Below are 144,179 nucleotides of genomic sequence, written 5' to 3' on the forward strand. Positions count from 1 at the left end.
CACTGTCCCCAATGCAGAGTTGTCTTCTGCCCTCAGGAAATGTACAATAAAGACAATGACTGTGTAAACAGTGTCCTTAAAGAGAGTAGTAATGAAGTTGGAAGTGTATGAGTACGAAATGACCCACAATTCTTTTTTTTTTTTTTTTTTTTTTTTTTTTTTTTGTTTTTCGAGACAGGGTTTCTCTGTGTAGCTTTGCGCCTTTCCTGGAACTCACTTGGTAGCCCAGGCTGGCCTCGAACTCACAGAGATCCGCCTGGCTCTGCCTCCCGAGTGCTGGGATCAAAGGCGTGCGCCACCACCGCCCGGCGACCCACAATTCTTAAATTACCAAGCAGTATATTCCAATCTAATTTTATTATGGATGTTTTACAGTAGCTACTTTCACACTATCTAAACAGATAAAATGGGAGGGATTCTTGATGTCACACTTTATAATGTTAGACTAAGTAACAACTTCTTTTGGAACTACTTTAAATTAAGGCTAAAGTGAAAATATACGAAATTTTTAGTTTCATGAAGTAGGTGTGGTGATATACATTTTTCATCTCAGCATTTGGGAAGCAGAGGCAAGCAGATCTCTGTGAGTTCTAGACTAGCTAGAGGTATAGTGAGACCCTGTCTCAAACAAAAAGCAAAAAAATTAAAAGAACAAACAACTTTACATGGTGAGTGTGGTGGCATTCAAATAGTTAATTCTTGTGCATTCAAAAGGCAGAGACAGATAAGTGAGGCCAGCCTGATCTACATAGTTAGTTTCAAGCCAGTCAGGGTAACATAGTGGGACCCTGTATCAAATTAAAAAAATTTAAAAAGCCAGGTGTTGGTGGCATACGCCTTTAATTACAGCACTCGGGAGACAGAGGCAGGCAGATCTTTGTGAGTTCGAGGCCAGCCTGGTCTACAGAGCGAGTTCCAGGACAGGTTCCAAAGCTACACAGAGAAACCCTGTCTCAAAAAAAAAACAAAAAACAAAAAACAAAACAAAAAAAATAACAATGAGCAAGATGTTAAAGGGTCATATAAGTCTAATCTAGAGAAATGACACAGGCGGAGGTACTAGCAGAGGCTGTGGCATAGAGTGCGGAGGGCCAGGGGAGAACCAGGAAGATCGGCAGGCGACGCCGGGGGAGAAGTGGGTGCCTGTAGTTCTGCAGGGTGCTGCCAGCTGCACAGCTCTTGAGCTTCCGCTGACTTGTGGGAGGACTGAAGCAGAGCAGGATTTGTTTCTTAGAGTTTTGACCGGGTGGTGATAGCGCACACCTTTAATCCCAGCACTTGGGAGGCAGAAGAGGTGGATCTCAGTTCGAGGCCAGCTGGTCTACAGAGTGAGTTCCAAGACAGACAGGGCTACACAGAAAAACAACCCTGTCTTGAAAAGCCAAAAAAAAAAAAAAAGAAAGAAAAAAAATTTTACGGTAAATAAGACTTATGGTTGTAATCATTTTCTTAATAAAAAAAATATGTGTATGTGTGAGTATTGTGCACTCAAGTGCAGGTGTCTAAGAAGGTCAGAGGACGGGGATCCTCCAGGAGTTGGAGATACAGGCAGTTGTGATCTACTCTGTGTTGGTTCTGAGAACCAAACTCATGTCCTTTAAAGTTTAGAGCAGCAAGCACTCTTAACCCTGGAGCCATCCCTCCAGCCCTCTCCTTATTAGAAAATACAAAAAACTACGTTAAACTTGTTTTGTATGTGTTCATGTAGTGTGTGTGTGTGTGTGTGTGTGTGTGTGTGTGTTTGTGTGTGTGTGTGTGTGTTTGTGTGTGTGTGTGTGTGTGTGTGTAAGAACAGCGTTTGGGAGGCAGTTCTCTCTACCATACGGGTCTCAGGGATTGAATCAGGTTGGCTGCCTTGGTGGCAGCACCTTTACCTCCTGAGCTGCCTGTCTGGCCCTCTCCTTATTTTTTGACATAGGGTCTCTTACTGAACTTGGGGCTCACTGATTTGGCAAGACTTGCTGGCCAGTGAGCTCCAGGGATCTTAGTGTCTCTAGCACTAGGATTCCATGTGTGTATCCCTATGCCTACCCGAATTTATGTGGGTGCTAGGGATCCAAACTCAGGTCCTCATGGTAATGTGGCAAGCACTTTGCCAACTAACTGAGCCATCTTCCAAGTCTGTGAAATGTAAGTTTTGACAAATTGATTGTTAGTGTGTCATACATTTGGGATTAAAAAAAAATAATTTATTTAATTTTATTTTACGTGCATTTGTGTGAAGGTGTCAGATCTGGAACGGGAGTTACAGACAGTTGTGAGCTGCCATTTGGGTGCTGGGAATTGAACCCGAGTCCTCTGGAAGAGCAGCCAATGCTCCTAACCCCTGAGTCATCTTTCCAGCCCCACACTTGGTTTTTTTTTTTTTTTTTTGAGACAGGGTTTCTCTGTGTAGCTTTGCGGGTTTTTTTTTTTTTTTAAAATTTGCATAGTTTTCATTTTAAAGCAAAATAAAATATTGAAATGTAGTTATTTTGTTTTGCATTGCTTCTCCTGCCCAACCCCCACCCCCGCACCCCAACAGGGTCTTGCTTTGCAGGCTGGCCTGCCCCCTAACTTGGAATCCTACCTTCCAAGTGCTGGGATTACCACTGTGTTTAACAAACACCACACACATACACACCAGAACAACTACAAAACCAAATGAGAACAACAACCCAGCTTTTACAAAATGTTCTCAAGGTTATGATAAGGAACCAGAGTTGGTGAACCGCTTGTTCTGTGGTGGCTCTAGCTAAGAGAAACTTTGGGAGTACTGTGGGGTTGCTTTGAACTAGAGCAACCTGATAGCCCTTAAGTCCGCAGCTGCTTGAAGCTGCCTTCTCTAGGGATGCTGCTGCTAGATGATGAAAGCTCTGGAACGATACGGTTGCTGTTTACTCTGGCTAAATATGTCATCTGAATAATTCCAGAAGCATGTGAAAGAATAAAAAGGTATTAGTAACTTTTCCCCCCTGAAACTGATTTTGGTGGAAATCTAAGGAAATTAGTAGCTGAGAAGAGCTCTGTGCCAGTCCTGGTTTTGTGATTCATTAACTTACTGTGTGATATAAACAAACTAAATCATCTGAAGCTTTCTAAAAATACACATTGTGTAATATAAAACTGCTAATGTATTTAGTGAGAGGAAGTATGACTCAGAAGAGACACATTACAGGTATTTATTGTAATGTAAAACGTAGCAGCTCAGAATTGAATGTGGTGGCTAAGAGACAAATGGGTGGTACAAAGACAAAAAGGAGATGTCCAACTCCCCAGCCAGTAGAAGTGTTGAGCTATGACATTGGTGTTGGTTAACCAGCTGACAAACATTGCCAATAACTAAGGAGGAGGTACAGGAAGAACAGGAATTAGTTTGGGTTTTCTATAGCACAATAGTCAATGGATATGTATGATGTATTTTGAAATAACTAGAGCCAGGCATAGTGGCTGAGGCAGAAGGATTGCAAGTTCAAGGCTTGCCTGGGCAACAGTATAACTCTGTTGAAGTGGGTATTAAATCACTCTTATTGCCCCGTTAAGAAGCTGGTCACTCTAGGAGGCCAGCCACAGCCCGAAAGAGTCACATGCCCCCACATCTCACCCCCAGCTCTCTTCCTAGAACAGAAGTAAGCGGTGTGTGCTGTGCTTTTACAGCCTGATTTTTATTCTTACCCAGTAGCTGGCTCCTCCACTCCTCTTGTCAACACAGGCTGTCCCAAACCAAATCAGGTGGTGTAAGACACACACCCCCCACTCCCTAATTTTAAGGGCCAGATACTTTTTGTTTGGGAGATTTTCTCTGAAGGCTTTCTTCTTGAGGCTTCCCTCGCTACATCATCCTGTCCATGACGGCTTTCTCTTACCTAAGCTGTCCTTTTTAATGAGTTCCCCAGGTTTCAAGGGAAAGCTCTTTCCCTGCGCGGCCCTGCTTTGTTGTTTCTGGTTCTTTGTACTGCAACCCTTCTCATGCTTCTCCACTAAGATGCCCTCATGCTGAGGCCATTTCTCCAGTAAGCATCCTTCCTGAAGGGCAACTACGTGTCAGCTCCTTTCACAAGCCAGCCAGCCTGTTCTGCCTTTCTCTTAACAGTCCTGGGACACATTTTCTTAAAAATAAAAAAAGAGAAAATTGTGAAATAGAAAAGGGATAGAGAACTTACTACATTGTTTGCCTTGTACTTGAAACTGTAGACCGACACAACTTTAAAACATGTAGATAATGCTGGGTGGTGGCAGTGCACGCCTTTAATCCCAGCACTCAGCAGGCAGAAGCAAGCAGATCTCTGTGAGTTTGAGGCTAGCCTGGTCTACAGAGTGAGTTCTAGGACAGCCAGAGCTACACAGATAAATAAACCATCTCAAAAAAGCAAAAAGCAAAAAACAAAAACAAACAAAAACGCTTATCTTTAATTTTTGCACCTGCAGCTTTTTAGATGAGCTGGACCCTAATAAAATGAAGGTAAAATGTAACTATAAAGAAGAAATTGTTTTTAGAAGCTCTAGTTTCCACTCAAGAATCTAAAAGAAGTTTTAGCATGAGGTTGCGTAATAGGGTGACTGCAGAGAGAGTTGCGTACAGAACATCTCAAAAAGCCAGAAGGGTTTTGAAAGTTTTCACTCTAAAAAATGATAATTATTTAAAGAGGTAGATATGTTTAACCTGATTATGCAGTATATATACAAATAAAAGCATCTCATAGTACCTGTTAATATGTACAATTTTTGTGTCTATATACCATTTTAACAAGAATACTTTTTATTCATATTATTTATTTATCTGCTTTTTGAGACAGAGCCTTGCTATGTAGCCCAGGCTGTCCTCTCATTCATGTTAATTCTCCTGCCTTAGCCTCCTGAGTGTTGGGATTATACGTGTGTGCCACCACACCTGGCTTAAATTTACTTTTCTAAAAGCCAAATAGTATGTCTCTTCAAAATGTAAAGCTTGACAAAAGATACAGAGACTTACAGTTTGAACAAGGCAAAAAAGAGAAAGCATAATTGTAGCACTCAGGAAGTGGAGATGGGAGAGCCAGAGACTCAAGGTCATCTTCTCCCTGCACTAGGACTTCAAAATGAGCCTGGGCTACATGAGACTCCAAAGTAAACAAAAGAGAACATGAGAAGTGGGGAAGAAGCACCGCCATGTAACTTGTTCACACATGCTTGTGACTCTTTACAGACCTGTGATGTGCACATGAGTAAGTGCATACCAGAAAAAGGGAATACACACAAAGATATTTGCCTCTGAAGTTGTTAGATAACTAGATGTTTTGGTGCCTTTAGGGGAAGACTGAAATAACTTCAGTGAGTCTATCATCAACTTGGATTTCCTTTTTGCCCCATCCTTCAATCTGAATGACAGCATCGTGAGGTAAATTCAACTAGTGACTGAAAAAATAGGTTTCCCCTAAGCTAGTTTCCCCTGCAGGCAGTTGGGTTCCATCTGTCCCCAGTTGAACTCTGGTTGATACCCTTGGTCAGATTCTGGGCCATCGTCAAGAGAGGACAGTATGGAAGGATTGACATGATTTTCTGACAGCCTCTAGAAAGGGAGGCACCATAACAGCAGCTGAGTAGGGGCAGAGACAACTTCACACTTCCATCTGCAGCAGCCAGAGCTCTCATCAGAGATCTCTGCTCCGGTGAGGCTGGCATTCTTCACTTTGCCATAGAAAATAATTTCAGAAGTCAGTGAAAAGCAAAGTTCGAGTATATTAAGAGATGTCAGTATAGATTTAAGCAAGTCTTTAATAGAAATGGCTGCTCTTAGGTTCATAAGTGAGTGTGGGTGTGGGCTTCTCAAGAAAGAGTCACACTAAATATCTTAACGATAGTCATTATATAATGCAGGTGGCTTCCGAAGTTACATTGTTCAAAAGGTTTGTTTCTTCTTGGCTGTCCTGAAACTCAGGTCTGGATCACAGGTGTGCCCCTCCATTTCTGGATTGTAGTTCATTCCAGATATAGTCAGGTTGACAACCAAGAATAGCCATCACAGGGCTAGTTACTGAGGTGTACTGGGTAGGATTACAGACCACAAGGGAGCTAAAACTTGTTTTCACTGTAAAGAAGTTTACAGTTTTGGTAAGATTCCCCCAAAGTTGTAGGTTTACAGAGGGGAAAGGAGTAAGACCTTACTTACTCCAAGGTCATTTGCACTTTGGCTTTAAGCATATGCACACAAATACACATGAACAAAGACAATCTGACAAAAAGATACATGCGTTTTGACAAAGAATAAAGCCAGCTTGTAACACCAGTGCTCCTCTTTTTTTTTTTTTTTTTTAAATAAGCACACCAACGAATTTTGTTGCACTTGGAAGAAGCATCAGATAAACATTATTTATTGAGAACTCTGGGTACTTGGTACTCTGAAGCATGATCGTAGCATGGTAAATCTAAAGGATTGAGGTTTTTGATTCATTTAAAAAAGTTTGTGTTTGTCACTGTGTCAAGATATTATGATGTGTTAGACATCAATGTAAGAGGGTCATTTTTTTTCTATGTAGGGGATTGAACCAAGGGCCTTACACATTCTAGATGAGTACTCTATCACTGAGAATTTTTAAAAACATGGTAAGATCAATTTTATATAAGACTCTATTGTGTCCTTAAATCTTTAGTCCCCAAAGATCAGACATCAAAAATCAAAATACAATGTGGAGGAATCCAAAATGCAGAGACCAAAGAAACATGTTGAAGATTCCAGAGAGACAGGTCAGAGAACAGGGCAGACTCACAGGCCCCTGCTGCACCCGCACCAACAAGAAACAGGAACCTTTTCACCTGTCCAATCTGCAGGACCCTTCTGTGACATGGTGCCACCTTTGCCTAGTGAGCTCCACCTGCCATGCCAGTTTGCAGCTGCCTCGGGGCCACCTTCGGTGTTCTTCAACTTCCTCCTCTGAGTGGCCGCTGGTTGTCACTGTCCTGAAGTTCATCCAGACTCCCAGAGGTTAAAGCACACGTCCGTTTTCCCTGGCCAGCCCCCATCCCCGCCAGAGGTACCTCTGGCCTCTCTGAGTCCTGAGAATAGCCTCATCTAGGGGTTTCAAAGTGTGCTCTGGACCAGCAGTATCAGTGTTTCTGTTAGAAATGGTTCAGATCTACAGAATTTAAATCCGTGTTTGAGTGATTGCTTAGAGATTCTGATGCTGGTTCTGCTGTGTGAAAGACAACTGTCACTCCTCTTCCTCCGCGCTGTGCTGTCTGCTCAGCATGCTTAGCGACCACAAAACACTCTACCAGGGAACAAAGCAAAAGCCTGCTCAAAATACCTCTCACATTGAGAGGCACACGAAGACAATTAAGAAGCAAGTGTGCTAGGGAAAAGGGTGTAAATTGTGCAACAGTTGGGGTGAAGTAGGAGGTGAGTAGAGATTGGCTAGGGTCAGATGACATTAAAGATAGGTTGCAGACACTAATAGGGCTGTTCCCTGTCCCACCGCTCTTCTTTTGTGTTCCTGAGAGAGAGAGGGGTGGTGTGGTTTAGGAGAGCATCTTACTATAGCAGGTCCCACTCTCCAACTTTTATAACCCTGGCTCCCGGAGTTGCCAGAAGCCAGATTCAATTTACGAAGTGTCCCCTTAGGACTGGAAAAGACTCTAGGACAAAAGCCTGTAAGGCACACCTTTCCTTTTAATTAGCTGCTGTCAAACTACTCCTTAAATGAACATACCTGTTTATATTTCTACCAGCACCGCGAGTTCTCATTATTTCACATATTCATTAAACCTTTTATTTTTTAAAGCTTTTTAATCTTTGCTAAACTGTTGGATACGCTTCAGTGAATGACCTTTAGCCACTTTCTCTTTTCAGACTAATTCCAGATTTCTTTTTTTCTTTCTCTTCTCTTCCTTTTTTCTTTCTTTCTGTTTCTCTCTCTCCCTCCTTGTCCTGTTTTTCTTTTCTTTTTGAGACAGGGTTTCTCTGTGTAGCCCTGGCTGTCCTGGAACTTACTCTGTAGACCAGACTGGCCTCGAACTCAGAGACCTGTCTGTCTCTGCCTCCCGAGTGATAGTGTTAAAGGTGCGCTACCACCGCCCAGCTAATTCTAATTCCAGATTTCTTAGGGCTGACAGACGGTATATCATTTGGAACTTCACTTGGAAAACCCTTTGAATGATATTGCGTCCTTGCTTACAATACTTCACTGATTTTTCAAGTCCAAATGAGCCCTTCGACCTTTTACGACAGTCCAATAACCACGCATTTATTTTTACAGTCCTAGAACTTAAAAGGGCTTGTAAACATCTTAGGGACTGCATCTAATCAATGGCATTTGAATGAATGAATAACTAACAGGATTCCGTGTACCTTAGTGGTGCACACATTTCTATGATCCAAATAATAGTTTACTGATTTATGTCCACATAAGTTGTCAAGTTTGTCGCCTCAGTTAGAATCTAAAGACTGGAGCCTGGAACCAAACCAGTATGCTTTAGATCTAGAGGCCAACCGGAATCAAACCCGGACGCAAGTAAAAGGAAGTGCAAAGCTGACGCGCCGGAAAAGGTCGTCCAATCAGAGTCGGGAACGCAGCGACGCTGCGCGGTGGTGCGCATGCTCAGCGCCCGGCCGGCGATTGGCTGGGTGAAGGCGGGAGACTTGAGCTGGTCGGCGGAGGGCGTCGTTTCCCACTGCGTGCGGGGTGCTCACGGTTTCTGCCAGCGTGGCGGGTAGGTCTCTGTCGCGGAGGCCCGGGGAGGCGCGTGCGGGGCCCGGTGCAGGGTGGCTCGGGTCCCGGGAAGGAAGGCGGGAGGCTGCGCGCTGGCCGGCCTGGGGCGGAGGGCGGGCCCCACGGGGAGGCCGGTGCCGCCGCCCCCGAGGCCGGTCCCCGGTGCCGCCGCCCCCCCCCGAGGCCGGTCCCCGGTGCCGCCGCCCCCCGAGGCCGGTCCCCGGTGCCGGCCCCCCCCCCCCGAGGCCGGTCCCCGGTGTCGCCGCCCCCCCCCCCCCCCGAGGCCGGTCCCCGGTGCCGCCCCCCCCCCCCCCGAGGCCGGTCCCCGGTGCCGCCGCCCCCCGAGGCCGGTCCCCGGTGCCGCCGCCCCCCGAGGCCGGTCCCCGGTGCCGCCGCCCCCCGAGGCCGGTCCCCGGTGCCGCCGCCCCCCGAGGCCGGTCCCCGGTGCCGCCGCCCCCCCCCCGAGGCCGGTCCCCGGTGCCGCCCCCCCCCCCCCGAGGCCGGTCCCCGGTGCCGCCGCCCCCCCCGACCCCGAGGCCGGTCCCCGGTGCCGCCGCCCCCCGAGGCCGGTCCCCGGTGCCGCCGCCCCCCGAGGCCGGTCCCCGGTGCCGCCGCCCCCCCCACCCCGAGGCCGGTCCCCGGTGTTCCCGGAGGCCGTGCTGGGCCTAAGGCTCTGGCCCCATCACGTCCAGGCAGGTGACAAGTCTTGATACAGAACCACCCAGCGCCTTCCTTAGGCGATTTTACTTACCTACTGGTTCTTTCTTCCTCTCACCCCCCAAAACAAAATTTAAGTTAATTATGGATGATTTTGTAGGCAGGTGGACCTGAGTCCCCAAATTTACAGTATAGATTCCAGCTATGTAATGTAGCTGGAAGCCAAAAAGCTGAAACAGCAAGGGAGGTCTGTTGCTGGCTGGTGGAGTTTTCTTTATTTCCATGCACCTGGAGTTTGCACACATCCTCTCCTCAGTGAAGTCCAGAGGAAGGCATAGATTCTGGTTATGATCCTGTAGGCAGAGCTACATCCTTCTGTCTCTCCTCCAATGGGGCTTTTGTCGTCTCTACTTTCATAGAATTTTGTGTATTAAAGAGACAGCCGTGATTATAGGTAGTAATATTTCAGAAAGTATTGAGTACTTACTGTGCGTCAAGTTTTGTTCTAAATTCTTGAAATATTTAATCTCATAGTTGTATGTTTAAGTGTGATTAAGGTACATGAGGAAACAGATTTGAATTAATTGCAGAATCACGTGCTGGGAGGGTCCTTCTACATTTCTATTCAGGCGTTTGCTTCAGAGATGTGTTCTTAATTACTGCACTGCAGTGCCCACTAATTAAGGCTACATGATGTCTTCCAGGTATCAGCCTGGTCTTGCCATTTTCTTGGGGAGAACTTAAGCAGGTGCAGGTCACATTACTCAGAAATTGCAGCATTTCAGCAGAGCGGACAGGTGGCCTTATCCCGAGGGCCCGTGAAAAAGGTCTCAGCAAAACTGATTTGCAAACTAGCTAGAGCCTGGCAGGAGATGGGAAGGTCTCAAATTCAAAGCCAGCCTGGTCTCAGAAAACAAAACAGTGAACTGTTTTCTGTAGTTTCCTTTGACATGAATCAAATTAGATTAACAGACCATCAGTTTCATAATTTGCTTCAAGATTGTGCTAGTGGAGATGGTTGTATTTGAAGAAACCACAAAGCATGAGCTCCACCCAAATCTTGTAAACTAGTAACAGCTTACATCAAATAGTTAATGTATTTCATTTTAACATTGATGAAATTGGGGAAATGTCCAGCTAGCAATGCAATGATGGACTGATTTATTTTCTTGAATATATAAAATAATGGTATATCTGAAAATTGGTGTCATTTTAGACTTAACCATATATGGCACATTTAACCAGTGGTAGTTTATTATAACGATAACATCTTCATTGTGGGAAATTTGAAGTACATAGAAAAGAACTCAGGGGGCTGGAGAGATGGCTCAGAGCTTAAGAGCAATGGCTGTTCTTCCAAAGGTCCTGAGTTCAATTCCCAGCAACCACATTGTGGCTCACAACCATCTATAACAAGATCTGATGCATGCAAAACATGCAGGCAGAATACTGTATACATAATAAATAAATAAACCTTAAAAAAGTTTAAATTTATTAAAAAAAGAAAGAATAAAAAAATCCGTTGTTATTCTAATATGTAGAGATAATCAGTGTTGATGTCATAGCACGTGTTTTGCTAGTCTTATCATGAAATTGGTTTATATTTCTTAAAAATTTTGTTGACACTTATTTGTGTGTGTGTCTTCTATGTGTATGCATATGCATGTGCCATGATGCCCATATAAAAATTAGAGGAGAGCCGGGCGGTGGTGGCGCACGCCTATAATCCCAGCACTCGGGAGGCAGAGGCAGGCAGATCTTTGTGAGTTCGAGGCCAGCCTGGGCTACAGAGTGAGTTCCAGGACAGGCTCCAAAGCTACAAAGAGAAACCCTGTCTCGAAAAAACAACAACCAAAAACCAAAAAAAAAAAAAAAAAAAAAAAAAAGAGAGGTGAACCTGTGGGAGTTGTTTCTTTCCTTCTACAACATATATGGATTCCAGGGATTGAACTCAGGCTTCTTGGTCATCAGGTTTCTTGGCAAATGCCTTTACCTACTGAGCCGTATTGCAGCCCAACAATTCATTTGTTTTATGTATACTTTATGTATATAGACCCATAAAAAACAACTTTAAAGTCATGATACATTTATTTGTTTGTTTAGTTTGTGTGTGTGTATGTGTGAGTGTGTGTGTGTACTGTGATGTACCAGAGGAGGTCAGAGGACAACCTGTGGGAGTTGGTTCTCCCTTTTTGCCACACAATGTGGGTCCTGGGGATCAAACAGGTCATCAGGCTTGGTGACAAGTGTCTTGTTTGTTTGTTTGTTTTTTTCCGAGACAAGGTTTTTCTGTGTAGTTTTGGTGCCTGTCCTGGATCTTGCTCTGTGAACCAGGCTGGCCTCACAGAGACCCGCCTGGCTCTGCCTCCCAAGTACTGGGATTAAAGGTGTGCGCCACCACCACCTGGTGGTGACAAGTGTCTTTAACTGCCAAGCCAGTTTACAGGCCCAAAATAATAATTTAATGTAACATTTTTGGTGCACTTGTATTGTGATTACGACCTGCTACATTAGACCAGGTGTGGAATATTCTATTTGTGGTACTAATACTGGCTCTCAAAACTTCAGATTTTGGAGTATATATATATATATATATATATATATATATATATATATATATTTAGATTTATAGTTTTAGATCAGTTTGTAATAAACTTCTTGTTAGAGTTTACATCCAGGGAAATAATGGGACAGTTTTTATTGCTGCATGAAAAGTGCATGGGTGGTGCATACATTAGAGGGGCCTAAGCTGGTAGTTGGGAGACGCAGAGTGCTCACAAAGGATAAGGTGGAGTTAAAGAAAAAAAGCATTCCAGTACCATGTAGAGGAAAGAGTGGCCAAAAGCCCAGAGGAAAAGAGAACGTGGCTAGATAGAGGAACTGCAGCAAAGACTCAGAATTTTAGGAATTTGTGAAGGCTGCATTTGGTTGTGTGTATGGGTATGTATTCATCTGGTACAAGTAGATTTCTTTTACTGTAAGTTATGCTAACATGATTATACTTATACATAATCATTTAAGCATAGTTTTGACACTTCCATATACCAAAAGTTGAATTTCTGGGTTTATTAAATGATTTTGATAACTATGTATATGCTTGGTAATGGCTGTCCAGTGTTTTGTAAAATTGCAGTGAAGTACTGGCTGTTATCCATTATAGATACATTACCTACCTATCTATCTATCTATCTATCTATCTATCTATCTATCTATCTGTCTGTCTATCATGCAGTGTTTCTAATATCTATCTCCCCTACCCATGTTAGTGGAAATAGTGTTGAGAAAAATTAGAAAAGCTTGTTCTAATCCCTTGATTTACCTTAGAAAAACTCTGCTGTTTTAAAAGGAAATAGAATAATAAAATCAAATTGCATTATAAACATGTCTTAAATTATCAGTATTTTGCTTATTAACTTATTCAAAACATTTGCTGATGAATATAATGTGTCTGGAGTTGTGTTTGTCTTATTTTTAGAATTGCTATAATGAAACATCATTAGTGTATTAGTTAAGGTTCTCTAGAGGAACAGAACTGAAAAAAGGAAAAAGAAAAAAAAAGAACATTTAATTCGGGCCTCACAGTTCCAGAGGGTTAGAGCCTGTGACCATCATGGCAGGGAGCATGGTGGCAGGCAGACAAGCAGGCCTTGGAGGAGTGGTAGCTGAGAACTTTGTTTAAGTTTTGTTTTTTTTGGGACAGGGTTTCTCTGTATAGCTTTGACTACCCTGGAACTCTCTTTGTATACCAGACTGGCCTTGAACTCACAGTGATCCATCTGCCTCTGCCTCCCGAGTGCTGGGATTACTGGGATTAAAGACATGCACCATGAGAATTTTCTTCTTGATCCACACCCACAGGCAGAGAGACAAGGCAATGGTGGGGGCTTTTGAAACTGTAAAGCCCATCCCAGTGACACACCTCCTCCAATAAGACCACACCTACTAATCCTTCCCAAATAGTTCCACCAACTGGGGACCAGGTATTCAAATATATGAGCCTATGGGGCCATTCTTATTCAAACCACCACAAGAATGGTGAAGAAAAGAAACATGATTGTTGTTACCATGTGTTTTGGGGATTAATGGCATTTTAAAGTACAACATGCTTGCTATGTCTATGTGCATAATTTTTTCTTTAGATTTTTGTGTTTAAATTAGAGAAAACATGCTAGCATTATCAAAATTGACATATGCTCAAGTTGGCACAGTTCAGTAGAAACCTTGAAATTTTTTTCAGTTTCTAGCTGTTCCCTTTTCTTTTTTGAGGGCTGTGCACAGGCATGTGTGCGTGTGTGTGTGTGTGTGTGTGTGTGTGTGTGTGTGTGTGTGTGTTACTCTTGCCTGCATAGGTGTTTGTGGAGGCCAGAAGTTGATGTTGAGATGTCTTTCTCAGTCACTTATCCGCCTTATTTTTTTAAGATGGTCTCTCATTAGACTTGGAGTTTTGGCTAGAGCAGCTGGCTAGTGAGTCCTGAGATGCACCTCTCTCTGCCTTCTATCTGGAGTTACTTCTTCATGCTGCCTCTGCAGTGGCTTTTACATGGGTACTGGGGTTCCCAACTTAGGTCCTCATGCTTGTACACACCCACTTTATTCACTGAACCATCTCCCCAACTCCAAGTTTTCTATATTATTTTTAGTTTATGTGTATGATTGTTTGCCACCATGTATGTATGTGTACCGTGGGTATACTTGGTACCTTTAGAGGCCAGAAGAGGGTGTCAGATCCTTTGGGACAGGAGTTATGGACAGTTGTTCTAATCACATTCATGGATGGTTTCTATTTTGGTATTTTTCAGGTTAGTATTGCTGAAGATGAGGCGATCTGCAGCACCAAGTCAGGTGCAGGGGAATTCTTTTAAAAAACCAAAATTCATACCTCCAGGAAGAAGTAATACAAGTCTGAATAAAGAGATTACAAAGATGGGTCCAGATATAAAACTATTTCAGGTAAATAGAAGAAGGGAATCATAATATGAAATATATATATATTATTGCCTAAAACTAGGTATGATGCCTCATACTTGTAATACAAGCACTTGGAAGGCTCAGGCAGGAGGATTGCCTTAAGTTCAAAACTAGGCCTGGTCTGTGTAGTGTAACTGTCTCAAAAGCAATCAAATAAATAAAACAAAAAAACAAAAACAACAAAAACCTACAACAAAAAAGTAAAACCTTGTTGCCTATTAGAACTTTCAGTGTCTTCTGACAAAATTCCTAGAAATAATAATGTGGCCTTTGTTAGTAGTGCTGGTGGCCATGTCAGGAGCAGCAAGTGGCAACTGAGCTTTAGGAGATCGGCCCACTAGGAAGGTAAACACTGATGGGTGACTCTCCCCACCCTCAGATAAGCAAGCCCCCGACCCCCAAGGGCCTCACCTCCAGAATGTCTCTTGCACTGCTGTGCCCTTCCATGTTTGCCGTGCCAGTTTTCTCTGGTGTCTGGCATGGTGTGAAGGGTGTGGGGAGATCCCCACTGCCTGTAATGTAGTGTGATTATCTCTTGGAAATATCCCGTTCTAATGGGCATTTTTACCTGTGGATTATGGAGACGATTTCCTCCTTAGCTGTACTGTTTAACTGAAGCAATGATTTTATACCTTAATAGTGTTATTTTTTTTTTAAAGATTTATTTATTTATTATGTATACAGCATGTATGACTGCAGGCCAGAAGAGGGCACCAGATCTCATTACAGATGGTTGTGAGCCACCATGTGGTTGCTGGGAATTGAACTCGGGACCTCTGGAAGAGCAGTCAGTGCTGTTAACCCCTGAGCCATCTCTCCAGCCCCTTAATAGTGTTATTTTAAATAGAATTTTAATGATTAAGGATTTCTAACAAATATAATAAGGGATTATGGTAGAGGTTAGTTAAGTGGGAAAATTAATACAGGTAAAGGTAAGGTACAGTGTTGCCCCCAGCCCTGTAGCAGGGGTTGCAGAGGATAGAAAGTAGGAACAAGGAAGTGTCACGCAGCTAGGACTTAGGAGTTTCTCTTGAGGAGCCGTATAGACTGTAGTTTAGGTTAATGACTAAGAGAAACAATAGAGTCCTAGAGTCAGGCTAGCTCAAGTTCTTTTAATCTTGCTTGATGCTGAGAAATGTTTTCGCAGGTTTAGGTGTGCATCACAGCTAAAACAAAGCTTTCAATAATGACTTCATGTAACTAAAAAACAAAGAATTGGGTGCTTAGTTAAGATAATTGGGCAGGAGTTTAAATTATGAAAAGGGAAACTAGTAACCTGTTTTTCTGGCAATTATAAAAACTGTTGCCTATGTAAACAGTTATGGCTGAAAGATTCCTGATTTTGTGAGAAGTGTAGAAGATGAACGTTTAACTGAATGTGGGTTTCTCAGAAAGTCCGTAAAGATGTGGTTAAGAAATGTATTGGGGTTGACTTGTTCCAGAAAAATGTTTTTACAGTGACTAGGTAGTAACTGTAACTTTTGGTTAAGGGAAAATCATCCTCTCTGTAATCGTCTTGGTGTGGGAAATATAAAAAGGGTGTCTGAAAAATAAGAAGTAGAAGAGAAGCTTTTATCCCTCAGGACAGAAGTTTGTGTGTGTTTTCTTACTGACTCTGCATATTGTTCCCAGGCTTTGACCTGTGGAAGGCTGGACCCTCTCTTAGGTAGTAAATAAAAATCTTTTCAAAGAGGTGGACTCTAGACAGTCATTCTATGGGTTGGTGGGGAGGCTCCGTGGGTAGAGGCACTTGCCACCAAGCCTGACAACCTGAGTTCAATCCCCAGGACCCACAGGGTGGAAGGAGAGACTCCCTAAGTTATCCTCCGACTTCACATCTGTTCTGTGGCATGAGTGTGCACACACGCATACCTGTCCAGTACACAATAAATAAATGTAATAAAATGTCTAGTCAGTGTTCTTTCAAGTTATTGATTTGATGAGTTGAAACTTGGGATAAAGTGGTTTTAAAGAGAAAAATACATAAATAATTTATATAATTATTTTAGACTTTTACATCATCATCATGATTATTATTTTTCTTTGCTGGGTTGAACCCAGGACCTTGCACATAGTAGGTAAGTGGTCTTTGATGGAGCTACAAACTCAGCCTCTAGGTGTTCAATTTATAGAGAGCAAATGCTGGGCCAGGTGTGATTGTGCCTGTAATCTCAGCACTGCTGAGGCAGGGGGATTGGGAGTGTAAGGCTTTGTCTCAAAAATGAAACAAAAGTCTACTAGAAATGTCTTAATAAAGCTTGTATAAGAAAAAGGATTATATTTTTATTTTATGTGTACTGGGTTTTTTCTGTACGTATGTCTATGCACCATGTGCATGCAGTGCCCCACAGAGGGCAAAATGGTGTTGGATTCCCTGGAACAGGACCTACAGATGATTGTTATTAGCCATGTGGGTTTTGGTCTTTGAACCAGCTCCTCTGCAGGAGCAGTTAATGTTCTTGATTGCCTTCACATCTCTCCAGTTCCCAAAGGATTGTTTTTGTTTTGGGTCTAAGAAGAAAGTTCTTATGTGCACAGGAGGTATATAAAACATAGAAAATATGTAAATTCTTTCTACTCTATAATTTTTTCTATTTTATGTTTTAGATTTTTAAGTCTTAATTTTTTACTTTAAATTTTATGTATTTTATGTGTATGAGTATTTTATCTGCATGTACATCTGTGTACCACATGCATGTGTGGTGCCCATTGGAGGCCAAAAGAAGGCATCACACCCTCTCAGACTGAAGTTATAGACAGTAGTGAGCTGCCATGTGGTTCTGGGAATTTAACCCAGGTCCTCTGGAAGAGTAGCCAGTGCTCTTAACTGCTGAGCCATCTCTCCAGCCCAAGTCTTTTTTAAAATGTTATTTGGTGGTAAAGCATATAGCATAAGCTTTATTATCATTTTTTTTTGTTCATTCATTTATTTGTTTGTTTTTTAGTCAAGGTCTCTGGAGCCCAGATTGGCTTGTAATTCTGTGTATCCCACGTTGGCTTCCAAATTGCTTTGAGCCTCCTGTCTCTATTTCTTGAGAACTGAGATTACGGATACCTGGTTTTTGAGATTTTAAATGTACAATTAAGTGACATTGATAGCTTTCACAACATTGTATAACCATCCTCATTGTTGCCAAAGATTTCTCAGCAGCCCAAACAGAAATTTGTACCCATTAAACAGTAACTCTGTACCTAAAACTAGTAGTTAGTAGTAGTTAGTAACTAGGCATACTACCCTGTTCTTACTTTGACTCAGCCTTTGGTTAATGACTTTTATATTCCATGGATTTCCACTCCTTCATATTCTGCAAAGAAGTAGAATTGTGTGCTTTTTGCCACCTGGGGGCCTGGCTTATTTCACTTATATTTTCAAGGTTCATCTACATTGTACCATATACTCAAAATTAATTAATTAATTAATTTTCCAAGACAGGGTTTCTCTGTGTAGCCCTGACTGTCCTGGAACTTGCTCTGTAGACCATGCTGTCCTGGAACTCAGAGTTCTGCCTGCCCCCACATGTGAGTGCTGGGATTAAATGTGTGCAGCACCACCGCCTGGCATTGGAATTCGATTCTTTTAGAACTTTCTTATTACATTACTTTGTATATTGTATGCGTGGGTGTGAGAGGTCTGTGTTACAGTGCACATGTAGGTCAAAGATAGTTGGTTCTCTTCTTCCATTATGTGGGTTGGGGACCAAACTCAGGTTGTAAGTCTTGGTAGTAAGTGCATTTATCCACTGAACCATCTTATTAGCTCTTTCTGTTTTTGAGACAGAGTCTCTTGTAGCTCACACTGGCCTTGAACTTGCTATGTAGCTGAGGATGACTTTGAACTTCTGGTCCTCCTGTCTGAGTGCTGGGATTACAGGTGTGTGCCACCGTGCCTGTTTTATATGGTTCTGGGGCTCATACCCAGAGTTTCCTTCATGCTGGGTAAGCACTCCAACTAGCTAAACTCCAGCTCAGAACTTTAAGTCCTTTTCTTGGTTTTTAATAGATTTTTGAATTCTTGATTCTACTTTTTTTTGGTCTGAATATGAATGGTTTTCTTTCTTTTTTAAAATTTTTATTTATTTTTATTTTATGTGCATTGGTGTTTTGCCATGGGTGTCGAGTTCCCTGGAACTGGAGTCACAGAGAGCTGTGTGAGCTGCCGTGTGGGTGCTGGGAATTGAACTCAGGTCCTCTGGAACAGCAGTCAGTGCTCTTCACCACTGAGCCATTTCTCCAGCCCCCTTCTTTCTTTTTAAATTTTTATTTTTCGTTTGTTTGTTTGTTTATTTATTTATTTTCGAGACAGGGTTTCTCTTTGTAGCTCTGGCTGTCCTGGAACTCACTCTGTAGACTTAACTGGCCTTGAACTCAGATTTTCTTGCCTCTGTCTCCTTAGTGCTGAGATTAGATCCTATGTGTCACCATATTGGCTAGAGTGGTTTTCTTTAAAAAAAGGAAAAGAAAACCCTGCATTTCTGTAATTGGCCAAATCCAAATATATTATTAGTACTAACCAAACTGAGAATTCTGGAACACTTTAAGGAACAAACAGGCTTTATGTTTACTAAGGTTTTTGTTTTGTTTCTCCACCCTCAGTACTGGGGGTTGAACTCAGGACCTCCCAACTGAGTGATATACTCAGTAATAAGCTGTAATTTTTTTGTGGTGGAGCATGCTGGGAATGAATGTAGAGCTTCAAGCATGCTAAGCAAAAGCTCTACCATGGAGGTATGTCCCTAGTTCTCTCTTTTAGCAGCTTTATTTTGGATATAATTTACATATTTTATAATCCATGTCTACAATTCAGTTTTTTTTTTTTTTAAGTTTTTATTACTTATTTATTTATTTTTGTTTTTCAAGACATAGTTTCTCTGTGTAAGAGCCCTGGCTATCCTGGAACTTGCTTTGTAGACCAGGTTGGCCTTGAACTCACATCTGCCTGCCTCTGCATCCTGAGTGCTGGAATTAAAGGCGTGCGCCACCACGCCTGGCTCAGTGTTTAATAAATTTATAGAGTTATGCAGCTATCAGTAGCCATATTCATGACCTCAGAAAGAAACCTTACATGTTAACCTCCACTCCCTGTCTGTCCAAGTTCTCCAGATTCGACACGGCTAATGTATTTTGTCTCTACACTTGCCTGTTATTGACATCTCATATAAATCAACTCATGTAATACATGTCCTTTTGCAACTTGCTTAGCTTTTCCCTTTAGCCTAATGTTTTCAAGTCTTATCCATGTTGTAGTAGATGTCAGTAGTTCATTTATTTTTATTGCTGAAATCCTAGTTTTCTCTTGCTCTCATAACTTACTGCCATGCCATGGATTTACAGACTTAAAACAACAGAAATATATCATCTAATTTTGATAGCAAAAGGTGGAGACAACCAAGACTCCATCAATAGGTAGATGCATGATGAGCAAATGTGGTATATACACAAATCTGAATGCTATTCAGCTATGCAGGGGTACATGTGTTAGTTATTTTTCTGTTGCTATACTAGAACAGCATGAACTTGTGGAAGGAAGAGCTTGTTGGGGTTTAAGTTGCAGAGCAGAAGAGTCTATAATGGTGGGAAGCATGACGGCAGGCAGCTGGCATGGCAGCAGGCTTAGGAGGCAGAGGGTGAGCCTATGAATTCTCGAAGACCATCTCTGCTGATGTACTTTGTCCAGCAAGGCAGCACCTCCTAAACCTCCCCAAACAGCACCACTAACTAGACCAAGTGTTCAAATGCCTGAGCCTAGGGGGGCATTTTTCATTTAAATCACCACACTGTAATATCTTGCACAGGGCTAAGACCAAGATGTTGATAAGGCCAGTGTTGACCTTTGGAGGTTTTAGGGAAGACTCCATTTACTTACCTGATTTCTTGGTCCTTCTACCTCTGCTTGTTCAGCATATCTTACTAGGATGCAGCAGCTGCACATCCAGCCTCTGTAGGTCACTGTGGTCTCCTTTCCATTTTCAAGCCAGCACTGGAAACTGCTGTTTCTCTGGTTTTCTGCAATTGGAACTCATTTGGTTAGATTGGCTTCATTTGGATAATGTAAGATAATCTCTCTTAAAATCTCTAACTCTTAACACAGCTTCTGAGCCATCTTTGCCGCATAAGATAAGATGGTGACATATCTGTAGATTCTGGGCACTAAATCATCTTTGAGAGTTTCTTTCTTTCTTTTCTTTTTTTTCTTTTCTTTTTTCCGGAGCTGAGGACTGAACCCAGGGCCTTGTGCTTGCTAGGCAAGTGCTCTACCACTGAGCTAAATCCCCAACCCCTGAGAGTGTTTATTTCACCCACAACACTTAATAATATTCTGTTGTATTCATTTACCATGTTTTATACATTTCATTTATTAGTTAAGGAGTATTTGGTTTGTTTCAACTTTCCTTTGAAGGTACTGGAGTTTAAACTCTAGGCTGTGTTTGGTAGGCAAGTGCTCTATCACGGAACACTTGATTTTTTGAGACAGCATGTTGCATAACTCAGGCTGGGTTTGAATTGCTGTGTAGCTTAGGTTGGCCTTGAACTTGTTATGTATCCTAGGCTGGCTTCCAACTTGAGAACCTAGGATCTGGAAGAGCAGCCTCCTCTCCCTACCCAGTACCTATTGTAATATAGATATATAGAAACTGGCAGCTTGCTTTAAATTTAGAGCCTCTTATGTAAAAATGTGGGAACTTAGATTTAATTCATGCCATATATATCTATAATTTTTTTAAGGGTACTGAACAGTTACAAAATGACCGAGGTGTATGCAGTTCAAATCTTGGGCCTACGGAGGGAAGCCCTAGGGAAATGGATCGTGGGAGTAGAGCAGATGCACTTCATACAGGTAAGACAGTGATTTACTATGTTTATACTTACATGTCATACCATAGTGCTCTAGAAATGATTGTTCAAGAATGGATGTTAATTTGATAATTGTTGATCTAACACCACTAGATTTTTTTCTTCAGATTATCTGTTGTCAAAATTTATCTTTAGAAGTTGAATGTATAACCATTTAACTAAAAGACTGTAGCTTGGTGGTTAGAGTGTTTGCCTTTCATGGCAAGGCCCTGGGTTTGAGCTCCAACACTGGCTAAGTAAGAAATCAGACAACTTCCAAAACCATGTAATTGAAATCTTGTATTTTGTAATAGGTGTATGTTTAAGACTATTTATAGGAAAACTGTTGATCAGGTACAGTCATTAAGTACTAATTAATTGTGTTTAAAATTCTGTAATGAACATGTTGATACTACTAAAGTTGATGAGATAAGCCTGAAAAAAGTAAAGCACAACTGTGATAAGGTCTGCAGATGGTCCAGCCTTCTGCAGGTCAGAGAGACTGGGAGCGAGATGCAGAGTCAGCGAGAAAAATACACAAGATTTTTTTTTTCTGAGGGATAAAAGCTTTTTCTTTTTATTATTTTTTTCTGTTGCTTGTTCTGCTCTATTTTTCTGTTTTGTTCTGCCCTCATGTTTCCCTTCTTCTTTCCCGATGACTTCCTTCTCACTTCTTATTTTTTCCCCTTACAGCCTATATGCTCCAGCAAAATCTTTCAAGCAATAAAAAAATTACAATGTGGTTACATTTATTTTTTAAGTGAATGATCATGGTGACTACAAGTAAAAAATAACATGTTTCCCATTTCCCTTACATGATTAAACATTTTACATATTACAGGTGAAAAACAGATTATTTCCAAGAACCTGTATACATTCATGTTCAAGCAACTTGTTGTAGATTAACAGAGTATAAGCAAGCAAGACATTTTTCTCAGCCAGTTTTTTTACTGGCAGGCTGCATTTTGCATTGATCCTTAAGGAAGGATCAATGACTTTATTATTTATCTTAAAAGGTAATCTTAAAAGAATCACAAATCTAAACTTCTGTATATGAAAAACAATGTCAGCTCTACTTTAAATCTTTAGGGTTCATACCCACTTATCAACAGATTTTTATATCAGGAAGCTGAGGGCAGAAATGGGTACAAGGAATTAATTATCATCCTTGATCACCAACTCATCCTAGCAAGAGTTGTACCTCAGCCAGCAATAGCCAGGCTGCCATTGTTTTTGTTCCCTGACCTCAATGAGTCCCTCACTCAACTATCATAAGTGTGTCTTTCTTTTTTTTTTTTTTTTTTTAAAAGATTTATTTATTTATTATGTACACAGAAGAGGGCGCCAGATCTCATCACAGATGGTTGTGAGCCACCATGTGGTTGCTGGGAATTGAACTCAGGACCTCTGGAAGAGCAGTCAGTGCTCTTAACCTCTGAGCCATCTCTCCAGCCCCCAAGTGTGTCTTTCTAAACTTTAAATTGTTCCTCAAGATTTTCTACCTCAAAGCCATTAATGAAAAACATTTTAACCTAACCTTAAGTCATATTTAAAGCTTTGTTTTAGCTATGATGCACACAGAAACCTGTGAGCTCATCCATCTCCCAACATTAAGATTACAAGAACTTGAGCTAGCCTAGCTTCTGGGACTCAGTTTTCCTTAATCATTAACCTAAGCCACAGTCTATGTGGCTCCTCAATAGAAACTCATAAGTCCTAGGTATGTGACATTTACTTGTTCTTGTTTTTCTATCCTCTGCAATTCCTGCTTTATCAGGGGATGCAATACTATATCCTACCTTTACCGATGTTAATTTTCCCACTAAACTAACCTCTATCATAATCCCTTACTACATTTATTAAAAACCCTTAATCCTTAAAATTCTATTTAAAATAACACTATTAAGGTATAAAATCATTGCTTCAGTTAAACAGTACAGCTTAGGAAGAAATCATCTTCATAATAATCCACAGGTAAAAATGCCCATTAGAATGGGATATTTCCAAGAGATAATCACACTACATTAGAGGCAGTGGGGATCTCCCCACACCCTTCACACCATGCCAGTCACCAGAGAAAACTGGCAGCAGTGAGAGAGAGAGAGAGAGAGAGAGAGAGAGAGAGAGAGAGAGAGAGAGAGAGAGAGAGAGAGAGATTCACCCATCAGAGTTTAGCTTCCTAGTGGGCTGAATTCCTGAAGCTCAGTTCCCACCTGCTGCTCCTCTGAAATGGCTACCGGCGAAGATCAAATCAGATTTGAATTATTAATGCAGGGAAAGCAAACATTTAAGCTATGTTTCATCTCTCCATTGTGAAATTGAGTTACAATAATTATGGTTCCTTTGTATCTGCTAGAGATACAGGCAATTTAAAAAATAAAAGTGAGGTAGTTCCCAGAGTTTATTCAGCCTTGAGAAAGGCATAGTTTTATTCATGTTTCTTTGAATGGACAGGTTCTGGGAGCTGGCCTCAACTCTAGGTCTACTGAATTCTAACTGCATAATCACTTAGCCTTTCTGTGGATTCATTTCTTATAGGTAGAGAGAGGACTTCTGTATTTTCCTGGTTAGCCATCCTGCTGCATGTATGTACTTTCGTAACTCCCTAAGAGACAGAAGGAGGGTGAGAAGACAGCTGGAGCTGGTGGCTGGGTCAGTTTAGGAGTCCATAGGCACAGGTCTGGGCTCGTCAGGGTGGCTGCTGCTGTCCTGTCTCTGATTTGCTTTCCTTTCCTCCTTACATCCTTCCCAGACTCCCTTTTTTCTTTTTCTTTTTGTCTCAGGCTTTCTCTTGCACTGTTAGGCCTAGGGTAGATAATTAGTCCTTTTTTTTTTTCCCTTTTTCTTTTATTTTACCATGGTAGCTGATCTCTTCATCTGAGAATGATGTTTTCACTATGGGATATAATATAATCTGTTACTGATTTGCGATTTGTGTTCTACACATAATTTGTCATTCTCTTCAATACTAAATATGAGAAGGAGTTAAGAGTTAAGATGAATTGAAGAGTGAATTCATTCACTTAGCCCTTAGTCCCTTTTCTGATTAATGAGTTTACTGGGCTGTGGAACCTGTTTCAACTGTCTGATACTCCCTTGCCTCTTACTCAGAGAGGTCAAACTGGAGAAAGATTTTGTTCTCTGGTGGATTGCTGCAGAGGGATTTACCATAGAAAAGCAAGGAGATGAAGACACCTCGTGTGTACAGATTGTACCTTTTGGCACCCTTTTAATTATAGTTCTAATCCATTCTGGAGGGAGATGTAATTCTGTGTATTTCAGTTAAAATATGTTCCCACATTACCTTCTTGTTTTGAAATTTTTCCCATCTATAAAGAGGTTGCAAATAGTTCAATTAGCATTCTGAATTCAGTATTTGATAATATCATGTCTCATTTACAGATTGTGGTAGAAGAGCCCATTTCTGGATAGCCTTTGTTCTAGTTAGGTTCTCATTGCTCTAATGAAACATCATGACCAAAGATTTGGGGAGGAAAGGGTTTATTTACCTCATGCTTTCAAGTCACTGTTCATCACTGAAATAACTTAGGACAGGAACTCAAACAGGACAGGAACCTGGAGGCAGGAGCTGATGCAGAAGTCATGGAGGAGTGCTGCTTACTGGCTTGTTCCCCATAGCTTGCTCAGCCCCCATCCATTGCTAATTAAGAAAATGCCCTATAGACTTGGCCTACAGCATCTTATATATTTTCTCAGTTGAGGCTCCCTTCTCTCAGATGACTCTAGCTTGTGTCAAGTTGATATAAAACTATCCAGCATAGCCCTTTTTCTTTATTAATAGTCCAAATCAGTCATCTTAGCTTGGGCCTGTGAAAACCAAATCCTGGAAGAGAGGAAGTGTGAGTTGAATATGTTCCCTAAAAAGGTATGAAATTCTAAGTCCTGATATCTCTGAGTGTGACTTTCTTTTCAAATGGGTATCTTTACAGATGTAATCATGTTAAGATGGAATCACAGTAATTTATGGTTGTAATGGCTATTCTTGGTTGTCAGCTTGACTAGTCTGGAACTAAAATTCAAAAATGGAGGGCATACCTGTGAGGGATTTTTGCTTAATCTGAAGTAGGAAGACATACCTTTAAATCTAGATCTTTTGAGCTGGGAAAAGATACGCCTTTAATCCAGATCTTGAGGCAAGAAGACACACTTTTAATCTGGGCAATACCATACTCTCCTGGAAGCCTATATAAGAACATGGAAGAAGGAAGCTTTTGCTCTTTGCCTGCTTGCAAGCAAGTCTGTTCTTCACTGGCATTAGAGACTACTTTTTCAGAATTCCATTGTGTACTGAAGACCAGCTGAGATATCCAGCCTCATGAACTGAGCAACTTCTGGATTCTTGGACCTTCTGTTCGTAGGCAGCCATTGTTGGATTAGCTGGACCACTGCCTGTTAATTTTAATAAATCCTCTTTATATATATATATATATATATATATATATATATAATATACAATAATGAATATATCTATACATTCATTCTATAAGTTCTGTTCCTCTAGAGATCCCTGACTAATACAAAGGTGGACCCCAAATTTCATGGAGGGAATTTGGAAAGATGTGCTGTTTTCTGTAGTTGACACCCATGACCAAGTCTTTGGCTTTGAGTACTTAAAAAAGTCAGATGGGCAAGTTGAGGCCGCTGGATTGTGCTAGTCTGTGTGTTTCAGTACTGTTGAGAGATAGGTTCAGAAGCCTCGGCAAGATCATATTGTAAGGGATGTGCCATATGAATTGTGAATGGGGGTAAGGGAGAATGTGAAAGTAAGTAAAGACATTTGGTGTGAAGAGCAGGAGTAGCATTTTGAGGTCTGGTAGAGGACTAGAAAAGATTTTTGTTTCCTTTTGTAAAGAGATAGAACATAGCTTACCAGCAGAACATTGGCCTACCATGTGTAGGGTCCTGAGTTCAATTCCCCTCTTCACACACACACCAAAACAAAACAAAACAAACCCAAAAAACAAATAAATAAATAAAGGAAAAGAAAAAGAGTAATATAAGATGAAGAATTGAGATAATGAAGAGTGGAGGGTTTTAAAAATTCTTTTAAAATTATTATTAGGATTTATGGGTTATTAAGATACTTTTGATATATGTTTATAATGTGTAATGATAAAAAATCAGGGTGGTTAACGTTTTCTTCTCTTTAAACATTAAAACATTAATTTATTCTTTTTTTTTTTTGAGGCAGGATCTCATATAGCTTAGCTAGCCTCCAACCTTGAATTCCTGTTTTGTACTCCCATCTTTCTGTCTCTACTGTGATTATAGGAGTGTGCCACTATGGTCAGGCTGAAATACCTCTGTGTGAGTGTATGTGTATGCGTGTGTGTGTGTGTGTGTGTGTGTGTGTGTGTGTGTGTGTGTGTACACGTGTGCCATGTGCTTGCATATGTGAGCATGAGCATGTAGAAGCCAGAGACAACCTCAGGTAGCTTGTCAGGCACTCTTTTCTCTCTCTGTCTTTCTTTTTTTGAGACAGAGTCCTACTGACCTGGAGATTGCCAGAAAGGCTAGACTAGCTGGCCAGCAAGCTCCAAGATTCCGCCTGTCTCCACCTCTCTTGCATTAGGATTACACACACACTCCACCATGCCTGTCTTTTTCTCCATTGGTTCTAGACATTCAACTCAAGTCCTGTGGTGCCTATAGGACAAGCAAAGCACTTTCCCAACTGAGCCATCAACCGAGCTCTGACTTTTTTGTTGTTGTTGTTGTTAATACATATTTATGAGGTACAGTGTGATCTTTCAGTGCATATTTGCTGTTTGTATCCATCAAATCAGGATAATTAGCATTTAGCTTCTTGTCATTCCTCTTGTTTCCAGCCTTCATGTATAGTAACGTATTACGAACTCAGTCCTCCACTTTTTTTTTTTTTTTTAATTTTGTTTTGTTTTTTTTCGAGACAGGGTTTCTCTGTGTAGTTATGGTGCCTGTCCTGGAACTCACTCTGTAGACCAGGCTGGCCTTGAACTCACAGAGATCTGCCTGGCTCTGCCTCCCAAGTGTTGGGATTAAAGGCGTGCACCGCCGCCGCTGCCACCCCTCCCCTCCCCCCCCCCATCCCCCACTAGTCTTCCACTTGTTATGCCTAATCTTCGTTGTCAACTTGACTGGATTTAGAGTTACCTAGGAGATATATGTCTGTGGGCGAGTTTCCAGTTTAAGTAAGGAGGGAATGCCAAACATGAATGTGAACTGCACAGTCCCATGGGCTGGGGTCCTGGACTAAATAAAAAAGGAAAAGGAGAAAGAGAGCAGAATGCCAGTGTTCCCCTTTCTTTGCTGTGAGATGTGAGCAAGCAGCATACTGCCACCACACCTTCCTTGTCTTGATGAAGCCTCCCCTCTGAACCCTTCCTCCTCGTCGCTTCATGTCAGGTGTTTGCTCACAGCAGACACCTCTGTGCTGCAGAGCAGTGGGATGCAATGCTTTCATCTAACTGAATCTCACTATGTAGGCCAGGCTGACCTCAAACTCACAGAGATTCGACTACCTTTGCTCCTGAGCAATGAGATTAAAGGGTCCACCATGCCCAGCTACTTGGGCTATCTTTAACCTTCTCTGTGTAGTCCTGAGACTAACAAATAAAAACTTTCTTGGTATGTATTAACTTTATGCAAGCCTAGTTTTCACCAACCAAGAGGCTAAGAATCATCAGCATGAGGCCTAGAGTGAGATTTCTCCATTCTGCTGTAACTACCTACTTAATGTTTCCACCAGTGTATTTTAAAGTTCCTTGATTTATGACTTTCTTTGTTCTGCTACTATAGAAACTTCATGAAACAGAGCTGGGCAGTGGTGGTGCATGCCTTTAGTCCCAGAATTCCAGAGGCAGAAGCAGATAGCTCTGTGAGTTTGAGGCCATCTTGGTCTATAGAGCGAATTCCAGTATAGCCAGGACTGTTACACAGAGAAACCCTGCTTTGGGAAAAAAACTTCATGAAACTGCTTCCATGGAACGTGGAATTTGGGGTAACCTAAATCTGTGTTCTCAAGTCATGGTCACTCACATTTGGCTCCAGAATAAAATATCGTCTTCCCTTTGAGGTGAAAATTGTATTTTTGCATCGACATTATGAACAGAAGAGGACAGTGCTTGCTGCCAAGCCTGGGATCCACATGGTGGAAGGAGCAAACTGATCCCGCAAGTTCTCCTCTGATCTACACTCACACAAACATAAACGAGCAAATAAATACAGAACATATTTGAAAATGTAGTGCAACTAGTTAACTGCTCTCTGCAGAAAGTATAGCCGTACAGTGTTTCCAAGTATGTAAAATGTCTGTGCTGGCTAGCACAGCTTGTGTCAACTTGACACAAGCTAAAACAGTACTTCTCACCCTTCTTAATGCTGCAGCCCTGTATTTAATACAGTTCCTTGTGTTGTGGTGACCCCCAAACATAAAATTATTTTCGTTGCTACTTCCTAAGTGTAATGTTGCTACTGTTATGAATCGTAATGTAAACATCTGTGCTTTCTGAAGGTCTTAGGGGACCCGTGATGCACAGGTTGAGAACCACTGAGCTAGAGTCATCTGATTGAAACCTCAATTGAGAAAATGCCTCCATAAGCTTGTGAGGCATTTTCTTTCTTTCTTTTTTTTTGGCTTTTCAAGACAGGGTTTCTCTGTGTAGTTTTGGTGCCTGTCCTGGATCTTGCTCTCTAGACCAGGCTGGCCTGGAACTCACAGAGATCTGTCTGCCTCTGCCTCCCGAGGGATTAAAGGCGTGTGCCACCGCCGCCCAGCGAGGCATTTTCTTGATTAATGACCAATGTGAGAGGACCCGGCCCATTGTGGGTGGTACTACATCCTTGGCAAGTGGTCCTGGGATTTATAAGAAAGCAGGCTAGCAAGTTATAGAGAGCAAGCCAGTTAACAGCAGTCCTCCATAGCTTCTGTCTCAGTTCCTGCCTCCCAGTTCCTGCCTTGAGTTCCTGTCCTGATTCCCTCAAATGGAGCACTACCTGTGAGTTGTAAAATGAAATAAACACTTCCCTCCCCAAGTTGCTTTTGGTTATTGTTTTATCACAGCACTAGAAAAGTAACTAAGATAATATCTAAAGAAGAAACACACACAAAAATGCAAGAGGCTGCCTCTAGGGAAAGAAATAGATTAGATGTCTAAACACAAGGAAAAGACTTCTTACTATACAACATTCATGCACTATCTATTTTAAAAATCCAAAAATGACTGTTATATTTTCCTCTTTAAAGTCTCATTTATATATACACTAATCATTTATTGTATGTGAGCTCACGTGCCACAGTGCATGTGCAGAGGTCAAAGGATGACCTTGTGGAGTTGGTTGACTCCTTCCACCTGTACATGGGTTTTGAGGACTGAACTCAGGTGACAGGCTTGGGTAGCAAGCGCCTTTACTGGCTGAGCCATCTCACCAGCCCTATTTTTTTTTTTTTTCCGAGACAGGGTTTCTCTGTGTAGCTTTGACCCCTTTCCTGGAACTCACTCTGTAGCCCAGGCTCACCAGCCTTATTTTAAGATTAGGCTCTGGGGTCTGGAGAGATGACTCAGAGGTTGAGAGCACCCGCTGCTCCTCTGGAGGACCCAGGTTCAATTCCCAGCAGGAATGTGGTGGCTTGAAGCTGTCAGTAATCCCAATTCCAGGGATTTGATGCTCTCTTCTGACCTCTGCAGGCATTGGGCAGGCACATAGTGTATGCACAAAGGTGCAGACATAATAATAAAATAAATCTAAAAACAATTAAAGATAGGCTCTATAGAGTGCCCTTGCCTCAGGACACTGCTAGGTACACAACTTTCTGAAAGTGCGCCTCTACTAGATATTTAATATTCCAATGCCTTGGCGTTGGAGTCTCTAGTCTCCTGGATAGTAGGAAATATATTTTTGTTGTGCATAAACTAGCCAGTTTGTGGTATTTTGTTATGACAACCTGAATGGATTAAGATAACATTTATGGTAAAAGCCTTTCCTCTCTTAGTTCAAGATTATGTCCTATATTTTGTTGTTCTTGTCTTTAGTTTTTTAAAAATCTTGTTTTGTTTTTGAGACAGGGTTTCACTTTGTAATCCTGGCTGGCCTGGAACTTGATATGTAGACAAGGTTGGCTTAGGACTTGCAGAGATCTGCCTGTCTTTGCCTCCTGAGTGCTGGGATCAAAGGTGCACACCATCACACCCAGCCTTTCCACCTTATTTATTTATTTTTTAACTGAACCAAGAGCCACCATTTTGGCCAGCCTGGCTGGCCAGTGAGTCCCTGACTCAAGCTTCTGGACAGCCAGTTAGGTGCTCCTAGCTCCGCCCACTGCACCATTCACAGTAGTACAGGTCAAGCACTGTTTCCTAACTTACATTTGTTTGATGTTGCGTCATGATTTGTTTCAGCTTATACATTTTGGGGCAGGACACTCTGGAGGCACATCTTGTCAGTTTTTCCTATTACTGATGATATTAGTTTTACTTGAGCAAAACAGTGTGTGCAGGTTTCTTTGACTCCAACTAGAATAGTTTCTACACTGTGGTTAATAAGTAACCTTGGGGAGTTACTTTGACAGTATTGCTGTTTTTTTATTGCATTACTTGGGATTGGTCCAAAATCTTTGTACATGCTAGACAAATGCTCTGCCAGAAGCTGACTCTTGTCTAAAATTTATTACTGTGATTTCTGCCCAAGGTAGACTTTGTAATTCCATTTATATTTATCATCAGTTAGCGTTCTGATAAAGGGAATACTTTTCCTTTTTCCTCATTTATTTACTAAATTCATAAAACTTGTTTTAGTCAGTGAATTGTAACACTGTTATCAGTGTATATGTGTGCATTCATGTGTGTGTATGTGTGTGTTCATGTATGAATGTATATGTTCATATGTGTGTGTTACTCCAGCTAACTCAGACCTTTACAAGGGTTCTTACTTTTCTGATAAACTTCACATTATGTTTGTTTTTTTTTTATTTCTTAAGAATTTCATAAAATAATTTTTATCAGAAGCCTCACAATTTTTTAGTAATGTACATTAGTATAATTGTACTATAGTATAATAAGACTTTAGCTTATTTTTACATTTTTATTTATTGTATGTATGCATGTGCATGTGTATATATGTGGAGGTCAGAGACAGCTTTGAGATCTGGTGCTGTCTTTCCACCATGTACTTGTTGGGCACTGAACTCATACTGTTGGACCCCATGGCGAGTACCTTTTACCCATGAGCTATCTTGGCAGCTCCTGGCACCTTTTACCCATGACCTATCTTGCCAGCTCCTGGCACCTTTTATCCATGAGCTGTCTTGCCAGCTCCTGGCACCTTTTACCCATGAGCTATCTTGCCAGCTCCTGGCCCAGCTCTTAAAAGCAGCTGAAGGCTCTACTTCCATTGTAGTAGAAAATGGTATTTAAAAACCAAAGTTTTCATACAAGGTGTATTTGTTGATATAGCTTTTAGCCCTTCCAAGAATCAAAGGGAATATGTATCTGTAGAATTTGAGCATGAAGGGGGGGGGGGGATTTGGTCCCATGTAGCTGAGGCTGGCCTAGAACTCTATGTAGACAAGACTGACTTTGAGCTCCTGATCATCCTGCTTCTTCTTTTCAGATATCACACACACACACACACACACACACACACACACACACACACACCACATAAACAAACAAACAAACAAACAAACAAATAAATAAACAATACTTTTGGTATGTCAGCCAAGCATGGTGGTGCATGCCTGCAATTCCAGCATCAGGAAGCAGAAGCAAGAGGATCACTGCAAGTTCAAGAGTAGCCTGGTCTAGTTACGTTCCAGGACAGCCTGGTCTATGTTGCAAGACACTGCATTAAACACACACACATACACACACACACACACACACACACACACACACACACACACACACGTAGGTCAGTGGACAACTTGGGGAGTCAGTTCTCTCCTACCAAGTAGGTTCTAGGAATTGAACTCAGGTCTTCAGCAAACAAGTGCTCTTACCCACTGACCATTTTACTAATCCTTGGCTGAACTACTTACCTTCCTTTCTTTGTTTTTAAATATTTATTTTTTGTCATTTTTTTAAGTAAAGATTTATTTATTTATTATGTATACAATGTTCTGTCTGCATGTATGCCTGCAGGCCAGAAGAGGGCATCAGATCTCATTACAGATGGTTGTGAGCTGCCGTGTGGTTGCTGGGAATTGAACTCAGGACCTCTGGAAGAGCAGCCAGTGCTCTTAACTGCTGAGCCATCTCTCTAGCCCCATTTTTTTTTTTTTTTAAAATTTTATGGGCATGAATGTTTTTCTTGCATGCATATCTGTGCACCACGTGTGTGCCTGGTATGCATAGAGGCCAGAAGAAGAGGGCTTTGGATTCTTAGGAAATAGAGTTACAGATAATTATGAGTTGCTGTATGGGTGCGGAGAATAGAACCCAGAACCTTTGGAAGAGCAGCTAGTGCTCTTAACTGTTGACTCATATCTTTCGCCTTGGTTTTATAATTTTTAATTATGTGTATGTTGTGACTCTCTGTGGGTCTGTGCATGTGAGTTCAAGGTACCTGTGGACGAGGCTTTAGATCCCTGGAGCTGTTACAGGCAGTTGTGAGCTGCTGATCAGGGTGCTGGGAACCATACTTGGATCCTCTGTGAGAGTAGTACATAGAGCCACCTCTCCATCTATTGCTTTAGAGATATTACTGTGAGTTTGGGGCTGCAAATATAGTTGAGTGTGGTGCTTTTTTATTTATTTATTTCTTCTTTTTTTCTTCTATGCTGGGATTGGACCCAGGGGCTCACACGGATTCACACATGCTAGGCATGTACTTTACCACAGAGCTGCATTTCCAGTTCTTTCAAAGGGATTTTGATTTTATAGTTAAGCTTTGAAGGACATTTGGATCTGAACTGATTGTGTAAAGTTTGTCAACAGTTGATTGAGGAATATTTCTTTTATTGTGACTTTTTTCCTTATATAACAACTTTCAACACAACTATAAGGAATCAGATATTAATTATTCCATTTATTATATCTTTTCCCCATAGAAAATTTCTCATAGAAAATTAAGAACTAGGCTGGATGATGGTGTTCGCCTTTAATTCCAGTACTTGGGAGTCAGAGGCAGGTGGATGTTTACGAAGCGAGTTCCAGATCAGCCAGGGCTACACAGAGGGACCCTGTCTTGAAAAATTAAAAAAAAAAAAAGGAAAGAAAATTAAGAACTAAGGAGGCCATCCTTTGTGTTTAAGTCCCTTTTATGAAGATTTAGGTTGAAGAATGAATACTTTTCATGATTTTGGAGGTGTGTCAAGTTATTTTTTCAGTCAGAGGGGAAATAAAATACATCTATTGTAGAAATACCATTGAAGATAATTCTCCTTGAACTAAATTGCTTTTAGTTGTATGGATAAAGAAGCTTTTAAAGAGAACTGTATGTGGAGACTATTGGAATTTCTGCTGTGTGTACTGAAAGTTTTCCTGTGCTCTCCTGGCACCAAGGTCCCACAGCCACTTACAAAATTCCTGTGTCCCACCTGGTCCTGTAACTGCTCAGACCCAAGTAAACACACACAGGCTTATATTATTTTTAAACTATGGCCATGACAGGCTTCTCGCTAGCTAGCTCTTATATCTTACCTTAACCCATTTCTATAAATCTATACTTTGCCACGTGGCTTGTAGCTTACCAGTACTTTACATCTTACTTCTTCTGGTGGTGGGTAGCAGCGTCTCCTCTGCTCTGCCTTTCTCCTTCCTCTCTCTCTAGTTAAAATGTCCTGCCTAACCTTATTCTGCCTCACTATTGGCCAAACAGCTTTATTTATCATCCAATCAGAGCGACACATTCACAGCATACAGAATGACATTCCACAGCACTTCCCCTTTTCTGTCTAATCCCAAAGGAAGGATTTAACTTTGACATAGTAAAATTACATATATCAAGCAAGAATTACAGTTGCAATATCTAGTCTATTTGTATTTTGTAAAATTAAAGAAAATATTTGATTTATCCTATATTTGTGAGTGTAAAGTTTCATATCTAATTTATCTTTTATCATAACCTAGGAAAATTATAACTAGTCTTCAACTACATTAAAGACATCAGAAGGATATAATATTACCTAAGTAAATAGGGAGAGCATTGTAAGTAACTTCCAAAAATCTAGAATGACAGAGACAGCTGGCTACCTGGACAGTTACCCAAAGTTCTTCTGATTGTTGGGGCATTCATTCTTCAGCTCATAGGCCTAGAGTCTCTCAGTCACTTCTCTCTGTGTCCTGCAGAATGTCTGGCAGTCTCCTCGGTAAAGCAGGAACCTGAAGGACCATCTCATCTTGCAAAGTTCAGTAGTCACCTTCCTATGGGTCCTGCATGTCCAATCGATAATAACATTTTGTCAAGCAGTGTAGGCAGGAACAGTTTCTTGTCCAAATGGCTATTTTTGCCAAGAAGAAGATAAACTCTATATGGAGTGCCTTTGATGCCCATCATCCTTGAAGTAGTTGGTGCTACTAGGAGCAGATATGTCTCATTGTCCAGAAAAGTCTTAAGTTTTTAAAATATTTTAAATGCCATATTCTTTAGGTCTTTGAAGTGTTTGAAGTTTACTTACCTAATTGAAATATATCTATGTATACCTAGAAAATTTAACTTTTTAAATTTTTTTAATTTAAGTTTGATTATCATAGATGACTAATTATTAATCTGCATTTTCAACTATATATTATAATTTCAAATGATTTGCATGAACAAAATACTTTAAACAAGAGTAGAAATATACATACAGTATGACAAAATTGACTTTAAATTTGTATCAAATTAAAATCCGTAGCAATGTAAAACATTTTTAAACAAGTTGTTGCTCTTTAAAAGTGGATTCAGCAATCCACCTTTTCATCCTATCATATCCATATCCTACATTTCTATATCATATTCCCCTTTCTTCTTTTAGAAAGAGATTGACTATGACCAATAACAATTTGCAACCAGCAATCTAAACAAAATCAAACATCCATAATCCATTTTTTGGGAATGTGAGTGTAGTGTTCTAGACTACTTCCTGTTGATAGGGGGCGCTGGTAGTCTTATGGGGTTCCTGAGAAAGTTCGAGATAATGGTCAAGTCGGCTATAGGTGGGTGAGAGAGATTTGTCCTGACCGAGGGCCAGGCAGGACACAGGAAAACTTTCAGCTACAGCTGTGTATGCAAGTAAATGTATTAAACTTTGTTCTGGAATCAGTTTGGTTGAGAAAAGGGCTGTGCCTCTCCTGTACCTCCTTCCAGGTCATGTGTATGCTTGAAGGAGTTAGCCAGGACTCTTCAAGAGACTGGAGCATCACATTTTCTGTTGTGTATAGAATATTACTACCTTTTAGTTTATGTATGAGACTTGCATGGAGGGAGGCAGTAGTCAGATGACATTCATATTAATCTATAGTTCTTAACTTAGATGGCTTTTAGAGATGTGTGTGAGTGCCCTCCCCTACCCCCAGTGCTTGGGAAAAAATCCAGGTCTTTGTACATGGTAGGAAAGCATTTTGCCACTAAGATATGCTCACTGCCCAAAGTACAATTTAAAAATATTTAAGAAGTAAACGTTAGAGCTAGTAAGATGGCTCAGTGGATAAAGGTTTGCTTCCATGCCCGATGAGCTGTTTGATCCCTGGACCCATATGGTCGAAGGAGAGAACTGACTCCTGAAAGTTGTCCTCTGACCTCCACATATGCATGTGTATACACAATTACATAAAATAGAATAAAAAATTAAAAAACGTAATTATATTTGAACCTTGCCATATGATGTCATAGGATACTTAGAGGCAGTAAATGGTTACTGTAGTGGAGCAAATTATTCATCATCTCAGTTAATTTTTATGCCAAGAGCAACTAAAATCTACTTATTCAACAAACATCCCTAATACAATAGTTTTATTAACTAGTTCTTATATTGTAGATTAGTTCTTTAGATTAGTTCAGCCTATATAATTTGTTTCGGGTTTTTTTTTTTTTGAAACAGGATCTCATATAGGCCAGACTGGCCCAAACTCACTATGTAACTGATCCTCTTGTCTCTGCTTCTCAAATGCTAGAATTACAAGCTGTACCATCATGCTTGACCTCAGTGTTTTTTATTTGCATTTCTCTGATGATTAATAGTGTTGAGCATGTATGTTCACGAACCTCTTTGACATTCTAATTTTTTTTTTTTTTTTTTTAGAAAAAATGTCTGTTTAGGTGTTTTGCCCTTTTAAAAGTTCGATTATTCGTTTATTTAGTAGAGCTGTGGCTCAAACCCAGGGCCGCCTGCATTTCAGGAACCTCTTCTGCTACTGAGTCACATCCCCTAGTCTGGGTTATTTATTTATTTTTTAACTCTCAGTAATATATGCTGCCTCAATAGTGGTAAACCAATAGGCCCTGTACAGACTATCTTCAAGTTCCTCTTCCCCCATCTCCTATGGGTATGGTCACAGTTTTGCTGTGTTTCTCATAGTCTCCTAATCCTTGTTGTCCCTCCATAGAAGGCTAGTAAAACTTTGTAAGACATGCTCTCCAAGTGGTCTTTCAAGAAAACTATTTTTTCCCTAGCATGTAGTTTGGATTTATTCACTTACTTTGAATCTGCATTTGCAAGGGCCAATGTAGGAAAAATGGAATTATAATTTGCAAGGGTCTCTCTGACACCAAGATCTGTGGATAAGAGAGTAGTTGGGTTCAACATGTCTTAGCAAGTCTTGATTTAAACTTCAGAGTTTATTTTAGGCACCTATGAGCACAGCACAATTTAGAAAGAACTTTCCTGGTGATAATTAACTCAATCCTGTGTACACAACGGAGCTCAAGCCGTGACTACATAGAAACTCTTTGTAAAGTACAAGTGACATCTTCCATAAAGATAGGTTCTGTAGATTAACTGAGAAAGCAGACCGAAGATAAGGTCTGGGGGAAAATAGCATTATAGATTGACTGAGACAAACAAGCTCAAGATAAGGGATTGGGGAAGGGTCTGGTGTGGTCTCAGGGCAAAGGTCACCAGGCTCTTAACTGCCTTTAGTCCCAGTCCTCTGTGTGTTGTGTTTAACATTTAACATTACTGTCCACTCGCGCTTATCTCTGAGCACAAGGACTTAGGTGCCTCCTACAGTAAAGTATTTAACCTCGGCTTTTCTATTTAATTTAGTTTTCTTTGCAGGAGGTCTCAAACTGCTGTCCCTGTTCCAGCTTCCCAGGAGGCTTGGATTACACGTGTGTACCACTACTTCCAGCTTCAATTTTTCTTTTTCAAAATCTGAGACAAGGTCTCAGCATGTAGCCTGGGCAGATCCTGAAGTTTCGATTCAGCTCTGTCTGCTAGGGCTGTAGTATGTGCTACCAAACCTGACACAACCTCTATTTTGTTTTATACCGTCCTCTTTTGTCTTTCATATGAATCCTTATTTTATTTGCTTGTTTATTTTTTGTGGGGCTTGAGCACAGGACTCTCAGGACTTTAGTTTTTTACATTTTCAAGATTGAGTCAAAAGCTGCTTGTAAAATGGGGTCTTGCAGGGGAAGGCACAGCCTGAAAAAAACTGCCTTACACAACATAGAGTAACTTAGAGCAGGCCACAGCCTGATCATCACAACCTTTGTTTTCTGCCAGCATTATACTTACGTCACAAACTGGATTTGCTGTAATCTTCCTGCCTCAGCCTCCCAAAGTCAGCTACACAGTGGCCAGTGTCAAAGTCCCCTTTCGGATGGGTGTCCTTGCTAAAGCCTGAGATGCTGTCTCAGGAGCACAGTAGTGCCTCAAAATAGTCACCTCCAAATTTCCAGGTTTTTGTATTGCCCAACTAATTGGGCATTAGTTTTTTCAGGGTTCACAGCTAAGGACTTGTTCATTAGCCCGTGGATGCCTCCTTACAGCTAGTTCATTAGCATATCAAAGCCTGCCTTCTGAGCTGCTGTGGCTGGCTCTTGTCTTACAAACACTACATTATTCCAAGTCACACAAAATGGTTTCACTTAGGTTCCTAACAGTGAGAAAACAGGGCAGGTATAGAAAGTATTGGTGCTGCCTTTTAGCCTGTCTAGCAGATGGAGACTGTCCGAGAAATGCCTCCTGTGGTTTATTGCTGAGATAAGGAAGTCTGTTCTGAGGTTGCTTTTTATTTCGTAGTGCTTAGTAGATGGAGTATTGTACTGTGGGGGTATCTGCATTGGATCCCAAATATCAGTAGAATAGGGATTATAGCGTATGAATTTTTTAAATGTACCATGTCAATATTGTTCTATGTTAATATATAGAAATCTACTTCTTTCCCTTTTTTTTTTGCATGTGTATGTTATATGCATGTGTGTGTGGGGGGCACCTGCGTAGGTGGGTGCATGTACATGTGTGTGTAGGCTAGAGTTGGTGTCCTGTCTTCCTCTCTCACTCTTTACTTACTGAAGCAAGGTTTCTGACTAAACCTGGAGTTCTCAGATTGGACTAGTCTAGCTAGCCACTTTACCCTGGGGATCCCCTGTCTTTGCTTCCTAAATTTAGGGATTGCAGGTAGGTTGCCATGCCTATCCAGCTTCCTTCCTTCCTTCCTTCCTTCCTTCCTTCCTTCCTTCCTTCCTTCCTTCCTTCCTTCCTTCCTTTTTTTCAAGACAGGGTTTCTCTGTGTAGTCCTGGCCGACCTGGAATTAGCTCTGTAGATCAGGCTGGCTTTGAACTCATAGAGATCCCCCTGCCTCTGACTGGGATTAAGGGTGTGTGTATGTGGGTGATGGGAACTGGACTCTGGTTTTCATGCTTGGATGACGGGTACTTGATTATCTGAACCCATTTTCCTCCTGACACAAGGTCTTGTTCTATATGGACCATTCTGGCCATGAACTTGCACTGTCCTCATCCCTGGGAGTGTAAGCCACTACACTCAGCTTTTCTTTCCTACTTTTTGAATAGATAATGCATTTAAAGCTTGTTGTATGTAAAGCTGTATGTTACCAGGCTCATTGGTCTTGTTCATACATGTTTCTTGTCTAGGCTACATTGGGAGTTTGAGCTACATAGGGAGACCATATAGGGAGACCTTGTATCAAGTCAACAACAAACATCTAAAAAAACTGAGAATTCAGTAAGTTTTATTTGCTTCTTGGTTAAAAACATGAAAACAAGGTGAGTGACTTTAGGGGCTAGACTGTAGATCAGGAGTATAGCATGTGTCCAGTAGTCATAAGGCTGTGTGTGTGCACCAGGAGACATCTTTGTAGCATTTCTGTGCACTATAGCTTTCTACAAAGCAATTTGTATCTAGAGCCACCTTTGTATTCTTTGGGTCTTGTGTTGAGCTCAGGAACATTTGTGTAGATTGGTAATTGTTCTATAGAATCGTTCTTACTTCCTAAACACTTATTTATTTATTTATTTATTTGGGTGTGTGTGTGTGTGTGTGTGAGTGTGTGTGTGAGTGTGTGTGTACATACAACTTCACGAGTTGATTTTCTTCTTCCAGCATGTGAGTCCCAGGGATCAAACTCAGGTCATCAGTCTTGGCAGCAGGTCCCTTCTTCACATGAACTATCTTGCCAGCCTTTGACTGAATCAGATATGTTCAAGTTTGGTTTCATTTACTTATTGCTTTAGTTTGAGGTACTGGAGATTAAACCTAGTGCCTCAGACATATTCAGCACTTGCTGCACCACTGAGCTACACTGAGCTACGAATCTTTCATGTATGCTTTGAGTAATTCCTCTGTCTGGACAAATACATCATGAGAAAATAAGCTTGTTTTGTTTTTGTGATTATCATATGCTTCAAACTAGGATTAAACATGAAAACTACTGGCTAGATTAAGTATTTCTTTTCATAGTCCAATTCCTGTGACTAAGATAAAAAAAATTCTGCTTTATAGAAATAAGGTTTGTTTGTACACTCCTGTCTAAGACATGATTATGCTGTTTCTCACCATTAATTTTTGCACATGATAAAACAGACTAGTATATTTATATACATTACAGATAGAATAATAAAGCATGTTTTTATCTGATTTTTATGTCTAGTATTCAATAAAAATTTCTCCTTGAATAACAAAATTATGCAGGGATACTGTACACTGAAATGAAGAGGAAGCTTAGCTTTACTGCAGTCTGAGCTGGTGTAACCTAACTAGCTAGAGGATATGCAAGTCCTGATTGACAGCAGGACCAGCAGCATGCAGATTTTGTAAGGGAGAACACCCAGCTCAGAAGCAGTGATTAGAGCTCTGTTAGGAGTCACTACACTCACCCTCGAGTCTCCTAGTTCTCCGTCTCCTAGACTTGTAAACAAACAGCACAAAACAGTTCCTCTTTTGTTTTTATTAAAGTAATACTGCAGTGCTGTTTCAGCCCATCAGCCAGGCATACATGTGTGGAAATTTGATAGTCTCACTAAATTAGCTAATTTTAAGCTGTGTTCCTTGCTTATCTCTGGACCTTTGTGCATTAAATCCTATCTCGAGCCGCTCTCTTTACACACAAGTGTTTTGCTTGTTCTTTCCTGCCTTCTGTGAGAAGCTTTATGTAGGTCAGGCTTGGCTTAAGCAGCTTTCCCGAACCTGCGTCAGCTTAAGCTGGAGGAATTTTAATAAGCCCTCCCCTGTAGGCGTGGGCCTAAATGGGGCTAGCCTAGTTAAGCCTGATCTTTCTGTTTGTGAAAAGAGCTGAGCAGAGCTGAAGGCTGCATGGTGGATTCAGAAACTGCCTGCTTAATTTCAAAAGAACAATGGTAGGGAAGGCTAGGTCTTCCAATTTTACCCTGTCTGAAAAGCTTGATCTGCTAAGCCTTGTGAAGCCATATGTGAAAATTCTCGAAGAGCACACTAATAAAAATTCAGTAATAGTGGAAAAGAATAGATGTTGGGATGTCATAGCAGTTAACTATAATGCAATTGGAGTAGACCGCCCTCCTCGAACAGCACAGGGCCTACGCAGCCTTTACAAAAGGCTCAAAGAATATGCCAAACAGGAGCTATTGCAGCAAAAGGAGGCCCAATCAGATTTTAAAAGCAATATTTCCGAGCCAACCAAGAAAGTTATGGAGATGATTCCCCAGATCTCCAGCTTTTGCCTGATAAGAGACAGGAACCACATACAAAGGTAAGCTTTATTTTATTTTGTTGTGGGAAATGATGGCGCCTCCTAGCTATTGGGCTCTGGCTTAGTTGTGATAGAGATATGCATGGTAAGCATCCCCACAAGGGGAGCCATGAATAGAGTCTTTGTTTTGCTTTCTTGGGGAAAAAAAAAAGTGAAGCTATGAGGAATTTTTCTGTTGCGCTTGATTTAAACTACTTTTTACTGTGTTTTCCCTGTTTCATCGGGCAGTTTCTATAAGTAAAGGTTAGGGAAGAATTAATGGGATGAAGCTTGTGACATCACTAAATAAACTTGTTAAAGACTTCAGTAGCATATACAAAATAATGAGTTTCATCATGACATTTTCATACATATGTATTATTGTACTTTGACTATATCTCATAAACTTTTTAAGCCTTAAAATTAGATTATTTGCTTTTGAGATACATTATTCTTATTTAAGATTACATTTCATTGAAATGGGTTTCTTGAATTTTTTTAATATAAAATTTGTATGAAGTTAGTAGTTTTGGAGCAAATGGAAACTGTTTTTTATGAATCATTACTGTGTATATTTCCTGAGTATGCGCTGAACTAACAAAACTAAAATCAAAGTCATTAATGACATGATTGTGTATGTGAAGACTGTTTAGTTTTTCTAATATGTTTGGAATAGATAAGATGGAAACATTAACTAAAGGAAGTCAATACCTAATTAAGAGATTCAGATTACATAGTAAAATAAAGTATAATTGATTAATGGTCTAGTTTCACTTTGATATTGGGTCATAGGAAAGGATAAGCTTTCTCATACTGCTCTGTAAGTTATAAAACTCAGTTTTAGTAAGAGCAACCTGGGTTAGGGCTTGAAACAATTTTGGGTTAAGTTTGTTCTATATGATTATTTGCCTAAGAATCTTAAAAGCTGTTACCTGTGACTAATTCAAATTTTAACTCTTGACATAGATAAAAATGGCAGCCATTCTTCTACCAATCAGGGTAATTTAAACAAACTGTAAACTCTTTGTTTGTTGAAGGGCCTTTCAAACAAAGATTCAGTGTGCTCTCCTGCTCTGGAGAAGCAGTGTGTAAGCAGAGTTGCTGATTACTTGTGGAACTTGAAGTTAGGAGAGAAACAGGGCAGGAAAACTTGAGCTGAGCCTGTCTGTTGCTTTGGTAATTTATTAGGAAATATTTTTGAACTTTTTACCCTATCCTGCTTATTTCTACTTGATAGCATAAATTTAAAAAAGCATCACACTTGGGGATCCAGGACATGGCTATGTAGTGGGTTAATTCTTGGGGCTACTGGTAGGAATTTTCACTGTTGTGACAAATGATGAGATTCTGTGTTGGATGGATAATAATTTCCGCAGTAAAATTGTTTGACACTGCGCAACTTGTTTTGAATTTTGTCTCTTTCAAAAACAGAAAAATAGTTTTTGTATTACTGGCACAAAACTATATACCTTTCGGATACTAAATTTAGATTTTCATAATTTGAAACTGATATATAAGCACTGCTTTTAGTTAGTTGTCTATTTAAAGAAATGCAGTGAATACAGAAGAGAACATTAGTAGTTACCTGTTTATATTTTGATCATCATTACTATAAACATACACATGTGAGTTTTTGACATACCAACATTTCTCTGATAAGAATGAGTTAGCTGATTGTATATTTTTGTATCTGTTGTTTAAATTGCACTGTTTATTAGTTTTTTAAATGAAGAATATAAAAAATATACCACTTATGTTAGTACCTACACTGACATTTTTCTGCTAGCTTATTCATTTAATATACTTCTGTATTTAATGTGCTTATACATATTTAGCTGAGATCATCACAAATCTTAATTATCCCAGAAGTTTATAAATCTTTAATTTTGATTATATTTTTACACAAGTATTACTATTAATTTGATTGGACTCTCTACTAGAGAATTTTACTGCATGTGTTATATATTTTTTAAAGTGTCTATTCTATTTTGTAACTTATTTTACAACTTAGAATGATTTTAAAATTTTTTATGTCTCTGAAAAGCAGATTATAATTTATGTTTTATGATCTTTTTGATCCTCTAAATTTAGACTTTCAGTTTTTAGAAATTTTAGTTCTGTTTATCTTTCTTGAGACTTTCTCTAATGTGTTATTACTTATGTTTCATCAAAATGGAATGAATAATCTAGGCATAAGCATATTTTTAATTTGTATGGGAGTATAATACCTATATTTATGTGCTACATACTACTTTGCAGTAGAAATTATGAAGACAATTTAAAACAATTTTTATTTATAGTTTTAACCTTCTCGTATCCTATACTTTAGAACAACAGTTCTCAAACCTATAGGTTGTGACCGCTTCAGGGATTGCATATCTGATATCTACATATCTGTTATGTGATTCATAACAGTGGCAAAACTACAGTTAGGAAGTAGCAATGAAATAATTTTATGTTTGGTCCCATAAATAGTCTTCTGCCATCTTCCTCAAAGTCATCAGCTTTTATGGTTTGTAGATCAGTCCAGGAGAGCAAAAGCAGAAAATATCAAATGATTCTTTACAGCATTTTAGAACCTCAATAATGTAGGGACAATTAATGTCTCTTTGAGAACATTAAAATGGCTTTTCTGGGCTCTGTTGGTAAAAGTATTTGCTTTCAAGCTTGGTGACCTGCCTTTGATCCTAGTACCTACATGGTGGGAGGAAAGAGGAGAGAACCAACTCATATATTGTGTTCTGACCTCCAAATACATACAAATAAATAAATGTTTAAAAAAAAAAAGGTTTTCTTTTTCTTTTTAAACTTTTGCTAAGTCTGGGGAGATGGTTCTGTTAATGAAGTGCCGGCCACATAAGCATGAGGATCTGAATTCAGACCCCCAGAACACATGTAAAAAGCTAGACATGGCAGTATTCCCAGCATTGGGAGGACTTGAAGACAGGTGGATCCTGAAGTTCATTGGCCACTCAATGAATGGGCTTCTGGTTCAGAGGGACTCTACCTCAAAAAAGGGGTAGAGCACCATGGAAGAAAGACACCTGACATTGACCTTGGGTCTCTGTGGGTCCTACACTCATGTGTGCACCCAACACACACAAACAGACACACACACTCACATGTGCACTCACAAATTGGCTTTTCTTTATCTTACTAACTTTGTATAGTATTTGTAATTTTCTATCATTGTAAGAGCCTAATATTAAATTTAAGAACAGAGGGCTAGAGATGTAGAGAGCTTGCCCAGTGTGCCAAGCGAGGCCCTTGACTCAGTTATCAGCACCACAAAACAAAATAGATTAAGGATGGAGGAGCCCTATATGTATATATTATTAAAGTCATAGTCTTAGTCATTTTTTGTATAGTTTTGAAACTATACAAAAAAAAATCACTTTTTGTGTAGTTTCAAATCATTATTATTTTTTTTTTCTAGCAGTTGAAGAAAGGCTTTTATTAGGGGCCAGGGAATAACACACATACAGCAGGCACACAGAGAAAGACAAAGCGGAGAGGGAACTTGGGGAGCAGAAGGCCGAGGGCTAGTTTGTTTGTTTGAGTCTTTGAAAGGACTTCCTTCCTTGTTTTAGGGTTGGTGGATTTAAGAAAGACAGGTTGGCTGATTGGCCCACAACTGTAAACATGTCCTGATCTGGCTATGAATTTGTGGAGCTGGTCCATCAGCAGGGGCCCTACCTGCGGGAGAAAAAGCCCACAAGGCCTTTGTTTTAAGCTGCTGGGCTTTCTTCTCTGATCAAGAGGGTAAGGAAGAAACCAGCCATCTTAGAAGTTCACCATCATTATTACCTAGGCTGGACCCCTCTCCCTGACTTTCTGCCTGTCAGGGAAGTTGTCTGACTTCTAGTCTCTCCCTCTACTTCCACCAGCCACTGTCATCTGCTGAAGGTCACTTGTGTTGGGTGGGAGTGGGGCGGAAATGGGGGACAAGAAGAGGCTGGGTATGTGGAGTCCTCTTTCGGCTAGGATTGGTAAATAGCTCCATGACCATTACTTCACAGGGAGGTGGAGGGGGTGTGTTATGGTACAACAGCTTCACCAGACTGTCAAGTTCTAAACAAAACTCACACTGAAATCATGACAGAAACACAGAAAACTGTGTTACTAGAAAAATGGCTCAGAAGTTAAGAGCACTGGCTGCTTTCCCAGAGGATTAAAGTTCAATTCCTAGAACCTACACGACAGCTCACAACTGTCTATAATTGTAGACAGCCTAGGGGGTCTTTTTTTTTTTTGGAGATAGGGTTTCTCTGTTTAACAGCCCTGTCTGTCCTGGAACTCACTCTGTAGACCAGGCTGGCCTTGAACTCAGAGATCCGCCTGCCTCTGCCTCCCAAGTACTGAGAGTAAAGGGGTGTTCCACCATTGCCCAGCCAGCCTAGGGGTCTTGATGGGGTTCATTTTCAATGCCAATTCAAGAATTAAAAGACATGAAAATTCTTGAGCTGTAACAGGTAGTAGACAGTACAGGAGAACCAGCAGTTGAAGAAAGTCTTATTGGGGGTGAGGAAACACACACATGCAGCAGACACACCAAGAAAAAGACTCTACAAAGCGGGGACTTGGGAAAGCCTCTCCCCAAAAAGAAAATTCCGTGGTCCCATGTTGTTGGTTTTGTTTGTTTATTTGTTTTTGGTTTTTTGAGACAGGGTTTCTCTGTGTAGCCCTGGCTGTTCTAGAACTCACTCTGTAGACCAGACTGCTCTCAGAGATCCTCTTGCCTTTGCCTCCCAAGCGCTGGCATTAAAGATGTGTGCCACCACGGCCAGCTCTTTTATTTTTTGACATAGAGTGTTGTAAGTAGCCCAGGCTGTCCTGGAACTTGAGATTACCCTGTCTCAGCCTCCCAAGTGCTGGGGATATAGGTGTATGCCATCATCCTCTATTCAACGATTTATAGTTAAGTGTGTGTCATTATGAAATATTAAGCATATAACGCTGAAATTGTTCTGTAAATACGTTTTTGTTTATAATGTGTTTTTTTTATATGTGCTATAGTGCGAACTTGGATGAGTCTGCCCAGGCTGGTACCAGCTCGATGCAGGTAATGGTGGATCACCAGCCTGTCGCTATTACAGTAGAGGTGAAGCAAGAAGAGGACATTAAAGCGTCCCCTCCACTGGTTCCCAATCCTCAGCACAATGATTCTGTAGAGCAAAGAGAAGAGCATGAATTAATGCATGCCATGGAAGAACCCTTGTCTCCATCGCTCTCTTCTGTTGATATGAGAATGACATCATCTCCGTCTTCTGTCCCAAGGAGAGATGATTTTTGTCATCATGAAAGTGGAGAACACATTAGGTCTCTGCTAAGATGTGACCCTCAGGTCCTGCAAATGTTCAAAGAGGAACATCAGATAATTTTAGAAAATCAAAAGAATTTTGGATTATATGTTCAGGAGAAGAGGGATGGATTGAGAAGAAAGCAGCAGCTAGAGGAGGAGCTGCTAAGAGCAAAGATCGAAGTGGAGAAGCTGAAAGCGACTCGCTTACGGCATGGTCTGCCCGAGTATAGTAGTCTCTAAGAGTTTTTTCAGTCTTGCAATTTGATCATTTTAATTTTGTCACAATTAATTTGGGAGTATCGTGAAGCTGAGCACGTGCCCTATAAAAATGTTGCTAATCTCTCTTATAAAAAAGCTTTTAACATGATTTTCTTTTCCTTTCTAAGCCTATTTTTTTTTAACACAATTTTCTAAGTATTTAATTTTCTCTTTAGATACTAAAATTTACTGACTGGTTGACATGGTAATCCAGCTCATTGTCTTCCCTCAGTTTTTTTCTAAGACATTTAACTGTTGGTCTTATGTAAGATCTTTTATTTTGATTATAAAAGAAATAATACAAATAGATTTGCATATGGTGCATAAGCCTGTAATCACAGCACTTGAGAGGGAAAGGCAGGTCAGAAGATCAAGGCCATCCCAGTTTCAAGGTCAGCCCGTGCTATGTGAAATTTTGTGTCAAACAAAACAAAATGCATAAAATTGTATAAATGCATAAATAGTATTTCAAAGTACTGAATTTTCAACAGTTTTAGTTACAATTTTGAAAGTTAGATTTAAGAGAAAGAGAGTTAGTGTCGGATTAAGTACCTAATAAATGGTAAGCATATACATTTGTTGCTGAGCTACATCCATAGTCCTATATTTTCTTGTTTGGAGACAAGATCTCACCCTGTAGCCCAGGCTAGCCTGGAATACAAGTCCCTCTTGCCTCAACTGTCTGAACACTGGCATAATAGGTGTGTGCTATACTAACAGTAACAGCAAACACGTATTGATGACATTGGTTTTGTCTTTATCTTTGGGAAGAGTGGGTTTAGAGACAGAAGATATTTGGAAAACGCTTCAATTTAGAGGTAATAAAACTGAAGTCGAGGAGGACGCCATCATTTATTTCAGGCAGCAAAGCTTTTTATAGCAGAGTAAGCATCGATACTTAGTTTGTTTTCTGGAGGGAGCAGGAGGTAATGGTGGTAATTTGTATTCCTTCTTTATTCTATAGAAGTAAAAATCTCAGAATTATTTAACTAATTAGAGAACTTATTTAATTATAATCACCTTTTGGGTTGGAGATGTAGCTCAAGGGGAGAGCACTTTCTGGTGTGTTTGAGGTTCCTTCTCCAGGCGACAAAAGAAAACTTACTTTTCTACATGGTTGGGTTCGGAAGCCTAGGGTGTTGTGGCTCTACTCCACCCTCCTCCCTTTTTTTTTTTTGTCCTGCTAAAAGAGATCAGGTCTTTTTATTGAAAGTAGTGCATATTTTGACCATGTGATTAAAATTATCTTAATTCATTTTAAATGTTTTTCTTGAAAATGTTTCCTTCACAGTAAAGTTAGAGTTAAAATGAAAACTGCTTAGAATGAAAATAACAAAAATCTTGTTTACATATAATTTAACTTGTAGATTTTTAAATATTGTAGTACTCATGGAAATAAAATCTTGATTTTTATAAATCTTACATATTGAATTTATGTTAAATATTTAATATGTGTCTTGCATATTTGATTTCCATTTTTTGCCGAGATTTTGATGAGGAAGGACTTTAAAAAGCCAGGTTTTCGGATGGAGCAGGTAGAGTTTCAGAAATCCTGGGGATAAGGGTGCTTGATGTCAGAGTGAGCTCTTGCAGAGACACATGCAGAGTGGGATGGAGTGGCTCAAGGTGTCCAAGCTCGATGAGTCAGGCGGCTTTGAGGTGAGGATCGGGAGAGTTTGGGCTTTTGGTAACTTGAATGACCTGGGACATATTATGTAGACCAGACTGGCCTCAGTCTTACAGAGATCATCCACTTCCAGGGTGCTGGATTAAAGGTGTGCCTGGTAGACATCTTTCTTGACTACATTGGGTAGCTTCTGTTTAGTTCAAGTTGAAATTTTACATGCAGGAATACATCAGAAATCTGTATTTTGTGTGAAAATTTCCAGTTTTTAAATGTTTGCAAGTCATTCAGAATGCTTTTAGTTATGCCTCCTCCCAGACTTTCAGGCTTCCAGTTGGTGGTGTGTAGAGTAAAAAACCCAGGCGAGGATGTGGCTGTGGCTCGGTGATTCAGGGCTCTCCTGGTGTAGTCAAGGCTTTGGGTTCTGTCCACAGCACCGCAGACACAGTAGAGTTATGACAACAGTGTCAGTCCTGAATTGGATGTCAACGTTATGTTAGCTCCTTAGAAGTGTAGATCCATCTAGTGAATCAGAAACTAGGGGGGGTTCAGCAGTCTGTGAATAGTGTCCTCGGGATTCCTACACAGCTAAAGGTTCAGAATTGAACTTGGTGCTTGAAGCATGACAGAGTCTCAGCAATTCTCCTTGAAGAGGAATGTGGGTGAAATGTCAGTTGTTAGCAAATCAGGTTTACATTATTAAATGCTGTTTTTAGGGAGTCGGATCTAACTGAATATAAAGTGAGCAGCTGTTGAAGGTTTTTTAATTATAGAGAGGACATGATTAAAGATGTGAGTTAGGAAGAATGCTATCAAATGTAGTGGTTATAGGAATAAATAAAGTGAACTCTTGGGTACTAGGTTAATTTGTTCAATTTCTCAGTGTTCAAGGTCATGATATATTCTTATGGCAGTTTGCCTTTTTAATCTGTGCTATGACTTTCATTTGAAATGTAATGAATCTTCTAATGTGAGGTAATATATTTTATATAATTTTAGTAGCTATATAGTAGAAACCTTTTTGAAATTATTGAAAGTAAGATATGAAGTATAATTCTCATTATTTCAGCATGCTGCCACTCAGACTTGGCGATAAACATTGAGTCTGAGTATTGACTTTGTATAGAAAACCCACTTACAAGAGTCTGTAGAAAACTAACTCTGTGAAATGTTTCTAGAAAGTAAGTCAGTGTTTAAAGAAAGTACATCTTTTTTGATAGTTTGGTTCTCTATTCAGTGTGGAAATTAAAATAATATAGATGTCTTTGAAAATTCCTTTGTTGTACATAAAATAATATTGTAATCACAGCTTTCTCTGGCATTGTTCAAATTTGCTGTTTCCTTGTGGCAAGTGACACAATTTGTTAGCAGTTAAGGGCTATGAAGATTAATAAACCTATTTTCTTTTCGTATTTTAAATCCAGAATTCCATTCATCAGAGTAAACTTACTGCAGTTTTTTATGAGTCAACATTGTTTTAATTGTAAAAGTTATAAAACATATAATTCTGCACCATTCTCTAATTCCTTCCTTTATATAACTGTTTATGAAAATATGAAAAGCATGGTTTATGAAAATACTCTAGTAAAGCAAAAAAATCGGTCATTTGACCCCAGAGCCCTTCTCGAAGCTGTTGTAGAGTATCACACGGGGATGTTGAGCTAAACTCGCCATCTCTTTCTTTGTGATAGTGAGACTTTGAACTTGAGGACTACCTGTGACCTGTGAGCAGATTTTGCTGAGGATGGGTTTCACTCAGCGAGTACTGAGGAGGAAGCTGGGCCTAGGGACCTTATACAGTGTGGGAAATCCTGGCAACACTGAGGGCGGTTGTTTTGTTCTTGTTTTAGGTGTGATTCTGTAGAGATGCTTTAAATGTGGTAAATGATTATCTCATTTGATCTCCTTCTTTTTTTATTTTTGTTTTCGAGCAGGGTTTTTCTGTGTAGCCTTGGGTGTCTTGGAACTCACCATGTAGACTAGGCTGGCCTCGAACTCAGAGATCTGCCTGCCCCTGCCTCCGAGTGCTGGGATTAAAGGTGCGTACCACCATACCTGGCTTTCATTTGATCTCTTAGTAATTTTGATAGTGGGTAGTTTTTGTTCCTTTCCTAACTTATCTATTTGAACTTAAATAGATATATTATTATAAAATATTCTAAAGTAGATATGACATATAATGGTATCCTAAGGAAAGGTAAGCTTTTCTTCCCCCCTTTTTTTTCTTTTCTTTTTTTTCTGAGACGGAGTTTCTCTGTGTAGCCCTGTCTGTCTTAGAACTTGCCCTGTAGACCAGGCTGGCTTCGAACTCACAGAGATCTGCCTGCCTTTGCCTCGTGAGTGCTGGGATCAAAGGTGTGCGCCACCACTGCCCAGGTGCTTTTTTATTTTTAATCTCATGAAATAATCAAAATAAATCCCCTTTTGATAATGAGGTGACAACTTATATAATTTTATTTTTGAGTTGCTCTACTTTGGTTTATCTTTACTCACATAAATGTCTAAAATACGAATTACAGCTGTGTGCCTCCTTTTAGTGTGATGTCGTTTAAATAGACATTTAACTCTCTTAGAGTGCAGTGAATTATGTTGACTGTATTATACTGCTGCTGTCGGTGGTTAAGTGAATGCTTGTTAATACATGCTTTTTAAGAATCAGGAAGTAAGTTATACTGATTTGTATACTCTTTTTGGTGCCATAAGTCAGAGATTAGTATAGTAGAGGTAAAAGTTTTTGATGAAGCAAACTTGAAATAAAATTATCTAGAAGACTGTAATAGATACCAATTATACTGTATCTAAATATTATACTTAAAAAATCTTAAGGTCCACAAATTCTCAAAGTAAAATATTTGGTTGTAAATACTTAAGAAATAAATGAAGTATAGTACATAGTTTATAAATATAGGAGTAAGTTTTTAAATTAGGCAGTCCAATTAACATGAACAGAATCGTGCTGAATCTTTGTATACATTTTTGAGATACTATCTACATTTTTTTGGGTCTAAACATGTGCTTTCATTTAGTTCTTTTAAATAATATATTAAGTATCTGTGACCCCCACCAGGATGATTAATGTATTTTTATAGTCTTTTGAATTGATTAAGCTAGTAGGTATAATTTGAAATTATATTATTTTTTTCAATTGCTTTGTAAATAATGAAAAATAAATAAATGAGTAAATGCAAATAAAATATCACTCATCAGCTCCATTTACTTATTTTAATATTTATTTTTGCTTTTGAGACAGTTTAATGTAACATAGGTTGGCTTTGAACTCCCTGTTTACCTAGAGATGACCTTAAAATTTTTCCTATACCTTCTGAATGCTTCATTTAGGCAATACATAGGATCAAACCCAGGTCTTCTTGCATGCTAGCCAAGCACTCTACCAAATGAGCTAGGTATCAAACATCTCCAGCTCCAAATGAATAAAGTGGATGAATCATAAGAGCTATGTTTTGTTGGTCTTTTGTGTTTGAGTCTACTTGTTAAAAACTTCTAACTCCAAACATTTTATTAACCAACTATTCAGTCATACAAAAAGATTGAAAGAATTTTGTAGCAAATATTCATATGCCTACCTACCACGAAGAGTCTACAATCAATATTTTGCAAACATGCAGGAAGTCCTGGGTTTAATCTCCAGCCTTGGGAAAAACCAAAAAGATTCAGAATGTTACCACATTATCACAGTTCCCACTTACTCTTTGCTATCAATCTCCTCATATCTCACCCAACCACTGTTAATTGTTTAAAATCCTACATAACCAAGTATGATGATTCATGACTTTAATTCCAGTAGTTGGGAGATTGAGTTGGAAACATCACAACTTAGAGGCCAGCCTGAGCTATATGTAAGACCCTGCACAAACAAACAAACATAACATTAACCTGTTTTAGAGTTTCATGTAATTTCTAATTATTGCTTAAAAAATAAGCTGTCAGTGCTGGCTCATTTTATGTTAACCTGACACAGGCTAGAGTCATTTGAAAGATTGGGACCACAACTGAGAAAATGCATCCATTGGATTGGGCTGCAGGCAAGCCTGTAGCGCATTTTCTTAATTAGTGATTAATGTCAGAGGGCCCAGCCCATTGTGGGTGGTGCCATCCTGGGCTGATGGTCCTGGATTCTGTAAGAAAGCAGGCTGAGCAAGCCATAGGGAGCAACCAGTAAGCAGCACTTCATGGCCTCTGTATCAGCTCCTGCCTCCTAGTTCCTGCCATTTGAGTTCTTATCCTAATTTCCTTCAGTGATGGACTATGATGTGGAAGTGTAAGCCGGATAAACCCTTTTCTCCCCAACTAGTATTTGGTCATGGTGTTTCATAGCAATAGTAACCCTCACTAGGACACTATCAATGTTTTAGTATTCTTTTTTTTCCCCTCTCTCCTCTTATTAGTAGTTCATTGCATTGTTATTGTGGAATGGTATTCCACTGCATAAATCTTGAAAGAAATATATTTTTATTTTACACATAACACTTGAACTTGGACATTCACTATTTTTTATTGAGAAAAGAGTTATAGGTAATTTTCAATTTGAAGCCATTTATATATTATTGTATACTTTAAGAAAATTATAGAGGGAGGTGGTGTCACACACCTTTAATCCCAGTACTTGGGAGGCAGGGGGAATCTCTGAGTTCCAGGCCATCCTGGTTTTCAGAGTAAGTTCCAGGATAGCTAGGAATACATGGAGAAACTGTCTCGAAAAACCAAAAGAAGAAATTGTGTGTGTATGGGTGTTTTGCCTGCATGTATGTCTGGGCACCACAGCTGTGCTTGTGTCTGTGGCAGCCGGAAGAGGGCATTTGATCCCTGGGATTGGATTCGAGTTACAGATCGCTGTGAATAGTCCTCTGGTAGAACAGCCAGTGTTCTTGGCCACTGGGCCATCTTTTCAGTCTTCACTGTTTACTTCTTTAGTGTCATGAAAGCTTTCTTGGGCCGGTATTGTAGCTTAGTTTATAGCGTGCTTACCTAGCATGCGTGAGGCCCAGGTTCAGTCTGTAGCTCTACACACAGTATGTGCTTTTTTCCTCTGTAATCCCAGCACGCAAGGAAGTAGAGGCAGGAGGGCAAGCGTCATCATTGGCTAAATTTTGAAGCCAGTCTGGACTACACAAGACTTGTTTCCTTGCCTACCACTAAAAGAAAAAAAAATAAGTTTCTGTTTTAGTTCCATGTTATTGCATATGTGGTGGGTTGACTGAGAATGGCCCCCACAGGCTCATATATTTGAATGTTTGGTTCCCAGTTGGTGGATTGTTTAGGAAGGATTAGGAGGCGTGGCCTTGTTGGAGGAGGTGTGTCACTAGGAGTGGGCTTTGAGGTTTCAAAGGCCTGTGCCAGATCCATTCTCCCTCTTTCTGCCTTCTACCTGTGGATCAGGATGAGGCTGTCAGTTACTGCTCCAGCACTGTGCCTGATTGCCATACTCCCTGCCATGGTGGTCTAGACTAACCCATAATTAAGAACTCTTCTGTTCTGTAAGTTTGATGTTTCTTCACAGCAGTAGAAGAGAACTAAGACAGCATATTTGAAGTTATGGAAGTTTTGGTAATTTTAATAAAAAATAATCTGTGGGAAATTTTAGTTTTGGAATTGATTACATAAGTCACTTTACATTTCCAACCTGAATATTTAGAATTGTTAAAACAGAAAAGAATGTGAAAGGCTTGGGCTTAAAGATATATACTGATGTCATCCTATTCTTAGGGATCCTTCGTTATAATCAAAGTGCCAAGGCTGGGTATGGTAACATACACCTTTAAACCCAGCATTGAGGTGGATCTCTGTGAGTTCTGTGTATCGAGTTCCAGGTCAGTCACGCCTACAGTGAGACCCTGTCTCAAAGAAAAAGAGATGAGATGCCTGCCATTAATAAGGAAGTACCTTATTTTCCTCAAGACTTGGTTTTACCCTTTGCTCTTGCTGAAAGGCCCTTAAGTCTCGTTTCTTTTCATTTTTCCTTTCCTTTTCTTTCTGTATTGATTTAGGAAGTATACTCCAGGGTCTAGAAGGAGCTAGAATGGAATGGATTTCAGAAATAACAGTTACTGTGATAGTGGAATTTGGGGGTGGTAAATTGATGTTTTCTGTGGTGAAGGTTTCTGGGTGGAGGAGCTTCTGCTGCCGTTCCCAGTGGTCCTCATTGTACTCTGTAGTCCCTCATCCATTTCCTTCCCTGACCTGTGAGGGCTAATGACAGAAGGAGAAGAACAAAACGTCGATTGTGGTGGTCAGTTTCAGCTGCATTTGCTAAGTGGGAAGTGCACACATACATGTCTGTGAGGTAGGTATTAATGTAACTTTTTTTTTCGTGTGTATGTGTGTAGTATGGATTTTCGTCTTTTTTTTTTAGGCGAAATTTTTATTTATTCATTTCTTGCACTTGAAGTACTCCTCGATGACATCCTTGGCCTGAGATCCTTTGCCATAGTCCTTAACCACTACACAACTGCAACCAACCACTTTCTGTGGTTTCCCCTCTCGATCGATTTTACAGAGGCCTACCCATTCCCCTAGTTTCTTGTTGTCATCAACCTTAATTAGGTTGATTTGGTGCTCAGTACAAAGTGCCTCCACCAACTTGACATACATAGGCTCATCACAATTGGATGCGAGCACACAGAGATGGGCTTTGGAAGCTTCGCGGATGCCACGTGCTAGGCCATCATGGATGAGGGCGGTCTTCAGCACCTCTTGTAGAGCAGTGTTGATGTCCGTTACACCTCCAGCAGCAATGCCTTCCTCGGCCATGGCGGTGGATACGGGTGAGGCCGAATCTTGAACACACCCGAATCTTGAACACACCCGAGCTCCGCCTCCGCGCAATTCAGCGGCGGCAGGGGAAAAAAAGGATTTCGTCTTGTGTGTGTGAGCGTGTGTATGCATTAGCTTCTGGAAGCCCAAGGTTGATATTGGGTGTGTTCCTTCATAGTTCTCTACTTATTTTCTGAGGGAAGGTCTCTCACTGCACCCAGAGCTTGCTATTTCAGATAGTTTGGCTGGCCTGCTTGCCTTGGAGAACCTCCTGCTTCTACCTCCTGAAGATTGATTGCAGGTGGGTGCTGGCAGTCGTAACTCTGGTCTTGAAGCTTCTGCAGGTGCTGTATCCACTGAGCCTTCTCCCTATACCTCACTTCCATTGTGTAGACTCACCAGCTGGCACAGAGGACTTGTGTTCTTTGTCCAAAGCCACCCAGTTACTAAGTGGCAGGCTCTTCGGTCCAGGCAGTGTGCGTCAGGCTCCACAGTGTGTTCATCTGCTGCTCTGCAACAGGAAGGGTATACTGCTGAGCTTTTGGTTTTGAAAGTAATTACAATTTCTTCGTTTCCAGAATTGAATTGTCCTTTTTCAGGAATGAGAGCATTGGACATAACAATAATGTTTTATAGATTCCGAGAATTTGATCTTCTATATTTCTTTCCAGCCATTTTCTTTCTTTTGGAAACGAGGTCTAATTGTGTAAATCCAGGCCAACCCACAATTCGGTATATAACCCAAGCTGGGCTTTAGCTGTGACGCTCCTTCCCAGCCTCCCAGACCCTGCTGCCATGCCTGGCTGTTTCAATCATGCGATAAGGTGTCCCTCTAACTTTGGGCAGTGTGAAATGTTTAAAGAGGAATTGTGTTTTTCTCCTGGTAATATGACAGAAATCAGAAGAACGAACAAGTTTTAAAGCTGCAGTGTGTTTTTGCTCAATGCGTTGTGACCGCCACGGGTGGGAATTATGTGAAAAGAATCACACCCCACATTTAAAAAATATTTTTATGTGGGTGAGTGTTTTTCCTACATGTTTGTCTGTGTGCCATGAGTGTGCCTGATGCTGGTGGAAGCCAGAAGAGGATGTCAGGTCCCCTGGAACTAGAGTTGTAGATAGTTGTGAGCCCCCAATGTGGGTGCTGGGAATCAAGCTGAGGCCCTCCAGAGAAGAGCAGTGAGTGTTTTCAACCTCTGAGCCATAGCTTCTTCTCCCACAGTTTTTTTTCCCCACAGTTCAGAAATTGATCAAAACATCCTTCTTGTTATAAACCTTAAAACTTTTTCTCAGATAATCAAAAACAAAAATAATCAACATGTGATCAAGTGTTTTTTGTTTTTTGTTTTTTTTTTAAACAAGACCCTCACTATATAGTACAAGCTGGCCTGGAACTCACTATGTATCATGTGCTACCCTACTACTTGAAAATCTTCTTGTTTTCATCTCTTGAGTGATGAGGTTGTAGGAGTGGACCATCATGCCCAACCAATAAACTCTTATTTTAAAACCAATCAATTTTCCTAACTAAAAATTGATAGATTGATACAATGTTGATAAAATTTAGGTATGCAAACCTTGCTAGCAAAATTGCATTTATTAAAAATGATGGATATGGCTAGACTATGAGTTTGAGATCTGCCTGGGCTACATAGTATGGCCTGTCTTAAAAAAGAAAAGGGATATGGTTTAAAACAGTGGTTCTCAACCTGTAGGTCATGACCCCTTTCCGAGTCGAATGACCTTTTCACAGGGGTCACCTAAGACCATCGGAAAACAGGTATTTACATTATGATTCATAAAAGTAGCAAAATTACAGTTATGAAGTAGGAATGAGAATAATTTTATGTTTGGAGGTCACCACACCATGAGGAACTGTGTTAAAGGGTTGCGCACTGGGAAGGATGAGAACCACTGGTTTAGAAAAACACAATACACAAAAGTGACTGATCAGATCTTGGTTCTGAACTTCATTTTGAAAGTCATTGATCCGAAGGTGACAAGCGTTTAAAATGAAAATAAAAATGAACAACAATGGAAATGAATTGAGTTCATTTTCTAAAGTTACTTTTTCGATGGGAAGTAGTTTTTAGATACTTAAAAATATGAAGTAAAAACATGCCTAGAGTAAAAATGTCAGTTTGGAAGAATACCTGAGTTTGGGTGATATGTTAATACATAAAATTAAAGCAGATCTGTCCTCTTGGGTCTTTGTAGTTTAGTGATGAAGGCAGACATTAAGGTTTTAGGTAGTTTATTGTTCCAATAATCAGGCCAGTGTAGTGCATGATGGGCATGGTAGAGGAAGGCATGCATCTCGGACAAAAGCAGTGGGAGGAAGGGTATCTGCCTCACAGCTGGATGGTGCAGTTCATCATAGCAGGGAATCCACAAGGCTGCTGATCATAGCGTGTGGGAGCCCGTTCTCGGGTTCCTCGTGGCTTTACCCAGCAGGTCCACATAGAGGATGATTAGACCACGGGCCTGAGTGCAGGTGTCTGAGATGGTCTGCACTTGCCTGTGCTGGGGGAGGAGGTCTTTTGCTCCACCCCTTGGTGTCTCTATAAAAACCCTGGGGCAGAGACAGTCGGGGCCCGTTGGAATAGGTTCCAGGCCCTCTCGAGGCTATCCTTTATTTTCTATCTGTTTATCTCCGCGATATTCTCCGCAATAAATCCTTCTATCTAATATTTCCTGCTGCTCGCACTCAAGAAAACTCTGGGGAACTGTGGGGGTGGTTGGGTAAACGCCCCACAGAATGGCGCCATGAACAGGGACTAAAAAAAGAAAAAAGGGACTAAAGAAAAAAAGGGGGGGACTAAAAAAAAGGGGGGACTAAAGACAAATGAACAGGGACTAAAGACAAAGTAATAGGGACTAAAGATAAAGGAAAATAATAGTTTTATTACAGAGTTTTTGGCGAAAGTGCTGAGTTCAGCCCTGCCAGTGGATGAGGCATGCCGGTGTTATGGAAAATATATATATTTTTTATATATATTGAGAGGCAGGGGTTTTATCCTCGAGAGAAAAGGAAAGCGGACTGGAAGGATGTCCGATGCTGCAGCGAAATTCTCTTCTGTCAAAATTTTCTATCTTCTATCCCTTTCTCAATTTCTATCTGTGAAAAATAAGTATAAGGCATAGGGTAGTAAAATAGTGTAGGAAAAACTTAGAAGTGTAAGATTGTGTAGGAAAAAATAAGTAAGGCAACTAGACAGAAAAACTCTTCAATTTTCTAACTTGGGGGCTCTGAATGCAAACTGGGGGAAAAAATCTTTCTTTGGGCTATTTGGGTAGTAAAAAAGCTCTTCTTCGAGCTTATGGGAAAGAATAAGTTTCCTATGGAAGCTTTTGACCTGGGGCAGCTGAAATGCTAAGTCCAAGCAGCAGGAGAAAGTGATTTCTCCCTGAGGCAAAAATGGGGATGTAAAAAGCCAAAAAGTTTAAAGTTGGGAAGTTTTGGGAAAAGTTGCTCTTTCTCTTGGGGGGAAAAAAACCTTTCTCTTAAAGCTTTTCTTGGAAAATTTGGGGGAAAAAACTCTAAAAAGCCTTCATCTTTCTCAAAAGCTCTCAAACTTAAAAACTAAAGCCTTTAACTTTCTCAGAAGGACAAATTAGAATCACCTGAAGATATTAGTATAGGGACCACCTGTGATTAGCTCTAAGGGAAAACAACAAACCTCTTAAGATGGCAAAACCTCTCTAAGTTCTCTTTCAAGCTTTAACAATCCTCCCTGCAATGCAGGAGGCAGGGACAAGTTCCTAAAAACCTCTTCTAAGCTCTGTCTCTTCAAGCTAGTAAAAGACAGTGGGTCAGAGTACCCTGAGGGAAATGCTTGGGAGAGTGTGGGTAAAGAGCTACAGAGAGCCCAAAAGGGCCAGAAACTTTACCTGAGAAAAGCAAAAAAGCCAAGCTTTTCAGTTACAGTGGAGCTGAGGCATCAAGGGTTTTGTTTGAGTGAGCGTTTCAGAATGAAAAGGTGCTCCTAATCGTCCTAATGCAAAGATCCCCTGAAGCATGCAAACTGAAGCATTGTATCCTTGCTTCTGACCAAAAACCCCGAGGCGACTGGCCAGCGTCTCTGAGTTGGGGTGCATTTCGGGGATACTAGGGTTCCTGCAGTGGTAAACTTCCTGGAGCACAGAGCTGAGGCAGGAAGGTGCAGGACCCAGGGGAAGATTGCCAATGAACAAAACTAAAGCCAGTGGGAACGGCACAGTTGTCCACTTTCCTACAAGTCTCATTTGATAGGTCCACAGCTGCAAAAAAGAAATCTGAGAAAAAGCTTTCCTATCAGAGTAAGGACCTTTCTGGGAAAACAGTAAAGCTGAACTGTGTCTGAAGCAGTTGTGCTGCTGAGTCAGAACGCGCTGTCTGGGGAAAGAGCCCAGCCAGGGCAGAACAGAACTATCCAGGAGTAAAGCTTTCTTTTCTGTCAGAAAGCACCTCTTAGAGAAAAGCTTTGTTTCAACTGACTCCCATGAGATGAGGGAGTGTAGCCCTGAGGGGTGATTGCCTCTGGCATAAGCTCTGTCCTTGAGCACCCAGACAAGCAAACGCAACCCACTGGGGGACTGGGTCAGGTGAAGGCCTGATGAAGTAAAACGCCTGTCCTAATGGGAGTTTAGAAATGGCAAAAACCTCCCTTGTTAGATTTTCAGTCTGTACGCAAACCACACAGACCCAGAAAACAAACGGACAAAAAGCCCCTACCTTCAGTAGCAGGGAAAGCCGCCACTGTAGTGTCGGAAACTGTTTCTGGGGTAGAGGGGATAAACTGAGACCAAACTGGGAACTGTCTGGGAGAAAGACTCTAAAGAAACAGAAGGGACCGATTCCTCCCCAGAAAAATATGACCTGAAAAAGCTGCTAGAATTTTAGGCAGATTCGGGGGAGGGGGGGGGGGAGAAAAAAGCCCCTACTTCCAAGGGCAGCTAGCAGAGGTACAGAGCCGCAGATACTTGAAGCTCTGCATCTGGGGAAGGAAGGAACAAGCAAAATGAGATAGATCAGTGGGAGAAAATCTCTCCGAAAGAGCTATGGAAAAGCTGTAGTGCATGATCTTGTTTTTCACTGACTGGCTAAGGCAAACACAAGCCCCAAGGAAAGTTGCTATCAGAAATTGCCCACCTCAATGCGTACTAACGAGGCAGGTGCAGTTCTGATTTGGGGGCCAGTGTCAATTAAAGGAGAGACACCTGTTAAAGCCAGCTGAGGAGAGACCAGAAACCTCCCAATGTCCCATAATTGAAAATGTAAAATGCCTGTTCAAATCTCCCGTTGCAAAAGCAAAAAACTTTGTTCAAACCTCCCGGGCAAGAATTTGTAAGCAAGTCTGGTAAAAAAGAACTTAAAAGTTGACTCTCAGACCCAAAAAGAACTATGGGAAATGACTGATATAAGGGAAATATATAAAGGACTGATTTAAGGGACTGATACTATTATGGACTGATATAAGGGAAATGCATTCTGGGAAAGGTAGTTTTTCTGCTAAAGATGGCGACATTGCCCTGAAACACTTTTGTCAGCTCGAAAATACGTTCATGGTAAACTTTAAAATACAGCTTTTAAAAGAATAAGGAGGAAAATCATCTAAGTTTTAAGTGTCAGTTCCAATGAAACTTTGAAAGGATATGGAACTAGGCACTTCGCGGTTTGGGGGTTGGTAAAATGCCTTATTTACCCTAATAGTTGTGCAAAGTTTTTACGGTAGTTGGATGACAAAAGCTACCTTTAAGAGCAAACAAGCCACTTTAAAATCCTTAAAGCAAGAGAGTGCAGTTTATACACTGAACGTTGTCTTAGATGTGAAGGAAACTTATGCTATCTACAAAAGAAAGCTGCCATGCTTTGTGGGCCATATTAGAGTTCACTCCAATCTTTCTGGTCCTTTAGCTGAGGGTAATGGGAAATGGAAAGATCCCTGCTCGGGATTGTGGAAGGGTCCCGATCCTGTGTTAATATGGGGTCTAGGACATGTTTGTGTTTTTTCACAAGAGGAGAATGAAGCTCGGTGATTACCGGAGCGTTTTGTAAGGAGCTTGGAACTAAGAAAGGTCAGCTCCAATGATGTTCCTACAATGGAACCAGAATGAAAGTGGATCAATTAGTGTTTCTGAGGTTTTGTCACTGGTTAATGCAAACAGTGAGGAAATAGAGTTCGGAGCTGTGCCGCTTTTGGCTTTACTAGCTCCTTTGGAAAAATACTTTATATCACCTAATAACTGTGCGATATTTGGCAAAGAGCTTACAGCAGCTAAATACGGTAATTTCACCGTCAGCATGAAGGGAAGTTTTTCGGTAGAACAAACCAAGAGTACTGCTGTAATAGAAACATTTGTCTGAATTGAAGCACTTAGGGGAACTATTATGAATTTGGGTGAAGGGACAGCCTCTAGTTAAACACCGTCTACCGCTGACAGTGCATCTCTGCTGGGTCCGGAACGGCTGAGAGAACTGGCAACTTTGGAGTGTGGCGTCATCCTGGGAAGGTTACAGTCCCCTAGCAACAACTATCACAATTCTATAACAACACTCACTAAATCCCAGTGCTTTATAGCAAAGCTGACTATAAAATCTAAAATTTAGAAATGATGTACGTACTTTCTGTCTAGTTAAGAAAATCTAATAGAGATAGTGATAATAGTTAGGAGTAGGGGGTAGAAAAAGATGAAAATAAGATATGTGAGTTTGTAAAAATTCTGTCTTGTTAGATCTGTGTTAAAGAAATCTTCAGATGTTTGCTAAATTATATATATGCTAGTGGTAGCCCTATATAGGTTTGTAGGATAGATCTACAGAGTTCCTTTAAGAATATGGGCTTGCAGGAAGTATCTAATGTAGTCTTAGGACATGTAGTAATAAGGTTGTAATGGGTGAGGATGCTGGTTGTAAATGTAAGTTTAAATAAGTACATAAGTAATAAGAAATATATTTGCTAAAGTAGTTCTATAGTTTCCTTAAGGAGTTTAAATAAGTAGATGTTAATGTTATATGAGTTTGTAAAAACGTGTAAATGTTGAATGTGAGTCTAAATGCTTTGCAAGGCAAAAGGTTATATGTGAGTTTGTGAAAAAGTGTAAATGTTAAGTGTGAGTCTATTAATGTATATGCTGAAAGAACCTGAGATACAGAACTTAGTGTCCTAGCAGACTGCAAAACAGGCAGTCTGAGCGGTTTTCGAAAGCTCCAGAAGCCGCTGGGAAGCTGGGAATGGCGGACGCGAGAGCCAGCACAGGGCATCCGCAGCTGAGATCCGTGGAGGATCTTCGCAACACAGAGGAACCTGGGCTAACATCAAAGGCGGTGCGGTTTAGAATACTACTGTACCTAGAGAGGTCTCTGGCTTGAGAATAAGTTCGGAGACACTTGTTTGAACAAGGATTGTTAACTGCAAAAAGTTTTGGTTGAAGAACGTCTCTTCATATTTTGAAGTGTGAAAGCCTGATACCAGAATTTATTTCTTGTTTGAACTTTTTGAACTTAAAATGAGATAAAACTACAAAGAGATTTTGGTTATGGATTTCTTCATATTTGGAGGGCTCGTACCAGAATTTATCATGTGAATTTTGGGACTTAAGAGATGAAGTGAACGGTGGAGATTTCATTGCAATGGGACAATTTTGAGTTTATTCGTAGTGATGACCTAGAGCTGTTTGCTGGAATTGGGTTAAAGGTGGAACTGTTTAAATGAGGAAATTTATTTCTACCTAGAATCAAGATGCAGTTTTGTGTATGCATGTATGCTTTATTAATTGGTGATTCATGTATTCTGTGTTAAAAATGCAATTGTTTCATGGAACTGTTTATGTAAAAATGGAATTACATACAGAACTGGTTTTGTGTTACAAACGGAACTGTTTAAGTTGAAAAGTTTGGGTTTTCTAACTAGGCTTGAGATTTTGCTTAAATTATAAAGAAAGGGGGAAGAGCTAATATTCCTTAGTCTAATTTCAAAAGTTGTTTGAGTGGATTAATGTCATGTTTTTGTTAGTAAGAAATGCAAATAGGGTATACTAAGAGACTACTTTTAAAGTGTGTAAAGAGTTTAAGAAACTGCTTTTGGACATTTTGCTAAAAGCAAAATGTGTGTTTCAAAGTGTGTTAATGGTTAAATTGAAAATAATGCTTTTCAATATGGGTTTGTAGGAATTGTATAAGTTTGGGTTCCTCTAACTAGGTTTGAGATTTTGTTTAAAAAATTATAAAGAAAAGGAGGAGTTATGAGATTGAATTATGTTTGCAGAAACCTATTGATATTAATGCACCCTGGTTTTGTGGAGTTAAGGAAATATTTAAATTTGATGTGAATACATTGAAGTTTTTCCTATGTTCTGTTAGCAAGAAAATTCAAATGATTGAGCTAAAGTTGTAAGGCGGAGAAAATTGTTAACTATATTTAGCACCATATATGCTAATTCAAATGGTTCTGTTAAGAGTTTGCTTTGAGTTGTAAGATTGAGAGAATTGTGACTAGGTATAGCAATGTTTGTGTTAACCTGTTAATGGTAATGATGAAGCTAAGGGATTCTTTAAGTTTGTAGTTGCCTTAAGAGTTTTTGGCTTAGAAAGGGCTTGAGGCAGCTAAGACTGCTGTAGTCACCTTGGACCTAATTCAAAAGAGAAATGCCATCTATATCATCCTCTACTCCCATACTGGGAGGTGTAACAGCTATGGAGATTGCTGTAAGCCATTATAGTTATTTTTTTATATATTAAGAAAGGGGGACCTGTGGGAGCCCGTTCTCGGGTTCCTCGTGGCTTTACCCAGCAGGTCCACATAGAGGATGATTAGACCACGGGCCTGAGTGCAGGTGTCTGAGATGGTCTGCACTTGCCTGTGCTGGGGGAGGAGGTCTTTTGCTCCACCCCTTGGTGTCTCTATAAAAACCCTGGGGCAGAGACAGTCGGGGCCCGTTGGAATAGGTTCCAGGCCCTCTCGAGGCTATCCTTTATTTTCTATCTGTTTATCTCCGCGGTATTCTCCGCAATAAATCCTTCTATCTAATATTTCCTGCTGCTCGCACTCAAGAAAACTCTGGGGAACTGTGGGGGTGGTTGGGTAAACGCCCCACAATAGCGTACCTGCACCAGGAGGCAAACATAAATGGTGATACTCCTCTCTTCTCTTGCCTCATTCAGGCAAGTCTTCCCTGCTCAGTCAAACCCTTCTGGAAACAGGCATACCCAGTGGTATGTTTCTGTGGTGATTTGAAATCCAGTCAAGTTGACAATGAAGATTAGCTGTCACACAGAAAAGCCCTAGAACACCCTACAACGGGAACTCGGCTTGCCTCAGTGACAAAGGGAGGATTTCTAGCAAGAGGACTATACAGCCATTTCCATTTAAAAATAGACACTGATGATAAACATGGAGTATAGATTTGAAGAATAGAGAAGGCTCTCGTGGTGGTGCATGTCTATCATCCCAGTACTCTGGATGCTGAGGCAGGAGGATGGATCATGAGCTCCAGGCCAACCTGTTATACGCACCAAGTTTCAGGCCAGCATGGCAGGATAGTGAGGCCCTGGCCGTAGCAGGAGGAAAAGCTGTTGGTACAGAGGCATGGACACCACAGGAGGATTAGCTAATTTAATTAGGTGTGCAGTGAGAGTAGAATGGAAAGAATGGACTGACAAATGTATTGGGACAATCAGTGGAGGAATTAAGGGAATTCAGAGGGGCTTAAAAAGCAAATGGGTATTTTAAAGAGGAAGTGATAGATGTACTCTGTTTAGGACTAAAAATTAGCATGTTTATTGACAGGTTATAAAATCTTTATCAAGTCAGATTGGAGCAGTTGACTGGGAATTTGAAGTTGTGGCAGTAACTAGAGAGTTGGCACACTTGAAAAAAATCTATTTTTCTCTGTAGTTGACCTTCTGCATGGTTTACTTACTTTGTTGAGAGCTTCTTGTAACCTTAAAACATATATTTAAGATATTTTATTACCAATAATCAAGTTCAATGTTAATGAAACTATTCCCACTGATTCAGGTGGCAGAAGGGATTCCGTCTGTAGGGCCAAGTGTACTTTGAATTAATATGTGTAATAGTATTTCAAAACACTAAAACAGAGTTATTTACAATATCTCAAATTTGCCTTTCAATCTATTCTGGCATTATTTTTATTTTGCTTTATCTTTTAAACTTGTGGTAGTTTTACTTGTTATAAAAATGTATCATTCTTAAGTGGTCAGTTTGATTTATTTCACCCGCATTACTATAATTCATAACGTGGTCTATCCTGTCTTTCTCCGGTCAATTCTGTGAACTACAGAGCAGTGACCACTCTCTGGTTTCTGTGAGGTCATACTGGGAATGTTTTTGAGAAACATTTAAAAAGCACAGGCTTTTTAAAGAAGATAATTTTGCTTCCTGATCATATACTACTGAGTCCCCAATCAGTGATCTGATTTGGTTACTCTCTAGAGTATTTTAATTCAGTCTTAGCTGTGCTTTGCTGGTTTAGACTTGTTTTTGTTTGAAAAATAATTATATCTTACTTCTGCAAATGTTGGGATAGAGGCAGAGCATGGCAGCCACCAGGGGATGGGGTGGGAGGGAGATGGGAGAGATGACCGCCAAGACACAGTGTTTAAGTTACACAACATAATATGTCTAAGTTTTGTCAGTTAAAACTCTGCAAGCTTATATTTTCCTCTGCTTGTCATGTTAATTAAATCAGTCATTAAAACATAATTTTAGATATTTCTCCATGACTAGGTGTTGGAATAATAGCTTTAATTTCTAGGGTCCCAAAGGTTTCATGGTGACATGTTACTCTATTTCAATTGAATTTATATGGCTTATGGATGACAAAACATTACATTCATTATATTCACGATAATGTTTACACCCAATATTTGGATCTTTCTGTTTCTAAAGTGCTAAGATGACCATGTCAAATATTGAAAAAAAAATTTTTTTTAAAGATTTATTTATTATGTACACAGAAGAGGGCGCCAGATCTCATTACAGATGGTTGTGAGCCACCATGTGGTTGCTGGGAATTGAACTCAGGACCTCTGGAAGAGCAGTCGGTGCTCTTAACCTCTGAGCCATCTCTCCAGCCCTGAAAAAAATTTTTTTACATTTATTATTTATTTTTGTGTGTGTGTTGGAGGTACTTGTGATTGGAGATCAGATGGCATTGTGGGAGAGCAGATTCTCTCCTTCTACCATGTAGGTTCCTGGGACCAAATTCAGATTGTCAAACTTGGCTAGAAGTGCCTTTATTCATCGAGCCATCTCACTGACCTGCACATACTCTTATATTCTCTCCTATTACACTCTCATTTTCTTAAGCATATGGTTATTATTACTTTCATAGACAGAGTCTCATGTAGCCAAGGTTGCTTCACTAGGGAGCAGAGGATGACCTTGAACTGATCGTCTTGCCTCTATCTCCAGCATTTTGGGATTACTGGTAGAATATACTTCCATATCTTGCTGTGCCTATTTACTTTTGTTTGAATGACCTTGATACTTAGATATTAAAGTCATCTTCAATAATAATGTTTTAAATTTATTTTTTATTTCAGGTCATTCAGCCTCTGAAGAAACCGTAGAGTCCAAGGCACAAGAAGAGGAACCTAGTAGCTTGCTTAAATATTTCAGTGTTGTTTGGTGTAAAGCTTCAAAGAAAAAACACAAAAAATGGGAAGGTGATGCTATTCTTATTGTAAAAGGAAGGTCCTTCACATTGAAAGATTTGGAAGGCAAAGACATTGGAAGAGGTATATTACCTGTCTTTATGATTTAGTCTAAAATTAGTATATATTTGTGGCTGTACATTGAAACAGAGTTTGGGCTTTATAAAGGGACAGATTGGGATGTTATTTAATTGAATTTTGTGCCTCAACTGTGTATGATACGTAATGTTTTTCGTAATAGTGAACCCAATACTCTTATGAGCTGTGCTAGCTTAATTGGGCAAATTCTGGCCTACCATTTAATTGTCTCTGAAAGGAGCTAACAAGCCACAGTTGTCTTGGCACTCTTCTGAGATTAAGCAGTTTGTTGTGGTCTCCCCAGCCCCCAACATTAAGTGACTGGAATTGTAAAGAGCTGTCACTATTAGAAGTTCATTGCTCTTCAGTTTCAGTGCCACTCACTAAACATTGGAACTATAGACTAAGGAGATAAGGTTAGGCCTGACTAGATGCATACAGCTGGACAGATTACACCATTGCTCTGTTGCACAGCACTTCCTGAGGAACTTGTCCTGATACAGAGCAGTCTGCAGGTTCAGAATGCTTCACACTGGATATCTGTATTGTCCTCTATTGTTGAGTTTGGCCAAATTAGAAAATCTGTTGTGTATATTCATTCACTCACTTAAAATATAGTTTATAGTTTGTTTTTCATCTTATATGCCAGCTACTATGTTGGAGTAAAGATTCAGAGATGAATATATAGGTATATGTATAATAGCTTAGTAACCTTTGTGTATGTTTTATAGCTTAGTAAGGAGAGGGCAATGAAATTGACAATTAGGAGGTGGTAAGATAAGTCTCGGTGAGAATTCTTGCCAGCTGCAATGTCTGTATTAAGAAACTACTTAAACAGCCTAGGAGACCAGGGCATGCTTCAAAGAAGACACCATTGAAAATCTGAAGGTTTTGCAAGTATTTGGTCATATTTTCTAAAAGATGATACTTTTAATATTAATTATAATAATCTTTTAAAATTTTATTTCATTTTTAATTATGTGTATGTGTGTATTTCTGTATGTGGGTATGAGTTGGCTCTCCCTGGACCTGGAGTTACAGGAGGCTGTGAGCTGCCCAAGGCTGGTGCTCTGCAGGAGCAGGAAGCACTCTTGACTGCTGAGCCTTTCTCCGACGCCCTGTATGTGGTGCACACATTTTAGTCCCAGTACCTGGGTGCTGATGACGATTGTAAGGCCGCCCTGGGCTTCTTTTTTTGTTGTTTCTTTTTATTATTGATTTATTTTGCATTCTAATTGCAGATTCCCCTCCCTTCTTCTTTCTCTCCCCTCTCCCACCTTCTCTTTTCTCCCCTCCCCCAATCCAGTCCTCCTCTATTTTTGTTCAGAAAGGGGCGGGTCTCCCTTGGGTATCAACAAAGCATCAGCCTGGGCTTCTTATTGAGACCCTTTCTCAAAAACAAAGACAAAAAACAAGCCAAACCAACCCAACCCAACCCAACCCAAAAAAACTAAACCACTCGCAATATGCACAATTCCTTTTCCTTGTAGTGGAGTAATAGCTATGCATTTAATAGTTTAATACAATGGATAGGTAACCATAGGGGTCAAAAATCTCATTTATCTGATTAATGACCTCATTTTTAAGCAGACACATCTGTGTTATTCAGCACCTTACACATGGAAAAAAAATAGTTGTCCATTGATTTATTAATAATTTGAACAAACACTTCCTTTTTTTTTTTCTTGGTGAGACTGGGTTTCCTGGCTGTCCTGGAACTCACTATGTATATCAAGTTAGCCTAACTGCCCGCCTCCCAAGTGCTGGGATTAAAGGCGTGCGCCGCCGCCTGGCCAAATACTTCCTTAATTGCTTTCTTTATTGATAAGATTTTTATTTTTTTATTTTGTATACAGTGTTCTGCCTTCATGTACCCCTGCCCGCCAGAGATCTCATTGTAGATAGTTGTGAGCCACCATGTGGTTGCTGGGAACTGAACTCAGGACCTCTGGAAGAGCAGCCAGTGCTCTTAATCTCTGAGCCATCTCTCCAGCCCTGCTTTCCTTTTTATTATTCTGAAGGTAGAATTTGGGATGGGATATCTACAACCTCTTGCCACAGCTGCATTTTAACTGAGCTCTCTTGTGAGCAAAGTACAGTACTAGTTGTGGGAGGCTTAGTTGTTGCTCACATTTCCAGCTCCTTCTTTATAGAAATGGAAAGGTCATGCTATGTCTGTAGTTTCTTCACAACATAGGAGAGTCCATGTAGCCTGCTGAACTCTTTTCTTGGCTTGCCTTTTTTTCCCCCAGTGCAAAGATGGCAAAAAAACAAAAAAAAAAACAAAAAAAACAAAAAACAAAACAAAACAAAACAAAACAAAAAAAACCTCAAAACAAAATAACTATCATAGACTTCAATAGAGTGTATTTTTCACTAATTAAAAAGTATTGCTTTCTCTAATAAGAAGTGCCAGTGTAGCGCTTTTATATTTCAGTATCTCCAAAAGTATAGTGAATTTATATAGCTGTGTTAATTTCTTAAATACTTCCTTCAAAAACCTATTTATCCATTCATTTATTGTGGGTATGTGTGTGTCAGAGAAAGAGAGACACAGAGAGAGAGAAAGAAAGAAAGAGAGTGAGCATGCACAATGGTGTATATATGGAGGGAGGTAAGAAGACAACTTTTGGGAGTTGATGTACTCTGGGCCAGCTTGCCCAAGTGCTTTCAAGCAGTTCTCCTGTTCCAAATCTCCCATCTGACCATAAGAATGCTGGGAAATGAGCTGGAGAGGGTGTTTATTGGTTGAGTGTACATATTGCTTTTCTCTTAGACCTGAGTTCAGTTTCCAGCACCCACATATGGCAGCGCTCATATAAATGTTGTTTGTTTTTGCTCTTTTTGTGGGGGGCTGCTGTCCAGCTCCCAAATAAATCATACGGAGACAAATTCTTACTTATTCATGCCTGGCCTTAGCTTGGCTTATTTCTTGCCAGTTTTCCTCAACTTAAATTATCCATCTACCTTTTGCCTCTGGGCTTTTCATATTCTCTTACTTCTGTAAATCTTACTGTTACTCCGTGGTTTGCTGTGTAGTTGGATGGCTGGCCCCTGGAGTCTTCCTCCTTCTCTGGATCCTAGATCTCCTCCCAGATTTCTCCTTCTCCCAGATTTCTCCTTCTCTATATTCTCTCTGCCTGCCAGCCCCGCCTATCCCTTCTCCTGCCTTGCCATTGGCCATTCAGTTCTTTATTAGACCATCAGGTGTTTTAGACAGGCACAGTAACACAGCTTCACAGGGTTAAACAAATGCAACATAAACAGAAGTAACCCATCTTAAAATAAAATTCTACAACAAATAAATGATAAATGAAACTTTTAAGAAGTGCTGAGATTATAGACAGCACTGCATTTTTAAAAGCACACCTGGTTTTTATGTGGGTTGTGGGACTTGAACTTGAACCACCAGGCTTGCTCATCAAGCATTTGTATGCACAGTACAGTGTTTATTCTGTACTGTCATGGGAAGGTAACGATTTTATTACTAAATTTTCTTAGAATGTCATTTCAATTAATTTGTTTTCTTTCTTAAAGGTACTGGATATAAATTCAAAGAGCTTGAAAACGTCGAAGAGGGCCAAACACTGGTGATTGGTGGAAAAGAAATAGAAATCCTGGGTACAGTCTCTTCTGATGACTTCAACAGTGGCAAGTGTTTTCAGAGTGCATATGGAAGCCCTGCTGTCCCGAGTTCTCAGGCTGCCAGGAAATGCTTTTCTAACCCCTTCAAAAGTGTGTGTCAGTCAAGCCAGTCAAAGGCAAACAGACCGAATGCTTGGCAAAGCTGCAAACCACGCCATGACCCACATGCGCCAAGTAAGATTTTAGAGACCATTTGAACCTTCTCTTTTCATTGTCCAAAGATTTGTGACTGAGAATTGATGTTTAAATTTTGTTTTAGAATTTGCAAATGTTTGAGGTCAGGTCTGGGTTACATAATGAGTTGAAAGCCAGTCTGGACTATATATTGAGATCTGTCTCAAAACCTAAAACTAAATAAAACAAAAACAATTTCAGGTGAGGGACTGGAGAGATGGATTAGTGAGTAGAGTCACCTGCTGCCAAGTCTGATGACCTGAATTTGATCTTTGGGACCCACATGGTGGAAGGAGAGAACCAACTCCCCCAAGTTGTCCTCTGGCCTCATATCTATTCCATGGCATGCACACACCTACACACATACATATACGAAATTAAAAAAAAATTTTGAGCTGGGTGGTAGTGGTGCACACCTTTAATCCCAGCACGCAGGAGGCAGAGGCAGGCTCCCTGTGAGTTCAAGGACAACCTGATCTTTAGAGTGGGTTTCAGGACAGCCAGGGTTATACAAAGAAATCCTGTCTGGGAGTGTGGGGAGAAAAAAAAGAAAAGAATTTTGAAAGTTGCAGGTGTGTGGGGGACCCGCCTTTTCCCCCAGGGTACTCTTGAGGAGTGAGGGATAAGAGATTTAGATAGAAGGATAGAGGGGAGAGAGACAGATAGAAACACAGGATAGCCTCTGGAGGGCCTGGACCATTATCCATGGGCCCCTTCTGTCTCTTCTAAAGGGCTTTTTATAGGAATGCCAAGGGGTGGAGCAAAAGACCTCCCCCTTGCTAGATCAAAGCACATTGTACATCCAAGTGCAGACCCTTCCAAACACCTGGTAACCACTCACATGGTCACTCCATCCCCTTATGCAGCCCTGATGGGTAAAGCAAGCTCACATCTCACTAGGAAACCTCTGTAGGTTCCCACATAGGTGAAGATTATATTCAGATATACCCTTTGACATAAAGAGTAATGCTGAAATCAAATACTCTTGGGAGTTATTTGCTAAAGTTAAATACCTTTGGGAGTTACTTAACACATGCGTTTGTAATCCCAGTGATGTATGCTGATCTTGGCATTTAGTATGCATCTGTAGGGATTTCCAGGTTCTTGTTTCCCAGAAGGAAGCGTTGAACGGGCTATAGCTACAACAGGAGCAGTTCATTAGTAAACAGTATACTTCCAAGGATGAGGAACAGTTTAGGAGCTCTATGGGAACGCTACACAAAGGATGGAGACGTTTATATTCAGGTATCACAGGCCTTTTGGCTCATTTGCATACTTTGGGCTTCTTTGGGAATGCTTCCTGTTGCATGGAGTTTACACTGAGCCCTAGGCCATCCTCTCATTTCTGGTGTCCGCTGCCAATGGTTCCTGCCTGTTCTGGTTGATCTGTGCCTGGGGATCCCAGCCTCCTCTGCCAGAGCTTATCTCACATGTTAATTTTGTAGTTTTGGGGTAGCTCCTTCCTGACCTCACTCTCTGCCCTGTCCAGTCTCAGCTCCCCCCTGAGAGCTTTTTCTGAAGTATGCGGATACAACGGATAGCCACTTCTTGCTGTTGGGGAAGGAGTGTAGTCCCTTCCTCTGAGAGACCACAGAATTCTCTCTGTTCACCCACTGATTGGAGAAGAGGACCTGGACTCCTGTGGTAGGAATTGGCTGGGTCCCCACATTACAAGTTGTCTAGAGTTGCTGTGTCCCCAGTGACACAAAACAACAGAGGGTCCAGCCTTCTGCAGGTCAGAGAGACTGGGAAGGAGATACAGAGTCATCGCGAGAAACAGAGACTTTTTTGCTGAGGGACAGAAGCCTCTATTTTATTCTTTCTGCCTTGTTCTACTCTGTGCTTCTACCCTGATGTTTCCCTGCTGCTTTCTCTTTCCTGATGACGTCTTCTCTCACTCCTTCCTGATGTCTTCCTTCTCTGTGTCTTCATTTTTTCCCTTACAGCTTACATACCCCAGCAAAATATTTCAGGCAATATAAAAATGACAATGTGGTTATATCTATTTTTTAAGTGAATGATTACAACGAATACAAGTAAAAAAACAACATGTTTCCCATTTCTCTGACATGATTAGACATTTTATGTATTACAGGTGAAAAACAAATTATCCCCAATAACCCACATACAGTTAAACATTTATCTTTTAGACATCTCATAGAGCAGGAGACTTTCAACCGTAACAGTTTACGTAGGCAGTAGTTTTTATAATTGCCAGAAAAACAGGTTACTAGTTTCTCTTTTCATGTTTTAGAGTCCTGTTCAATTATCTTAACTGGCCATCTCATTCTTTGTTTTTTAGTTACATGAAGTCAGTTGTTTAAAGTTTTGTTTTAGCTGTGATGCACGCAGGAACCCGTGAACACCTTTTCCAATATCAAAAAGTATTTGAGCTAACTCCTGGGACTCATTCTTTTTTCCTTCATTGTTAACCTAAACCACAGTCTGTCTTCAAGAGAAACTCGTAAGTCCTAGTTGCATGACACTTCCTTGTTCTTATTTTCTACCCACTGAAGCCCCTGCTTTATCAGGGGTGGGGGCAACACTATCTCCTACCTTTACCTATATTAGTTTTCCCACTAAACTAACCTCTATCATAATCCCTTACATTTGTTAAAAACCCTTAATCATCAAAATTCTATTTACACTAACACTATTATTGTATAAAATCATTGTTTTAGTTAAAGAGTACAGCTTAAGAGGAAATCATCTTAATAATAATCCACAGGTAAAAATGCCCAGTAGAACAGGATATTTCCAAGAGAGAATCACACTACATTAGGCAATGGGGATCTCCCCACACCCTTCACACCATGCTGTTGCAGAATATTATTTTAAGATGTGTTACTTTTATTTATGCTGTGGAACATTTGTTTAATGATGCAAAGATGTGTTGCATTATTTTATGTTGCATTTGTTTAACTCTGTGAAGCTGTGTTACTTTGCCTGTCTAAAACACCTGATTGGTGTAATAAAGAGCTGAATGGCCAATAGTGAGGCAGGAGAGAGATATGTGGGGCTGGCAGGCAGAGAGAATAAAGAGGAAGAGAAATCTGGGAAGGAAGAATCAAGGAACGAGAAGAGGAGGAGGAGGAGAGGAGGAGAGGAAGACACCAGGGGCCAGCCACCCAGCTACACAGCAAGCCATGGAGTAAGAAGTAGAGAAAGGTATATAGGATAAAGGTAAAAGCTCAGAGGCGAAAGGTAGATGGGATAATTTAAGTAAAGAAAAGCTGGCTAGAAATAAGCCAAGCTAAGGTCAGACATTCATAAGTAAGAATAAGCCTCCGTGTATTTATCTGGGAGCTGGGTAGCAGGTCCCCAAAGAGCAAAGAGCCAAAAGAGTAAAAAAACAAAAGAAAGAAACAAACAAAAAACACTATGCCAGATACCAGAGGAAAATGGCAGAGGCAAACATGTAAAGGCAGAGCAGTAGCAAAGACATTCGGGAGCCGAAGCTCTCTGGGCCTTGCCTATCAGAGATTTACCCATCAATGCCTTGCTTTCTGGTGGGCCGAACTCCTGCAGTAGAGGTGCCACCCGCTGCTTCTCTATCATGGCCACCAGCACAAAACCAGCATTTCTTTGTGAGCATTAGGCAGTGTGTTAACTAGTTTTGATGTCAACTTGACACAACTAGAGTTATCTGAGAAGAGGGAACCACAATTGAGAAAATGCCTCTGTAAGACTGGCCTGTGGGCAAGTGTTAGTGCATTTTAAGTTTCTTAATTAGTAATTGATGTGAAAGGGCCCAGCCCATGTGGGTAGTGCTTCTCCTGGGCTGCTGCTTCTGTATGCTATGAGAAATCAGGCTGAACAATCCATGGTAAACAAGCCAGTTAGCAGTGTTCCTTGGAGGCCTCTTCATCTGTTCTTGCCTCCAGACTTCTGCCCTGAGTTCCTGCCCTGGCTTCCCTCAGTGATGGACTTATAAACTGTAAGGTAATAAACCCTTTCTTCCCAAGGTTGCTTTTGGTCATGGTGTTTATCACAACAGAGTTTCTGTTATGTCTAGGGCCATCAGTTCCTGTAATACAGCCGTCATTATGATTTAACCTTTGAGTTTAGGACAGAGCGTTCTCAGGCTATACAAGAAAGCGTACACCGATGACTATATACTGATAATGTGACAAAACACAAAGAGCCGTTTTAAGAAGGCCTCTGTGGGGGATGGAGGGAATGGATCGTTGCTAGCTGAACAGAGCTGTGTCCGTGACTATACCACATGCAGTGGACGTTTACTCAGTGACTAGAATCTGTTCTCTCTCCCTTGCTCAGTTCTTCATTCCTCTCTTTTTCTTTCTTGTTTATTTTTTGGATTGATTAAGTTTTAACCATGTTGTTAACATACAGACATACTCTAAAACCAGTTTTGATTAATTATCTTCAGATTTATCGACTGTCAGTCATCTTGTTATGTTTGATTTTTGTCTTTGGAGGATATTTCAGTAATCCTTTAAATTGTGTTACCTTATTTCTAAAGAATTAGATTACCATTTTATAGTTAATTCGTGCTGCTTTGCAAAAGCTCATGAATTTGACATTCATGAATGTAATAGTTAACTTTAAGCAAATAATGACAGTTAAATCAATAGGAAATTTGTCATTTTTTCTCAGTTCTGATTCATGTTAATAGAAGTGATGGTCTCTGTCAGTGTGTACAGGCCTTAAGATAAAGAAGCCTTTATGTTGAGCTTGGGAAGCCTCTGCAGAATGGGAATCTATGAACATTGGCAAGTTCTGTGCCATGCCTTCAAGTGGGAGTGGTTCTCCGCTCTGAAAGGTGGGGTGCTGTGCTTCCTGAACTAGACAAGAATGAACTTCAGTGTCTGCAGCACTTGAGAGACTATGAAGTTATAACTCCCTCTCCCCTTCTCTTCCTCTCCTCTTTTTCTCCCCTCCTCTCCTCTCCTTTTCTTTTTTTCTTTCCTCTTTTGGCCTAGAACTCCCTATCCTCCTTCTGCTTCTAGAGTGCTAGGATTATAGGTGTGTGTCCATCCCTAGTCCACACACACACACACACACACACACACACACACACACACACACTTCGCCACAAACGATGGCAAGCTGTTCTGGTGTAGAAGTAATGGGAATGAGATAATGCTGCTGAAAGGGATATTGGCTTTATACTTTGACCTTATTTTAAGATTCCCTGGTTATGCCGCCGCCGCCGCCAGACAAGAATCACCAGTTGCTGTTCAATAGGAGCTGCTTTCCTCTCGTGGATGTGGTGGTAGACCCTCATCTTGTACGTCACCTCCGATCACATCAGAGAGAGGGAATCATTTTCCTCTATGAGTGTGTGATGGGAATGAGGTAGGAAAATAAATGATAACAATTAGGTGTTTTGAGAAGAGTCTGATAGAATGAACCTCAAGTCTGCACCATAAATGTTAGCTAGTGGAAGAGCAACTTGTACTAAATGTGTACATTTTTTCCGCAGTGGTTCTTGGTGGAAGCCATGTGCTAGATGTCCTGCTGAGAAGCAGGTATTCAGGAGAAAGGACCTTAAGTAGCCCCCCCCATTATTTATTTAATTTAGTCTTTTATAAATATTATTTCATTTGTTCCTCACGCAAACCCTGTAAGTTAGGTAGGGAAAGTACCAGGTTCACTTTATGGACAATGCTAAGAATAGAGAGATTTACTTTCCCAATTTAATGACTAGTAAGAGGCAGCGTTGAATATGGAGTATGAATGGTCAGCTTTTAGGTTGAAAGCTTTTTTCTCTAAACCATGTGGCTTCTAAGATGTACCTATAATATAAATATATGTACATGAGCTGGGCTGTGGTGGTGCACACATTTAATACCAGCACTCAGGAGGCAGAGGCAGGTGGATCTCTGAGTTTGTGGCCAGGCTGGTCTACAGAGTGAGTTCTAGGACAGCTAGGGCTATACAGAGAAACTCTGTCTCAAAAAACTCCCAAACAAATAAACAAATAATGTATGCTTATAGATGTGTATACACACACACACACACACACACACACACACACACACAAACTTTTTTTATGCTGGAGATTAAATCCAGGGCTTTGTACATGCTTTTCTTACCTCACCATGTTTTTAATCCTATCTTTTACACTGAACCAATTTCTTATAGGCTTCAACAAAAGATCCAATTCCAAACTTATTCATGCTAAGTTTATGCTTCTCTAGTCACAAAGACATGTGGTTACAAAAAGTGTATTTGTTGGAAAGCACCATTTCTTTGGCTTAAATCTCACAGGAGCATAAGCAAACTGAAGGATGTTAATGGCTGAGGAAGTTGAAGAGAACTCAGGAAGGAATGTTAAGAAGTGCGCTGGTGTATCTTAGTTCCTCTCAGATCTCACTTCTGTGAGGAGGTTCAGTCCAGAGGCGACTGAAAGTGACACCTGAAGCTCTTCATGAGAATCTAACTCTTTTTTTTTTTTTTTAAATTTATTTATTTATTATGTATACAGTATGTATGACTACATGCCAGAAGAGGGCACCAGATCTCATTACGGATGGTTGTGAGCCACCATGTGGTTGCTGGGAATTGAACTCAGGACCTCTGGAAGAGCAGTCAGTGCTCTTAACCTCTGAGGCATCTCTCCAGCCCCTGAGGCATCTCTCCAGCCCAAGGATCTAACTCTTGATGAGTTTATTGATCCCCTTTGTGTGTGTTTCTGTGTGTGTGTGTGTGTGTGTGTGTGTGTGTGTGTGTGCGCGCGCGCGCGCGCGCGCGCTCATATGCTCGTGTATATGGACACTAGGGGTCAATTTCAGATGTCCATTCATCTACCTTGTGTTTTGAGATATGGTCTCTTGTTGACCTGGACTTGCCAGTTTGGCAGACTGGCCAGTGGGCCCCTGGGGATCTGCCTATCTCCGCCTCCGCTGCCCTGGGATTACAAGTGTGTCCCACCATGCCTGGCTCTTTATATGGGCTGTGAGGTGGAATTTAGGTCTTCACTTGTGCTGCAGATGGGACCATCTCTCAACCCTGCTTATTAGTTCTTATTTCTAACAGAATACAATTTAACAAACTATATTTATGTTTTCAGTAATATTCTTAATTCCATTGGACATAGTAACTTTTAAAAATCATGTAGCTATCCAAGAGCTTAAAATATAAAGCAGTATAAAATGTATGATTTGAAAATACTCCTAATGACTTTTCATTTTAAGTTATATTGATTGTAAGATGTCAGACCTTTACCTAAGCTATTTTGGTTGAACGTCATTGTCTGCCAGAGAGTTGTAAGTTCTTATTATAGAATTTATTTATTTTAAACAATTTCAGCTCAGATCTTGCTGACTAAAGTTTCAATATGTTTTGAATTGTTTTGATATTTAATACTGAAATTGATTAAAAAGTGTTCAAATGCTAATGATGAGAAACATAGCTATAATTAAATTATCCCGATGTAGATATGAAATTGGAATTCATTTCTAGTTTTCAACTATTTATAGATGACAGTAATGGAGGGTTTATATTCAGGTCCTTAATTTCAGGTTCATGTTTTGGTAATTTGTTCACAATATATAATGATTATAATTGTCAAAGATTCAAAAGTGATAGGTTACAATCGCTAGATGAAATACTAAACTAATCTCTAGGGTCATTATTACCAGGTTCCTTTCTTTATGATATCAGGGCATGAAATATTTTCCCATTGTGATTCAAGAAAGTATCCTTATTTCTACAGAGCAAATGGCAGATGTGGTGCTATTCTTGCTGATGAAATGGGTTTAGGGAAAACATTGCAATGTATCTCGCTCATCTGGACCCTACAGTGTCAGGGACCTTATGGAGGCAAGCCAGTAATAAAGAAGACACTTATTGTCACTCCTGGAAGCCTGGTGAATAATTGGAGGAAAGAATTTCAGAAATGGCTGGGAAGTGAAAGGATCAAGATATTCACTGTTGATCAGGTAAGGAATTTTTAAAGGGTTAAGCCCTAGCCATTCTGAAAATATCCAGCTTTTTAAGTCAGCAATTCAATTTTTAGCTTTCTGAGTGTGTACAGTCCACAAGCCCCTTGCACAGAAATGGAGTTTTGACCTGTTTTGTTTCCAGGTTGTTATGGCATGGTTACCTTTGGTTCCACAGAGTCAGATGTTCAGGCCCTGACTCTCAGTGTGCAAGTGCTCATTTTCTTTCAGTATGCTATGTGATCTCATGAGTTGGAAATGCAGCTGGACACTTGTCTGTAATCCCAGAAGTTTGAAGGCTCAGAAGGAGGATCCAGAATTTGAGGCCAGCCTGAGCTATATAATGAGACCCCAGCCTACACACAAACACACACACACACACACACACACACACACACACACACACACACACTATTCATATAATAATTTTACACCATAGTTTAGCCTAGTTTACATTAAAAGTGCTTAAAACACTTAGCTTGTAGCTTGAAAAAGTCAGATTTTGTACATGGGCAGGTGTCAAAAGGACACTAAGCTGGATTACTGATGACTGTGGAGTTTCTTAGAAGAGTTACTAATGACTTGGGCATAGAGACAGGGGCCACAGCATGATTAGAGAGTTCGAGCCCCAGCACAGAGAGACAGCATGACAGTGTCTCTGAAGAGACTCAAAGGCTAAGTAGCAGAAGAGGGAGTCTCTTCATATACCTTTTGAGGATGGGGGCAATCTGGACACCCAGGCAGGAGGTGGGGCTGGGGTGGAGGACAATGCGGACAGCCCTGTGGTGTAGACCCAGTAGACACTTCCCAGCTGAGATGCCGTGGAAGTGGCAAGGCTGCTAGCTCTAGGTTCACACACAGTGACCACTATAGCAGACGTCATATAGCAGGTCAGTATCCGGGAGGGGAGGCCTGAGCAGAGGCTGCCTGCTAGCTCTGTATACAAAATCCATTTTATAGTGAAATGTGGACTATTTCATTTGTTTTACTGAGTACTGAGAAAACAACAGTTTTATGAATATCTTTTTTTTTTTTTTTTTTTTTTTTTTTACCATTTCAAATGAAAATATAACCATTGGAAGTCATCCAGGAGCTTGTGCTTTTAGAAGATGGGGCCTTTGGGAGTTGATTGGGACTAGATAAGGTCATAAGGATGGAGCCCTAGGATACACTGGACCTAAAGGAAGGTAGATCAGATCTTTCTCTCTCTACCATGTGAGCCAGAAGACTTTCCCAGTGAAGCCAGGGAGATAGGGAAGGCTTTTCATGGTAGCAGTCAGGGTCTTCCTGGGCAGGCTGGTCCAGTTGATGCTGCCCAATACTGTTAAGTTAGGATCAGCTATGTGGGGCTTTGTAGGTACCAAGGAGGCTCTGTTGCTCATGGGTAGTTTTGGTCTTTTGACTTAAGATGTTCGTTAGTCAGGTCCCTTGTTTGTGGGATCTAAAGCTCTTGTAGGGGAGAAAAACCTAGGAGAGCTCAGAAGGAAGGAAAAGAAACAAAATGACTTAGTTGAGTCAGTGGCTGGGACTGCCTATTGTTCACAATCTTGACATAGCCCAGTGGGACCCAGACAGGAAGAGCTAATAGATTCTGTCTTAGGTTACTGATTGGCAAAATATGTGCTTAGATTTGATTTCATAGTTTATGGTTTATCAAATATTATTTTTCTCTCTTCAGGACCATAAAGTTGAGGAATTCATCAAGTCTACATTTTATTCGGTTCTTATCATCAGTTATGAAATGTTACTTCGTTCCCTAGATCAAATTAAGACTATAAAGTTTGACCTTCTGATCTGTGATGAGGGGCATCGTTTGAAGAACAGTAGCATTAAGACAACTGCAGCCCTCTTGAGCCTTCCTTGTGAGAAGAGAGTAATTCTGACTGGTTGGTAGTCACTCTGGGGAAGACAGAGTGGGATTTTTGCCTAATGAACCTTTACATTTTGTAATCTGATGCTTGACTTTATAAAAAGAACTAGTGGTGGTGGGGGAATTCATATGAATAAACCTGCGTTAATTGATTCTGAATCTTCCAATCCCTGTGCAATTTTCTGCAGCCTTGTTGCTGGGCCCTTGAGGAATAAGTTTAGTGGTAGCGTAGTAAAGAATGTAGGTGATGGGGCTGGACTGTGCTTGGCTTCTCAGTCTGGCGGTGCTGCGGCTGTGTAACTTGAGAAAGTTAGTTAACGTCTCAGTACCTCGGTTTCCTTGTCTGTGAAACGGACGTGATGGCATCCATGTCATAGAGTTGTGAGGGCCAGAGGAGTGGCTGCATGTAATTGGGACTCCCTGTCATGTGGTAAGCTTTTCAAGTACCTTTCAGCTATTTTTCTGTGTGTGCTGCATATGTATGGCTTAGTGCTGGCCAAAGATTCCGGCCTAGACTGTCTGGAAAGATGGGTAGATCACATGTAATACAAGAATCCTGTTCTATCTGCTGCTTTTTAGCTTACGGCCTAACTTAGAGTCTGTGAAGTCTGAGTTTCTCAACATAACTTTTCCTCTTATCTTGATATGTTACCATTCCTCAGTTTTTCATTCTGGCAGGAGAAGGAAGAAAGTTTTATTCATTTCTAATAATACTTACCAATTCTCCATTTGCTACCCAAGATTCCATTCCCTATCATTTTACACTTAAAGTTTTTATGTACATGAATGTGTATATCTCTGTGAATGTATGCTGTGTATGCATGTGCAGGTGTACATGGAAGCCAGAAGAGGATGTCAGATGCCCTGGAACTGGAGTGTCTGTTGGCTGTGAGCTGCCATATGGATGCTGGGGACTGAATCCAGGTCCTCTAAAGAGCAGAAAATGCTTTTAACCTCTGAGTCATCCCCCTGCCTCCCCATTCCCTACTGGATTGAGTGTTTCTGGGATGAATTGCGGGCATGATCTCTGTGTGATCTTGTCTTTCTTTATGCATGTCAGAGCCCTTCTGTGAAGTTATAATGGGATGAGGGAAGGACTTTGAACAGCTACTTGTTTCTTTTTCTAAGTCTTCTTACAGATAGAAGTATATCCCAAAGCAACAGAGAAGGACCAACTCTGCCTTCCTTTCTTAGCAAGTTGGGGTAACATACCTTTAAACAATTTAGTTCTTTGACTTCTTAATTGTGAAGTAGGACTATATTAGCCATTACTAGTGGAGATATTTAAAATTGTGCTTTAAAGGTAACTGAGCTGGGGTGATACTGGACACCTGTGACCCAAGCATTCAGAAGGATGGCCCCTGAATTCAAGGCCAGCCTTCTCTACATATTGAGTTCTAGGCCAAGCAGAGTTATATATTGAGACTTTGTCTCAAAAGCAAGAACAAACAGAACAATAATTTTGAGCCAAGTGTGGTGGTGCACCCTGTACCTGAAGCAGCTTAGAAGGAAAAGACAGGATGACTAATCACAAGTTGAAGGACAGCTTAGTGACCCTGACATGTTTAATGGTCTTCAAATTTAAGGTTTTATTTATTTGAGACAGTCTTACTGTATAGCATTGGCTGGCCTGGAACTCATAGGCCTCCTAACTCTGCTTCGTAACCGTAGGTATCAAAGGCACGTGCTATCACATTCAGCTCTGTTTTTAAATTACATGTTATTGATCTGTTTATTTGTCTCTGTTATTTATCTGTCTCTGCCATTTTGTGGTACTAGGGGCTGAAACTCGGATTTTTTTTTAATTTTTAATTTTTTTGTTTTTTAATTTTTTAAAATTGAAAATAGATTCTTTTCTCACACAATATATCCTGATTATAGTTCCCCTCCCTCTACTCCTTCCAGTTCCTTCCTACCTCCCCATGAATCCTCTCCATTTCTGTCTCTTATTAGAAAAGAACAGGCTTCTAAGAGATAACAACCAAACATGACAAAATAAAATATAACATGAAGCAAAAACTATTGTATCAAAATTGGACATGGCAGCCTAACAGGAAGAGAAGAGTCCCAAGAGCAGGCACAAGAGTCAGAGACTCAAGTCGTTCTCACGCTTGAGTCCCATAAAAATACTAAGCTAATTAATAAGCTATAAGATATACATGGAGTACCTGGTGCAGACCCATGTAAGCCTGGTGCTGCTTCTTCAGTCTCTGTGTGCTCATATGCACCTTGCTTAGATGATTCAGGGGGCCTTGATGAGGAAGCTCTTTGCAACTGAGCTGGATCTTTGAACCAATTCTTTGCTCTTAGATGACAGGGCATTTTGCTCCACATGTGATATTTCTCCTTCTATGAAAGTACAAGTTTTCATATGAACATGTGCAGTGTTACATATGTGATACTCAGTTATCTATAGGGGGAGAAATTTGGATTTTTGTTTTGTGCTATTTTCTAGCTCATTGTTATGAAAAACATTCAATTGGTGTTGACTAGAAAGCAGTCAGGATTTAGATAAGTAATAGTTATGTTGGTCTGTTAGGGTTGCCATGATAAAAATGTCACAGCCTATATTATGTGGGTATATTTTGTGGGTTGATTGCTCTGACCCTCAGCCAAAGGAACCACTCTTACACCCCTGTTTCATAGGTGATGAATTGGTGTAAGCATCCTTTCTGTTCAAGGCTACTCAAGGGAGGAAGTGGGTTCAAAACATGGGCAGTCAGACTCCAGAGCCTGCCCCTAGACACTTGGCTAAACCAGATGTAAAAATTCACATGATTGTTGATTTAAGCTTTGATTTGGATGCTCTTCCTTAGTTTTAGGGTATTTGCTTCTATTTACTGCTCTCAGGGAAGAAGGCACAAATTTCTACAGAGACCGGTGATTATAAAACAATTTAACCTCATCACTTTTATCTCTCCTTAGGTACCCCAGTTCAGAATGATTTGCAAGAGTTTTTTGCATTAGTTGATTTTGTTAATCCAGGAGTATTAGGCTCTTTGTCGTCTTACAGGAAAATATATGAAGAGCCCATCATTATATCAAGAGAACCTTCTTCTTCCAAGGTATAATTTACTTTAATGACTTTTTTTCTTAAAGAGCAGTATGCCTGGAAGAATCATAATTTTGGTATTCACTTATATACTGTATTTTATTAAATCTAAGATACTACTAGTAATAATCGATTACACTGTTCTATGTATTATTAAAAGAGAACACTAAAATTGTAAAGAAAACATTGATTGTTAAAAAGTATCCTAGGCGCTGAGGCAGGATTTCTGGAATCTAGGGCAGTCTGGGCTACAAAGTATGACTCTATTTAACACACACACACACATGCACACACACAGGCTGTGACAGACATAATGGCATGCACGCCTTTAATCCCAGCACTCAAGGAGGCAGAGGCAGGCAGATCTCTGTGAGTTTGAGGTCAGCCTAGCCTACATAGTGATTCCAGGATAGCTAGAGCTACATTGTGAGATCCTGTCTCCAAAAACTACACCCCCAATTCCTCCCCTAGGCCCCACAAACAACACACAAAATCAAATCTACTTTATTTATTATTTGTTTGTTTTTGGTGAAAAGTCTCCTGTAGCTCAAGCTGACTTTGAACTGATCCACCCATTTCCCCAGTGCAGGGATTGTAAGTATGTGCCACCAAACACAGTTCTATTAGGTGCTAGGTGCTCAAACCTAGGGCTTCTTGTATGCCAGGCAAGCAGTCTAAAACCTGATCAGCATCTCCAGTGCCACATCTGTTCTAGAGAAGTTCAATTATAAAGCTAATGTGTCAACATATATTTTATTAAGCATTTTATACAAATCAAGACAAATAATGGCTTATGTGAATATTTAATAATTGCATGGAAAATGTTATGGTATATTATATAAAAATAGTGTTAATCACTTATTGACCTAATAGGTTGGTTTTTGAGACAGGGTTTCATTATGTAGGTCAGGCCAGCCTGGAATTCACTGTCTAGACCAGATTGTCCTTCAATTCACAGAGATCCATCTGCTGTGTCTCTTAAGTGCTGGGATCAAAGGCGAGTACACCACACCCAGCCCAATATAACACGTATTTTAAACACTGTAAGTGGGTCAAAGGTTAAGAGGTATACACTGGAGGAATACAAAGATGAGCCAGAATGAATGGTAACCTCTTTGCATGAAGCTTCATTCCAGTACCTTGAAATTTTCCCTTTTTGTGTGTAGCATGTATGCTACAGTATGTGTGTGGTCAGAGGACACTTTCAGGAGTTCTTTTCTTCCATCGAGTGGATTATAGGTTCCTGGGATTATTCTCAACAGTCAACAGTCTTTACCTATTGAGCTATCTCACCAGGTCAACAGTAGTTGTTTTTGGTTGATTGAAATAGACTTTAGATTTCTGATAGTTCTGTATAGAACTATAGTTTCTATATTTTCTTCTAAAGCTTTATTATATTTGTAATAAAAATTAAACTCTTAAAATATAAGGGGAATATTTATATATGTAAAGTTTTGTGTGCTCAAAAGATTCTATAGAGAACTTAAGCATATATTCTATTAATATTATATTTTGACTTAAAATATGCATTTATGTAACGAACAGTGTATAATGTCTTTGAAAGTGTCGCCGGGCGGTGGTGGCGCACGCCTTTAATCCCAGCACTCGGGAGGCAGAGCCAGGCGGATCTCTGTGAGTTCGAGGCCAGCCTGGGCTACCAAGTGAGTCCCAGGAAAGGCGCAAAGCTACACAGAGAAACCCTGTCTCAAAAAAACAAAACAAAACAAAACAAAACAAAACAAAAATAAAGAAAGTGTCAACAGTGTCCTATGCTAGTAAATTAAAAAAAATTATTTATTCTTTCAGAATTTCATACCTGCATACAATGTATTTCATTCATATTCACTGCACACCATTGCCCTGCCAATTCCTTATGGATTGATAGCCCCATGTCCTTTTCTTTTTTTAAACAACCAGCTGAATCCATTAGTGCAGCCCTTATAGGTACAAGTGCAGGTCACACAACTGGGACTTGGTCCTCCCCCAAACCATGCTGTATTGTTGTCTGGTTGAGTTTGAGCAGGCAACCACAGCTGCAGTGAGTTCATGAATGAAGAGCAGGCAACCACAGCTGCAGTGAGTTGATGAATGAAGAGCAGGCAACCACAGCTGCAGTGAGTTCATGAATGAAGAGCAGGCAACCACAGCTGCAGTGAGTTCATGAATGGAGAGCAGGCAACCACAGCTGCAGTGAGTTCATGAATGAAGAGCAGGCAACCACAGCTGCAGTGAGTTCATGAATGAAGAGCAGACAGCCACAGCTGCAGTGAGTTCATGAATGAAGAGCAGACAGCCACAGCTGCAGTGAGTTCATGAATGAAGAGCAGACAGCCACAGCTGCAGTGAGTTCATGAATGAAGAGCAGGCAGCCACAGCTGCAGTGAGTTCATGAATGGAGAGCAGGCAACCACAGCTGCAGTGAGTTCATGAAGAGCAGGCAGCCACAGCTGCAGTGAGTTCATGAATGGAGAGCAGGCAACCACAGCTGCAGTGAGTTGATGAATGAAGAGCAGGCAACCACAGCTGCAGTGAGTTCATGAAGAGCAGGCAGCCACAGCTGCTATGAGTTCAGAAATGAATTGGTCCTGCCATGCCCAGAAGACACTTTGCTCTTCTTTCTCCCATCTCTAGCTTACAGTCTTTCTCCCTGGTCTTTTGAGATGTTCCCTGAGCCTTGGAAGGAGGAAAATTTGCTGATGATTTTAGAGATGTGCATCATTACAGCTGTCATATGAAAGCTTATTTTCAGAATAGAGTTTCCAGAGATTGTGGTCAATTAAACATTTGATTGGGGGGGGGTAGCTAATACTAAGAACGTTTGAAAAGGGGTAGCTAATACTAAGAATATTTGAAAAGACTATATGAAAACCTATTATTATATGATATTTATATATTTATTCTATATTACACACACATTAACGTAGTTGGAGTTCTAAACAGGGATAAAACTCCTAACAAGCCATAGATTGCCTAAAAAAGGCTAGTATCAGGTTTGAGATGCCTCCCCATGAGTTGTTGGCCAGGGGTATTTGGAAATCCCCCCAAAATATAGGGGGATTTTTGCCATTGCTCTTAGTTGTCTATCAGAACTTGATGGTAAGACCCTATGCCTAGGGTAAGACGACACACTTTGGTCACAAGACATGGAGAAATCAAGTTGTCCCTGACCAGGAAGCTTCCCTCTGCTGGATAGCTTTTCTAGTACTGGAAGGTGCTGTGCAGGCTTCTGGGGGAGAAAAAGAATCAAAAGTCTTACTTTGTTGTGAGACCTGTGAGCTACAATAACAACTGGTGTGGCAGGATCTCATGGAGGCAGTAGTAGCATAGACCTGCTTGCTGATTGGGTTTCAGGCCTGCTCAGGAGGAAATACATGCCTGGTATTGTAAATCAGGCCAAGAGCCTCTCCTTGGGGAGCTCATAGGCCCCAGTGGTAAATCTACTACTATTATTCTGCTGAATGGACATAGTATCTAACTTTCTTCTATCCTTATCTTTATACCCATAGATTAGTACAGCTCCCAGACCTCATCAGAGAAGTTTATTTGTGCAGTAGATGGTAATTAACAAAGAAACTCACAACTGGTGAGAGTTTGAAGAATAAGTGTCTGTGGAGTGCTTAGTCACAATGGGACATTTATGTCACACCCCTCCCTGCAAGGCTTAGGAACTGTTGCAGAAGAGAGACTGGGAAGATTGTGAGAACCAGAGGCCACAGCAGCCTTGGTTTCTGTACAAGATCAATCCAGTCAACATTCCATTATGGAGGGGCCCAGGAGCCCTCACCCCTAGCTGAGGAGCTAATGACAGTTGATAGCTTCTAGGAGAAGGAGGTCAGTTTTCTTTAAGGGTGTGGCCCCTGGCAGGTCCACCATGCTCCAGTGGACGGCCACACCAGTGAGTATGTGGGTAGTAAAATTGCAGTTGGTGGGTGACTTAGCTACTGCTCTATTGCTGTGAAGAGACCATGACCAAGGCAACCCTTATAAAAGAAGCCATTTTATTGGGGCTGCCTTACAGTTTCAGAGGCTTAGTCCACTGTCTTCATGTCAGGGGCATGGCATCACATGACAGTCATGGTGCTGGAGGAGCTGAGAGCTACATCCTGATCCACAGGCCGATAGAGAGAGACAGACAGACACTGGGCCCGGTGTGGGCTTTTGAAACCTCAAAGCTGAACCCCGTGACAAATTCCTCCAAGGCCACATGTCCTCATCTTTCTAATCCTTTCAAATAGTACCACTCCCTGCTGACCAAGCATTTAAATACATGAGCCTTTGGGAGTCATTCTTATTCAAATCACCAAAGTGGTTTATAAAAAAAGTTCAAGAAGTTGGGGTTCATCTGGGAGGAGATGGAAGGAGGAATAGGGAGAGAATATGATAAAAATACATTCTATGTATATGTGAAAGTCTCAAAGAATTAAAGATCATGATGGATTTTGCTTTGGTTTCCTCCAGTGCTAGGAATTAAACCTAGGGCCCTGAACATACTCTACTATTGAGTTAGACTGTCCACATCCTTGTATTTCATTTCTACTGTTGAGAAGGGTCTTGTGTGGCTTGGTAGTGGTATACACTGTAATCTCAGTGTCCTGGAGGTAGAGGCAGGAAGAGTGAACTCAAGAGCAGCCTGTATATGAGTTATGTAGTGGACTTTGTCTCAAAAGACACCCCTTTATTCCCCTGAAATCTGATAGAAATAATTAATGATGGTTTATTATTATATAATATTTAATGTTCATTTTAACCATAATGACAGGTATTTTTGTACATACTACTTTTTAAGTCTGCTTTTTTTTTTTCCACAGGAAGAAAAAGAGTTAGGAGAGAGAAGAGCAGCTGAACTCGCTTGCCTCACTGGACTCTTTATCCTTAGAAGAACTCAGGAAGTCATCAATAAATACTTGCCCCCCAAGATAGAGAATGTCATCTTTTGCCGACCAGGAGCACTGCAGATTGAGCTTTACCAGAAGCTGCTGAGTTCTCAGTCTGTCAGGTTTTGTCTTCAAGGACTGTTGGAAAATAGCACTCATCTCATCTGCATAGGAGCCCTAAAGAAACTGTGTAATCACCCTTGTCTTTTGTTCAGCTCTGTGAAGGTGAGTCGTGTGGAAACTGTCAGGCCTGAGGTGAGGGCTGTGTGGCATGGGAGTCCCAGAAGGTTGGTTGTGCTCAGCCCTGGAGTGGCATTAGTGAGGGGTTCAAATGCTCAGTGGCTCCTCCTGTGTGGTTCTGTTGAAGAATGTCTCCAGCCTTTGCCATGGTCTCTCCCTTCCTATTTTATGTTAATGTAGTCATTTGGTTTTGTGTATACTAACAAATACTGAACTTACCATTAAAATAATTTATTTTTCTTTTTATAACAGTAATACATGATTTTTGCATAAAGAAAATTCACAAAAAGAAAAACAAAATCGGTGTGGAGCTCACACCTGTCGTACCCACATGTGGGAGGCTGAGGCAGGAGGATTGTTTTGAATTTGAGATCAGCCTGAGCTATAGAGTAAGACTCTATCTAGAACATAAACAAAACAAAAATAAAAATCATTATATACTTTCCAGCCAGAGAAAACCACATTTTAGTATTATTAATAGTATTAGCTAATAGTTATTAGTGTCTGTATACCAAGAATAAAGTGCTTTTCTGGTTTTATTTTGTTTATTCTTTACAGACTATTTGGAATAAGTGCTATTACTGTCATCCCTTTCTATGTTAAGGGGTGTGTGTTGCTGTTATGCCCAGGCTGGTATTATATTCCCCGGCCCTAGTGACTCTGCCGCTTCAGCCTTGAGAATAGTTGGGACAAGGAGCACCCACTACTGTGCTCAGCTTCCATCCCTGCTTTTGTGGCACATTCCGGGATGGCCAGGGCTACACAGGGAAATCTTGTCTTGGGGTGGGGGTGGGGGATAGGGACTCAGAGATATTTGTGTATAATCTTATTCTAGAACATTTCCCAAATTAGATTCCTTTTATAGGTGTGAATTTGAATGATGACGTAGTTGAGCCAACTGTTTGCATATTTAAGGCAGTCTGCAGCATGGTAAGAATTTTTGAGATTAGGACTGGTATCAGTTCCTTAAAATTGTACCTATAGTTCTTTTGCTCTGAGAGCATCTCAAGCAGCTCAGGTTGGCTTTGCATTTCGTATGTAGCTGAATTCTGATTCTAATTGCCTTTATTTCCCAACAGCTAGGATTATAGGCATGCACCAACACTCCCTGCTCTAATTTTTTAACTTTTGGTGAATTTGGTACTTAAGGTATATCTGTGAGATTGTTTTTTTTTTTTAATCTTGAATGTGGAGCCAATAATTACTTCATGATGCCATCATTGTGACATTTTAACAAGGAATTATGGGAAGAACCTAGCAGAATGCCTGGTTAAAGAAGTTGTACAATAATCATTAATGGTATTTCCAGCTCACCATGGAAAATTTTTATTAAATTCTTTAAACAGTAAAATCAAAATATGTTCCCAAATATATTCCTAAACAAAACTGTGGGTGCTAGCTTATGGATGAGATCATTAATTATAGATTTAAAAAATGGAGTGCTCTAACAGAATTCTCCAAGTTCATCCTACAATGGATCCTATCTACTTAGTTTATTGTAGAAGTGAGCTTTATGTAACTCTGCAGCAGGCTGGATTATAATATTTTATTAAGTAACTTTTAAAGAAACACATTCTATATACAGTGGTAAAAATTTAACCTTTTGGGCATGAAGCCCAGGAAGAACAGAAGCCAAAAATTTTTCCTTAAAAGGAAGAAATTATGATGGCTCAGAATATATCGCTTAATTTAGAAAGTTTTTGCATATTCTGTGTGTATGTGTGTGTGTGGTGTATATAAATGTGTGTGTCTACCCCAAATCAATTCTTTACAGTGTAAGCATATTCAAATATTTAAACTAAACCCTGGGTAAAGACTTTTTCAAATTGTATGCGGATCTAACCTGATAAAGATTCTTCAAGTTGTACAGATATTCAATCAAATGACTTGACCTAAGTGTATTTTGTGTGCATGTGCCAATAGCCAAATTACAACTAAGTATGTGCCCAGAAAGATTTGTTTAATAAAAAAAAGGCATATAGCATGCATGAACACCAGGGGAGTTAAAAATGTATATAGTAATTACTCAGGTCAAAGATGAAAATAGTGTGGAAAAAACAAAAACAACTGGCCAGGTATGGTGGTGCACGCCTTTAATCTCAGCGCTCTGGAAGCAGAGGCAGGCAGGTCTCTGAGTTCAAGGCCAGCTTAGTCTACATAGGGAGTTCCAGGCCAGCTGGTCTATAAGGACTTGAGATTTGTATCAGGCCCTTTTCTAGAACTGAGATAATAGCAGAAGGAAGAAGCCTTCCAGGGCGACAGTGGTGTAGACTGAACAAAGTTTCAGAAAAAGAGAATCCTGGGGAGCTAGGAAGAGTGACGAGACCTGCCAGTCCTGACCATTCCTCCTAAAGAGGGACTGCTATTCAGTCACTCTAGTCTAATCGTGTGTGTTTCTCTGTCAGCTAAGGCATTGGAAGAAAGAAACCCGAGTCTGTTAGTAAAATAGGGCCTTGGGTTCAATATCAGCATATCCTGCACCCCACATTCTGAGATTGTAAGCAAAACTTGTTCTAAGATAAATTTCTCTGTTAGCTTATTGCTGACATCATTACTCTTATGAAGAAACTGATATGGCTTATGACTCAGGAGACTGTTGTGCCTGTTTTAGTTTGTCATTTGGGAGATGTGAGCAGAGAAAAAAAGTAATAGGGAGGAAAGGGGACAGTGAAATGGAGTAAGAAGTATTGATAGGAAGGAGATGTCAGAGTTTGGTAAAGTCCAGGAACTCTGCAGGAGGCATGGTAATGTGACCTATGAAGATCTGCTTCGCAGGTAGAGGGACTACTCTGTAAGATTAGCATTTTCCTTCCTTCCTAAGACAGTAAACGTGAACCAGTGTTGACTCACATTTGAACAGGGTAAGGAACTTAGCTCGAGCTGTGATGAAAATGAAGAAAGGAGTCTGTGCAGAGGCTTGCTGACTGTGCTCCCTGCTGGTTACGACCCTCTCCAGTTCTCTGAGAACGAGTCTGGGAAGCTCCAAGTGTTGGTACAGCTCCTGGCAGCCATCCATGAACTGCGTCCCACTGAAAAGTAAGCCCTGTACCCAGCCACTCATGGTATTGTGACTACAATCCCTCTATAATCCCTGCTCTCAGTTTATTTGGTTTACTTTTTCCAAAGGATACATTTTTGTTTTTTTGTTTTTCGAGACAGGGTTTCTCTCTGTAGCTTTGTGCCTTTTCTGGATCTCACTCTGTAGACCAGGCTGGCCTCGAACTCACAAAGATCCACCTGCCTATGCCTCCCGAGTGCTGGGATTAAAGGCATGCGCCACCACCGCCCGGCCCAAAGGATAAATTTTTACAAGTCACCGCTCACCTGGAGGTGAGAGCTGGGGTTCTGTGTACAACACTCTAAACTTCTTCCTTCTGATGAGCCCAGCAAGGTTGGAAGGTGTCTGCACTAGGGAGATGGCTCCGAGGTTGAGCATGCACAGTGCTCTTCCAGAGAACCTGAGCTGGCCAGCAACTCGGTGGCAAGCAACTGCTGGTAACTCTACCTGCCTTGGCCGCTCCTTCTGTTATATCGGTGTTACTGTTTTCCTTTAAAAAACAAAACACAGTACTGCCTTAAACATTGTGTAACAATGCTTTGTTTTCTGTTGACAGAGTGGTTTTGGTATCCAATTACAGACAAACCTTGAATATTTTAGAAGAAGTATGCAAGCGTCATGGATATGCTTGTTCAAGACTTGATGGCCAAACACCAGTCTCTCAAAGGCAGCAAATTGTTGATAGTTTCAATAGCAAATACTCTACTGATTTTATTTTCTTATTAAGTTCAAAAGCTGGTGGTGTGGGACTTAATCTTATTGGAGGATCCCACTTAATTCTCTATGATATTGATTGGAACCCAGCTACTGACATCCAGGTAGGAATATTTATGCATTAAGTCAACATTATGATTGCCTAGGAAATCAGTATGATGATGTGTAAATAGTTGTTGGGTACTGGACTCTTGTTTTGTATCAGGCACTCTGTTTAGTGCTCTCCTTCACCATCTATTTAATATTCACAACATCTCCACATGCAGATGTAAATAGCCCATATTTCCTATATGTGTTGAAGTGGAAGCTTGTTCTCCTTCCAACATGAGAATTCAAAACCAAGCTTCGCGTCACACTGTACGGCAGGACCACTGGGGATGACAGTAGCCTGTTGTGGATGCTATGATGGATTTGTGTAGGCTGCAGTAAGGCGATAGCATTAACTACTTTAGGAAACTTTGCGGAGAAGCCCAAGATTTCCTTCAGTATACAGTCCACTTTCGGGTGTTTAAGGTTTTTGACATATAGATTTTTACCATAGTTGGTGTTTTTGTTATGGGATCCTAAGACAACCCTATGATTTACTAGGCTTCAGAGAACTGAGGATAGCAGCTCTACTCACAGTTATTATTTTATAAGGATACTAAAATCAGCAAATGCGTAGGGCAGATCCAGGAGAGACCAGGCTCCATGCGTCCTCCCCTCAGAGCTGTGTGAACTGCACTTACTCAGCACTGAGGAGTGACGGGATATCTGGAGCATTGCCAGCCAGGGAAGCTCGCCCGAGGCTTGGTGTTCAGGGTTTTTGTTGGTTCTCTAGGCAGGAAGTGCCTCCATTGACTGCCTGATGGGTTTATTCAGTCTTCCTTCCCTCCAGAGGTCAGTCAGATTCAGACCATGTGAAGCTGATTATACTCAATCTGAGGAAAGTTAAGGGTGGTTGTAGAAATAAAATCTGCACTGAGTACAAACTGAAGTTTCACCAGGAGAGGAAGGAGTTGAGGAGAAGGGAATAACCCTGATTTCAGGACCCAGGCTGCTTGTGGACAGAGAGAACACAGGCATTTTATTCCTTCTCTAAGTGGCCTCTGGTTTGTTGCTCTTGGGAGTGGCACTCTTTGAAATCTTTATCTCACAAGTTAAGGGATTTTCTTTTGTAAGCTTTAGATCAGTAGGTAGTTTGCGTGGTAGAACTTGATGGCCGAGCATGCTGGCATTGTCCTGTACCTGGTGGGGTTTTCCCCTTTGATAAGGTAAGGATAAGGGACAGCCACATGCACACATTGTTAATGAGAGGAACTCAGTAACAGGCTTCATGGATTAAGGGCATGAGAGCCTGGCATCTCCTGTCCCTGTGTGTGCTGTTGCTGTTACTCTTCAGTTAGGGCATGAGAGCCTGGCATCTCCTGTCCCTGTGTGTGCTGTTGCTGTTACTCTTCAGTTAGGGCATGAGAGCCTGGCATCTCCTGTCCCTGTGTGTGCTGTTGCTGTTACTCTTCAGTTAGGGCATGAGAGCCTGGCATCTCCTGTCCCTGTGTGTGCTGTTGCTGTTACTCTTCAGTTAGAGGCGTGTGCAAGGTTTAAACATCAACCCTTTACTGCACAGTATCACTGTTAATACTTAAACTAGAGGGAGCCTGAAGTGATTGCAGAGGCCTTGAGGAATTTTCCAGGGTGAGTTATTAGCTGCTTGGACCCTCCATGCGCAGGCTGTGCTTGGTTCTTTGCATCTTGGCTGTCATGTTTTATCAAGATACCCATCTCACTGTTGCATGACCCCCCTGCAGCTACTTCACGTGCCTCCACGCGTGTTCGCTCAACCTCCCTCTCTGAACCCAGGGCAAAGATGTAAAGTACATGCCATGGTGTGTGAGTGCAGGCCAGAGGAGAGCTTGCAGGGGCTGTTCTGTCCTACAGTGTAGGTCCTAGGCCTCAGACTGGGATTGTCAAGCTGGTGCTTTTACCTGCTGAGCGTCTTGCTGGCACCCCACTTTGTTTTTTTGAGCTATTAGTGAAATCCAGAATTCCCTATAGTAAAATATATTGCTGCAAATTGCTTATGTGCAAGAGCCATTGGTTTCTACTGTACTCAGAATTCTTATTTTGTCTAGGCTATGTCTAGAGTATGGAGAGATGGTCAGAAATACCCTGTGCATATTTACAGACTCCTGACTACAGGTAAAAAACCTTCAGGTGACAAGTATGTATCCCCTTAAAAATTTTCTTTGCAGGAAAGGTACAAAGCTACACAGAGAAACCCTGTCTCAAATCCTCCCCCCACCCCCCACCCCCAAAAAAGAAAATTTCTTTGTTAGTTTGTGCTTCAACATCTGGACTGTATTCTTTTTTTTTTTTTGGTTTTTTGAGACAGAGTTTCTCTGTGTAGCTTTGCGCCTTTCCTGGAACTCGCTTTGGAGACCAGGCTGGCCTTGAACTCACAGAGATCCGCCTGGCTCTGCCTCCTGAGTGCTGTGATTAAAGGCGTGCGCCACCACCGCCCAGCTTGGACTGTATTCTTTTATCAGATAATAAGTAGCAAATGTGTTTTACCCAACACAAATAATAGACAAAAGAAGGGAACCTAATGGGTGCTTTCTCCCCAGGTACAATAGAGGAGAAGATCTATCAAAGGCAGATCAGTAAGCAAGGCCTCTCGGGGGCGGTTGTAGACCTGGCCAAGTCATCTGAGCACATCCAGTTTTCAGTGGAAGAGCTTAAAGACTTGTTCACGTTACACGAAAATTCACCTTGTGTGACCCACGACCTGCTTGAGTGTGAGTGCACAGAAGAAAAAGATCACACTGGTGAGTGTGTGTTGATCTCATTACCACAGTACGGTCAAGTGTGTCTTTGAAACACTCAAAGGGTGACTTACAAATATCTGCCATTTGCATTATTTTCTTTGTCCCTTGGGTTGTGGGTCAGTCACTAGGTGTATGTTTGAGAAAGTGTTCAGTAGAACTTTATTTTCTCTTTGGTTTCTTATTTCTGAATCTGTTGTGAAAAAATTAACTTATGTAGGCCAATCTCTCACTGCCTGCTAGGGTGGCTTCGGGTAAGAAAAATGTTTTAAATTTTATTACAATTTCATAAAAATCCTATACTTACTAGAATTACCTATTGTTTGTTTAAATCTTGAAGACTTATTTAAGAGGTGCTTAGAGGAAGCAACTGCACTTCTCAGTACTTGAACTCCATGTGATGTTTAAGTAAGCCTGAAATGACCAGTCTCTACACTTAGACACTATTCACAGGGACTAGAAGAGAAGAAGGAAATGAGTAAGCAGTGTCCAGGGATGGACAGTCACTTGGTAAACTGTACTGTTGAAGAGTACTCACTGCACAATCATGAGGTTTGGATCCTGGCACCATGTAACAGACTATGCACCTGGCCTTTGTGCAAATGTACACATGTACCCCCCACTTGTGTGCATATATACTCACCTGACACCCATGCACACATAAATAATAAAAAAAATCTTTAAAAGATAAAAAAAATTGTGATGTTTAAGAAGTTACTCTTTTTTTTTTAACTTTTTTTTTTTTTTTTTTGACTTTTTGAGATAGTTTCTCTGAGTAACTCTGGCTGTCCTGTAGATCTGTAGACCAGGCTGGCCTTGAACTCAGAGATCTGCCTGCCTCTGCCTCCTGAGTGCTGAGATTAAAGGTATGCGCCACCACTGTCCAGTTCTTTTTAACTTTTTAAAGGGTGGAGTTGGAAGTGTGTAAATGGTGTAAATACAGTACTTATGTATAAAATTCTCAGAAACAAAACATAATGTACATACATATTAAGTTGATGTACGTATATATACAAATATAGATATATGCGTATATATGCATACATTTCCTTTTGTGGTTTTAGAGATTGAATCCAGAGCCCTGAACTCGTTTTCATACAGTCAAGTATATATTTGTCAGATAACAGTGTTACTGGATGGCTCACAACTGTCTGTAACTCTGGCTGCAGGGGTTGTGATGCCTCTGGCCTCCTTGGGCACCTGCACTCACATGCACATACCCACATACAGACTCACAAACCACATAATTAAAAAGAATAAAAAAAGCCGGGCGGTGGTGGCGCACGCCTTTAATCCTAGCACTCGGGAGGCAGAGCCAGGCGGATCTCTGTGAATTCGAGGCCAGCCTGGGCTACCAAGTAAGTCCCAGGAAAGGCGCAAAGCTACACAGAGAAACCCTGTCTCGAAAAACCAAAAAAAAAAAAAAAAAAAGAATAAAAAAAATCTTTAAAGACATCTTGCTTGAATTGGTGAGTTCATAAGTAGCCTTTATGACCCATTTCATAGGAAGCCATTTTATAGTCTATTAGTATGCTTGCTGCAGAGCATTAATGAATTTAATTTATGGAGTTCTGACCCAGATGTTTGCTTTTGCAAACCTATCTGGCTTCAAGAATTGGTTTATTTATTGGTGCTGGAGATAGACCCAAGACCTTATGCACACAAGATCAGGGCTCACACAGTGACACCATCCTTGGCTCTCTCTTGTAGGGCTTAGATAACGGACTGTGGACTGGTAAATGTTTCTTTGCGAAATTATTGGTTTGGTGTATGTCAGAGGCCAGGTACTTATTGAGTGCGCAGTAATTGCCTATCAATATTTGTAAAAAGGATGACTGACTGACTGTTGTAGCCTGAACTGTGTGATCAGATGTGACACGTGATATGACTCACTGTGCACTGTGGAACATGCTGTCCGCAGGCGTCTCATTGTTTACTTATTTCAGATGACGCATTGGACACCCCTGTCACCTCTAGACCGTGTCAGCTCGGCCCTCAGCACCGGAAGTCTAGCTCCCTGAGACCTTTGTCCATGTCACAGCTGAAGCAGTGGAAGCATTTTTCAGGAGACCATTTAAATCTTACAGACCCATTTCTGGAAAGAATAAGGGAAAATGTGTCATTCTTCTTCCAGAATATAACCAACCAAGCTCCTGCCATCTAATGAAGGACACTTCCTAACATTCCTTTCTCCCCTTAAAATTAATATAGGAATTAAATGTAATTGTGAAAATTAACAAAATTATTTGAATTATAATAGTAAACTTTTTTCAAAATATGCTAATTTAAATACAATAAAAACTGAGTTGTTTGCTTTCTTGTGTATATCCTTCAGTGTTGAAAATGAAATGTTAATGATGCCCTGTCCTGCATCTGTTCATGTGAGTCTGTGATTGAAGCGCTTCCCCCAGTGGTAGCAGTTCCATCTTATTTCCCTGAGGCTAAGGCTGTTGCACACTTTCCACCATGTTTACTGGCTGTCTCTTCATTTGAGAACTGTCTGTGTAGTTCATTAGCCCATTTACTGATGGGATGGTTTAGGGATTTTTTTTTTCTTTCTGTTTAGTTTTTGTGGTTCTTTTTGTATCCTGGATGTGAATCTCCTGACGGGAAGTTGGCCGAGACTTTCCATCCTCCAGGCTATCTCTTCACCTGGCAGTGGTTTCCTTTAATGGGCATAGGGCTTTGTCCTTGTTGTTGCTTTTAGAAATGGACACTATGGAAGGGAAAGCATGCCAGGGATGGGAGTGGGCGCTTGAGCTGGGACGAGCGTGTGCTAGGGAGCTGCTCCTTCTGTTCACTGCTCCCTGTGAAGAAGACGGCTGCCCATGCCCCTGTCTTGAAGTAGTTTACAGACTTTCAGGTCTTGATTTGGCATAGGTTTTTGTGCAGAGAGATGGGTCCAGTGCCGTTCTACGTATGGAAACCCATTTCCTCAGCACTGTTGTTAAAAAGTCTGTCTTTCTCTACAGTGTGGCTTTGATAGCTTTACCAAAAATTGAATAGCTGTAAATACACTGTTTGTGGTCTGCCCTTCTGGCTGGTCTATAATGGCTTTGTGTTTTTGAGAGCATATATTGTGATAAGGATCACTTTAGCTGTCTGGGGCCTTTGTACTTCTAGATAGACTTAGGATTCTTTTTCCTAGTTCTGTGAAGCATGTCATTGGGATTTTAATGAGATTTCATTTAATCTGCAGGTTGCTTTTGGTAATATAAGCATTTATTATTTTTTTTATTAAAGTTTTTTTTTTCATTTTTCTTTGTTAAGAAATTTTCTACTCTACATACCATCCATAGATCCCTCCCTCCTCCCTCCTCCCATCCTCCAACCCTCCCTCCCAAGCCACCCCACATCCCGACATCCCCCAAATCAAGGTCTCCCATGTGGAGTCAGCAGACACTGACCCTAGGCAGGTCCAAGCCCCTTTCCACTGCACCAAGGCTGTGCAACGCGTCACACCAGAGGCACTGGATTCCCAAAAGCCTGTCCATGCACCAGGGACGGATCCCGATCCCCCTGCCTGGGTGCCCCCCAAACAGTTCGAGCCAAATAACCATCTTCTGTATCCAGAGGGCCTAGTCCAGTCCCATGGGGGCTCCACAGCCACCAGTCCACAGTTCATGGGCTTCCACTAGTGTGGCCGGTCATCTCTACATATCTTCCCATCATGATCTCGACGTCCTCTGCCTGCAGAATCTCTCCTCTCTCTCATCAATTGGATTCCCAGCTCTCAGCCTGGTCCCTGGCCGTGGATCTCTGTATCTGCCTCCATCAGTCACTGGACAAAGGCTCTGTGATGACGGTTAGAGTATTCACTAGACTGGTCACCAGAGTAGACCAGTCCAGGCACCCTCTGGATCACTGCCAGCAGACCAAGGTGGGGAATCCCTGTGGATTCCTGAGAGCCTCCCCATCACCCTGCCTCTTCCTATTCCCATGATGTCCTCATCTATCATGGAATCTCCCTCCCTGCCCTCCCACTCTGTTCCTGTTTCAGCTAGACCCTCCCATTTTCCTATGTTCTCATCCCCCACTCCTCGCCCTCCACCACACACCCCCACTCCCAGTCCACTCATGTAGATCTCATCCACTTTTCCTTTGTAGGGTCATCCATGTGTCCCTCCTAGGGTCTTTCCCTGTTAGCTAGTCTCTCTGGAGCTGTGGATTGCAGTCTGGCCATCTCTAATATCCACTTATGAGTGAGTACATACTATGTTTGTCCTTCTGAGTCTGGGTTACCTCACTCAGGATGATATTTTTCTAGCTCCATCCATTTGCCTGCAAATTTCATGATGTCATGGTAATATAAGCATTTTTACAATATTAATTCTACCAACATGTGGTGCTGTCTTTCCGTCTTCTAGTATGTTCTTCAATTTATTTTTTCAGTGCCTTGAAGTTTTCATTCTGGAAATTAATCCTGGGTAGTTTTTTTGTTGTTTTTTTGTAGCTCTTGTAAATGGGACACCCTCCCCCCCTTGATTTCTTTTGTGATGAATTCATTGTTAGTCTAAAAAAAATGCTACTGGTTTTTCTGTGCTAAATATATAGTGTCTCATGTCCATGCTGGCCTCAAATTTGCTATGTAGCTGAGGATGACTTTGAACATCTGATCCTCTTTCCTCCATCTCCCAAGTATTGGAATTACAGGAGTGAGCTACCAAGGCCAGTTTATATTGTGCTAGGGATTGAACTCAGGGCTTGGCACATGCCAGGAAAGTAGGCTACCAACTGAGTTACAGTCCCCAGCCTCTGCATGATAATTTTGTGTCTTGTTACTGTGTTTAAAGTGTTTATCTGATGCAAGAGTTTTCTTTTTAAAACAACTTGTTAGGAGCTAAGAAGATGGTTCAATAGATGTGGTGGTTTGAAAGACAATGGCCCCCGAAGGGAGTGGCCCTATAGGAGGTGTGGTCCTGTTGGAGGAAGTGTGTCACTGTGGGGTGGGCTTTGAGGTCTCCTTTACTCAAGCCACTCCCAGTGTCACAGACCACTTCCTGTTGCCTGCAAGATGAGGGACTCTTAGCTCCTTCTCCAGCACCATGTCTGCCTGCATGCCACCATGTCCCACCATGATCATAATGGACTGAACCTCTGAAATGTAAGCCAGCCACCCCAATTAAATGTTTTTCCTTTATGGGAGTTGCCGTGGTCATGGTGTCTCTTCACACAATAGAAACCCTAAGACAGTAGATAATGTTTACTAGTATTTTTAATTGCTTACATTACAAATGTTAAATGCTTTGCCTTCATCAGCAACCCTGTGAGATAGGCCTAGTGTTGGATGAACTGGGTTTCTTTTTGTGCAAGGATAGGTACAAGGCCATTTGTGAAACCTAAATGTGTAGGGATGTTGAGTACCAAAGTATGGGTAATGCCACAGAGGGGAAAAAAACAATTGCATCAGAGTTCATCTTAATTTTTATTTGGAAAAACACCCGATTAAAAGTTGAGTGACCTTTCAGTACTTTGGGTGTTGTTGCTTTCAAATGTAACAGAGGAAGACAAAATTGGAAATCTGAAGATAAGAGAGGTAAGGACAAGAAGACAAAGTGAGATTGTAGAAGGAGCTGACTGGATTAGATGAAACCAGAAAGTTGAGGATGGAGAGTATTTGTTGAGCAGAAATAGATGTCTCCTTGTTCTCTAGAAATGTGTATGCTAAGAAGTATGGGAGGAAGCCTTCCCTCCGTCTCTGTCCCAGTCTGAACTCCTACTCTGTGTCTAAGAAGAGGCTGAGCATCATGGGAAAACCCATGTTACATGGGACAAAGCCTGTGTGATGTAGAAGCCCAGAGCGAGAGGAGCACGGAGATGCTAAGCTCTCAGAATCAAGGAAGACTGTGGTGGTTTGAATAGGTCTGCTCCCTAGAGACTCATGTGTTTGAATGCTTAGCCCAAAGGGAGTGACACTATTAGAAGGCGTGGCCTTGGTGGAGTAGGTGTGACCTTGTTGGAGGAAGTGTGTCACTGTGGAGACAGGCTTTGAAGTCTATGCTCAAGCTTCACCCAGTGTGGGACACAGTTGCTTCTGCTGCCCGCAGATCCAGATGTAGAACTCTCAGCTCCTCTAGCGCCACATCTGCCTGCACACTGCCATGCTTCTCACCGTGACAATAATGGACTAAACCTCTGAACTGTAAGCCAGCCCCAATTAAACTGTTGCCATGGTCATGGTGTCTCTTCATAGCAATAGAAACCCTAACTAAGACAAAGACTTTGGCCCTTGCTTGGCTAGGGATCTGTGGGGTCCAGATGTTGAGAGGCCCCTGTTGACATCTGAGCTGCAGATACAGAACATTCTTTCCCTGTTCTCCCAGTCATCGACTGACTCTGCTGTGTAGCACTGAACACAGTTCTCTCTTAACTGCTGACTTGCTTTGCCCTCCGCCCACCAGGCTGGGTTCCCAGGAGACGGAGTTCAGTCTGTTCGTGCTCATTCCGTTTCTGGACCATCTGTGATCCAAGGCACACCACAGCTGCTCAGAACTTGAGTGACTGATGTACTTCACCTCCTCTTCTTTACTGCTCTGTGGATTCTTTGCTCATGGATTTCATTGTAAAATACTAGTTCAGTATCTCAGCACAGAGCTGTGCTCCACACAGTTAAAAGACCAAAGGAGGAACTGTGAGGTGCTTCAGAGGTCAAGGCACTTGCTGCACAAGCCTGGGACCCACATGTCGGTGGAAGGAAAGAACTGACTCCCCGTGCATGCCCACACATCACACACAGTTAAGGGATTGCCTTGAGCTTCACAAGAGACTTTGGACTTTTGAACGGTGTTGAGACTAAAAGACTCTGGGGACTTTTGTTTTGTTTTTGTTTTTGTTTTTTTTAAATAATTTTTTTTAATTAAGAGATTTTCTATTCATTTTACATATCAACCACAGATTCCCCTGTCCTCCCTCCTCCCGCCCCCCCAGCCTTACCCTCCAACCCACCCCCCATTCCCACCTCCTCCAAGGCAAGGTCTCCCATGGGGAGTCAGCAGAGCCTGGTACATTCAGTTGAGGCAGGTCCAAGCCCCTCCCCACTGCACCAAGGCTGCACAAAGTGTCCCACCAGACTATGGGGACTTTTGAAGTTGGGCTAAATGCACTTTGCATTATGATGTAGCCATGACCCGTATGGGTGCCTGCAGGTGGTATGTGCTGGTTTGAATGAGAAATGTCCCCCACAGGCTCAGGTACTTGAACACTTGGTCCCCAGTTGATGGCACTGTTTGGGGAGTGTGTGGAGCCAGACTAATCCAAGGCTTTCTCAGAGGCCCCGATGAAAGCACAGAGGGAGCTGTAGTTCTGTATCTTTGTCCAGGAGTGGACTTGGCAAGGCTGGTCTAGGGCTGGAGCCAGTGCCTTGAGCCAAGTTTGCAGTCTCTGGGGACCCGACTCTTCCCCGCTGGGCTGTGGTTATCAGTCCTTAAGCAGCTGTGTCTGAGGTTCCTGGGTTCCCTTTGCCAACATTGTCTGATTTAGCTCACCGCTGACCTTGGCCATTGTCTTCCTCCATATAGTATAGATGATGCTGTACTTCCTAACAAACTTGCTCGGCATAAGTCATCAGCTCATGCAAGACCGCCTGGTCCCGGCCATTGCTTTTGTTTTCTTTATTTCTCATCCCTGGTCCTCCCACTTGACACCTAGCTGCCTTGCTGTTTGGGAGCCTCACTCCTTCGGGTTTGGATCAGGGTGGGTTATGGGACTTTCGGAGTTAGAGCCTTGCTGGAGGAGATGTGTACTGGGGCTCCGAGTGTTTGTAGTTTGCCCTCTGCTGTGTTTGTGGTTGAAGATGTGATCTCAGCTCCCTGCCATCATGCCAGCCAGCTGCCATGCCTCCCTGCCATATGGACTCTATCCCTCTGGAACCATAGACCCAAATAAAGCCATCCTTAAAAACAACAATGAAACCACCAAAGAATGCAGATTCTTTTTGCTTCCATGATTCCCATCAATCTGTCATAAATAGGTAATCGTGTGGTGGTTTGAGATTGGCCTCCACAGCCTCATAAATGTGCATGCTTAGTCTCCAGTTGATGGGCTGTTAGGAGGTGTGGCCTTGTTGGGGGAGGTGTGTCACTCGGGGTAGGCTTTGAGGGTTCAAAAGCCCATGCCAGGCCATAGTCTCCCCACTCCCACCTGTGGATCAGGATAAAGCTCTCAGCTACTTCTCCAGCATCATGCCTTCCTGTGCACTGCCATGCTCCCCACCATGATGATAATGGACTAACCCCCTGAAGCTGTAAGCAAACCCCCAGTTAAATGTTTTCTTTTGTAAGTGTTGCCTTGGTCATGGTGTCTCTTCATAACAACAGAATGAAAGGACCAAGCAGACGCCATAACAGGCTGTCAGTCTTCTCTCAGAGATCAGGCCTCAACTTCAGTTTCCTGAGACTTGCGCAAGTAGTTTCTGGGAGGGCCATGAACAAAAGACATAGTCCTTGCAGTAGCTCCCTTTCTGCATGTACTCTGATGGCTCAAGGTTCAGTCAGTTGTTTACTGTCTGGGACCCCTCACCAACTTAGAGCTATGTGCATGGGTCAATGTGAAAGCCTGGGCCACTGAGCCAACCCCCACAGTCAGTATGTGCTAGGCCAGCCAGCCTCCATGGCAGCTCAAGGACAAAGCCTGGGACTTGTCCAGGCCTACCCAAAAATGGATAACTGTAACCCCCAACTAACCCTAGCCAATTAAAAGTTACTAACATATTGCCACTCACATAAACCAATCCTGAGTCTGTTCCTATGTAGTCTGTAGACCCCCAAGTATACCTTGCTTTAAAAACCCTGCCCCATTGCTACTCAGGGTCTCTCCTGCTCTACTGCTGTGTCATATGGGCAGTCCCGAGTTAACTCGTAACAATACAAAGACTCTGCTTTTGCATTGGATTCGGTCTCCTGGTGGTCTTTGAGGGACTCTGGGTGCAACACAGAATACTAAGCTATGGAAGAGATACACAGGAAACTAGTCCTAGCTATAAAAAAAATCTATATTATACAAAGAATATAGGATTAAGGACTAACACAAGGACCAAGTCAGAAGTAATAGCAATTATAATATAGAATTCATTTCTAATTACATACATATACCTTTTATACAGCTTTACATTTGTACCCTTGTTTTTAAGTGACAGTGTAAATATATTTAATCATATTCTCATAGTACTGGATCACTGAGTTTAAAACAGACGTCTCCCATCCTCCATAATTCAAGTTCTGGACAGACCATCTACACCCCCTTTAACAGGGTGTGTATAATAAAGGAGCAAATAAAGTCCAGCTGCGTTCCCCTGTAGTATCAGTGAAGACCCGCAGTCCCGCTGCCCAGGCAGCTGTCTTGATCCCTTGTTGGCCAAATTGCAGTCCTAGGACTTGCAGGAAACACACACAGCCAGCAGATGGCACTGTTTCTGCGATTTCATCCCAGCCGACTGCTGTGTCCTACAGGGTTTGTTGAGTTTTGGTGTTCAAGGAAGGATTCAACCTGATTGGTGTAAAGGGATAGTATTCTCTCCTTCCTGTGTAGAGAGATTTTTTTTGGCTAGGACTAGTTTCCTGTGGCTCTCTTCCATAGTTAGTCTGTTCTTTCCCTTGAGCTGTTTCAAATGTCTGTCCCTAAGACTCCCTCTTTTGCTGTGGGATGGTCTGTATGTCAAGTGTGTTGCTGATTGGTCAGTAAATAAATCACTGATTGGCCATTGGCTAGGCAGGAAGTATAGGCGAGACAAGGAAAAGAATTCTGGGAAGTGGAAGGCTGAGAGAGAGACACTGCCAGCCGCCATCAGGACAAGGAAGATGTAAAGTACCGGTAAGCCACAAGCCATGTGGCAAAGTAAAGATTAATAGAAATGGGCTAAATATAAGAGTAAGAGCTAGACAATGACAGGCCTGAGCTAATGGCCAAGCAGTTTAAATAATATAAGAGTTTGTGTGTTTATTTTATAAGTGGGTTCTGGGACTGGCGGGACTTGGTGGCGGGAGCTGGAGAAAAATTCTCCAGCAACAAATGGCGCCCAACGTGGGGCAAGAGTTTCCACCTAAAAACTTAGAAAAAAGATTCTAAAACGGAACTAAAAACAGCTTCCTAATTGTCTCTCTCAAATGAGCGGCAGCTGCCGGTTTGAGCTACTGGCGGGTTCCTAGCGTGCGCTCTCGACCTGCAGTATGGTGGGAATGAGGCCTCTGCAAGTAACACATTAAACTGTGTGGTAAATTTAGCCTTTGCTAGTACAAAACAAAAAAAGAGGTTTCTGGGCTACACACTACTTTGGTAAAAGTGTAGACCCACTATTTCTGAGAGTTATGGCTCCCAGAGCTAGCGGAAAGCGGACCGCCGCCATGTTGGGAAGCTGAAGTGGGCGGAGCCAGCAGCCACTGCGCCGTTTCAGGCTTAGAAGGCTGCAGTTTAAAAGTAATAGGCTCAAGCTAATATAAAAAAATAAGCCACGTAAAGATGACTACCACACAGAGAATCTGGATTATGTTCTCTTTGATATTCGTAACTGCAGAAAAACATTTGATTGTAAAAGCTGTTGAATTATGCCAAAATGTATATTTTAAAGGTACCTTGACTTCAAAATTTGGATATAAGGATATGTTGCTTTGAAAAAGAGTCTCTGCTTTTGTTTCCACAGAAAGCCAGAGACTATGGATTTGTTCCAGATTAAGATACATCAGGTTTGACCAGCCAAGACCCCCTGAAAGGTCTCCAATGACACCATGGCCCAGATGACTCAACATCCAGAATGGTTCCAAGGCAACTGGCTCAGACGATACAGCCTCATGGACTACTCCATGATCCTAAAATTTTCTTCGTGTCCCCATAAGATACAGCGCCCCCCTCCAGCAGGAAGTAGTAAGAGAAGCTACGCCCAAATTCCCAAATATACCAAGCTGGCTTTAGAGATGGAATTGGCTCACTCCCCCTCTAAACCCAGACATATTGCTCAAAAAAAAAAAAAAATGGTTAAGAGATTCTTGTGTCCCAAATCAGAAGAGCCCTCTGGTGTGGGACAGAGAAAAACCAATATTTTTATTTAAATCAGGTTGATTATAAATACAATCTCTTTCTAAAACAAAAAAGGGGATAGTTTAGATATGATAGGATGAAAGGGTAGATTAATGAACCTACTTTGAAAGAGTAACAACTTGTTTAAAATGTTTTACATTACTATAGATTTTAGTTTATTGATACAAATTTAAACTTAATTTTGTTATACTGTATATATATTTCTATTCTTTTTTGAGGTATTATGTTTATGTAACTCATTTAAAATTGTAATGGATAATTAAAAAATAGATTAATAGTTAGTCATCTATGATAATATTTGTAGCCATGTTAGTTAAGTCTTCTAGGTATACATAGATATATTTCAGATAGATAGCTAGTCTTCAAACACTTCAAAGACCTACAGAATATGGCATTTAAAATGTTTTAAAAGTTTAGACTTTTTGGACAGTGAGACATGTCTGCTCCTGACAGCACCGATTTACTTCAGAGAGGAGGATGGGCATCGAAGACACTCCATATGGAGTTTATCTTCACCTTGACAAAAATAGCCATTTGGGAAAGAAACTGTTCTTGCCTGGACTGCTTGATCAACTGGACATGCAGGACCCATAGAAAGGTGACCACTGAACTTTGCTTGACAAAATGGTCCTTCAGGTTCCTGCTTTGCAGAGAAAACTGCCAGACATTCTACAAGACACAGAAAAAAGTGAATAAGAGACTCTAGGCCTGTGGGCTGAAGACAGATGCCCCAACTTTACAAGAAAACTTTGCATGACTGTCCAGGCTCAGCTGTCTCTGTCTACCCTACAAGACTCCTAAAAGTTGCTTATATCCTTCTCCATTTCTCAGGTAGTAGTATATCCTTCTGAGGTCTTTGATGTGGTTAAAGACTAGATACTTACAATTTTCCTTAGTTATAATAAAAGATAAGTTAGATATAAAACCTTAAACTTACAAATATAAGATAGATAGGATCTCTTCTTTAATATTGTAACTGTAATTCTTGCTTGATAATTGTTTTGTTATATGTAATTTTACTATGTTAAAGTTAAAACCTTCCTTTTTAAGAAAAGAAAAGGGGAAGTGCTGTGGGATGGTCTGTATGTCAAGTGTGTTGCTGATTGGTCAGTAAATAAATCACTGATTGGCCATTGGCTAGGCAGGAAGTATAGGCGAGACAAGGAAAAGAATTCTGGGAAGTGGAAGGCTGAGAGAGAGACACTGCCAGCCGCCATCAGGACAAGGAAGATGTAAAGTACCGGTAAGCCACAAGCCATGTGGCAAAGTAAAGATTAATAGAAATGGGCTAAATATAAGAGTAAGAGCTAGACAATGACAGGCCTGAGCTAATGGCCAAGCAGTTTAAATAATATAAGAGTTTGTGTGTTTATTTTATAAGTGGGTTCTGGGACTGGCGGGACTTGGTGGCGGGAGCTGGAGAAAAATTCTCCAGCAACACTCTTTGCTGCCCACAAAATCAATATCAATTCAGGATTCAGCCTTTATCATTAAAAAAATACTGTGCGGAAGAAGCCTTCTGATTCAGAAGATGCTTTATTGGAGTTTGTTACCCAGCTTGAAAGCCTGGAGTGTTAGATGCAATTTAATCATTATACATTTTGGGAGTCATAAAAATTATAACATTTTTTGAAGTTCTCATGTGCCTACTGCCTCTCCCTGCACTAATTACAAAAGATACCACCTTGCCTAGTCACATGGTTAGGTCTCAGGTAAAAGTCTGACTCAGCAGTGCGGATTGCTATGAGTCCCAGGAAACTGGCATTCTCAGATCCTGCAGACAGGCTCCCCAAATCAGTGCATTTTAGTCAGTGGTAAAGAATGGCAAGCCTCCCCCTTAAGGGCCCAGTCAAATGACATGCTGACTTTACTTCCTTCTCATTAACTACTTGTTAACTTACCAGAGAGTGAGATAAACCATCCCTCCCAAGGGTAGATGCTAAGAAAGGGGCAAGGGGACAAGAGTTACTGGATTGAGCTGTCTTCAGTAGGGCAGGGACAGTGCAGTCCTAATGAGACCAAGGGATGGAGACTCAGCAGTGGGCATGGCGGAGTGGGGAGCGCAGCACAGGCAAGCTTTGACAGAGTCATCTACAAGAAGGCTTTGCAAGGAGGTTGCAGTTTTGTTTGTTTTGGCTACAGTATTTGTTTCCAGCTTCTAGACTGCAATGAGTTATGTCTCTGTTATTAATCTGTCAGAGAGCAGCGTAAATGTGAATAGCCAGGGGCTTGCATCTGCACTTTGGGAGTGTTGGTGTTGTAATGACTGCTTCCCACTGTAATCAAAGCCATGGCAGTAGCTGTCACACTAACCTTTATCCTTCGAATCCGCTTACATTCAAAATTCAATTATGGGCAGAGAAGACACTGTCAGCTTTATGACAGCGGCTGGTTCTCTAATCTTTGTTCACTCAGCCCTCTGGATGTTAGAGCCTTGGAGGAAACCATTCAGGGGGAGCCTTGTGTTATCACAAAGCCTTGTTGTATCTCAAATTATGCCACAGAACCATAGTAATAAAAAGCACACAAAACAGGAATGCCAGCCGGTGGAAAAGAGCAGAGGACCCAGAAGGAAGTCTGTACGGCCACCAAGCATCCGCAAAGGTATGGAAAGCACACATGGGAAAAAGCCTTTGCAACAAATGGTTCTGGGAAAACTGGGTATCTGTAGAAGAACGAATCTAGAACCATAGCTCCCACCCTACACACAAATCAATTCAAAATAGATCAAAGGACTTAATAACACATGACTTTTGAAACCACTGGAAGAAAACACAGGGAAAGCACTCCAAGGTCCAGTGTAAAAGCAAGGGCTTTCTGAAAAAGGTTCCAGCAGTGCAGAATTGATAAACGTGATGGCATGAAACTAAAAAGCGATGCAAGTGAAGGAATCTCTGGAGTGGAGAGGCAGGGGACAGAGTGAGAGCCTGTACCAGCTCAGTCTCTACCATGCCCACACAGGGGATTAGCATCTAGAATGTATATATAAATAAAGAGCCAGAAAAATTAAAAACCCGGACCAAACCATCTGACGGGTGAGCGGGCTATTGATTAGTTCTCAAAAGAAGAAACAAACGGCTGACGAATACTTGAAAGGATGTCTAACGTCCTTCACCATCAGGGAAATGGAACTCAAAACTGTCCTGACACTCCATTTCACTCTATTCAGGATGGCTACTGTCAGGAAAACGAAAGGCGCTGGGTGTGGTGATGCACACCTCACCCCCCCCCAAAAAAAAAAAAAAAACAAAACAAAACAAAAAAACAGTTTCTCTGTGTAGCTTTGCGCCTTTCCTGGAACTCACTCTGTAGCCCAGGCTGGCCTCGAACTCACAGAGATCTGCCTGCCCCTGCCTCCCGAGTGCTGGGATTAAAGGTGTGCATCACCGCCTGGGTGATGGTGGCGCACGGCTTTAATCCCAGCACTCGGGAGGCAGGGGCAGGCGGATGTCTGCGAGCTGGAGGCCAGCGTGGGCTACAGAGTGAGATCCAGGACAGCGAGGGCTGTTAACACAGAGAAACCCTGTCTCAGAAAAAGAGAAAAGGAGAGAAAGATGACAAACGTGGTGAGGACAGGCAGGGGAAGAGGAAACTTCACTCACCGATGGAGGGAGTGTAAACTAGGGCAGCCACTATGGAAGTCAGTATGGGGTTCTTCAAAAAGATGAAAATAGAATTACCACGTCTCCACTAGACTACTCCTGATATGTGGGGGGCCGTGCAGCCTAGTTTTGGACCAGTATATGAGTGCTTGTCCAATGGGTCTCCAGATGAGGCACAGGGACAGTCTCACTGGGCAAGGGCCAGTGGACTTTGAGACAGTGCAGAATACTGCTGGGACCCTGCGGCCTGCACACTTTCTTCTCTCTTATTGATGATTTCCTTGGTGGTTTTAGTGTCACTTTGTCAGTCATGCATGGGACAGATGTGAGCATTCCTGGAAACCCCATTTTTTCTTGAATATCTTCCCCTAAAATCCTTTGGGAGCTGATGCTTCTCAGGTTTCTTGTCTGGGGATGCCAGCTGTCACTTCAGACCCTGGGAGCTCTTCTGATTCAGTGCTGACAGGATGGGAGGAAGATCACCCCTATTTCTGTAAATATGTTTTGACGATATTGTTGTTCTTGAAAATGTGTGACTATGTCAATCACCTTTTAGTTTTGTAAAGACAGGATGTACCTGGCTCAATATTTGGCCAAGCTAGCAAAATGATAAGTGTTGTTTTTGGTTTAAATATGTTTTGATGTAAATGTTGGGAGAAAACATATTTGACATGTTTGATTTTGATGGAGGTTAATGTTGGAGGATGAGAAAAACTTGCTTTTTAGTATGGAAAAACAGGCTTGTTTTTGATGTATAAATAAAGACAGCTGGAACTATTCAGGGCTGGCCACTTGTGTGAATCTCATCTGGTAGTTGGACAGTTCATTTCTTCATGCTGACGTCCCTTCCCCATCTCAGGACTGAACCCAGGCTGTGGCGGGACCGTGGCTCTGATAGATAGATAACCAAAGGACTCTAAGTTGACATACCACAGAAGTACATGTGTATCTGTGTTTATTGTTGCAATATTCACAGTAGCCAAGAAATGGAATCAACTTAAATGCCCACAAATGGATGAATGGCTAAAGAAAATGTACATATATACCATGCAAACCTTTTTCAGTAAAGAACAATGAAATCAGGGTGGAGAGATGGCCCAGTGGTTACGAGTGTGTACTGCTCTTGTAGAAGACCTGAGTTCAGTCAAGTGGTTCACAGTTGCCTATAACTCCAGCTCCAGGGGTCCCAGGCCCTCTTCTGGCCTCTGTGGGCACTGCACTCACATGCACATACCTGTCTCTCACATACACACGTAATAATAATAAAAAAAACTTTAAAGAAGAATGAAATCATGACATTCACAGGAAAATGAATGGAACTAAAGACAAATGCTAAGCTAAGTGAGCCAGACACAGACAAATGCCGAGTATTTTCTCTCATATTCATAATCTATAGTTGAAATTTATATTAAAATTATTGTTAAATTTAGATAAATATCGATAGATGGATCCATATGTATGTACAGGTCATTAACTAGAAAGAGGCCATGAGAGGGAAGGAAGAGATCTAAAATGGAGGGTGGAAAAGACAATGTATGTGACAAGAAGCCAAAGGGAGGGCTATTGGGGGAGGAGGGACATGGAGAAGAGGGGATGTAAGTAAATTTGTTGCAATTCCGGGTTTGGCCCTAATTTTTGGCACCAAAACATGAGTTTTGCAACTCTGGGAAGAGGTATCCTGGCCACTTGGGAATCAGGTAATGGCTGGAGCTGCGATGAGACAGCAGCCCTGGAGGGCGAGGTATTCCAGATGCCGCCAGCTGCAAACTGCTTAGGACAGCTCTGGGGGCTGGAGGGCGGGATATCCCCGGATACCGCAAGCTGCTTAGGGCAGCTCTGGGGGCTGGAGGGCGGGATATCCCCGGATACCTCAAGCTGCTTAGGGCAGCTCTGGGGGCTGGAGGGCGGGATATCCCTGGATACCTCAAGCTGCTTAGGACAGCTCTGGGGGCTGGAGGGCGGGATATCTCCTGATACCTCAAGCTGCTTAGGGCAGCTCTGCCCTGGAGGGGAAGTTTTTCTAACTGCTTGGGAGAGTCAGGCCTGGAACTGCTTCAGCAGGGAAGGCTATCCTGACAGTTGGGGAGAGTCAGGCCTGGGACTGCTTCAGCAGGGAAGGGTATCCTGACAGTTGGGGAGAGTCAGGCTATACCTGGTGTGATGGGGGATGGTCTCCCTGCAGGATATAGCAATCCTGCTTCTCTCCTAGAGTACTGCTACAGCTGAACTTTGCTCAGCCTCCACATAAGGGGGCTTCCGAGGAAAGCTCTGCTTCTTCTCTGGCCTAAGATGTTCCTTCTTTTGCTTCACTCTGCAAAGGGGAAACCCCTGCAGAAATGTAGCAATCTCCTCCGGCTCTGGAGCAAAGTGTTACTTTTTCAGCTCTCCCTGACTCTGTCCACCGAGGACATTCCAACAAGGATCTTCTGTTCAGCTCCTCCTTGTACTGTCCACTACAGGACATCTCAGCAAGGATCTTCTGTTCGCCAGTGAGTGAAGATCTTCATACCCAAAACTCTTTTGAGAAAGAGATTTATTTGGGAAGGAGGGGTCCGGGAGAGTAGCTGCTTCTACTAGGGTGGAGAGAACAGCTTACAACTGGCCAGTTAGTACGGTTTATATAGGATGTCTTGGGGGTGGAGTCAACCAGTGATTGGTTAGTTTTTTATTTTCTGCCCAGGGAATGGTCAGTTTTGTGGGCTAGGGGCAGAGATGGCTCTGATTTCAGAGCCAAACTGTGTTTCTTTCACTGGCCTTTCTTGGCTTTTTGATACTACTTCTAAGTCCAGGGACAAGGACAGAATCTCTAGTTAGTGGAAAAATACAGACACCCCCTCCCCCATAAGACAGGGAACTAGATCATCTTACAGTCAGGTTGCCTAGCAACAGGACATTGAGTAGAGCCCTTGACCTTTTCACCCTGTAAACATCCTACACAAACATCCTGTTAGCTTGCCCCACCCTATGCAGATAACAGCTTCTTGTTCCCCCGCACCCTGCAGGAACTATATAAACCCTCCTGGAGAAAAATAAAGTTGCACCTTGATCAGAATCTTGACTTGGTGTATTTTCTTTGTGTCTCCTGTCCCTATCATTCTGTCCTTAGGGTGGTCGAGTTCACATTGAAGCCCTGCTGGCCGGGGCACGTTTCTTTCACTGACTCTGATTCTAGGGACCAAGAGTGTTATTTTGGTACTAGTTTCAGAGTCAGGGCATGTTTCCTTGGTTCTGAGTTTGGGGATAAAGTGTTCATCTCTCTGGCTCAGGTCCCAAACCCAGGCTGTGTTTCTTTCCCTGATTCTGGGCCCCAGGGCCCGGGTGCTACCTTTCTGCTTTGTGATTTGTTGGTTTCACAAGTCACCAGGGGCAGAGATGGCTCTGATCTCACTGAGCCCAGGACCAGGGTGCTACTCTGTGATTGGTTGGTTTCACAAGTCAGTTGGCCAGGGGCAGAGATGGCTCTGATCTGACTGAGCCAAACTGTGTTTCTTTTTGCCCTGATCTGAGCCATCTTTCCCTAGTTCTGGGCTCTAGGGTCAGGGTGGGTTTCTTTAGCCAGCCCCCTTTCCCTACAGGGGGTATCATTAGTTTTGTCAACTTGACACAAACTAGAGTCATCCGGGAAGAGGGGACCTCAGTTGAGGAATTGCCTCCATCCGATTGGCCTCTGAGCACGCATGTCTGTGGGGCATTTTCTTGATTGATGATTGATATGAGAGGGCACGGCCCACTGTGGGCGGTGCCATCCCGGGGCAGGTGGTCCTGAGTTGTATTAGAAAGCAGGCTGAGGGAGCTGTGGAGAGCAAGCCGGTAAACAGTGTACCTCCATGGCCTCTGCTGCTTTTTCTGCCCCAGGTTTCTGTCCTGGAGTCCTGCAGCTTCCCCGATGATGGACTGTAATCTCTAAGTGGAGAGTAACCCTCTCCTCCCTCAAGTTGCTTTGGTCACGTGTTTTATCACAGCAACAGAGAAGCAAACTACGACAGATGGTAAGAAGGATGGGGAGGACACTGGAGAAGGGATAAATGAGAACAAATAGCGTGGATGTGTGAAATGCGTGATGAAACCCACCAAGGTCAGTGACATCACTTTGTGTACTAAATTTTTAATTTTTAGTAAATAAAAGGAACCAGGAGATAAACTCTTTTAAAAAAAATTCTTATTTTTATTTTTTGTGTGTGGATATTTTGCCTGCATGTATGTCTACATACCATGTATGTGCTTGGAACCTATGGAGGTCAGAAGAGGGTGTCAGAGTCCCCAGAACTGAGTTACAGCCTGTGAGCCACCATATGGGTGCTGGGAATGAAACTCAGGTCCTTTGGAAGAACAGCCAATTCTCCCAACTGCTGAGCAGCTCTCCAGCTGCCAGGGAAACTTTTAAAAAAGCACTAATGTGAGAGTTATTACTCAGACAACCCCGGCCATCTCTGTAAGCAAAGCCGACCTTTGGTACTTCGGGGCTCCTGAACCCACAGATTTTAGCAATGGTACTAGAGGGAAATATGCAGCATTTAAAGTTGCGTGGACGTGTTCTCACTGGAATGTTAGAAGACTTGGACCTGGCAGTCCCGAGCAAGGAGGCTCTATGGCTTTGGCCGGGGAGTGAGGCTTCTGGTTCCGTTCCACCGGGAACATAGTTAATGACAGAGACAAGCAATGGGTAGGTATTTATTTCCCTAAAGCATTTAAAAAGATTTCAGAGTCGAGGGAGAAATGGCACGTACTTGCTTTTATAAGGAATAGTGCCATGAAAACATCAGCTTTGTCAAGTAGGTTAGTGGCCTGTAATCCCAGCACAAGGGAGGTGGAGGCAGAAGGATTGCCATGAGTTTGAAGGCAACCTCTGCTATGGTATGAGAACCTGCCTTAAAGCATAAAAATGTGCTTTTATTAGGAACATTTGTTCTTACAGAGGCCCAGGGTTCTATTCCCAGCACCCACATGGAGGCTTACAACCATCCCTAACTCCAGGTTTAGGGGGTCTGATGCTCTCTTCTGACCTCAGGCACCAGCACACATGTGATAGAAAGGCACATGTGAACAAAACACATAAAATTAAATAAACCTAAAAAATACATTAAAAAGCAAAACAACAACAAAAAACAAAAGCAAAGCCATCCCATGCAATGAAGTCATTAGATATTGGAGGATTGTCCAGTCACCTTAATCTATGAAATTCTGGCCTTATAAAGGACTTAAATATAGAGCTATTTAAGATAGCTGTTTGCAGAATTGCGTGCTTATCTCAAGGAAACCAGAGCCTTATTAGACAAAGAGTAAATGGTGATGGTCTGAGCACTTGGCTTGGAGTCAGCAGATTTGGACATTCTAGTCAACTTTTCTGTAGATTGTGTGGAAGTCACTTAAAATGCACACTTTCTTGTGATGATGATAATAATTTGTGGATTCCTGACTGTGCCAGACATTGCTGAATCTAAATGCCTTATTTTGCTCATGAAAATCCCAAAACTTAGATATTATTACCTCTTTAAAAAACTTTTGATTCTTTGTGGATTTCACATCATACATTCCAATACTACTTAGCTCCCTGTCTCCTCAAATTCACCCTCTGCCCTTGCAACCTCTCCCTCCAAAACAAAACCAAATTTAAAAGAAAGACCAAAAGCCAAGCAAAACAAAGAAACAAAACAAAAATAAAAACAAAGGCAAACAAAAAAGAAGAATTTTGTTGTGGCACCTGTAGAGCGGCTGGTTGAGACACACATTTTACCCTTCATCTGCTCATCTTTATTTGCAAGTGTTCATTACCACGAGTCCTTGGTCCAGCTTGAGGCTTCTGGTTTCTGCTATACCACCAATAATGGGCTCTCACTGGGGTTCCTCTTGGATATCCTGTTCTTGTCCCATGTTCGCTCCTTTCACATGCTCCAACAGTTCATAGATTCAGTGGATGTTGGGGTGAGCCAACTCATAACCGTGGTTCTGGACCTGGGTGGTAGCTGGGTTGGTCAGCTCACTAGCTTTCCCTCATTGTCACTACTTACAGGAAGATAAGGCTCAAACCAGTTGCTGAGGCATGTACGTAACATACTTCCTTATGAGCCAACCTGGAGTCTTCCTGAGGGTGTGGTGATATATTGTGTACCCCAATGTATTGTGTACTCTAATAAACTTATCTGGGGTCAGAGAACAGAACAGCCACTAGATTAGATATAGAGGCCAGACAGTGGTGACACACACCTTTAGTCCTATCACTCAGGAGACAGAGATCCATCTGGATCTCTGTGAGTTCAAGGCCACACTGGAAACAGAGCCAGGCGTGGTGGCACACACCTTTAATTCCAACACTTGAGATCTCATGCCTTTGCTTGGGAAACACACATGCCTTTAATGCCAGGAAGTAATATGGAAGGAGACAGAAAGATGTGTGAGACATGAGGAAACAGGAACTCAAACTCTTTAGACTGAGGATTTCCTGGAGGTAAGCTAGTGGTAGCAGCAGTTGAGCTGAGACCCTCAGGGGTGAGGACTCAGAGGCTTTCAGTCTGAGGATTTGTGGAAACAGGATCGGCTGAGGAATTGGCAAGGTGAGGTTGGCTGTGGCTTGTTCTGCTTTTCTGATCTTTCAGCTTTCATCTCAATATCTGGCTCTGTTTTTTTTTTGTTTTTTTTTTTTTAAGACAAGGTTTCTCTGTGTAGCTTTGCACCTTTCCTGGAACTCACTTGGTAGTCCAGGCTGGCCTCGAACTCACAGAGATCTGCCTGCCTCTGCCTCCCGAGTGCTGGGATTAAAGGCATGCACCACCACTGCCCGGCTTTTTTTTTTTTTTTTAAATTAATAAGACCTTTTAAGATTCATGTTACATGAGGGCCTAGCAACAGGCGCTGTCAGAGGTCTTGATCATGCCCAGCCAATGAGGGATGACCACACAATGTCACTGGATCGGGAAGCAGCGTGGGTGCTGGAAGGAGGGTACATAAGGCTTTCCCTGTTACTGATGAGTGAAGGAGTCTGCTGTTTGCCTTTCACCTGACTCCCGGTGTCTGTGTCATTGACGCTGCACCTTCTCACCCCTCCCCAGGGAGCTGTTAGGACCCAGCAACAGCTATCCAGATGAGCTCTCCAGCACTGTCTGGGCTAGTTCACCTAACACAGCCTACAGCAGGGAGCTCACCTAATGCTCTAATGCAGCCTACAGCAGGGAGTGGGGGCCAGTTCTCCTGCTCCAGGGCCCTCAGGTCCGGGTCCCCCTCACTCATATTGCCAGGGCCAGCTCTACTATTTTGCCCAGGTGCAGGGCCCTCCCTCCTGATTGATGTAGAGGACATATGTGTGTGTGTGTGTGTGTGTGTGTGTGTGTGTGTGTGAGCTCTCCTGCTCTCACACCCTCAGGGGGTGTGCTGTACAGATCTGAAGCCGAGGCTGCTTTCTCAAGCACTACAGCAGGTGAGGGTCAGGGTTAGCTCTCTCACTCTTGTGACCCCAGGGCCAGCTCTCCCACCTGCTGCAGGTGGTAATGGGTGAGCGTGGGTGGGTGGGTGGGGGATCTTTCCCTCACCCATGCCAACACATGGCAGATGGGGGGTGGAGTCAGCTCTCATGAACTCACGCCCTCACTGTCAGCTCAACTGCATCCCCTGACCACAGGGTCAGCTTTAGAGTGCTTCCTAGGTGGGGTGCATGCCTATGGTGAGGGGTGGGGCCAGTTTGCATGCTACAATATCCAGCAAGGGGCAGGACCAGCCATCTCGGCCAGCGAAGAAGGTAAGCTGTCTCAGCACAGCCTGGTTCCAATGATCCTGTGTTAACACCAGTCATGGACATCACCACAGACCCCAGCTGCAGCAGAACCACAGATCCAGACATGGCCCTCGGCAGCAGCTTCGTCCCAGACACCACCATGGCCTGGAGGCAGCACAGGCCTCACAGATCAGCATGGCCCCAGCAGCAGCATGGCCCCTGGGCTTCAACATGGTCCCAGGTGGCTGGCCAGACCCTGGGCATCTGCAGAGCCCTCGGTGGCAACTGGAGCCACAGACACCACCTGTGGGGCGTTTACCCAACCACCCCCACAGTTCCCCAGAGTTTTCTTGAGTGCGAGCAGCAGGAAATATTAGATAGAAGGATTTATTGCGGAGAATATCGCGGAGATAAACAGATAGAAAATAAAGGATAGCCTCGAGAGGGCCTGGAACCTATTCCAACGGGCCCCGACTGTCTCTGCCCCAGGGTTTTTATAGAGACACCAAGGGGTGGAGCAAAAGACCTCCTCCCCCAGCACAGGCAAGTGCAGACCATCTCAGACACCTGCACTCAGGCCCGTGGTCTAATCATCCTCTATGAGGACCTGCTGGGTAAAGCCACGAGGAACCCGAGAATGGGCTCCCACAGGTCCCCCTTTCTTAATATATAAAAAAATAACTATTAATGGCTTACAGCAATCTCCAAGCTGTTACACCTCCCAATATGGAGTAGAGGATGATATAGATGGCATTTCTCTTTTGAATTAGGTCCAAGGTGACTACAGCAGTCTTAGCTGCCTCAAGCCCTTTCTAAGCCAAAAACTCTTAAGGCGACTACAAACTTAAAGAATTCCTTAGCTTCATCATTACCATTAACAGGTTAACATAAATATTGCTATACATAGTCACAATTCTCTCAATCTTACAACTCAAAGCAAACTCTTAACAGAACCATTTGAATTAGCATATATGGTGCTATATATAGTTAACAATTTTCTCCGTCTTACAACTTTAACTCAATCATTTGAATTTTCTTGTTAACAGAACATAGGAAAAACTTCGATGTATTCACATCAAACTTAAATATTTCCTTAACTCCACAAAACCAGGTGCATTAATATCGATAGGTTTCTGCAAACATAATTCAATCTCATAACTCCTCCTTCTCTTTATAATTTTTTAAACAAAATCTCAAACCTAGTTAGAGGAACCCAAACTTATACAATTCCTACAAACCCATACTGAAAAGCAATATTTTCAGTCTAACCATGAACACTTTGAAAACTTTTAGCAAAACATCCAAAAGCAGTTTCTTAATAAAACTCTTTACACACTTTTAAAGTAGTCTCTTAGTATACCCCATTTGCATTTCTTACTAACAAAAACATGACATTAATCCACTCAAACAACTTTTGAAATTAGACTAAGGAATATTAACTCTCCCCCTTTTCTTTATAATTTAAGCAAAATCTCAAGCCTAGTTAGAAAACCCAAACTTCTGTTTAAACAGTTCCGTTTGTAACACAAACCAGTTCCATAAGTAATTCCATTTTACATAAACAGTTCCACAAAACAATTCATGAATCACCAGTTAATAAAGCATATATGCATACACAAAACTGCATCTTGATTCTAGGTAGAAATAATAAATTTCTTCATTTAAACAGTTCCATTTTTAACCCAATTCCAGAAAACAGTTCCTAGGTCATTACTATAAGTAAACTCAAAATTGTCCCATTGCAATAAAATCTCTACTGTTCATTTCATTTCTTAAGTCCCCAAATTCAAATGATAAATTCTGGTATGAGTCTTCCAAATATGAAGAAATCCATAACCAAAATCTTTTTGTAGTTTTATCTCATTTTAAGTTCAAAAAGTTCAAACAAGAAATAAATTCTGGTATCAGGCTTTCACACTTCAAAATATGAAGAGACTTTTTCAACCAAAACTTTTTGCAGTTAATTTTTGTTCAAACAAGCGTCTCTGAACTTATTCTCAAGCCAGAGACCTTTTTAGGTACAGTAGTATTCTAAACCGCACCGTTTTTGATGTTAGCTCAGGTTTTTCTGTGTTGCATTGATTTTCCATGAATCTCAGCTGCGGATGCCTTGTGCTAGTTCTGGCGTCCGCCATTCTTAGCTTCTTAGCGGCTTCTGGAGCTTTTGAAAAACCGCTCAGACTGCCTGCTTTGCAGTCTGCCAGGACACTAACTTCTGTATGTCTCAGGTTCTTTCACCATATACATTAAGAATAGACTCACACTTAACATTTACACTTTACAAACTCACATATAACCTTTTGCCTTGCAAAGCATTTAGACTCACATTCAACATCTACATTTTACAAACTCACATATAACGTATTAATATCTACTTATTTATACTCCTTAAGGAAACTATAAAACTACTTTAGCAAATATATTTCTTATTACTTATATATTTCTTATATTCATTCCATCTTATTCTTATTTAAACTTACATTTACAGCTAACATCTTTTCTTACAAGCTTATCACTACATGTCTTAAGGCTACCTTAGATACTTCTTGCAAGCTTATATTCTTAAAGGATCTATAGATCTATTTTACAAACTTATATAGGGCTACCATTAGCATATATTTAACTTAGCAAACACCTAAAGATTTTTTAACACAGATCTAACAAGAGAATTTTTATAAACTTACATATCTTATTTTCATCTTTTTCTTACTCTTAATTGTTATCACTATCTCTATTAGAAAGATTCTTAACTAGACAGGAAGTACGTACATCATTGCTAACGTTTAGAGTGTATAGTCAGCTTTGTTATAAAACACTGGGATTTAGTGAGTGTTGTTATAGAATTGTGATAGTTGTTGCTAGGGGACGGTAACCTTCCCAGGATGATGCCACACTCCAAAGTTGCCAGTTCTCTCAGCCGTTCCGGACCCAGCAGAGATGCACTGTCAGCGGTAGACGGTGTTTAACTAGAGGCTGTCCCTTCACCCAAATTCATAATAGTTCCCCTAAGTGTTTCAATTCAGACAAATGTTTCTATTACAGCAGTACTCTTGGTTTGTTCTACCGAAAAACTTCCCTTCACGCTGACGGTGAAATTACCGTATTTAGCTGCTGTAAGCTCTTTGCCAAATATCGCAGTTATTAGGTGATATAAAGTATTTTTCCAAAGGAGCTAGTAAAGCCAAAAGCGGCACAGCTCCGAACTCTATTTCCTCACTGTTTGCATTAACCAGTGACAAAACCTCAGAAACACTAATTGAGCCACTTTCATTCTGGTTCCATTGTAGGAACATCATTGGAGCTGACCTTTCTTAGTTCCAAGCTCCTTACGAAACGCTCCGGTAATCACCGAGCTTCATTCTCCTCTTGTGAAAAAACACAAACATGTCCTCGACCCCATATTAACACAGGATCGGGACCCTTCCACAATCCCGAGCAGGGATCTTTCCATTTCGCATTACCCTCAGCTAAAGGACCAGGAAGATTGGAGTGAACTCTAATATGGCCCACAAAGCATGGCAGCTTTTTTTTTGTAGATAGCATAAGTTTCCTTCATATCTAAGACAACGTTCAGTGTATAAACTGCTCTCTCTTGCTTTAAGGATTTTAAAGTGGCTTGTTTGATCTTATAGGTAGCTTTCTGTCATCCAACTACCGTTAAAACTTTGCACAGCTATTAGGGTAAATAAGTCATTTTACCAACCCCCAAACCGCGAAGTGCCTAGTTCCATATCCTTTCAATGTTTCATTGGAACTGACACTTAAAACTCTTAGATTCCTTATTCTTTTAAAAGCTGTATTTTAAAGTTTACCATGAACGTATTTTCGAGCTGACAAAAGTGTTTCAGGGCAATGTCGCCATCTTTAGCAGAAAAACTACCTTTCCCAGAATGCATTTCCCTTATATCAGTCCATAATAGTATCAGTCCCTTAAATCAGTCCTTTATATCATTTCCCTTATATCAGTCATTTCCCATAGTTCTTTTCGGGTCTGAGAGTCAACTGGTTCTCTTTTACCAGACTTGCTTACAAATTCTTGCCCGGGAGGTTTGAACAAAGCTCTTTGCTTTTGCAACGGGAGATTTGAACAGGCATTTTACATTTTCAATTATGGGACATTGGGAGGTTTCTGGTCTCTCCTCAGATGGCTTTAACAGGTGTCTCTCCTTTAATTGACACTGGCCCCCAAATCAGAACTGCACCTGCCTCATTAGCGCGCATTGAGGTGGGCAATTTCTGATAGCAACTTTCCTCGGGGCTTGTGTTTGTCTTAGCCAGTCAGTGAAAAACATTCACAACAGTTTTTTCATAGCTCTTTCAGAGAGATTTTCTCCCACTGATCTATCTCATTTTGCTTGTTCTTTCCCCAGATGCAGAGCTTCAAGTATCTGCGGCTCTGTACCTCTGCTAGCTGCCCTTGGAAGTAGGGCCTTTTTTTTCTCCCCCCCGAATCTGCCTCAAATTCTAGCAGCTTTTTCAGGTCATATTTTTCTGGGGAGGAATCGGTCCCTTCTGTTTCTTTAGAGTCTTTTTCCCCAAACAGTTCCCAGTTTGGTCTCAGTTTATCCCCTCTACCCCAGAAACAGTTTCCGACACTACAGTGGCGGCTTTCCCTGCTACTGAAGGTAGGGGCTTTAGTCCGTTTGTTTTCGGGGTCTGTGTGGTTTGCGTACAGACTGAAAATCTAACAAGGGAGGTTTTTGCCATTTCTAAACTCCCATTAGGACAGGCATTTTGTTTCATTAGGCCTTCACCTGGCCCAGTCCCCCAGTGGGTTGTGTTTGTCTGTCTGAGTGCTCAAGGACAGAGCTTATGCCAGAGGCAATCACCCCTTAGGGCTACACTCCCTCATCTGATCGGGAGTTAGTTGAAACAAAGCTTTTCTCAAAGAGATGCTTTCTCTGACAGAAAAGAAAGCTTTACTAGTTCTGTTCTGCCCTGGCTGGGCTCTTTCCCCAGACAGCGTTCTGACTCAGCAGCACAACTGCTTCAGACACAGTTCAGCTTTACTGTTTTCCCAGAAAGGTCCTTTCTCTGATAGAAAAGCTTTTTTCTCAGGTCTTTTTTTTTTCAGCTGTGGACCTATCAACCCGGGACTTGTAGGAAAGTGGACAACTGTGCCATTCCCACTGGCTTTAGTTTTGTTCATTGGCAATCTTCCCCTGGGTCCTGCACCTTCCTGCCTCAGCTCTGTGCTCCAGGAAGTTTACCACTGCAGGAACCCTAGTATCCCTGAAATGCACCCCAACTCAGAGACGCTGGCCAGTCGCCTCTGGGTTTTTGCTCAGAAGCAAGGATACAATTCTAACAGTTTGCATTGCTTCAGGGGATCTTTGCATTAGGACGATTAGGAGCACCTTTTCATTCTGAAACGCTCACTCAAAACCCTTGATGCTTCAGCTCGGCTGTAACTGAAAAGCTTGGCTTTTTTGCTTTTCCCAGTAAAGTTTCCTGCCCTTTTGGGCTCTCTGTAGCTCTTTACCCACACTCTCCCAAGCTTTCCCCTCAGGGTACTCTGACCCACTGTCTTTTACTGGCTTGAAGAGACAGAGCTTAGAAGAGGTTTTTAGGAACTTGTCCCTGCTTCCTGCATTGCAGGGAGGATTTTTAAAGCTTGAAAGAGAACTTGGAGAGGTTTTGCTGTCTTAAGTTTGTTTTCCCTTAGAGCTAATCACAGGTGATCCCCATACTAATCTTCAGGTGATTCTAATTTTCGTCCTTCTGAGAGAGTTTTGAAAGGCTTTAGTTAAGTTTAAGAGCTTTTGAGAAAGATGAAGGCTTTTTAGATTTTCCCCCAAATTTTCCAAGAAAAGCTTTTAGTTTAAGAGAAAGTTTTTCCCCAAGAGAGAAAGACCAACTTTTCCCAAAACTTCAACTTTAAACTTTGACTTCTTACACCCCCATTTTTGCCTCAGGGAGAAATCACTTTCTCCTGCCGCTTGGACTTAGCATTTCAGCTGTCCCCAGGTCAAAAGCTTCCATAGGAAACTTTTTCTTCCCCATAAGCTCAAAGAAGAGCTTTTTTACTACCCAAAAAGCCCAAAGAAAGATTTTTTTCCCAGTTTGCGTTCATAGCCCCCAAAGTTAGAAAATTGAAGAGTTTTTCTGTCTAGTTGCCTATTTTTTTCTACACAATCTTACACTTCTAAGTTTTTCCTAAACTATATTATTACCCTATGCCTTATACTTATTTTTCACAGATAGAAATTGAGAAAGGGATAGAAGATAGAAAATTTTGACAGAAGAGAATTTCGCTGCAGCATCGGACATCCTTCCAGTCCGCTTTCCTTTTCTCTCGAGGATAAAACCCCTGCCTCTCAATAATATATATAAAAAATATATATTTTCCATAACACCGGCATGCCTCATCCACTGGCAGGGCTGAACTCAGCACTTTCGCCAAAAACTCTGTAATAAAACTATTATTTTCCTTTATCTTTAGTCCCTATTACTTTGTCTTTAGTCCCTGTTCACTTGTCTTTTAGTCCCCCCTTCTTTTTTAGTCCCCCCTTTTTTTCTTTAGTCCCTTTTTTTTTCTTTTTTCTTTGGTCCCTGTTCAGGCGCCATTCTGTGGGGTGTTTACCCAACCACCCCCACAGTTCCCCAGAGTTTTCTTGAGTGCGAGCAGCAGGAAATATTAGATAGAAGGATTTATTGCGGAGAATATCGCGGAGATAAACAGATAGAAAATAAAGGATAGCCTCGAGAGGGCCTGGAACCTATTCCAACGGGCCCCGACTGTCTCTGCCCCAGGGTTTTTATAGAGACACCAAGGGGTGGAGCAAAAGACCTCCTCCCCCAGCACAGGCAAGTGCAGACCATCTCAGACACCTGCACTCAGGCCCGTGGTCTAATCATCCTCTATGAGGACCTGCTGGGTAAAGCCACGAGGAACCCGAGAATGGGCTCCCACAACCACCCCAGATCCTGGCCTCTGCAGGGTCACAGACCCAGACATGGCCCTAGGCAGCAGCACGTGCCCGGATGTCTCCATGGCTCCAGGTGGCAGCACCAGCCACCCAGATCAGCATGGCCCCAGGCACGGCATAGTTCTTGGACACCAACATGTCCGAGGTGGCCAACCAGACCCCAGTCATGACCTTTGGTGACAACAGGAGCGCCAGACATCAACTCAGATCCTGGCTCTCGTAGGGCCATGGACCCAGACATGGCCCTCTGCAGCAGCCCTGGCCTAGATAACACCATGGCCCTGGGTGACAGTGTAGGCCACTCAGATCAGGATGTCCCTGGTGGCAGCATGGCCCTCGGATGCCTTCATGGCCACAGATAGTAGCCCAGACCACAGGCACCTGTACGGCCCAGTGACGACAGAAGCCACAGACACCACTCAGGCTCCCTTGGCTGCTCCATGGCCCAGGATCAAGAGCTGGCCCTTGGTCACAGTCTAGGCACCGACATCTCGCTGGATTCGGGTGGCCAGCTGGGCCATTCGCATGAGCCCGTTCCTCACCACCTTCACCTTTCCGGATCCACCTTTCTCCCCAGACCACAAACCATTCCGCCTCTCCCTCTCTTCCACCTCCCCACCCTGTACTCACCGCAACAGTGCCCAACTGCCCGGGGCCCGGGCTCTTGGTTGCATCATAGGTGGGACTTGGTTCAGTACTGCCAGCCACAAGGGATGGTGTGGAGCTGTTCTTGTTCCTCTCTCCCATGCCCGGGCCTACAGACCTCGGGCAGCACTTGGCACGATGGTCTGGTGTGTGTGGGGGCACCATCTGTGTCCATTGCATCTGTGTCCATTAACCCCCCACCTGGGCGGGGCCACCGCTATTATCTTTATTATTGCTATTTTCTCCATTTTACATGGGAGGAAGATGAAGCCTCAAGTCTAAATACTTTCCAAGAGCAATGCTTGTTCACAACAGAAGCTGAGTTTAATTGTAAACCAACGTGGCTTCAGAATTTATGTATTTGATTCATAAGTTAAATGAAATTTAAAGGCTACCTTCCGCAGTCATCAGTGTGAAGGGCTGCGAGTCTCTACTGTCTATGGCAGAAACACATATATCAAGATATGTTTAATGAGAGCAAAATCTCAAAACAAAACAAAAAGCCAAGGAGTTGGGAGTTTATGAGGAAAAGTGTTGGGTCCGTGGGATGGCTCAGTGGGTAAAGGCGTTTGCTGTTAGGTCTCATGATCTGGGTTTGGTCACTGGGACCCACTCCGCAAAAGGAGAGAACGACTCCCATAAATTGTTGTCTGACTTCCACAGGCTGTGTGGCATGCTCCTAACATCCTATAATAAAAATGCGAAGAAAAATATAGGAATAGAAAGTAAAAAGGCTCATTTCTAAGACAAAAATAGTTAATAAGAACAACCATACAAAATACTTGTTAATTTATTATCTGTGACTTTATTATCCTGTGTGTCCTGCGAAGAATTATTTGTAGATAAAATGCCGTTTTATGGGAATGGCCTGCAGGGGGCAGCAACAGCTCACAGTTGTCATCGGGCCTCGCCCATCTTCCTGCTTCCATTCTGGTAGCTGTAGGACTACAGCCCATTTCAGCTTTCCACGTGCTTGACGCTGTTATTTTCTCCAACATTTTATATCACCAGAGTTTTACACTCCTTGTGTGGGTGGAGGGCCATGGACAATAAATTATTTAATTAAATGAAAAGTAAACAACGCTTTTGAAATTTGATATAAATAACGTGTTGAATCATTAACTCCTCAGTTACCAACTTGTGATAAGTTCATGTTCCCGTAAGATCAACGCAGTTTTAACAAACTTTTATAAAAACGGTCTGCAAGCTGGCTGTGGTTGCGCACATCCTTGATCCCAGCACTCGGGAGGCAGAGGCAGGCGGAGTTCAAGGCCAGCCTGGTCTACAAGGTGAGTTCCAGGACAGCCAGGGCTACACAGAGAAACCCTGTCTTGAAAGACCAAAAACCAGTCAATCAAACAAACAAAAAACCAAACGGTTTGCTATTTAATTACAATAGTTTTAGGAGACTTCCAGTAATATTTTTCTGTTTTCTTATGTAAAAATATTAAAGGATTTCCAACTGTCAAATGGCATAGAAAACAAAACAAAGCAATGTTTATTCCATAAAAGTAAAAGTGAAAATGCGTGTTTTATTGCATGACTTATGCCTGAGGAGACTTGTCTAACAGAGGAGACCCCTCGGGCGTCAGTAGGCACTACCTGATGACGGCATTGCTGAAGACATCCAGATGTGGAGTGTCTGATGGCAGGTAAGGAAGCATTGACCTAGTGATTGCTTTCTGTGTCCTGCATGAGTCTTGTAGGCTCCCCACACGGAGTCAGCTTCTGATTCTAGGGGAGGGCTCACTGTGTCAGCCAACCACATCAAGACTCTGCTGTCAAGAGACATGATTGACAGCCCAGGACAGGTTGGGTCTTTAAACACTACTGTACAGTGGATGCTGCTGTAAGGGCTCACTATCAGGGTATTAAATGGATAAATGAATAAATTAAACAAATGGCAAATCACAAGAGAACGTTGAGGTCTTACTATTCATTAATTATTTGTCATATAATGCTGGAGAACTGGTGGTATTCTAGATTTGTTGTTGTTAAATACCTAGATTAAAAGATGCTTATTTTAATTTCTTCATGTTCTGTTGTCTGTAATTTTGGTGTGAGGAACGAGTTAGGAATCTATGTTACAGGGAATGATCGACCAATCATATCAACAACACTTAAATAATCCATTCTTTCCCCACTGTTGGAAAATGTCACCCAGTTCTTACATGGTTATTTCTACATTTTTTATTATAACTGTTGATTTGTCTGTTCTTGAGCAGTATTTCAATTATTGTAATTTTTATTTATCTTTTTATTTTATGTATATGAATGTTGCATTTATGTATATTTTATGTTGCACGAATGTATGTAAGGCGCCTCGTGTGTTCCTGGTGCCCTCCAAGGCCAGAAGAGGGTGTCTGACCCCCTGGAACTGCAGTTAGATAGTTGTAAGCCATGATGCAGCTGCTGGGAACTAAACCACAGTCCCCTGCAAAAGCAGCATGTGCTCTTAAACCCTGTGCCATCTCTCCAGCCCCAGCCATTTTATGTTCTTAACAATAGTGCACACATTCTTGCCCACACTTACTATTTTCTGTTTCTCTGAATTGTGGCCATCTTCATGGGTGTGGAACGGTACCTCATAGTGGTTTTGATTTCCCTAACAGATAATGATGTAGAGCATCTTTCAGTTGCTATTTATCTTGTTTAGAGAACTATTCGTCTGAATTCTTTGCCCATTTTAAAAATTGAATTCTTTTAGCAGTTTGATTGATAACTATTGTCTTTATCAGGCAAAGCCATCCTAGGAAATTGCTCATAACAGATTGCTCCTAAGCTCCAAGGAAGTGTGAGCTCCCCAGCCTTTCTTCTAGGTGAGAGATGTCTTTTTAACTTTTTCCTTGGGCTTCTTAGAGACTCTATTCCCTCATGTAGCAGCAGGAGCTTTTGTATGCATCTCCTCCATCATGTCATTGGGTACAGAGGAGGACTGACAAGCTTCCATCCATCTCTCTTGAGAGCCTCACGACTGTATTCCCAGACACAGTTCTGGTGAGGACTGTATCCAAGTAGCAGGTGAAGACGTGAAGCTGGCCTTCAGTGCTTTCCACACGGCGCTGTCTCTAGCCATCTTTACTCGGCTTTACAAACCTTGTCCATTTCAAACCCATGGAGACGCTCGCACGCTGGCTGCAACATTAGTTGATAGACAGCGTTCACACACTGTTTGGTAGTATGTGCTTACGCACTGACGGTCAGAGCCCTCTCTGTATGTGCATAAGCTATCTGACAGATGGTGGTATCTCCCAACTTCATGTCCTTTTGTTTTCTAATTTTGTATTATCACTAACCCCTGACTCCAGTTCATCCTGCCCATATGCACATGGGTATACAGTCTTCCACCAGGGCATGAGCAATCTGCTGGTGGCTACATTCTCAAAGAAGAGGGACACCCCCTCCCTGTAGCCATCAATTGCTTCTCTGATGAGGTGGGACCTTTAGGCCCCTCTCTGATTCATGCTGGAATATTTTATTCATTTTTTTAAATTAAAAATTTTATTTTATGTATATGGATATTTTGCTTGCATGTATGTCTGTGCACCACTTGCATGACTGGTGCCCACAGAGGCCAGAAAAGAGTATGGGGATCTCTGTGTTAGTTACAGCTGGTTGTGAACCAGTATGTGAGTGCTGGGCATTGAACCCAGATCCTCTGGGAGAGCAGCCGGTGCTCTGAACTGCTGAGGTATCTCTTCAGCATGCTCCCCCACCCCATGCTGAAAGTTTGATGCACTTGATCATGTGCAGGTCTTGTGCAAGTAACACAGTTGCATGCAGCAGCCATTTCGTGTACGCAAGTCACCATTTCTCAGTGCTCCTCCATCTTCTGGCTCTTACACTCTCTCTACCGCCTCTTCTGCAAAGTTGCCTGAGCCTTGACGGGTGGGACATTAATATTGATGGCATTTCCACAGCTGAGCACTCAGTTACTTAGACTTGGCTCTTTGACCCATTATGAGCCTGCATTAACCACCACCCACTGCTGAAAGCTTCTCTGGCAAACACTGAAAGCGGTACAAATGGATGGGTATAAACATCAACATTTGGAATGCCATGTGACTGCCTAACCATTTAGCACAACAGTTACTATCAGGCTCCTCACGAGGGCCTGTGATTTCTCCAGTCATGAGATTTTGGCAGGATTTACGGACCTGGACAGGAAGTCCCTCCCATGGAGCAGGCCTCTCATCCAATCAGAGAGCAGTTGGTTGCCCCCATCTGCCATGCCGCTATTGCACCTGTAGGTGACCTGTTCCCGCACGTCAGTGTGGAAGTGTGCGGGCGATATGCGGACCTTTTAAATTCAGTTTTTTCTTAAGGTTTTTTACTTTTTGTGTTACTATTTTGGTTTCAAAATCCTTCCCTACTTCATTGTCTTCTTTCAAGTGACTTCTTTTTTTCTCCTGATAAAAAGTGCCAGAGTTTGTTTTACCAGACTTTTTTTTTCTTTTCAATCAACATTTAGGTTTGTTGGTTAATTGTTATTTTCTGGTTCATTGATTTCTGTTATTTTAATTTTTTCATCCTTTGTGTTTCTTTAGGTTTGCTGTAATATTGTTCTCTTAAAAACCTTTAAGTTGGACATCTTACATATTTTCAGTATTACTTTTTTTCTCTAAACATTTATTTTGTGGCTGCGTGCACAGGTACGTGTGCACACAGGTGTCCATGTCACAGTGATGGTGTGGAGGTCAGAACGGCTTGTGGACTCACTCCCTTCCTCCATCATCTGGGGTCCAGGCACTGAACTCGGGTTTTAGATTTATTGGAAAGCACCTTTACCTACTGAGCCATCTTGCTGGCCCAGCTTCCCTTCCTTTTAAGATAAACATTCAAAGGCTTCCCAAATGGAGAAAGGACACCACATCCCAGTGTGCCTCGTGGCTTTCTTCTCCTCAATCATGTCTGTGTCATCCTTCATAGCCATCTTTAACTCTCTAACATAGTATCAAAACGTGAGTTTGACACACATATTTAACCATGAAATACTTGAGAGAATTAAAATACTGAATATATTCATCACTCCATGAAGTTACCATAGTGGCTTTTGGTTTCCCACCATCTGTCTCAACCTAATTCCTATCCTTAGGTAACAACTGATTTGTTTATAGTTTCTAGAAATTTCTATTTGCTCCTTTCTGCCTGGCTTCTTTCACTCAGAGTGTCTCAGGATTAATCTGTGTTGCTGCACAAAGCTGTAGTTCATCTGTTTCCGCTGTGCAGCAGTATTTCATGGAATAGATGCATGCACAGTTGATCTGTCAACTCACCTGTTGGTGGAAATTTGAATTGTTTCCCATTTGGGGCTCGTCCAAATACAGTTGCTATGAACATTTGTGGGATAGTCCTTGTGTGGACATACATTTTTATTTCCCATTAGTAAGTACTAGGGCGTAGGATAATTTGTTCCTACAGTAATATGTGCTTTATCTATTTCACTTTGTTCTCAGTAGGATAGTTGGTTGAACTACCTATTCTACTATTACAAATAGAAGTCTCCAGATCTTTTTTGTAATTTCTCCCCTCCCCTCAATCTCCTCCTCTTCTTTTTCTTCTTGTTTTTGTTGTTTTGAGACAGGATCTCATGTAGTCCAGGCTTGACTGGAACTTACTGTGTAGCCAATGATGACAACCTGTCTCTGCCTCCCAAGTGCTGCCATTCCAGATGTGCACTACCATGGCTTCTCTTTGTAATTTCCTTTTCCTGTTTATGTTTCTGATTCTACTAGAAGTGGCCCTGATGTAAGGAGTGTGATAGCTAACATTATTTTAAAGAAAGTTGAATGGGTACTGTGAATCCTGTAATCTGTCAACAGTATATGTGGTGGTTTGAATAGGAATGCCCCCCTCCCCAGGGTCATATATTTAAACGCTTGGTCACCAGAGAGTGGTGCTATCTGAAAGGCTAGGAGGTGTGGTCTTGTTGGAGGAAGTATGCCGCTGGGTATGGGATTTGAGGTTTCAAGGGCCCAAGCCAGACCCAGTGTCTTCTCTCTCTCTTCCTGCTGCCTGCAGATCCAGATGTAGAACTTTCAGCTCCTTCTTCAGCCCCATGTCTGCCTGTGGGCTGCAATGCTCTCTGCCATGGTGACAATGAGCTAACCCTCTGAAACTGTAAGCCAGCCCAAATAAATGCTTTCTTTTCTAAGAGCTGCCGTGGTCATGGTGTCTCTGCACAGCAATAGAACACTAAGACACTATAAACAGGTTGATAATGAAAGCCTACTCTTCAAATTCGTCAGGTGACTCAGTGTAGGTTTGATAATCCTGTGAATGAAAAGAAGTAGACCCTAAGAAGGTGTCTCTTTCTGAGAGGGGTGGTTGGAAATCAACGGGGAGTGAACCATCACCAAAGAAAACATTAATTAAGGTTGTTTTGAAGATTTTTCTTTGTCATTCTCTGTAGAAGAGCAGAAAGCAAATGCCACTTTACCCCAACCATTTATCTTGGACAATAACTTTATGTAGCATATGTTTTTCCTCAATAATAGTTATGTAACCTTAAGAAAACAAGGTTGTTATTTTGAATTTTAATCACGTTATTAGATGTGAAGTCAGAATGAAAAATGAAACAGCCTTTCAAGCAGACAGTATGAAAAAAACCACGACAGCGAGTGTCGTTCTTTCCTGATTCTGAGTAGGGGCACACATCTCTGTTTCTTAAAACTGGTGACTACTGAAGTTAAGATAAACCAGAAGTTTTACATTATAAAGTGTGAAAAAACAACCACTGGAAAGAAGGAGCAAAGACCAGGAACCCCTTTAGACCTCCACTAATCCCCAGAGAATATATGCCTCATGTTTACCAGGATAGAAAACAATTCTGGAGTGTGTTTGTAAATGAACCTTACTAGATGACATGAGTCTCATCCCTGGGACCCACATGGTGAAGAGAGAGAACCAACTCCTGCAAGTTGTCCTCTAACTTCTCCATGTATGCTGTGGCACCCCCCCCCCCCCGCCCCCCACCCACTACAAAGAATTCTTGCTCAACAAGTGTGGACTGCAATTGAAGTTTGGAAGATTGAACATGTGATGAGAAAACAAGCTTAATATGCATGGTGTGTATAAAATTAAGATGTGCATCTATAAGCCACTGTTTTAAGTACTGCAAACTTTTTAAACTATAAAACACTTAAAATTGTAAAGATTTTTAAATTTTAAATTATGTATATACGTGTGTCTATGTGAACGTATGTCACATATTGTGTATCCACGAAGGCCAGAGGGGGGCGTCAGATACCCTGGAGCTAGAGACACAGGCAATAGTGAACTGCTCCAATGTGGGTGCAGGGAACTTTAGTTCAGGTTCTCTGGAATAACAGTACACTCTTTCAACATCTGAGCCATCTCTCCAGTCCCAACATTTTAAAATTATAAATTCTCTAAGTTTTGCCCCTTTTAAAATAAAAAGTATTTTAACTTAAACTTGTATTACTTCATTTATTCAGTGGGTATTTATCAGCACTATGACCTGGGTGAAGGCACTATTCTATATATTGAAGATCTAATGAGGAACAAGTATGGACAATGTCTCTGATCTCATAGAGTTATATTCTAGTTGGAGAGATAAAAAACATCACAGGAACATATAAAGAAGACCACTGCAGGTCTAGTAGACACTACAAAGAAAACTGCCATGCACAATGGTGACGAAGGTGGACAGTACAGGATGTGACTCCCTAAAGTGGGCCCAGCCCTGAGCCAGGCCTCCTGGATGATGGGAATGCCACATGGTACCTGAGGTCCAGGCTTTGGTTAGGAGCTAGCTTAGATGAAACCCCATCTCTGCCCACAGGCAGACTTCCCACCAGTCAACGCTGCTTTTCCCTCCAGGTCCCTCACTTTCTTAGTGGCAATCAGAAAGTCTTTTCTTTGTAAGTTTTAGAACTGCCCAAGACCTTCTCAGAGGAAAGGGACCTGTGTATCTAAAACTGAAGTAATGAATTGTGTTATCTCTACCATCTTACCAATTTTATATTTGTATGATTGAAAACTTTTTCTTGTGCACTTCCCCTATACCAACTCCTATAAGCTTCAAGCTTCACGAAACTTAACAGTACTCTTGATTTAACCATTGCTTGTCTCTACGATTTTGTGCAAATTATTTAAACTTCTCTTGCCTCAGTTTCCTCTCTTGTAAAATGGAAATGTGACCTCAGTCATTAAGCTGTGTGAGAGTTAAATGGAACAACAGGTCTCAAACGTCGTACACAGTATCTGAAACATAGTCTTTATTATTGTAAATATGTAAACTCTCAAAATGTTTATGATTTCTCTCGGGAAGCAAAATTGATAGACAAGAATCCGAAGGACACCAGTACACAGAGTAGTTTAACAATTGGGAATGTGAACTATAGCATTAGATGAGCCCAGTTAAGGTCTATGTGGTTCAGCACCTCACTGTGTGATTTCAGCCAGTTCCCACTGTGTGGTATATCGTAGTGTGCCTTTGGGGAGCAGCGGCAGTGGGTGGGTAGTGCAGAAGGTAGATGTATAACTAAGGTGAGGCCACCTGGGCTGGTGCTCTCTATGACAGTCTTCTAGTGACGTGGAGTGGCATGCCTACTTGATGGGTGGGGTTCGTCAAGGGAGTATGGAGATGCTTTGAGAACAGCGAAAGGTCTAGAGCAGACACTGTAAACCCTGGGAGTAGCACATCAAGGGCAGAGGTATCAGCAAGCAGCTGCAGAGGCAGCCTGTCCCACGCTATGGGCAATGAGAGATCTATCCAAGGCAAAGGCGGCAGTCCTGAGGAGAGAGCAGGCGTTAGAGAGGAATTGCAGTAAGGAAGATGTGTGGCGGACATGCCCTGTGTTGTACTCCAATCTAGCAAATAAATTGATAAAAGAGAGAGATACGGAAGTATTAGCCTGCTCCTTCTCATACCTGGAAAGCTGAAGGGTAAAGAAAACCCAAATCAGGTTTGTATGAAAGAGGCCTTCCTGAAACCTGAAAGCCTGGACTCCACGGGAAGAGTCAGGTGCCAAGGGGGAAAAGAATGAAATAAATGCAATGGAGGATATCCCTCGAGTCCACATTCATGATCCAGGGTGCAGAAAGATGGGTTCTTAGCAATGGTCCAGTGTGAGAGGCCAGGGTAATCCGAGAACACTCAACATGGAACTGCTGGAATTGGGGAAAAGCTTTAAACAAGCAGTGAAAGAATCTCCCACACTTGGCTTGTGAGGCTGTGGGCTATGGGAGCAGTTGGGATCAATCTGGGTGCTGCAGAAGCAGAGAACCTGAGCAATGTAACCACACATTTGTCCTTGAGACACAGCTGCATAACCCGAGGCACTACAAGGGGAGTCAAGTCCCCGATGCAATGGCTCATATGAGCCATTAAAGATGCTTGGCCATCACCAGTGGAGGTCGCCATGGATATCAGGGGCTGGAGGACTGTACAAGAAAGACAAATTCTAGTGAGGAGCTAGATATGAGGGAAACAGTGTATGCTCAGTTCACGGGGTCTGGGAAGATGGTGTTCACTAGGGACTGGTTCATCAAGTTTGGCAAGAGTAGCATAGAACTATAGCAGCTTTGCTGAGTCCTTTGGTGGCGCAAGATGTTTATGAAGTAGGAAGGGCTTTGGTTGACCTAAGTGACTTAGACTAGCATGTAAAGCATGTCTAAAAGCAAGAGAGCTACCTAGAGGAGGTAAGAGAGAGGGAGGCAATGCAGAGGAAGAGGTCTCAGGGTTATTCCAAGGCAAACGTGACAAGATTTGTGTTGAGCTGGAGTTCCTAAGGGAAAACCTGACAGAAAGCCAAATTGTGTGCTAAGGGGCTCCTGAGAGGCTTTAGCGCCTGAGGAGCTCATACAGTCTGGGTCTTGGTAGGGATGAGCAGCTTGATCCAGCCCCACGAAGGTCATCAGTGGTGGAGGAATGCAGGGAGGCTCCATGGAGGAGCTCCAGGATGTGGAAATGGAATGACTGAGGGCTGTGGAGATCTACTACAGTTAGCACCTCCTATCCACGCTATTGTCCCCAACACGGATCTGTTGAGGAAGCAATTGATAGCAGTGGGTGCAATCTTTCCCTGCTGTATTAGATCTTGCTTGTGTTTGACTTTAGTATCTCCTTAGTTATAAACTTCAGGGATCACTGACATCTTCTCAGAACAGATGACAACATATTTCCAGAGGGCTTCACCAAGATTATCGTTGTTCCCTCACTGTTCATCTTGGGATGTTGATGGAGGATTGCCTTGTCCTCTGGGAAAAGGTTTCATCGTACAGATGACATAATCCTAACTTTTGACTGCTTTGCAGATTTAGAAAGCCATTGGGAAACATGTGGGTGTGCCTGAAGGAGCAGGCATGAAGCGTTAGTCCACACAAGGCACAAAGAACCATGTGCAGCTAGTGAGAGTTTCATGGCTGGGTAAGGCATAGATGCTACCCACAAGGTGACTGGGGGAGGTCTGCAATAGTCTGGGTCTGTGAATGTTGAGTAAACAAGGGTGTCTTGTGTGAGTGTGTGGGGGAGGGCAATAGAGTCTCTTGAGGATTCTAGTGCTAGGGGTGGGTTACCTCCACAGTAGTTGTTGGCAAAGTGTCTCCTAGAAGATAAAGGCCATTGCCATGATTACTGGCTGCATTCCAGAACTGTTGGAAGGCCTTATTGCTGAAGACATCACAAGCTTTGATTCAGGCCTTGGAGAAATAAAGCTAGCACAGAAGTGTCCCCTCACTGAGGTGGCTCCTGTAGTGCCAGAGTTCCTACTGAGAATGTCGGGAAAGATTAAGTCCAAAGTCCCTCTCAACTGTAGATCCTGTGTGTTTCATGATGGAAGTGCTAGGCAAGATGTGCCAGCTAGTGCAGTAGTGGCGTGACTTACTATGGACTGAACCAACTTTCTGAGGGACTTGAGGCCCATTCCACAGGGGAGATTTATGTCTGATACTGGGGACGTAGACAAAATCCTGTAACCAGGGAAGGTATAGACTCCAGTGGAGAAGCAACTGTGATTTGGTTAAGTGAGGTACCAGCTAAGGGGCTTCCCTCATTTTTGTTTACAATCATGAGTTAATACTGGAGTGTGTCTGAAGGACAAGGACAAGCTCTGTAGTAACAGAGCTGAACTCACTTGGCAGTTCTCCTGGTCTCGATGGTCAGTTGGTGGCTGGTGGATCAGCTGGAATTGAGATCAGTCAGGGTTTGGGGACAGATTCCCTTTCTTCATACTGGTTTCGTTCACCTTTTGCATGTGACTCCTGTACACAGCCTTGTTTCTTAGACAGTTGCCCCAGGGCTCCTGTAAATGCAGGAGTAAATGCAGAAGCAGTAAGTCTTATTTATTTATTTATTTATTTATTTATTTATTTATTTATTTATTTATTTATTTGTTTGTTTGTTTGTGGGTGTGTGTAGGTCAGAGGACAACTCTTAGGAGTTGGTTCTTCCCCCGTATGGGTCCTGGAGATGGAGCTCAGGTTGTCTGGCTTGGTAGCAGGCACATTTACCCACTGAGTCATCTTGTTGATTGTCTCCTTCTTAAAACAAAAACTGCATGTCCTATACTGACATAGGGGCCAAACAGAACATTTGGGTTAGTTAATAAAAGCACCTCACTGAGAATAACACACAGATGTTGTTGAGGGATCTCAGTCATGGGATTTGAAGATGGAAAAGTCAATCTTTGCATGATGGGGCCTAGGACACCTGATCATTTATTTTTACTTCTGTTTTTGTGGTGCTGAAGGTTGAATTCTGAGTTTTTCACATGCTAGGCAAGCACATACCACAGAGCCACACCCCAGCTCTTGTTCATCTAGTTAAAGGAGACTCTTTACATACAATGGGGGAGACCCTTCACATACCATGGAGGAGAGACACTAGCATGTAGGAGTGTGGTGCTTCTGCCCTGGGAGCAGGTGGCCGGGTATCTCAGCACTAAGTCTTAGGAAGGGCGTAATGCTTGGATGCTTGTCTTGCCATCTTTCGAGTCTAGTGAACCTGATCTGCTAGGCTACCACTGGCCTTCTCTTTGTCTAACATGGAGATGCTTTTTTGGTCTGATGGGCTGGGGAACCACTGCCACCAGCCACATGCTCTTTGATCCAAGCTACCAGGCATGTAGGACCATAGTTGACTTCCTGAAGTTTTAGTCTCATGTCTAATGAGGCTCCATGGTAAAAGCTGAAGTCTTAGAGCACCAGCTTTAAAGGATTGCCAGAGCAGTTGAAAACACAACTGCTTAGATATGATATCTCTCCCTATCTGTACCTACACCCTCCAATCAGTGTTTCTTAAGTCAATCTTAAAATCTGCCACCTATGTGAAAAAGTCCTGCTTATGACAAAACCTCCGATTCTCTCTGAGATAGCCCTCCTACTCCCCCTACACCACCCTTCTTCAGCCTTCCTTCCCTGGACCTCCTGTCCCCTCTGCCTAGCTCCTAAGAGCAGGGACCAGTCTTTGGAGGGAAATGAGCAGTGGTGCAGGCCTGCCTCTCCTTCTGTTACTAGGATGTAGGTTTGGAGAAGGCTGCTAGGATGCACACAAACACATCTAGGGACTGGGACACATTGATGGCAGAGTGCTTTCTCCATAGTTCTCCACTTGACTGGTCTGAGTGTAGATCATTGGGGGATCATCCAGGCCTTCCATTATTATCTGGCCCATGGACCAGGGGCTCCCCAGTTTTGTCATCTCCATGGGCTCATTTCAGGGATGAATCTGTCATAGTAAGACTGGGCATTTGGGGAGTGAGTCGGCCCTTTGGTTATGTTCTGGGTCAGTAGTGAGTCTGCTGTGAAACTCAGTCACAGTCTCAGACTTCTCTTTCTTCCTTTTGCCCCACCTCTCTGTCCAATGGGAGGCATCAGTGTCAATCATGAAATGAGGGAGCACTACTTTGTTAGTTTTCTTTGAGATGGAGTCTCACTGCATAACCCTAGATGGCCTGGAATTCTCATTATGTAGACCAGGCTGGCCTTGAAACCACAGAGGCAGAAATCACTGCTTCTGCCTCCAGAGTGCTGGGATTAAAGGTATGCACCAAGGCCAGAGAGATGGCTTGGAGGTTAAGAGCACTGCTTGCTCTTCCAAATGAGTTCAATTCCCAGCACCCACGTGGCAGCTCACAACTGTCTGTAATTCCAGTTCCAAGGGACCCAATACCCTCACACAGACCTAAATGCAGGCAAAACACTAATATTCATAAAAAAGAAATAAAAAAATAAAAAAAGATTCTTAAAAAAAGGTATGCACCATCATGCCTTAACTGTTTGTTTTTGAGACAGGGTCTCCTGTAGCCTAGGCTAGCCTCAAACTCACTGTATAGCTGAGGATGACCTTGAATTCCTGAATCTCCTGCCTCTACCTCCCAAGTGATGGTATTACAGGCATGTATGGTGTTTTGATTTGATTTGAATGCTGTTCTTGATTGGACAGAATATATGTGGATATAAAGGGGTGGCCAGCACAGGCTCCAGGGCAGTTGAAGCTACAGAGTGAAGCCTGACCTTGTCTCAAACATTCAAACGAATAATAAATAAACATGTGTGGAGAAGAGGGAGACAGTGTGTGAACCACAGACATCAGTGGGAGCTTCAGTGAACATGTGGCATGAATTAGACCTTGACTGACAACTGGGTAGATTTGGACAGCTGAACCAGATGGCTCAGGATTCAAGGTGTCCGAGAGAAGCAAGTGTCCTTGAAGAGGGGAAATCCAAAGGGAACGAAAATGCAACAGGTGGAGGAAGCATGAGGTTCTGAGTCAAGGCCCAGTATGGTAGCCAGTGCCTATAATCCCAGTACCTGAAGGCTGAGGCAGGAGGATTATATGAGTTAATTGTTGCTGTGATGGAATACCAGACAAAAGGAAGGGAGGTTTGTTTGGGACACACCTTGGGGTCCAGCTCATATGGTGCTGAAGAAATTGTAGCAGGAGAGTGAGGCATCTGGGTACTTTGCATCCACAGCCATAAAGCAAGGAGCAGGGCCTGCTGACGTCTAATGGAGGCAGCAGTAGCAATCCATCACCATCAGCTCACCTTTTCTTTCTCATGCAGGACAGCTGCCCATGGGATGGCACCACCTACTTTTAGGATGGGTCTTCCTGTCTCACTTAACCCAATCCAGAAACTCCCTCACAGAGGTGGGCTCAGTTCTCATCACCTTCAGACACTCGTCTCCTAGGAGATTCTCGGTCAATTTGACATCAGTCATCACAAGGATGGAGAGTTAAGGCCAGCATGGCCACACAGCATAGCAAGGCCCTGTTGTAAAAAAAGAAAAAGAATCATGATGAAATGCTGACAAAATCATGAAAATCTTTAATGATGATCTTGAACCTTCATTTAAATAAAAATCTGTATTTCCATTGGATGTCTAATTTTTTTTGTCAAATCATATTTCATTTCCTATTCCAGCTGGCCAAGCCTCCGGCCCCAATGTGCTTGGCACTGACCCCTTGGGTCACAAGCCTAAGAATCTAGTCAGTCATGACTTGCCCAAACAATTGAGACTGAGGCTGACTCACTGATGGCTTGTTTTATTAAGAATCGTTATTCAGCTAACAGAAGGGAATGCTTCTGAGGTGATGTGTGTGTCTAGAGCCAGCTGTGATGAGCCTTGACTTTGAGTGTTGGGAAAAGAACTGCTCATGGGAGAGGGGCCTTTGTGGACCATAGCTTCTGCTCTACATGTCTTTGCATGGCCAGGAGGGCTGAGTGAAAATCTTCCACTGTGAAGTAGGGAAACTGTAAGCATTTGTAGTGCTGGAGGTTATACCTAAGGTTTGAGAATTCCAGGTAAGTGCTGCCATTGAGCTATACCCCCAGCTCAAAGACATTACCCAGACACATCCTACAGAAGAAGGGCTTGTGGTTTAGGTTTAAGCTGTTTGAATTGATGTCTTATTGCCTAACAAGCCTGGGGCAGTCCCGCGGCCATCTGCCATGATTTAATACTCTCTAAAGTTGAGACAAGTAGAGGCCAACAGGACAATCATGAACAGCCTCTAGGAAGGTGGCCCAGGATGAGCAGGAATAAAAGGGCAATAAAGGGCAACCATGGGAAGAAAGGTACTTCAGACATCCAGCCAGACACAGCTGAAGCTTTCGTCACCATAGTGAAAAAACTGGTTTCGGCTCATTCGTTTTGGAGCAAGTGTTTGTGTTCCTGTTCTGCAGTCTCTAACAGCAGTGCCCACTGTCCAGACTTCACACTCGCAGCTCTAGTCACAGGAACGCTGGCAGGACTCCTCCAGGATTAGACTACTCTGAGGGTTTAAAAGTTTGAATCTTTACCTTTTCTCCACACTTCGTTCAGTCTCTTCCATCTTCCCTCCCTTTCTCGTCTAATAAAGGCAATAAAAGTATTAGGTCTTTGGGAGTGGAGGGATGGCAAGTCAGTTAAGAGCACTTGCTGCTTGAAGGGGCAAGTTTTATGTCAACTTGACACAAGCTAGAGTCATCAGAAAGAGGGAGCCTCAGCTGAGAAAATGCCTCCATAAGATCTGGCTGTAGGCAGGCCTGTAGAGTATGCATTTTCTTGTGATTGATGGGAGAGGGCCCAGCCCATTGTGGGTGGCACCATCCCTGGCCTGGTGGGCTTGGGTTCTATATGGAAGCAGGCCGAGCAAGCCATGAGGAGCAAGCCAGTAAGAACAGTTCTTCTTCATGGCCTCTTTATCAGCTCCTGCCTTCAGGTTTATGGCCTGCTTGAGACCATGTCCTGACTTCCTTTGATGATGAACAGTTGATTTGGAAGCATAAGCTGAATAAACTCTTTCCTCCCCAAGTTATTTTGGTCATGGTGTTTCATCACAGTAATAGTAACCCTAAGACATCACTTTTGCAGAGGATCCTGGTTCAGTTCCCACCACTTGCACAGGGCAGCTCATAACCATCTATAACTCCAGTTCCAGAAGATCTGACACCCGCTTCTGGCCTTCTTGTGCACCAGGCATGTACATAGTGCATAAACATACATGCAGACACTCATATACACATAAAATAAATAAAAATAAATCTTTTTTCAAAAGGTATCAGGTCTTCAAAATAAGTCAGTACATGTAATTTTTATATGGATGATTATATTCAAAGTAACAAAGTTATAATGCCACAATAAAGACAGATTTCAACATAATCTAAGCCAATTGTTTTTTAAATGTATAAGGTATGACTCATTAAAATGGTTAGTCATATGCCTTACATATAGAGAATTTATTTATGGTATATGCCTTTACTACTTTACTAATTGAATTTGAATTTCTAATAACCCCATATTTAAGTTTATGAACTTTTGGAATACAGGAGGCCCACCCCCAAACTCTGAACAAGTTCATTATATAGTGGTATAAATATAGAGGTTTAAATAGTTACTTATGCCCTCTTTTGGCCTCTGGGCATCAAGAAGTGCCCACACATACATGAAGACATTCACACATACACATAAAATAAAATTAATAAAACTTAAAAAATAGCCTCAATAACTCAGAGAAATTTGCCCTCCTTTTGAGAAATTACCCAGATAACCCCAAATATCTAAATATTAGATTAATCCACATGAGTGAGAGCCAGGGGTAGGAACAGAAGAGAGTTTGTCCAACGAATGAATGTTCATTGATGTACATCCTGTACTAGGCGTAAATATATTCTCTCCTAACATTCTTAAGAATTCCACAAGACAGTGCAGTGCTCACTCAGAGCAATTGCTTGTTTTCCTCTCATGTTGTTGTGATAAATACAAAGTGGCTTAAGGGATACAATGTTTATTTCAGCTTACAGTTCCCAGTGGTGGTCCATCATGGTGGGGGTTCTCCAGGAGCTTGAAGCAGCTGGCCGCATTATATTTACAACCAGGAGAAGAGCACAGAGAATATGTGTAGGCAACTCTGCTATCCTTCTTTTCCTTCATCCTAGTCAGGAAATGGCTCCACCCATCACTCAGTCGTTCTCTTCAGATAATCTCCCACAGGCATGGCTAGAGGCCCATCTCCCAGGTGACTGTTCTGATAAGTTGACAATCAACACTATCACAATATGAATTATGAACACACTTGAGCTGAAGAACAAAGATGAACAGGTGAAATATTTCAGACAAGGTCAACAGGAGTGGGAAATATCTCTAAATTCCAACCTATGCAAAATAGTTACTGCTTAGTGAACACTCCTTTCTTTTATATATTTATTTAATTTTTAACATTCATTTGTGCATGTGTAGGTGCATGCATCAGTCATGTGGAGGTCAGAGGACAACCTGTGGGAGTCAGCTTTCTCTTCCTACCATGTGGGTCCTGGGACTATGTAGTAGGACAGGCCCATAGGGTTGAGGAAATTGGCTCAGACCAGTAGCCAAGGCATGTACATAACATACTCCTTAAGAGCCAACCTGGAGTCTGCCTGAGGGCCAAGCAACAGGAGCTGTCAGAGTTCCTAGTCGATGTCAGAGTTCCAGATCATGCCAAGTCTGCCTGAGGACCTAACAACAGTTGCTGTCAGAGTTCCTGATTGTGCCCAGCCAGTGAGGGACGACCACACAGACTGGGTGCTGGGAGGAGGGTATATAAGGCCTTCCCTGTTACTGAATAAATGAGTTTGTTATTTGCTTTCAACAAACTCCCAGTGTCTGTGTCATTGATGCTGTGCCTTCTCACCCCCTCCCCCGAGAGAGCTGTTAGAATCCAAGTAACATGACCATACTCTGGTCATAAAGCTTGACGGCATAAAGCTCCCTGCCGAGCCATCTTGAGAGCCTGAATGAATGTGCCTGTGTGCCAGTTGTGTGCTTTATTAAGGTTTCCAGAACAGCTCTATAGAGTACTGTTATTTTTTTCTGAGTTTACAAGTAGGACCCTGGGACTGAACAGTCGCTTGTGTCACAGAACTCCTTGTGGAGGGACTATCATTTGACTCCTTTCCCTGGTTGTCTTCTCAGATGGAACAAGAAGGCATCTGGGCAAGATGTCAGGGACCACTCTTTTAAATATTTGGCAAATTTGCTTTTAATCTTATCGACAGGACATGGATATTATGTTATTTCCAGGAACTTCCCAGGAATAAAGCCCAATTTCAGAATAATGACAAGAGACAGAAAGGGACTGACTGCTGATCCTCTCAGACCCCCACAGTGACCAGACAGAGAGACTCAGGGACCTCACTGGAGGGATGATGTCAGTAGGCTTGTTCTGAAACATCTTCCAGTCTTCTGAGTCACCTGGAGCTCTCAGAACTCTGCTTTGTTTCAGGGTCCATAGGCAGCCCTGTAGGTAAATAATGCTTTTACTCTTCCCTGGTCTCATAAAAGTAGAATCATGACTCAGTTACATTCTCCAGAGAGCTGAAGGTATACTCACATGTGTCTAGGCCAATAGTTAGTCACATAAACAACCTAGAGTTGCTAGGCAACCCAATACACACTTAATTAGTTTCGGGGATGACAGTGTTTGCTCTTAGTTCCAGGATGTTCTGGGGATTCAGAGTTAGGTTCCAAGGACACAGGTGTAGAATGACCATATGTGGTGTCTTTGTTTCAATCCAGCATTCTCCTTCCCAAGAACCACTGGATTTGATTTACATTTCCTGGTCAAGAGTGAAATAACGAGAAGTGAAAATGGGGAGAGGGGGATGCCAGCCAAATCTGAGAACATGTGAGGATGACATGCAAGTGTGTGTGTGTGTGTGTGTGTGTGTGTGTGTGTGTGTGTATGTGTGTGTGTGTGTGTGTGTGTGTGTGTGTGTGTGCGTGCCTACATACAGTTCAGTTCTATGAGTGCTCAGGCTGCTCCTAATGGTTCATTAGGTTGTAACTTCCACACCTCTTTCCCCTAAAGCCATCCATATGGCTGTCTCCTGTCATGTGTCTTTGTTATTATGTTATTGGTTTTGGTGGTTGAACCTTCTTGAAGTTAGGAAGAATCTCTTCTGTATAGTAATCATGGGCTCCCTTCCTTTATCTGAGCTGAGGAGGCCCTAGAGCATAGGCATGTTTTCTCCCCACTGGCAGTTCAAGCTTCCTCTAACCAGATTATACTTTCATGAATTATGGGTCACGTATCAGTGACACAAAGACA

The 144,179-nt window shown here is 41.8% G+C and overlaps 3 protein-coding genes across 3 annotated transcripts; 2 read left to right on the forward strand and 1 right to left on the reverse strand.

Annotated features, from left to right (window-relative positions):
* Nucleotides 1-8,568: 8,568 nt before the first annotated feature.
* Rad54b (RAD54 homolog B) lies at nt 8,569-97,559 on the forward strand. Its single transcript, XM_059253861.1, has 15 exons — nt 8,569-8,664; nt 14,120-14,270; nt 21,012-21,123; nt 66,711-66,905; nt 70,437-70,718; nt 75,869-76,037; nt 78,400-78,625; nt 80,304-80,511; nt 83,421-83,560; nt 88,356-88,646; nt 91,522-91,697; nt 92,276-92,537; nt 94,545-94,611; nt 95,037-95,237; nt 97,181-97,559. The coding sequence occupies exons 2-15, from the start codon at nt 14,136-14,138 to the stop codon at nt 97,396-97,398; spliced, it is 2,682 nt and encodes an 893-aa protein (XP_059109844.1). The 5' UTR covers nt 8,569-8,664; nt 14,120-14,135; the 3' UTR covers nt 97,399-97,559.
* On the forward strand, nt 40,801-48,677 carry Fsbp (fibrinogen silencer binding protein). Its single transcript, XM_059253862.1, has 2 exons — nt 40,801-41,231; nt 46,227-48,677. The coding sequence occupies exons 1-2, from the start codon at nt 40,858-40,860 to the stop codon at nt 46,750-46,752; spliced, it is 900 nt and encodes a 299-aa protein (XP_059109845.1). The 5' UTR covers nt 40,801-40,857; the 3' UTR covers nt 46,753-48,677.
* On the reverse strand, nt 54,782-55,187 carry LOC131903339 (small ribosomal subunit protein eS12-like). The gene has a single exon (XM_059253863.1). The coding sequence runs from the start codon at nt 55,160-55,162 to the stop codon at nt 54,782-54,784; it is 381 nt and encodes a 126-aa protein (XP_059109846.1). The 5' UTR covers nt 55,163-55,187.
* Nucleotides 97,560-144,179: the final 46,620 nt, after the last annotated feature.

The sequence above is a fragment of the Peromyscus eremicus genome, chromosome 2, assembly GCF_949786415.1.
Source record: "Peromyscus eremicus chromosome 2, PerEre_H2_v1, whole genome shotgun sequence".
Taxonomy (NCBI): domain Eukaryota; kingdom Metazoa; phylum Chordata; class Mammalia; order Rodentia; family Cricetidae; genus Peromyscus; species Peromyscus eremicus.

Bases quoted from the DNA above. Each gene is read 5' to 3' on its own strand.
- Rad54b (XM_059253861.1), top strand. From the start codon at position 14,136: ATGAGGCGATCTGCAGCACCAAGTCAGGTGCAGGGGAATTCTTTTAAA. The intron at 14,271-21,011 runs GTAAATAGAAGA...AATTTTTTTAAG, and splicing joins CAGATATAAAACTATTTCAG to GGTACTGAACAGTTACAAAA. The intron at 91,698-92,275 runs GTAAGCCCTGTA...TTCTGTTGACAG, and splicing joins GAACTGCGTCCCACTGAAAA to AGTGGTTTTGGTATCCAATT.
- LOC131903339 (XM_059253863.1), bottom strand. From the start codon at position 55,162: ATGGCCGAGGAAGGCATTGCTGCTGGAGGTGTAACGGACATCAACACT.
- Fsbp (XM_059253862.1), top strand. From the start codon at position 40,858: ATGGTAGGGAAGGCTAGGTCTTCCAATTTTACCCTGTCTGAAAAGCTT. The intron at 41,232-46,226 runs GTAAGCTTTATT...TATGTGCTATAG, and splicing joins GACAGGAACCACATACAAAG to TGCGAACTTGGATGAGTCTG.